This window comes from Prosopis cineraria, unplaced genomic scaffold (assembly GCF_029017545.1).
Source record: "Prosopis cineraria cultivar Desert tree isolate PC_DT_omini unplaced genomic scaffold, ASM2901754v1 PC6, whole genome shotgun sequence".
NCBI classification, from domain to species: domain Eukaryota; kingdom Viridiplantae; phylum Streptophyta; class Magnoliopsida; order Fabales; family Fabaceae; genus Prosopis; species Prosopis cineraria.
Window position 1 is genome coordinate 17,021,778 of NW_026555337.1, and position 122,480 is coordinate 17,144,257.

Sequence of the window (122,480 nt, forward strand, 5' to 3'; positions counted from 1 at the left end):
TGTATTCTCTTAAGTGGAACACTCCTCTAATAAGGCAGTTATATAATTATTATATTGCTAATAAACTTTTGTCAACTCCTATCAAAACAAGTCAAATAGCTAAATGTAGACTTGAATCATTAGAATTCAAACCAGAAGCTTGCACATATCAAATTTCTCATTTTTCTTAAGCTCAACCCTATTTATCATCTGAAGAGGTTTAAGGTTGTCAAGTTGGGCCATAAAAACTACATAACTTTATTTATTTCTTTTAATTTAAGTTTCTAATTATGATAATAAACATGTAAACTACAGATGATCACTTTGCCTTGGTTGAAAAAAAAACAAGAAGAAGAAGAAGAAGAGGAAAAAAAGTAAAACCGGCTAGCCCAAGCCTGCATTTTAGTTTTTACTAGCTTATTGCAACTGGGCCCAAAAACCCTTATACAATGACAATTAGGGATCCCTAAAGCTATTAGTTTCAATTAGAGATCCTAAATTATTAAAATCTTAATAATGAATCATGATTCTTACTTAAAATTAAAAAATTGCTAATAGTTTAAAATGCCCCTCAAAAGTGATTCTAAGTGACTATTGTATATTTATAAGTGTCCTTGAAAAGTTTTAAAAATGAATTTTAGTTTCTTGTTGAAAACAATCTATTTCCAACAATTGTTCCTTAGTTTTTCAATTAAAATTAACAATATTTACATCTCAAGATAGTAATTTCAATAGTATCATTTTTTTCATTTTTCAAGTGGTGTCTATTAACAAGTATAAAATTCAGAAGTGATTGGGTTATATTTAGAAGTGATGTTAATACATTTTCAAGTGACTATTGTATATTTACAAATGCCCTTAAAAAGTTTTAAAAGTAAATTTTAGTTTCATATTAGAAAACAATCTATTCTTAACTATTATTTTTTAGTTTTTCAACTGAAATTAACAATATTCTCATCTCATAATAGAAAATTCACATGTTTTTAATTCTAAGTAAGCATCTCTAATTATAAAGGATGTTCTTAAGTGTTATTTTTTCTTTAAAAAAATCTCCTTTAAAAAAAAAACCCACCTTGAGGTAGAGCCGGGAATTTGGGGGGGTCAAGCTTATTTGGGCTCGGCCCGAATAGGCCTGGCCCTAATAGCCCCGAACCCAAATAGGCCTGTGTCATTGAAAAGCCCAAATAGCTAAGCCCGGCCTGAATTCCTTCAAGCTTCAGGCGGCCCGAATATTCAAATTTAATTTTTAAAATTATTTTTAATTATTTTTTTACTTTGAAATTAATTATTTTATTTTATAAAAAATATAAAATATATTTTTTTAATACTTAAATGATATTTAGGACTCACGTATATGGTATTTTAGTATAAAATGATCTAAAATTTAAAGAATTAATTAATATTTATTATATTTTATATATTTTTTAAAAATATAATTTTTTTATTTCGGTATTCGGGCCAAGCTCGAACCCGATCGGCTTGGCCTGAATTTTTTCGGGCCTATTCAGGCTAACCCGAATAGGCCCAAATATAAAAAAAAAATCCTTTTTTTAAGCTCGATCCTAAAATTTTTTGGGCCAATTCGGGCTAGTCCGTCGGGCTTAACTTGAATTACCAGCTCTACCTTGAGGGGGATGGGGGTATCTCCACTCCCCCCTATGTTTCCTCTTCATTTTCTTAAAATAAAAAAAATTAAATTATTAAAAAAAGATAAAAATAATAAAAAAATGACATCATTCTATCATCATCCTACGCATGATTTAATTTTTTTATATTTATTAAAAAATATAAAAATATTACCAATATGTTTTATTATTAATTTGGGTAGTCCAAAGTTAATATGAGTGGTTCAAACTTAGTGCTAAAATTCTTTATAAATGGATCATTGAGATATATTTTGAACAGTGAATATTTAATATTAAAATTATAAAAAATTTAACATTAAATTTGGACTATTGATATTAAATCTAGATTGTCTAAACTAGTTAGTAGATTTAATAATTTTTATTAATTTTTGTAAACTAATTTTACAGATTATATCTAGAGAGTGGAAGTTTAATATTAAAATTGTAAAAAATTTTAATATTGAATTTGGATCATCAATAATAAATCTAGATTATCCAAATTGATAATTAGATTTTTTATTTTATAAATTTTTATAAATTGACTATCTACATATAATTTGTACAATGAAAGTTGAATATTAAAATTATAAAAGAAATTAATATTAAATTTGAGCTATCCAGATTAAATCAGGACTGTTCATATTACTACTCAGTTTTAATAAAAAGATTTATACTTTTTATTTTAAGAAATTTTAAATAAAAAAAGAAAAATATTTAATCTGAACCATGTGTAAGGGGGAGAAGCCGGGCTTGACAAATTAAGGGTGATTTTTTTATTATTTTCTGTATTTTTTAATAATTTAAATTGTATTATTTAAAAAAATGGAGGAAAAATGAAGAGGGGAAAAGTGGAGACACTCCCCCCCCCCCTCCCCCACCAACCCAAAAAAAACCCCAAAAGGGGGAAATTGACCTTGAAATTGACCTTAAATGAACAGCTTCTAATAGGCCCAATTTCTATTGATGGCTCTAGCAGGCGAGACATTGGAGCGTGTTTTACTTCGTTGGAAAACTGGAAAATGTCCACACCAATCTTTGAGTTTGAATAAGTCGATTATTTTTCTTTGTTTTAATCTGTACTATATTTCAACTGGTATAACAGAATAAAACTGAAAGTAGAGAAGGGGGAAAAAAAAAGAAAGAAGAAGTACAAACAATTCTTAAATAAAAAAATTAATTACTACAAAATTTATTAACAACTGAATTAAGAAAAATAACAACACATTGTGTTGTCAATAGCTTTAATCATATTATTAATGAATCTTGAAATAATTAATTTTTTTATATGGAATTTCAACAAAATTCTCAAAAAAACAAAAAATAGTGAGATTGTGTCTTTTGGCTTGCCAGAAACGAGAACAATTTTCAAAGAATCAAATAGTTCAAAACATAATATTAGAAAAAGTTTTAAAAAATTTAAAAAAACTAACAAATTCAAAAAAATAGACTCTATTAAAAACTGACTTCATTTGTGGACCCTTACATGTATATAATATAATTTAAGAATATTTTTCAAAAAAATATTGACAAGTATAAGTACAAATGCAGATACTTTTAAATTTATTCATTCCTAATTTAACTAAGATTCACCTATATTTAACAAATTATAAAAATATAATTTATAATATTATTAATTTATGGTTTTGTGTTATTATCTCAACAATTAAACATATTGTAGATTTATTCTTGTGTGTGTGTAATAGGCATTTAATATAGTTTTTATTTAATTATTATATTACTAGTTTGACCATCAATCTAATTAGTTAGGCTATAAAAATTAAAAACTGCTAACTTTTTTAATTTAACATCCAATCCGATTTTTAAAATATGGGTTTAATGTTAAATTGTTAAGTGACTTGGACGAAATGTCATAATTCACAGCAAAGATGACAATCGACCTATCATAGAGTTTATCTAAGTCAAGCTAAGTAAAATTGGTTCGTACCATTCATTCCCTTCTAGCATTGAATACTATGATCCTACAAAATAAGATGGGAGAATATTGATAAAGAATGCATGAAAGAATTTAATATCTTATTATAAGGACCCTAGACTGATCAGATACTTATTAAAACAATAATTTCACTTATTAATGTGTTAATGTTTACTTATCAAAAATTCTTATAAAATATTAAATTCTTTTAAGAATTCTTCATTAGTTTTCTCCCAAATAAAGTTTTCCCGTGCTTAAATTTCTTCATCCAAATTGATCAACTTACTACTCCCAATATATAAGCCGGTGATTTGGGCAAATCAAGTTTGTTCGAGTTGAGTTCAATTTGGGTTGAGTTTATTCAGATCGAGCTTTAAGTATTCTATCCTCTTAAAAAAATCTATATACTCTCTCTATTAAAAAATATAAGACATTTTTTGAGAAGTTGGATGTTCAAAAATGTAAGGCATTTTTCTTTTTAGTCTTTTGAGATATAATCATTGTCTTTTTTTTTTAAAGTCCCTTGGTGATAGTGACTTTATATTTATTATAGAGTGTTTAATAAAGATAAATATGAAAAAATAGGGTTAGTTTGAAAGTAAGTAATTACTTTATTAGGGGTGAGATTCGGTTAAAAATCCCTTACACTTTTGAATGGAGGGAGCAGAGGTTAATCTCTAAAATTTCATGTTATTTCATCACATTTTCCTTATATTCTAATCCATTTTAGCTCAATTGTATATATTTTTATTGACCAAATTAGGAAAATATATATTTTATTTTGGATTTGTATTATTAGCTTTGATTTGATATTTTTGATCTAATTTCATGTTATTTTGGTTTAAGATTTAATTAGATATATTTTTGGACTTTTTTTAATGCTTTTAGAAGGCTTTTGGATGAAGAAATCAAGTGCAAAAAGGATAAATTTCGTTAATTGTGAAAACAGTTCAAAACTGCCAAACTCGTTAGAAAGCCGCAACTTTCATTCGCGACTTTCGTCATTATCAAAAAAATGCTGCATTTTATTTATCTGAAATTGGTTGGGTAGGACATATATATGCTGAGAGCTCGACCCAGAATGCATTCTACTCACTTTTAGACAATTTAAAGCTTAGGTGTGCTAGGGTTTAGGCATTGGAAATACTTGAAGTAAGGGAATTGAGTTTTGAAGATATTTGGAGCTTCTTTTCTTTGATTTTTCTATTCCTCTTCCCTTTCCTTCTTGTAATCTCGTAATGGCTGTGAATATCTTATGTATATGTAGCTTTTTCATGTTTATAAATAGCTAAACTCTTTACTTTAGGATTATTTTAAACCTTTGAATGGATTAACATTAAGTTTCTCCTCTCTTTTTGTAATTAATGATATATATGTGTTTATTTTACTCTTTCTTTAATGCTTCTAAGTGATTGGCGACCATTTAGATGTTGGGTTCACTTAATTGATGCTTGAAAAGACTAGGTTGAGTGTAGAACTTGGGTAAAATAATACAAAAACTTGATATTTATAGGTTGAATGAATAGTTTTGTTAGTAAAATAGAGATATACTTGCTAGCCTTGTATGGCCACATAAGGTTTGGCATTTAAAATTGAGTTTTATTAATTGTAACAAGAGATTAGGCATTAATTAATTTAACTAAATACTTTTTCATGACTTGAGAGAGCTTATCCAAGTATTTTTAGAGCCCTAGGTTAGTACTTATTTTTATTAAAAACATTTAAGAGAGGAGGTGATTTTGGTGTTATGAAGTGCAAGAGAGATAAACAATCTTAGGTCCCAATTTATGTTTGAAGTTTGCGAATCAATTACTTTTCTTTATTTTCTAGTGTTAATTTAATTAGCAAAATCATTTTTACCTAACTTTTTATGGCTCAACTTGATTGAATTTACTTAGCTTTTTGTTTGATCATTGTTTTTGAACAAATTCTCGAGGTAATAATACTTTACTTTCATTATATTACTTGTTATGACCTATGCACTTGCGGTCAGGCTTATTTAGATCAAGCTCAATTCAGGCTAGGCTTATTTAGATTGGGCTTAAAGTATTATACCTTCTTAAAAAAGCCTATATAATTAAGCCTGGTCCTAATTTTTTTCAGGCGGGTTTGAGCTGGCCCGTCGAGCTTGGCTTGAATTAACAGCTCTATCAACTTACTTCCCTTATAGAACCTGTAACATGCTCAAAAGTTATCGAACATATATATATATACATATATATTTTTAGCTTACGAATGAAACCATGTTATGTTATATCGATAATGTTAGAGTATATAACATAATATACCATTGTCAAGAGTCTTAACATGGTGATTAAAAATAACAAGAAATATTTATGTGACAAATATAAATAAATCAAAATACAAATATAAAAAGCCTATTTGATCCAAAATATAGAATTGGCATAAAAGGGTGCTATTAAGATAGAATAGTGCTATGATTTTTTTCTTTTTTTTTTTGTTCATAAAAAAAGGAGGAGGAGGAGGAGGATGAAGAGAGGAGGATGGAATTAAGGATTAATGAGCAAATAGGACCTTGAACTTTTGCTCGAAAATTGCCCTAGATCCTAAACTCTTCAAATATAAAAAATAAATCCTAAACTTTTATATTCATAGCAAAATAAACCCTAACCACTAAATTTTTAACATCGTTATTGTCAATGCTAGCATTGTTCAAGGTTTATTTTTCTATAAATTTAACTCTGACTGTTATAGTATCTGCATAAACAGTAATGGTGTTAACAAAGTTAATAATCAGGGTTTATTTTATATATTTTAAGAGTTCAAAGTCTAAGGCGATTTTCGAGTAAGAGTTCAGGGTTCTATTCACTTATTAACCCTAGAATTAATGCAACCAAATTTTTTTTATTTTTTTAAATAAGGGCATTTTAGTAAATCAATATTAAAAAAATTTCCATTAAGTCCCATGAGGTTTTAGAATTGTTTTTACATTTCGTAAAACTTCTTGATAATTAGAATCTTTCTATGTAACTTTGTGATTTTCCTAATAATTAATGAGGGAAGATGTTTTGAATAAATTAAATGTTATATTTATTCCATTCAATGGTATGATTGGAAAGTTGATAAAATTTTTAAAAAATCAAGATTTCAATAATTTTTTTGAGAAATATAAATTAATTAATAATGACTTATGTTGTTGACAAAAAAATAGTGACTTATATTGTAATCTGGTGAAAATATATACCAGTATAGATGATAAATAGAATTTAATAAAAGACAAGGAATATTTAGACAATATGCATATTCAGATAGTATTGTTGAACCTTAGTTTTAATTATTATAAAATAGAGAAGATTTTGTTTAACAAGAAAATTTAATTATGTTTAATGGAAATTAAAGGCAATTGGTCTCATATGCTTTAAACTTTGTTTCTCTAAGTTATTCTATCCTTATACCCATACTATTTTAATTATATTGGAATAAGCGTGAATCTTCTAAATTTTTAAGTCTTGATTCTATGTTATTCTCTCTGAGCTAAGTATTTAACTTTTCTCATAATTATTCTTTACCTTAATTTATTATTTGAGAAACTTTTCAACTGGATATAATTTTTCATTCATCATCTTTGAACACTAAAGCTTCTTTGTTTGTGTTACTCCTCTATACCAAAATAATATGGTCATGCTAGTATTGTGATCTCTTATTCTCACATAATCCTTTGGACCGGCACCAGCATACTCTTCATCCCTTAGTCTTTATACTAGTATTTGTTATATCGGTATAATGGCTTTATTTCCTTAAAACTTCTCTTATATTGATATAGTCACCTTATTTCCTTTAAATTTCACTTTAAACTACTATTCCAATACAAACATCCTTATTTGGTACAGACATCTTATATGGATACAAACATGCTTACAATACCCTCACTAATCCACAATTAACATGAAACCTAAGGCAATTATCAAACTGGTCCAATTAGCTTACTAGATTTGTAATATTCACATAAAGATGGGATCCCAAGTTTTTAAGTTAAATGAATACACAATAGTGTTTTACAAACTAAAGTAATAGTAAATATAAATACAGAAACATGGGATACCTTCAATAATTTTCAAAACTGTGAAAGTCCTATTGTCCCCCAAACTGGGCAGTGTGCTGCGGCTTAGTGCCACAATGTGTTGTAGCATAGGCGTAATATGCTATAGCACATTGCATGTTTTGATAGTATTTTGTTGTCATTTGATAGCAGTTTGAGCAACTTCTAACTTGCTCCAAATCTCCGTCTATTGTTCCATTGAGATTATTTAAGTGTCAATAGAAAGCTCTTTTCAAACTCTTGCTATTGGCATGTGTTTTACCTCCAAAATATTTCATACAAAAGAGTAGGACCCCTAAACACATTTTCATACTTTTCTCAATCAAATGGTGTCCAAAATCCATATATAGGTGCAAAAGCTATATTTACCACCTAAATCATACTCAATAGACTTAAGACCACATGTGCAAAACACCACATACAAGATTAACTATAAGAACTCATTTCCAAGCCTCAAGCCCTCAATACAACAAAGGGAGAATTTCATTTAAAGACCTAAGAAGAAACATATTTTTTAGTGGGTCCCAAAAGATTCTAAAACTTTAGTTCAGTCCTCTAGGATTAAATTGAAAACAAGTTAAACATAAAAAAGATGAAAATACCCTTAGTTCAAATATTTTTAAAAAAACCACTAACCACCGCTGCTAGTGACCGAAGCCTCATTGGTGACGACAGCCATTGGACCTCTATCGCTGAAGCTCCGATTGCTGGCTGGACCATTGTCAGCAATGGTTAGAGAATTAATTTCTCTAAAGGTGGCCAAGGTGGGTGTAGAACTTAAGATCCTTTAGTTCACCAAAAGGTTTTAAACCACCATGCCATTTAACCAATTCAATCATATAATACATAAAATTATATATATAATAAACCTTATTTTCAAACCACTTAATCATTACGTTACTTATTAATCACATAATTTTACTTATTAATACATTAACAAGACTTGTTAATTACTTAACTTTTCTTATTAACTCCATGACTCCAACAATAGAACTAAATTGCTTATTAATTGCTTAACTAAACTCGTTAATACCTTAACAAGATTTATCAATTACTTAACTCTCCTTATTAAATTTGTGACTTACGCAACAGAGCTACATTAATTGTTAATCGTGTAACTATAATTGTTAATACCTTAATAGGATTTGTTAATTACTTGATTTTACTTCTCAAATCCATAACTCCTTCAACTGAACTGTATTACTTGTTAATCATGTAACTTTACTTATTAATTATGCAACAATACTTGTTAATTGTGTAGCTTGACTTGTTAATACCATAATAAGACTTGTTTAATTGTTGTTCTAAAAAAGCAACTAAATTACTTGTTAATTGCATAACTTTATTTGTTAATTCCTCAACAATACTTGTTAATTATCTATTGTCACTTGTTAAATGAATATATAATTTACATAAAAAAATTGAGTTTATTAGATAACAAAAGCGACGACAGTCAAGTCTCCTTTATCAATATTTATCAAACTAGATACGTAATTATATAAGCATATCCAGAGAGAGAGAGAGAGATATATATATATATATATATACCCTAAAAAATATAATATCAACAATTAAAATTAAAGAAATAACAACTATATTATGCTTTTAACAAGTATACCTCTTGTCATAATACTTAAGAGGTTTGAAAATAAGATTTATTATACAAATAATTTTGAGGGAGTCACAGAATTAATGTGTAAAGTTGCATAATTAACAAGTTAAGCTACGTAATTAACAAGTATTGTTGTGTAATTAACAAGTAAAGTTACATAATTAACAAGTAATGTAGTTCAATTGAAAGAATCATGAATTTGACAAGTAAATTCAAGTAATTAACAAATCCTATTAAGATATTAACAACTATAGTTACGTGATTAACAAGTAATGTAACTCTGTTGTGGGAGTCACAAACTTAACAAGAAGAATTAAATAATTGACAAGTTCTATTAAGGTATTAACAAGTATAGTTAAGTGATTAACAAGTAATTTAGTTCTGTTGTTGGAGTCATGGAGTTAACAAGTAAAGTTACGCAATTAATAAGTAATGTAATAATCAAATGGTTTGGAAATAAGATTTATTATATATATAATTTTATGTACTATATGATTGAATGGGTTGAATGGCTTGGTGGTCTAAAACTTTTTAATGAATCAAGGAATCTTGGGTTCTACACTAACCTTAGCCAGCCACTGCTAACGATGGTTTAGCCAATAACCAGAGCTCCGACGATGGAGGTCCAGTGGTTGTCATTACTGGTGAGGCTCCGATCATTGACAGTAGTGCTTCAGCGACGATGGCTAGTGTTTTTTTTTTAATATTTAAACTGAGGGTACTTTCATATTTTTCACATTCAACATATTTTTAATTTAATCCTTGAGGACTGTACTGAAATTTTAGAATCTTTTGGAACCTACCAGAAAATATGTTTCTTCCAAGGTCTTTAAATGAAATTCTCCTTATAAAAAACAACAACAGGGGAGGTCAATCATTTGCATTTAATCAAGATTCTTGCATGGTGAACAATAAGAATCCTCCCTATACTTGCACTATTATTTTAGCCATATTAAAGTTAATCAAATTTACACACAACATACTAGGACCCAAAATACAACAATAAATCATAAACCTCCACATAATGTAAGTATATACAAATGCATTCACAGTCGTTTAATCACACAAAACAAATAAATTTAGTAGGGAGGCTTTACAATAGGGATAGCAAAATTCCTAAGCCTTCGGAGTTCTTCCCTTTTCTACAACCAAGCTAGATCCTGTAAAATATTAAAAAAGAGGAGTGAGTACAACTACTCAATAATAAAAGTATATCTATCTTATGCAATTTTTTTTATTAATGGACAATAAAATATGTGCAACATTTATACACACAAATATTTGGCATATTGCAAGAAAATTCACATTTTATCGTGCTAACTCACATATTTACTTCATCTCATTTATACTTTATTCACAATTACACGTTGCCACATAATGACAATCACATGATAATAATATCAACAATTATCTCAACTTGTCACAAACTTAATAGCCATGTGACAATTTGAATATAAATGCATGATCTAACTATCATTATATCCTTCTTATACCTTCTGACTGAAACCGTAAGCTATTACTTAATTAGGGCTCCATTCGTGTGAATAGACTACCCAAGCTATTGTGGGGAGTGAACCGGCTAAAGATCAGTACACTCACTCTTGGACCACATTTTTCCTCATTCTTGAATTCTTAGGGTGTTGTAAACTTTAGGCTAATCTCCTCGACAAACTGGTAAAGTTAGCTAGATTTAAGTTCCTTGACAAATAATGGGACAGTCCCTCAATAAGCAGTAGGATAAGGCTTACCCCTCAATTCTAACGATTGGTAGCCATTGCCATGTGGATTTTTATCTACTCTTCTACTTAAACAAACTCATGTCAAAAAGATCATGCTATATGCTAACTCAATTCACACCTTCACTTACTCAATGTTAACACATTGGGTTTACATTAATACAGTATCCATGTGAGTATCACTAGTATTTTCACAAATATTTACTATATCAATTCTCATTTAATGTGCATATAGCATTCACATGCTAATAAAATCACATTATCATCTTATCAACTATACAAATCATATATTTCAACCCATTATTATGGTATGTACATGTTTTCAAAGTCATGAAGCAATTAAAGACAACATAGAATAATTAATACTTTCCATATATTGCACACATCTTTATTCATAAAGTTTAATCTTCTAAGCCTATCATTTTGTTTTTACAACATACTCAATGAACAAATAACTATAAAGAAAAGATTTTTTCAGTTACCTCAAACTTTTGAGAGATTAAAGGTTTACCTCTTAAGTTAATGCTTTCAAGCTCAAACCGGTGCATGGACAATTAATCTACAATTAATCATGTCTAAAATCATCATTATCACAATTTTACACAATTTACCCTATTTATTTCAACACTTGAAATGTCCCAAGATGCTTGTTGCTAGCATTTAAACTTATTCATTTGGTTTATCAACCTCCATTAACCCTAACTAATATTATTAAACTCTTGGCTCATCATTCATGGTATTAAACCAACTCCAACAACTTCATTTATTATGAAAATTTAGCGACAAATGCCTCCCTAACAACCAAAACGTGTAAACTCATAAATTTTAGATTTAATTACCTCAAATAATTCCCATTAACTCTATTTAAGTTATTTGGTTCAGACCCATTACCGATACAGACCAAAAATTATCTTCCATTAACAAACCCTAATTTAAAACTTTGTGAAAATGGGTTGGGAAGGGAGAAGAAACAATTAGAGAACTCACTCTTGGAAGGGTTTGATGGCTTATAAACACCTCCAAGGTTCTTAAAATTGAAGCCCTAGCAAAGCAAAGTCATGCTCTTCATTTTTCTCCTTTTACCTCTTTTAATTTTTCAACAAATACGCACTCTTCTTAATCAAAATTTCAGGCCATGAGCTATGGCTCAAGCATCAATTGAGCCAGGCATTATAATGTACTTTGGCTGTGACATGGTATAAGGCATAGAGAATCACATCTATGATATTTTGTGACCATGCACCATGACGGATGCTTTTTGCACTGCAGTAGATGGCACAGAGAGGATCTCCATCCCTTTCTTAGCCTATTACACCATGATGAATCATGGACATGCTAAGGCCTATGGCATAGACCTTTTTAGCATTTCCCCCTTTTGTTAGGCCTATAAGGCTCGAACTCGATCTTGAACTTATTCCTAAGGCTATACACATGCCTAAATGATCCCTCAATCCTCTCTAATCGTACTCTAACTCAATTCTACTCGATTATCTCCTTAATAAACTAAGGGATTGAAATTCAAGATGTTATAGGTACATTCACCATCTATTCTCATATAGTGTACCTCTAATCACTCTCTTTTATGAAAAGCTATTCCGATACAATTCATTTATGCCCATATTATAACTTAGCACTTTATTTTGATTATACTAGTATAGTGAAGTTTATACCAGTACAACTATAAAGAAAAGTACTTTATTTTACATTTTATGACTTGTGAGTTTTGAATCTCACTTGTTACTCATATCTTCATATTCTAAATGTAATGTTTTTAATTTTACCTATCTAAATATCTTCTAAATGCAACCTCGAGTCAGTTTAAACACTTATCAAATCAAACACTTATTAAATAATACTTGTATAGTATTTGGCTCTACTAATATTTTAACATAGAAACCTTTTGTTAGGGAAATAAATGCATATAACCATTACTTTTCTTACTTGCCATGAGCACACAACTCTGCTGAAAAGCACTGTGTTGTTGCCTTATTTTTGAAGAAACTTAAAAGAAAAGAAGGTGAAGAGTCTAACACGTAATTAAATGTATGTAACAAATCATTAATCCACTCCAACTATAAATACTTAAATAGGCACATTTATGAAGACAGTCATAGTGAAAGGGTTATTATGCGATCTTAAGCATTCAGTTTTTTACCAACCTTTTGTTGTTATCTTTATTGCTATTGAACTTAATTAATTGTATATCCACTGTTAGAGAAAAGTATTTGACATTAGTAGTAGTTCATTCTTGAATTTACTCTATTTTTTCATGTTTTCACTTCTTGAAATAGAGAACTACTTAAACTTGGAGAGCTTAAGGGGGTTATTTATTACCTTTGTAAAGGGGAAGTAAATCAGACATGTTGTTTGGGATTGTACTGTGGCAATTAAAAGTCTGGACTAACTTTGGTAGAGTGAGGGAAAAAAATCTCAAATGTGACTTGGAAACTAGATGTAGGCTCAAGCAATTGAAGCTGGATTAGAATAAATAAGAGTGTATTGCTTCTCTACTTACTCTTAATATATTGATGATATTATCCTTTAACTTATCTCTTTTATTATGTAAAATTTGTTAAAATTTTATTTAGTTCAATTCACCCCCTCTTAAAGATATTTACAAGTACCCTTGACTTGTATAGAGATTATAATTTTTTTTAATACAAGGCCACGGTGAAAACTGTGCAAGAGACTAAAAATTAGGTTATATCAGAAGCCATAAAGCTTCTACATGCAATAGGTGGTCTATTAAAGAACGTAGTATTAAAATTATCCTCCGAAGCCATATGGGCGAGACAGTCGGCACAACGGTTGGCTTCTCTGTAGATGTGGTCAAAGGAGATTTCCCAATTCCTCATAGTGAAGCTTCAAATGTTCTTTAAAATTTGTGCAAGAGGGTGGCTTGGCTGAAAATTAGATTCAATGAGGGAAAGAGTCTCTATAGAATCGGAGCAAACATTCACTTTGGTAATCTTTACATTCCAGCATATGTTAAGTCCTTCCAAGATTCCTATAAGCTCGGCTGTAGTGGTAGATTGATAACCAAGATTCTTAGTAAATTCCTTGATCCATTTCCCCTGGCTATCTCTAATAAGTCCTCCACAGGAAGCTACTCCATTGTGTTTGATAGAACTATCAACGTCAAGTTTAAACCATCTAATTTTTGGTGGATATCATTTAGCTTCATGTCTAGAGTCAGTTCTATTTAAAGAATCAACTTTGGCTTGGAGCTTCATATCATTGATAATTTGGTTAGTACTAGAGAAAGTGATGTCCTTTTTTGCAAGTATATCTTTAGAGTAAACTTTTTTGCATCTTGCTTTCTAGATATTCAAGCAATCATGAGCAAAGAGTTTCTGCCAAGGCAATCTTCATGTTGACAAGCTTCCTACTTCATTTTTTGCATTTTAAATTATCCAATCCTACACAGAGAGAGAAAAGAAAATATCACTTTTGGATGGATTAACTAATTTTTTCAAAACCTCCTTAGCATCTTTACAGTCACGTAGAATGTGAATAGAAGAGTCAGGAGTGTTACAACCAAGAGGGCATTTGTGATGTTAAACGTTGTTCCCATTTAAGATCGAGACATTTATTTGAAGTTGATCCCAAGCCGCCTTCCAAAGGAAATATTTGATTTTCTCATAGGTAAGCCATTTCTAGATTTTAGACCATATGTCAGGATAATCCTTTGCCTGTCAATTGTCAATAACATTCTATGCAGATTTGATGGAAAAATTACCATCACTAGAGGGCCTCTAAATAATAGTATCAATGTCACCATAAGGACTAAGTGGTTGCACAAGGGCAATTTGTTTAATAATACTCTAATAAAGGTATCTTTGTAGGATATCAAAATTCCATCCACCAAGAGGCTTAGTAAAATCAAAGACTCTAGCATGAAGAATAGAGTCTGCATTATAAAAGGCATGTTTAATAAGAGGGTCAAGTAAGGGAGACCATTTATCATACCAAAGGGATATTTTGTCTCCTTTACCCACTTTCCATCCAATAAGCGACATGAATTTATCCCACACTTTGTATATGTTGCTCCAAGTATAAGAGCAAGAGTTTGGTTTGACGACCATAGGAATAGTGGGTATATTGCATTTGTATTTGTCACATAGGACCCATACCCAAAGGCAGTTCAGTTTAGTTATGAGACCCCAGTAGAGCTTCATGATAAAAGCAATGTTTTGGTTTTTGAGCTTTTTGAGACCAAGGCCCCCAACCTTTTTGTCAGAAGTGATGCAATCCCTAGAGAGAAGGTGGGGTTTTTTTTTATCACCATCAGAAGAATCCCACAAAAAATTTCTAGAAATTTTCTCCAATTCCACCAGCACATTATTAAGTAAGAGCATAGTTTGCATGATGTAGCTGGGTAGAGCCGAGAGAACGAATTTAATAAGGACAGATTTACTCACAATGTTGAGATAGCGACTCCTCAGTTAGCCAAACGAGCATTAGTCTTATCAATTAAGGGTGCAAAGGTGAACTTTAAGATCTTCTCGTGAATAAGAGGGATTCCAAGATATTTTCCAAGGTTACCAGTGAGAGCAATTCCAAGTTCTTCACTAATCTATAATAATCTGTTGATGTTGACATTATTATAGCAATAAAGTTTAGATTTGCTAGTGTTAATTTTCTGACCAGAAGCATTACAGAATTTTGAAAGACATTATTGAATGATTTGAGCTTGGAAAATTGAATTCTCTGCAAAGAGCAACAAGTCATCAGCAAAAAATAGGTGAGAAATAGGAGGCCTATTAGGTGTTAGCCTAATCAGCTTCCATTCATTTGAATCTATGCTACTGAGGATACAGTGGCTTAATCTTTCAATGCAAAGAACAAAAAGATAGGGAGAAAGAGGATCTCCCTGATGGATGCCACGTGAAGGATAGAATTCATTAGATAGTTCGCCATTCCATAAAATTCTGAAGCGAGTAGTGGAGATAGCAGCCTGGATTAAATTCCTGAAATGACTATTTATACCAATTTCTTGCAAAGTATCATTAATGAAATTCCAGGATAATATGTCAAAGGCCTTTTCGAGGTCTACCTTGAGGGCCATGAAACCTTTTTTGCCAGTTTTTTTCCTCATAGAGTAGATAATTTCTTGAGCAATAATAATGTTGTCACTACTCTGACGTCCTTGGATGAAGCTACATTGATTGCCACAAATTAAGTGGTTTATGCAAGCATGAAGACGAGTGGATAAGATTTTGGTGATAATTTTATAACTAACATTACAAAGAGAAATAGGACGGAAGTCTTTCATGCTGGTAGGGTGATCAATCTTAGGAATCAGTGTAATAAAAGTTTCATTGATATCCTTTATATACTTCGATTCACTAAATATTTTCTCGACTAATTTAAAGATGCTATCCTTCAATTCATTCCAATAAGTGTGGATGAACCCAGCATTTATTCCATCGAGGCCCGGTGCCTTAAAAGCTTCGATATCAAAAGCAACATTTTTGATTTCTTCATCGGTCACTTCCCTGTGCAAAGAATGAAGTTGGATAGGAGATAAAAGGGGAAATCTTCTAGCAGTAGAGAGCTTAGGTTTGACATCAATGTCTTCCTTAAAGAGAACTTTGAAGAAAGAAACAGCCATATTCCTAAGGGTTTTTTGATCCTCGACCTAGTTGTTATTCTCGTCTCTATGAGATAGATTTTGGTTTCTTTCTTTCTAATGATCGTAGAGGTGTGGAAGAATTTCGTATTTTGATCTCCCCATTTAAGCTACTTATATCTAGACTTTTGGAACCAAATTAGCTCTTCCTAAACAAGAACTTTGTTATAATCATCCCAGAGAGATTTTTTCAATTTTCTTAGGAAATGATTATCTCTAAAGTTCCTATTTCTATCAATTCCTTCCAATCTCCTTAAAATTATTTTCTTTTTTGAAGATATACTGCCTATTTTCTCCTTGTTCCAAGCCGTAGCAGCATAGGCAAAATTAGCAGCTCCTTCCTTCCAGTTATTATTAACCCAAGAATCTTTAACCATAGGGGGAAAGGATTCCTCAAGCATCTAAGCAGCATGGCAATGAAAAAGATAACACTACTGTTCATGATAGGTCTCCTTAACCATTTGGGTTCTAATTGGACGATGATCCGAACCATATCTAAGGAGATGGAAAGAATTGGCTTGATGGAACTTTAGCCTCCATTCTGTATTGTAGAAGGCCCAGTCAATCCTTTCTTTCACATTGCCTTTTTCCTAAGTGAATCTATCACAGTGGAAGTTGAGTTCCAAAAGGTTGGCAAAATTTATGCATTATCTAAATTTTCTCATAGAGCTCCAGTTGAAACTCTCCCCTCTACTTTTGTCTTCACAAGAAAGATAAGAGTTGAAATCACCAATAATGAGCTAAGGATCAAAGTTATTTTGAGTAATAGCATTAATAGAGTTCCAAAGCACATCCCGATGGAGGGGGTTAGGATCTCCATAGACACACGAGAGTAAATAGGTAACATTATTAGCCAAGATTTTAATCTTACAGTGCAACAGTTGAACATTAGAGTAGATATAATCAATATGAACAAAATCATTATTCCATAATATCCAAATACCCCCAACATAACCTATTGCTTCAACTCGAATCCAGTTAGTAAAGCCTAAATTTTTGACAATTTTATCCACTTTCAAACCACTAGTTCTGGTTTCAAGAAGAATAAAAATTTAGGTTTTATATTTGTTAGTGATTTCCTTAAAACGTTTAGGAAAATTTTTGGCACAAGCACCTCTACAATTTCAACAGATTAAATCCATAAAATAAAAAGGAGAGGAAAAGATACACCTGGGCAAAGTTAGTCTTCTTGGATATCTAGAGAATCCTCAATTTGATCATCGCTAAAAACATCATCTTCAAGATCATTGTTGTGAATAGAATTATGGAAGTCTTCATCTAAGAGATCATCCTCAAGAGTCTCCCCTTCTTCGTTGATTTGCATGTTCTCATTCTAATTTTCAACAAGAGCTAAGGAGTTATCACATAATATTTTTAAGGAGGTCTCTTAGAATTGAGTCTCAGGTACACTGCTGAAATTTAAATTTAGGTCAGGAGGCTTCCCTTGCTCATGTTGGTGAAAAGGAATAAAAGAAGAAATTAGCTGGCTATGAATTAATTTGTCACAATTAAGTTGTTGCTAGATTGATGGATTAAGAGAGAAGGATGCTTCATCCGTGCCTTGCTCAATTTTTTTTCCCAAAGTTGATCTTTTTAATGTTTTCAAATATGGACTTGCCACTAGGGCCCAGATCTCTGTTGTTGCCTTTCACCACGTTATGTATGCGTTTAGAGGCTCGAGTAGCTGATACAGTTTTGGGCTAGCTTTGGTTTAAAGCCCTTTTCTCTATGCTCACTGTTGTTGGACCTTCCCATGCGTAAACCGGCCCAATTTTGGAGGCTTTGGAGGCATTATCATCAGACATACAGTTCAGAGCTTTAGATCCATCGGTTTCCTCTTCTTTCTCCATTGACCAAGCTCTTTTTGTTCCTGTTGTGTCCTTCCTTCTCCAAACTTGTATGACAAACTTCATAGGTGAGGGCTTAGGTGTAACAGTGGTTGAGTTTAGCCTCTGATTTACGCCGTCTAAATCATGTTCTAGGCCAGTGAGGACGTCAAATCTTGATCTAGAAGAGAAGCCGTGTCTGTGAGACTGACGAGTAGTCTAATTATTCGTTGGATTTCTCATAAAACACATGTTCTTAGGATGTTTGTACTTCATCCATTCACCGTATTTTTCCTCCGGTAGTTTGTGAGTATTTTTCGGTAAGTCCTGATTTGAGTTTTTCCATTGATCTTCCTCTGGGTTTGTCAGTTTTTGAGGATTGTTGTTTAAATCTTAGGCTATTTTCTCGGTCTTGTTCTTTGGGTTGTGAGGGCAAATATTTTTGTTATGTCCATAACAACCACATCCAAAGCATATCAGATTCAAGCTTTCATATTCCACATTATATAATTCATCCCTGATTAGAATTCGAGGAACCAATTTCTTTTGAAGATCCACCTCAACGCTAATTCTTATAAATTTCCCCCTCTCAGTCTTCCCCTGCTCGTCCTTAGAGTCAACTTCAGAAAGTGAGTTTGAATCAACCTTTAATGTTTTCCCTATGCAATTACCCAGCCTCCACAAAATTTCTTTATCATATCATTGAATTGGGATATTTGTTAATCTAACCCATAAGGCTATTTTGCCTAATAAATTGAAATTTGGATTGAAACTAGGAGCCCAGCGTTGAACAAGGATACAGTGATAAAAAATAGTCCAAGGACCACCAGTTAATATTTTCTCATAAACAGAGTGGTCCTTGGTTCGAATGATGTAGTAACTGTTAACAAGATCTATTAATTCAAAATCTTTAAGTTGCCACATTCTAGCTAACCTGGGCTTCAGTGATTTCGGGTTGAGATGCAGACCCAAGGTGTTGATAACTATAGCATTCATCTAAGGTAAACAAATTTTCTTCCATTCTGCGGTAGATATATCGAGGACTAGATAATGGTCCATGAGACTTTTTGTCCTTTGTGATGGTGACCAATTTTGATCTAATTCCATTGCAAGAGCCTCATTGTTGTAGTTTGTTTCTCTCTCATTGATGATACCATGGCATTCGGTATGTCCTATTAGTGAGTCTTTATAGGATATAGGAGCTTTGATAACTTGAGCAGACGCAGCATTACTGTGATTTGCATTAGTGTTGGGGCCTTCATTGTTTTGAAATTCCATTAGTTGCTCATGTTGGGTCGCGGACGCATCTGGTTTCTCTTGTTGCATATTTGAATTTTTATTGGACATTTCTTCATTAGGTTTTGATTTGTTTCTGAGTAATAAATCAATTTCTTCTTTGGAGGCAGGGGGATTCATGATTTGATCTTGGGCTGATATGGCTGTAAAGGTGAATTTAGGATCCAGTGATGGTTTTGCATTCATGGATGTGCGCACGAAACAAAGATGCTAGCAATTAATCAAAGAAGAAGAAAAAGAAGAAGGAGAAGGAGATTATAATATTTTGACCTTTTTTTTATTTTTATCATCATCATCATCATCATATTGAACTTTTTATTAAAAAAAGTCACTGGGAAGCCAATGATAAATATGTTCCGAGAACCGGAAGCCACCTTGAAGAATTTATGCACCACCAAATTTAAATTACAGTTCAATTCATTGATCTTATATTTCCAAATATATTAGTTCTTACATGTAAATTAAATAAGATGTTTTAGGAGTCCCTTTTTATTATTGAAAAATTCTCATGAGTTGGAGATCTCAACCATAAAACTTATCTAATTTATTTAAAAAATAAAATTTATTCACTTTAATAATGTAATCTGTACATAAACAACATACTTGTACCATTAAAAATTAAAAAATAACACGAAATACCTTAATCTTATGACAAAAAATATTAATCACAAAAAAGCAATCCAATTCGCAGGGAGGGACAAAATTGCAACATATAAAGAAATTGAACTTAGGAAGGCAAAATTGTCTCGAAGAAGTGGACGCCATCAAACTCCGGCGCAAACCTCGGCTTGCGACTTAGCTCTGCTACGCCGGCTTGGCCGGACGGTGTTGTTTTAGAGGAAGAAGACGGTAGTTTCTGTTTCTTTTCCGGCTGGGGCTTCGAATTATTACTCTCGTCTTTGACTGATAAACATGGTGTCTGGCCGAACGAGAATTCAGCACAGAGGGCTTCGAAGGGACTGAAGATTGACATGAACATCGTCGTCGATTGTTTCTCTCTCTAATGTATCGCAGGGATCAGACGGAAAATTTCGCTGTTGAAAGAATCAAAGTCGAATTTTCAGTGAGGGGTGAGTTATGGAAGACGAAGAGTGAGTGAGATATTTAAAGGACTAATTAAGTTTCTGGATGAAGGAAGCGTATGAACGACGCGGCATGACATATATATGGTCAAAACGTGAATGAAATTCCCAATGGACGTAGGAAAGTTTGAATGTGTTTGACTTTGATTTTGACAAGAACATGAGCATCCCGCGTTTGAATAGGTCAAAATGAGATTTTTAAAAAATAAATACCTCTTAATTAAAATATATCCCTTCATTTAAAAATATAAATATATGCTAATTTTAACCAAATTTCAACCATTAATAAAATATTTATTTATTTTTAAATTAATCCTATTTTTTCATACTTACCATTATTTAATAAAATATTTTACTCTAAAATAAATATAAAGTAATTTATTCAATAGAAACACTTTTTAAAAAAGATAATGATTATATTTTAAAAGATTAATTACATTTTAAAAGATTAAAAAGATCATATATTTTTTAATATCTAATCCTTAAAAAAAAGGGCTTATATTTTTTAGTGAGTATAATGTTAGGTTTAGAATTTTTTTTTCAAAAAAGAGTCAATTTTATCAATATCAAAAAAATTAAGTACAAACACCAACAGCCAAAGCCAAAGAAAACGCTCAAAAAAACCGATTAATATTATCTAACACGCCAAAACTCATAAAAAACAGCAAAACAAAATCAGTAAAATAGCAAAAAGAAACAGCAATAACAGCAAAAGAAAACACTATCAGTACAGCAAAAATGTTAACCAATACCAACCTTAGTAAAACCAGAAATGCAATACCTTGTATCCATAGAGTTTCCATTAATCAGATCAGACTTCAACACATCATATAGGAAAGATGGAGCTGAGCACAGCCACCCATAGGGTCCCATCCCCCTTCTACCAACAGCTGCCAACAAGTTAGCAGCACCATTCCCTTAACGAGCAACCAAGGAAAAAGACACACCTGGCCTCTCATCAGCTAATAGAAAAATCTCAGATACAATATCCTTGCATTGCCACTCCACACCAATCAAAGATCATTTTAGGATTCTCTTGAACAAGCTTTCACGATCAGTCTCTATGTAGAAATTATGGTTTGAAAATCTGTCAATGGCCATTAGAGCATTCTTCATAGCAACACACTCAGCCTCAAAAGCATATTTCACTTGAACCCTTAAGCCTTCTCCTCCCAATAACATCCCACTACTATTGCTGCAAATAATACCAATCCCTGCACAATTTAACTGATTAGAAAAGGCTCCATCAGAATTAATTTTAATCGCCTCAGCTGGAGGAGCTTCCCAAAACATCTTCCTAGGAATCATATTAGACTTCCTCTTGGCCATTTATGCTTTACAAAGGTCCTTTGCACCCCAAACCTCATGAACCAAAGTAGTGGCAACAACAATAATTCTATCAGCATCCATTTTTATAGAACTGAATAGCCAATCACACCTCCCCTTCCATATACCCCAGCAAATCCCAACAATAAGGGCCTTATCAATATCAGTAAAATATTTGTTACTCAAAAACACTTCTTCACACTTCTTAAAACTAGAAATCTGATTCTTACTAATAATGAGCGATAAAGAACAGCCAAACCAGCATTTATTAGCACAAGGGCAAAAAAAACAGTAGATGCTCCAATGATTCTACCCCATTACTACAAACAGAACACATATTGTCTCTAGCACATTTTCCTTTGAACAAAGCTTCTTTAGTAGCCACAGCATCATTAAGAGCCCTCCACATGAATTGTCTAACTTTAGGAGGAACATTTAAGTGCCAAATGCATTGCCAAAGTTGACTAGAAAGCTGATAGGAATTATTAGGCCTCTGATCATTTACAGCAGCCCCTTCCTCTTTAGCCACATGATATCTAGATTTGACTGTATGTATACCATCCTTGTTTTTCAACCAATACACCTTATCTTCTATGACAGTATTAGGAATAGAGATTCTCAGAATAGCTTCCTTCTCAGCTGCAGAAGTTCTACCTTTGAGTAAATTGAGACTCCATCTGCCTTTAGAAATCAAAGTCTCAACTTTTAATTTTTTTATCATCTTCACTCAACTGCATACTGCATATCTTATAGCCATTCAAATTTGGAATCCAATTATCACACCACACCCTCACCTCCTTTCCGCTACCAACGTTCTAGAACAACTCCTTACAAAGCAGATTTCTTCCTTCAAGAATACTAAACCAACACTAAGAAGCTTTGCCCCCCTTCTTAGCCTCCATGAAACTACACTTTGAAAAATAAATGCCCTTTAGGATTTTACACCATAATTCATCTGGATTCTGCAGAATTCTCCATGTAGTTTTTGCTAAAAGAGCTTTATTAAAAGCTTGAAAACTTCTAAACCCCATGCCTCTATCTTTTTTAGAAGTTGCCAATAAATTTCATCTTTTTCAATGAATCTTTTTACCACCATTCTCATTCTGCCCCCACCAAAAATCAGTAATAATACTATCAATCTCTTTGCAACATTGCATAGGAAAAAGAAAACTAGACGTAGGATAAATGGGAATTGAGCTAGCAACAGCTTTAATCAGCACCTCTTTACTAGAAAAAAGTGAGAAGCTTCTTTTTCCAACCTTGTAATCTTTTACTTATCTTACTCTTAACAAAAGCTAAAGTAGAAGCTTTTTATCTCCCCCAAATCAGTGGTAATCCAAGGTACTTACAAGGTTCAGAAGTAGCCTTCACGCCCAACACCTCTTCAATCTCCTCTAAACCATAGGATGTTATGTTAGCTAAGAAGAAAATGCAGGATTTCTCTAAGTTTATTTCCTGACCAGAAGCTACACTATACACCTCCAAAATCTTCTTAAGAACCATGCAATTTTCTTTTTGAGCTTTAATAAAGAATAAAGCATCATCAGCAAAAAAAAAAAAAAAAAGCAATGTGTAAGCATAGGTCCCCCTCTAGACAGCCTTATACCCATCAAATCCCTATGATTTACATGAAACTAAACCATTAAAGACAATACATCAACTACAATAATAAAAAGATAAGGAAAAAGAGGATCTCCTTGTCTTACACCCCTTATATGTTAGGTTTAGAATTTGATGGGTGAGAATTTAAACTTAAATTTGAACAAAATCATCTGTTTGAATGTTAAAAAAAAAAAACCTTGAATTTAAATCAAATCTAAATCTAAATTATATTTTATTATTTACAGTTTTAAATTTATTTTATACACTAATTATTTAAAATTTTAACTACTTTTCAACTCTTTCCTTTTTTTTCATGTTTTCACTATCCATATCTCTATTATTTTCGTCTTTAAAAGGTGAACTTATCTTTTTTTAATCTTTTATTTTTGCTTTTAATATTTATTCATCTCTCTTATTCCTTTAATATTTTTTACACTACCTAAATAAATGATTTTAAATGTAAAAATCTACATATAAAATGTAAATTTAAATCCATCAAGGTTACCTAAAATTTTTAGTATTAAAATTTATATTAACCTTGTTTAAAATCAAAAGATAAAGTATATGAATTTCTTTGCATTTTGCTAAATTATCCGTACCTTCTTTCATCTTTAATATTTTTAGTATTGATCTTTAGTTTTTTTAGTATGTAATATTTTTATATTTTCAAAATCCAACTTTAATATTTTCAGTATTAAAAATTAAAAATCATTGTTATAAATATGAAAGATAAGTATTGTAAATTTTTTTTTAAAATACTAATAATGTTATAAATGAACCTAATTAAGAATATCAGAGATGAGTATTGAAAAATTTAACTAAATTTTAATTCTAACAAAAAATCATGATCATTTTTAAAAATATTAAAATTTATGATTCTTAACTATAATTAATATTTTTTCAAAGATTCTTAAATTTTGATTTGGATGGAAGGATAAGTGAAAAGAAAATAAAAAAGAGAGAAAACTAGAAAAAAATTTCAAAAATAACAATTTTTTATTAGTTTTAAGAATTTTCTCTTATCTCTATTTTTTAACGTTATTTGCCCTTGAACAAAAATCCAATCCAAGGGTAAACGTTATTTACCATTGAACCAAAAACTCAAATAAATAGCCTACTATTGGTATTAATCACACCCAATTGTTATAGGGCCATTACTCTCTTCTCAAAAGGTTAACCCATTAGGACATGCAGTGCACTCACTTATATAGTCAGGACTCTTCCTAAGTCCCTCCGATGTGGGACCTGACAGTTTCCCCAGCCAACCTGTGACAGGGGCATCATAGGTGGCCCACCAAAGAGGTCCACCGATTGGACAAACTTGAGCCTGGCTCTGGTATCACTTTATCATAGGACTATTACTCTCTCCAAAAAGTTAACCTATTAGAGCATGCAGTGCAGCCACTTATATAAGTACGCCCAAGTCCCTCTGATGTGGTACCTAACACAATGCTAACATCAATGTTATTATTTTGTTCAAAAACCAAAATGATAATTAACGTCAGAATTAATTTAAATTTAATGTCATTTGAATGTCAAGATTTTTATTTGATAGATCACAAATAACATGGTAATCCAATTTACTTAAAAAAATTTCAATTACAAAACAACTTTGGAGGTATTTCATTATCTTAAAAATAAAATAATTTAACAAAAATAAGATTTTATTAATGATGTTTTTTTAATATTATCGTTCAAGTAAAGAGAAAATTAAAATGATTGTAATATAATGATTAAGAATGCGTTTGGTTTCAGTTTGGTAAAAGTTTATTTGTCAAAAATTCATTTAGTAAAAATCAATTTGATCAAAGTTAGTTATGATAACAATATTTATATTTGAATACATTTTTTTAAAAGTTAATTTGAAAAAGTGAAAGTTATTTGGATAATATATGATAGAAAGTACTTTTAAATGTATAATTAGATAAATTTTATTATATGTGGTTTTCACTATGTTAACGTTGATTTAATAAAAAATATATATATAATATAAAAGTTGATAAGGTGAGTGACATATATGATAAAAGAATGTGTAAATAATGTAAAATTTTATATGCTAAATAATATATAATTAAAAAACGTATATATAATTTTTAAACGTTAGAAAATACATAATAAGAAAGTTTTTAATAATATAAAATTGGATACTTTAACTAATAACAAATTGATATGTTGAAAAAATATTTGTAAATATTTTTATTTGCATTTTAAAAAAATATTAACAAAGGCAAACATGGGAAAAAAGATGCTTACAAATTTTAACTCCCACATTTAAAATGCTAAAAGCAACTCTCCCTAACTTTTTGAAAAATGATCATTGATACTAATATGAATGAACTTTTAAAATATACATTTAGAAATAAAACAATAGATAAACAACTTTTACTTTTTAAAAATCACAAAAGTTCTGTTGAAATGTGAAAACTAGAATAGCCAAAGTATAAACTTAAAGTTATATTAAATAAAAAGTAGTATTAAAAGTTCATATTTTTATTTTAAAACAATACATTTGTAAAATGTTATTATTAAGTTTTATTAATATTCGTAATTTATCCCAAACTGTCTTATAGCTTAAGGTGGAAGGATAATTACAATATAAAGTATCCTATCAATTTTTATATCGCTCATTGGCTCATACGTCTCACCATGGGAGGTCTAAACTAAAGATACAAGTAGCATATTCCACTCGCTAAATTTGTTCTCGTTCGATCATTGATCAAAATGTAGCCCGCAAAATTACCCTTTTGCCCTCCAATTTCAGAATTGTGAAGACCAGTCAACTTCCAATTGTACTTTACACTATACATCTTATCTTGCATTTCTAATTTCTATATTAACAAAGTTTAAGAGCCGGGAGCCCATCAACATACTCAAAAACCACCACAAAGACTCGAGTCCAAATTACCATTCAATAGAACATAAGTAATTCACAACATACTTTAATATGAATGATTGATATTTTGAACAGCATCCACCACCAATCCACTTTTGTAGTGTCTATTCTCATTTCCACAGCTACTCAACAATTGCAAAATATTGTGAACTTCATCAATCCACTTACTCTTGCTTGTTGAAATAATTTAAATCGATAAACTAATACATAAATAAACAATACAAGCTTCTCTGGCCAAGAGGGGGAAAAAACTATACAAGTTTCACCATATATTGTGTAGGTTCGAGATATAAGCTGTACCGTTTATAACTAATTAATTGAATAAATTACTATAAAGTTTACATTCTATGTTGATATTGTTTAAGAGGGCTATATCTGTACTAATATTAATATATATAATAAATCTATAAGAACATTATTTGTAACTCATGCATAGTATTCACCTCAAACTCTATACGAAGCACAGGGTCCACAATCTTATTTTTATGGGGGGTTTGGGAGTTCAAAAGATTGAACACATCATTAGGTATAAATAGCACACATTTATACAAAACTACAAGATGGGCAAAAAAAGGAAAAAATAAACAAAGAGGCTGCACACTCATGTACTTAACAGCCAACAAACCAACTTTTTTTTTTTTCCCCGGGGGGGGGGGGTTCAATTCCATCCATAACTCATTTCTGCTCAGTACCCAGGTGCTTCAAAACATAAACAATAACAACAAGAAGCTTTGTCGGCTACGTGGACTGGCCAATGCCAATGTGCCCTATCAACAAGGGTTTCAAAAGATAATTTAATATAAATTAATTATGATTAAACAACATCCATGAGCTATCAATCCATTTTATAGTGTCTATTACACTATTTACATTTTAATGGTCAAAGTGTTGCACAAACAAAAGCCATATGGCGCCAAACTGCCCAATTTTGTGAGCCTGAACGTTTGTATCAACCCAGTTAGACTATCTCACATTCCCGACAAATAATTATATGCCTGAAGGTGGATGTCGGCCAGGAACTTAAATATATGAGACTCAATGAGCAATCACTCAACTTCAAGGGTAGCAATTTCATACCTGACTTCTTCTAGATGCTCATTAATCGTGGTAACAGTATCCTGGACACCCTTAATTGCTTCCTTGAGAGCATTATCATACTCAGCGTCAGCTTCAGCCTCTTCCGTCCCAGCAGCTTCTGTTATCTCATGAACATGAACACATTCATGCTCTTGTGGCTTTGTAAATGTACAATTCTCATGACTGACCAGACGTTCAGATGGGCGACCAGCTTTCTTTAACAGCTGAATGGTAGCTGTCTATAAAGAAAAGTACTAGTCAGCACAGAGAGAGAGAGAGAGAGAGAGAAGGGAAAGAAAGAAATCATAGGACTGACATAAACGTTTGAGTTGAAAGTGATAAAGCAGTATAACTTAACAAAGAAAAAAGAGGTTTTTGAGACAACACAATCCAAGAACAGTACATATCTAGAAATTGCTTTCAGACAGAATATAAAGCAAAGAAATTCAATGAATGAGGGATATTTTATCAAATGCAAACTGGGATAGAAAAATGGGTAAAATGAGAAACGGTTGGTGCATGTTCATTCCTGCATAGAAATGTTTGCTTGATGGAACTGGAATATGAGAGCATTTTGAAGTGTAATTCCTTTTTATCATAAAACAAAAGATGTCTAGTCATGACCAATTTTCTTCTGGGGCAAATCATAGATGTAAAATCATGTTGCTAGTTGCCACATTGACATAAACTCAAGGTTTTGTCTTCTAGATTGAGCTAGGGAAAGGTCTTGAAGTGGGAGAAACAAGCAAAACCCAAGAGTGTTACCAAGCGCTTAACTCTTTTCAATGTTTGAAGCCTAAATTTGGGTGTATATCAGGTTTAACTAGAACATTTGAGCTAATGACCCTTATATTGAATCACTATATTTAGATTAAACAAATCACGAAGCTGGACACCGAGGGTCATGAAACTTCAATTACACGTTGGCTAACATGATCAGCAGATGAAGTAAACAACCAATTAAAGAGGAATTCAGTGTTGTTTTGCCTTTGTGAAAAACATGTTGACATAGCAGGAAGAACTGACAGTATGAGGTACGGTCATCAAAGCCAAGGCACTATCTAGTATCTACCATCTACAATTATATTTATATTTTCATTATCTAACATAATGAATATAGGGAGACACACTTTAATTTAATCATAAACATCACATAGAGAACATGCTGGCAAGGAAAAGTGCCGTAAAAATCGTAAAAGCTTAATTCCTTGCATCAATATTGAAATCCTAGCAATACAAGCAATTATGTGAGAATATTTAACGAACATAGAGATGTACCAGCTGTAGTTTTTGTTTTTCCTGATCTTGAACAGCTCTAAGCAATTGTGCTAGATCAACTCGACAATGGTCAGAGCTTCGGAATAGTGACTCCAACTCAATGACCTATACTAAAGCAGAAAAAAGACTTAAAGAAAAAGGCGCCAAGTGAGGCAGATCATTTAAAGAAACAAAAGTAAAATTGGAATCATTTGTCACTTTTTTGGAACAATCATTGAACTCTATTGTGATCTCGCTGCAAAGTTGTTGGTAAGCTAATTCTCCTCCGGAAGTCATGTACTCGGAAAAACCCCTGTAATATCAGATATTGGATAAAGTGTCAGTCAGAGTCTAATCTCATTTCGAGACGAATACCTGAGCACTATTTTTTTTTTTTAATGGTAAAATTGAAGCATAATGACATGAAGTTGATGCCATTTTTATCCAGTTGAATACAATACACACACACACACACATTCTTGTCCCATCCATAAAATCTGAAACAGGAAAATGCCACCCAATACTCAGATACAGATCCAAACTGATAAACTTTGGGAATTTAGCATATATATCACGGCTAACACTGAATATTTTTTGGACTTTGACTCTACATTTGCGAGGACTCAAACAACATTTTTCCGAACAGGGCAAATTAATTGTTCTTCTTGCGCATTCCTGGAGCAATCCGATTGCTCCTGGTGTCAAAACTTTCTCATATTTTTGTTTCCAATTTGTTATTATTATTTCTTCACAAATAAGCATAACAAATTAACGGCAGCCAAAGAAAGCATACTCACGAACTATGACAAACTCAGTAACATTCATTCTCCTATATATGTCTGATTAGGGAATAAACTATCGTAAAATGAGCTAGAAGAACAAGTATATCTCAAAAGTGAAAAAGTAAGATCAAATTCACTTATATTTTCCAGGAATCTAAACAAGGCCAGCCGATATTGAATATACCTTTTCAGCTTGGAATATGCTTCTGCTCTGCGCTGCTGAATTTCAAGAAACTGGTGAAGTAAAAGGACGATGCTCGTTGATTCGGATGCTGTTTCTTCCGCTTCCATCGCATCTTTGATTGCAATCTTCTCGAAATCTTCCATCACTGATTTGTCACTTTGGTCTCCTTCAAGCTTTGAGTCTGCCCTCCTTCCGTCGCCTTTCATTCTTCTGCCACAGCCCAATAATCCGACCACCACGACATGACTTGCTCATAACGAACTGTCGTTTAAATAGTTCCCTCATACGACACCGTTTCAAACATAGTGTATGGGAAAAGTCATCAATCAAAAAGGCCATTCAATTCGAGTCCAAAGCATCCACCCACCGCCTTTTTATACGACCGAATTCTCAGTGAAGTGGACGCCAAGAAACGAAGCTCTTCTCTCATATTAATTTCTCAAACCTTCATTTCTTTTCAGTCCCAGGAAACCAACCTTTCTCTGTCCCATACCAACACTGAGAGAAGGACGTCTATTACTTGTTCTGTTTTTGTGATAGAAGCGTTGGCACCCAGAATGAAGAAGGCGGAGATAGATACGAGAGCACCATTCCGCTCCGTCAAAGAGGCTGTTTCGTTGTTCGGTGAGAAAGTCTTGGCGCAAGAGCTCTATGCAACCCAGCTCAAAGAGGTTCTCTCTTTGTATCCTTCGCCTTTTATATCACACACACCCTAACCATGTTTTGATTTATTGCTTCCTTTGAATGTTTTTATATCACTGTTTTCGTTTCTCTCTTCTTCTGGGTGATCCATTAGTCATGTTTTTTTTGTTTGTTATTATTTCCATTTATTACTTCCCAGAATTGCTATCCACGAGAAATTAATTTGGAGCATTTGAAGAAAAAGCTCCAAATGTTATGCTTGCTTGCAGGGTGGTGCAATCTTCAGGTGGTTAAAGCTGTAAACAGTCACAGGATACGCTTGCTTGTATTACAATGTTGTTGCTTCTTTTTGTCATGTCGTGTGATGGAATAAAGACACAGAAAATGAACAAATAATAAACCATAGCCTATGAAGGCAATCCTCAATTCCATTTTACCTCTATTGTCTGGCTTTGATGAACAGATCAATCGGACTCTCTGATTCTGGTTATTGATTAAGGACTAAAGAGTAGGTCGACCACTTCTTCCTTTTGGAATATTTAATTGAAAAATCAATCATCTGCAATTATTTAAAAAGTTAGTCCGTGCACAGATGGCTGCTAGTTAATGATCCTCTTTATTGCAGCAAGCCCTGTGGGTCTGTCAAAATATTTGGTTTCTTGTTGTCTTAGTTATTCAAGACAAATCAAAGAGATAGGCTGCTTATGAAGTGCGCTTACACACACACACACACACACACATGCAGATACAGAAGAGAGGGAATGAAAATGGGATGGAAGAATCATCGAGGGTGGGAAGAGTAGCAGTAGAGCTGGAGGAGACGAGGCAGAATCTGGAGAGGGCGAGGGAGGAAAGCATGTTAATGGCGCATTGCTTGTCGTCTCTGCAAGAAGAGCTTGAGCAGACGAAGCAAGAGCTGCAACAGCTGAAGCAACGAGAGAATGAGGAGAAGCATGCAGTGGAATGCGAGATTAATGAAGATGTCAAGTTCGTTGAGAACTTGAGCAGGTCAGAAGAGTTTCAGAAGAAAAGGTACGTCACATCTGCGAATCCTCCCTCTGTGTTGTCTCATGTCATTCACCCACAGAGTGTTGAGAAGCTGGAGAGGCATCCTTCCCTCAGGAAGAAGAAGAAGAAGAACCCTTTGATTCCTCTCATTAGTATCTTCTCCAGGAAAAAGGCTAACCCTCGAGTCCTCTGAACGCATATATCACTTCCAGCTTCTATGGCCTCGTATCTTATACTCTTATATGCTTTAATTTCAGCTGCCATATTTTCTGTTCTTTGTGTCCTTTTTGTATCATACTAGCTGGTAGCCATTAACATATTCCACCAAAGTAAGACGAGAGTGTAAGAGGAGGCACATTTAAGAGTCTTGTATTCGTGAAGCACCATTATTACAGATGCAGGGTGCATTTGGTCATTTGAAAAGTACTTTTAAGCTTTTCATATGTCAAAATTTATTTGAAAAATTTTTAATTGGCCAATAACTTTTGAGACATGTATTGAAATGAGGTTTGGAAGTAAACTTTGAAACTCAATTTTGAATTGAATTTCAAATGTCATATGTGAGTTGAGCATTCAATGAGGGAAATAAATTTATACTTATTTTTTTAATTAATCATGCTATTCTTGATTTTTTTGCATTTTTCATACAAGTTCACTTCATAGCCCTCTAACTCTTTTTTGTTTCCACTCTCTCTTCTTGTCATCTGTGATCCCTCATTTACATAATTTTTTTAACATATTAAAATTTATATTTTTTTATTCTTATTATTTAACATATTAAATTTTATGTTATTTTAAATTTTTTCACATTTTTTAAACATTTTTAATATATTATATTTGTATAATAAAAATTATAAATTATTATAAATTAATTTTCTTTTTTATTATTTTATTTTTAAAAGCACATTTCAAAAGCACAAATTATCATTAATTTAAATAACTTTTAGTTTACAAATTAATTTTTAAAAATATATATCTAAATATAAATTTTATTATAATAATTAACTTTTACTAAATTAATTTTTGTTAAATAAACCTTCAACAGATAAGTTTTTGGCAAAATGGCAAATAATTATGCCTCTGTGTTCTGTATGTCAAATTCTAGAAACGGTTGATGACAAACGATGAACAAACTCACGGGTTGTAATGGTTATAGAGAAGAACATTGGCATTTGCAGGTCAAAGTGACCACGATTAAATAGAGCAGTGTTATCACACGGAGACCCATATATAAGGAAACAATCAGACGAAATCGAAAGGAACGAACCATGAGGCGGCCATGTTTGTGAAGTAAAAGTAAGTTTTGTATGTTAGAGTTGAAAGCCTTTTTGCTTCTGATGACAATAACGTTGATTGCAGTAATTTGTTTATGGTCCGGTACTCTTTATAAGTGATTATTACCAACTTCGTTAATATAAATATAAAAAAAATATAAAAATAAAAATATATAGAATTTTAAATATATCCCTATATAATAAATAAAAAATAATATCATATTATTTTTTCTCTTTTGTAAAGAGTAATTTTAAAAATATATTTTAAATATTATCTAAAAAGTCCCATCATGACTTATAAATGAAACTAAATAAATTTTTTAAAATGTGATTTATAAATGAGATTGAAAAAAATACTTTGTTCTTCTCTACAAAATATAAACAGTTTTTGAAAAGAATTGTATCCTGATAAAAAATTTATTTGCATAAAAATATGAATTATTTTTTTTATTCTTAGTGTCAATTACTATTATTACTGTTACTTTACTAATGTATACTGTAGCAAGATATACATTTATATAAATATATAGGTTAATAAACATATATATAGGGGGTAAAATGGGAAATATTTTTTTACAGATATTATATTGTTTATATTTTGAATTAAGATTAATTAAGAGAAAAAGTTTACATTTTAAATCTAAAAGAGTACTTCCCCTTTTTTAAAACAAAAATTGAAATACAAACCAGTACAATTTCAACTTTTTTTATGATAAATGAATAAATTATTTTTAAATTTTAAGTCAATAATACATAAATTCTCAATTTATTTATTGTGTAAATTATTTTCTCAACTTTTAAAAAGAGTGCACTCTAACCCTTTGTAAATTTTGGAGTCATGGTCTATAATTTTTGGAGTCCTTTATTGTAAATGTTTTATAATTTTTGAGATCATTTTTTATTATTTTCTTGTTAATAAATAATTAAAGTTAACTTTTATTAATAATAAAAATAAGATTATATAATTTTTAAAAATTGAGAGAATAATTTATATAATAAATAAGTTTAGAAGATACAGTATTTTTAAATTAAAGTCGGGTAATTTGCTCCTTTGCTTTTTTTTTTAAATGAACAGGGAAACTATGATTTTTTTTTTAAATAAAACATGGACAAAACCATGCAAGGGTTACAAGAGTCAAGATAAATTAGAATCCAAGATGATCCTACATTTCATAGGTTGCTCGTTGTAGATAAAGAGATCGTAGTTTTCATGAGAAGTTTCCCGTGCAAGTAAGTCAACGCATTTGTTTGCTTCTCTAAAAATATGATCAAAAGTGACAATTCAATTTCTCATCGTAATCTCCGTGATTTTCTTGATGATAATTGCTAAAGGATGATGATAAGAGAAGTTGTGTTGAACAAGAGAGAGGGCTTTCATGAAGTCAGTGTGTAAATTGATCTTAGTAAAATTAGCATTCCAACCAAGTTGAAGGCCTTTTAAAATGCCTAATAATTTGACTGCTTTATAAGGTTGATAACCAGGATATTTTGAAAATCTGATAATCCAATTTCCTTTTTCATCACGAATGACTCCACCACAAGCCGCTGCGCCAAAGGAGTTAACAAAACCATCTATATCGAGTCTGACCCACCCTGTTTCAGGAGGACACCATTTAGCCTCAGATCTAAGTCTATCTTTGTTCAAAATATTCACTCTTGATAAAAGCTGTATATCGTTTATAATTTGTTGGGTATAAGAAAAGCCAATTTATTTGTCTTGATTAACATTATCAAAGTAAATTTTCTTGTATCTCGCTTTTCATATGTCCCAACAGACAAGAGCAAACAGTTGTTGCCAATTTGTTCTTCTTGTACTAGTATTCCCTGCCTTGTTTCTTGCATTTCAAGCCATCCAATCCTGCACATTCAAAAAGAAAAAAGTATTTAGTTTGAAAGGTTTGTCTAACTTTAGCCAGATCTCCTACACTTCCTTACAATCATGTAAGATATGAATTGCAAAGGAGAGTTACAATTAAAAGTGCCGGGGACTATGGTTTCAACTTAACTAAGGTTTCAACTTAACTAACGTGTGTAGTATGCTGGGTGCTTCCATAGCATCATGAGAATGGCTCGGCTATTTGCCGGAATCAGATATTGACGAGGAATAGTCTTGCTTGCTGACTCAAATTGGATGGAGTTTTGAGGCCCGTATTGACCCCCGAAACCAAAAGGACGCTCACTCATGCTTCTACTGAACCTAAAATACTCACTCAATAGGCTACTTAAAAAAAAAGAAATTGCAGATATTTTTTAGGCCGGGTGAGCTCCATCTAGTTTAGAAACTAAAATTTATTAAGAAAAAAATTTCTGACACTTTTTACATTAGGTAATCTCTATATCAGGTATAGGTGAGGTCCATAACATGTTTTTGAAAATATTTCTGTTTTTCAAATTAAAAAAATATTTGATAATGTGTTTTTAAGAAGTATTTTGAAAAACAAAAATATTATTTTGGAGAATGAAAAAATGGGCATGTTTGATAACCTGTTTTGAAAATAGTTTTCTGTTCTCCAAACTAAGAGAACAAAAAATTGTATTTGATAATGTGTTTTCAAAAAGTGTTTTAGAGAAAAAAACAAATATTGTTATGGAAAATAAAAAAATAGAAATAACTTTCAGATATTTTGGGATTATTGTTCTAGAGAATAAGGGAGAATGAGAAAAATTACTATTTTTATTATTTTTATTTTCAGAACATATTTTATAAAATACTAGTTCTTAAAACAATAAAATGAAAAACAATTTCAAACAGCCCCTAAAACATCTTTTATGTGTTTTTAGATTATTGTTCTGGAGAATAAGGAAGAACGAAAAAAAACATCCATTTTCATTATTATTTTTTTATTTTCAAAATATGTTATACAAAATATTAATTCTCATAATAATAAAACAAAACAGTTTTAAACAGGGTATAAACTTTTTTTTTGAAAAAAAAAATCAAACAATGTCTATACCAAATGTATTTGGAACTGGTGTAAAAAGGGGTTAAATGTGGAACCAATGTAAAAGATATTCTATCAAGTTTTTTTATTTATGAAAATGTCACCACTCTTTTTTTTTTTTTTACACTTATTCTTTTTTAACTACTTAGTCTTGGTTCTATTGATGAAATATCAGGCTCAACCTAGTGTTGGTGCCTAGTTAGGTTGAAATTACAATGTAAGGACATTTGAAATTATAGTCGTTTTTCTAACAGAAAAAAAGTTACTCTTTTCGTTTAAAAATATAAGACATTTTTAATCGAATCTCATCTTTCAATAAAATAGTTATGTATTTTCAAACTGATCCTATTTTTTTATATTTACCCTTATTAAATATCCTATAATAAATATAAAGTCACTATTAATAGGGGCACTTTTAGAAAAAAAGTAATGATTACATCTCAAAAGATTAAAAATGTCTTACATTTTTGAACATTCAACTCCTTAAAAAATATCTTACATTTTTGAATGAAGGGAATATAAAATTTACCACCTGTGTATGCTCGCAAGATTATTATTAGGAGCAATTTTTTCAAAGTTGTCACACATGTTTGTTTTAATTTGCAGGATGGAAACACTTTTACAATATCCAAAGGCCTAAGTTATAATGTTAAAAAGAGATAGCACTAGTAGTGCTTTTGAAAATTTTTCCCCTATGGTAATCTTTATTCTTCATACAATATTATTGATTTTTTAAGTTGTAAGTATCATTAATTTATCTTGCATGTCCTTAAATGTCATTTTACTTATGTTTTTTTTTTTTGGGCATTTCACCCAACTCCATCCTTGATTGGTTATACAAAAAAAACCAAAAAAAGGTAAACATCCCTAAAGGTTTTTCCCGACCAGATTATCCCAGGAGAAAAAATTGTAAGAAGAAAAACTTAATACAATTATTCTTTTGAATTTTAAAAAGAAATACTACAACTATCAGTGCTTCACGAACACATTATTGGACATTTTTGTGGACAAAACAATCATGGCTAGTACACTGGTAAATTTCCACCCAGCGAGTATCAACTGGACAAGTGGGCTTTAAACCTTGGAAAAAATTTTAGTCTGAACCCTTGACTAAATGTAATAAAAAAGAGAGTTGTTAAAGTTTGAAATTTTACTATAGATTAAGGATAGTAAAATGAAATTAAAATTAAAATTAAAATTAAAATTACCTCATTGTTCCCTGTGGAAAATTAGCTATGTGCATAAATAATTTCAGTTGGAAAATTAACTACTTTAATATAAAAATGAACAACTTCAGTATTAAAAGCTATCAAAGATGAGAAAGATAAATTAGAGAAGAATTAAAAAATGTCATATGTATTACTAATATGAAGGGTACATTATATACACTAAGAAATCGATAAAATAATAATGACTAATAATTACATAATAATATAAAATACTATAATTACATAATAATATAAATATAAAATAATATGATTGATATATATGCACAATAATGTATAATATATTTAAAGAGTATTTTAGACAACATCCCCCTTAAACTCAAGATGGCTTAACAGAGAGCAACTTGAATTTGTTTACCAAGAAATGAAAGCGACCTGAATGAAATGATTTCGTAAACAATTCTATTAGTTGATTCTTGGTTAGAATTAGAACAAGTCAAATGGTCCTTCGAACAACATGCTGCTGAATAAAATGATAGTCAATCTTAGCATCTTTGGTTCGCTTATGAAACACAACATTGTGAGTAATCTTGATTGTAACTTGACATGGAAAGAGGTTAAGCAAAGTAAAAGAGATTGTGAAAACATAGTTAAGCACAAAGGCCACTCATCTCTGAAGCTTCCCTTTTTCCCTTAATCTTATCGTCTCCTAGAAAAGTATTAATAAATAGAAATGAGATTATACAATCTCATTAACTAAGCAATTTAATTAAAGCATGTCAAAGTATGGCATTACAGTAAGCAAAGCATAATTTGACATATGGCATTCTCATGCTAATATCATCACAGCATTAAGAAATAAATTGCATGATCAAATGCAACCACCTTATTTCTATCTTTATATTATTTGACTGAATTTATAAGCTACTACTTATATAGACCAACTCATGTAGCTAGGCTAGCTCCACTCTTCAATTGTGAGAGATCATTTGGCTAAAGTTTTTTACAATCACTCTAGGACCATAGATTCTCCCTTCACAAATTACAAGGGTCATAATTGCTCAACCCACATCATTTCCCACAGGTCCCATTGACACTGAGCATCATGCCCGACCTATGTTATAACCTTAGGTTAATGACAATACTAAGCACATATATTTAATAGTTATGCTAAATATTGTGCGTAAACTCGATAGAGGCTACATTACGTGAACTCTTACCCATTTATGATCATGCAAATTCAAAGTACATATGCATAGACATACTCATACTCATTTATAAAATAATGTAATAATTCATGAGCTTGCATGCTTTAATCATCACATATTCAATACATAGCCAATTAGAACTCCTTAACTCATGTTCATATATCTTATGCCTCTTACTCCTAATAATAAATCACCTTAACGCAAAAGAGAGCAAGTTTCATAACTCAAAATGCCAATCTAGCAAGATAAAACAATCATACTTATGCTTATATCACATATTACATGCCATCTACATCTATATAAAATCATAACCTATAAAAGCAATCATATACTGAAATTAAATTTTTGGTTACCTTCACTCTTAAGCTACCACTCCAAGAGTATAATTTGGATTTCCAAGGGAGCTTCCCACCAATGCAACCTCTAAAACAATTACTCTATAGAGTAAAATCAATAGACCTCATTAAAGACTATTCATCATTAATTAACCCTCAATCATGATTATGACCTAATACCCCCATTAAAACAAACCTTATTTCTTGCTTCCATTAATTTATTTAACCTCTCTTAAGCTTAATAAGCATAGTTATCTAGTCCTTTCAACTTGAACTTAATTACTTAGCAATAGGATTAATCTTAAACCCCTCATTAATAGCATTTAATGTTGTTAACCACCAAAATACAAGAAGAGAAACTTAAAACAATACCCTTAAACTTCATTAAAGTCATTGGAATGGGTAGAACTCAAGTATGAGTTCAAACAGTATTTCTCCAAGCCTAAAAACTAGAATAAAACATAGAAGGAGAGTAGGAGAAGAGAACATAAGACTTACATGCAAGATTACAAGCTCTAAAAGAGCTCAAATTACCTCCTAGGATGAATCTTATAGTAGAGCTGCCTTGCAAATCTTTACTTCAATTGGAACTCGAATTTAATTTTCAATTTATTCATTGTGACACATAGCATTGTTCATCGTGATAGATGGCACAGTTCGTAGACTCTCACTTAAGCCCATTAATTTGGACCCAAAGTGGCTTAGCCTTGTAAGCCCTCTTTTAAACCCTTTATAAGGTCCAATAGACTCATAAGGACCATCCAATTACTCTAATTAACTCCCAATAGCGCCAATTAACTAATTAAACTACTTCATTAATTAATTTGGTCCTTAGATTAAATTTTAGGATGTTACAACATCCGTAGACTCCATTAAAGTCATTAGAATTAGTAGAACTAGGCTAACATTTTAGATAGAATCTTCTATATCCAAGAACTCTCATGAGAAAACCCAAAAAGGCCTCTAATGTCCCTCTTCAACTTTCTCTCAAATTCCTCTCTTCTGTTTTAACTTTAGAACATGTCCCTAGAATTTAAAAGTTGACACATCTACCATAGCAAATTACCTAAAAAGAGAACCCTAACTTTAGCCTAATAATTTAGGCTCGAAGTGATCTAATAGCTCCTTAAACCCCATTTTAAGTCCTATATAGGATCTAATGAACCCAAACAGTCATCCGAACTTTCCTAATAAACTTCCAAAAATCTAAATTAGTTAATTGAATCCCTTAATTATTTTAATTAATCTATAGATTAAATTTTGGGAAATTACATTAGACACATAAGCCAACGTTCATTTGCTACAATGGAATAAGAAAATAGATAGAGCCATCCCCCATTTACACACTCCAAGCAAAAACTCCCAAGAAAACTATCAAAACCGCGCAAGAGAGGGAGGAGAGGAAGATTAGAGCTTATCCAAGTGATTAGAAGCCACAAACAATTGCAAATAGGCAACAATATAAAACCTTAGTATAGCCTCTTCAACACTTTCACACTTAATCGCTCTTTCTTTTTGTTTTCTATCCTCCAAACATGTTTTGGAAATTTAAAATACAATGCATCTGTTATAGCACATGCATCATCCATCACAGTGGATGATACAAAATGAGAACCCTAAATTTAACCTATTAATTTAGGTCCAATATAGCCCAATAGCTCTTAAAGTTCCTTTCTAAACCCCATATAGGGTCTAATAGATCCAATAGTCAACTAATCACTCTAATTAACCCAATATAGACCTCAATTAATTAATTTAACCTCTTAAATTAATTTAATTAATACTATTTTAAATTTTAGGATATCATACAAAAACACCCTATTCACTTAAAAAAAAGGGTGTACCTTAGTAGAGAAAACTAAGCTCTCTCCATTTCTCTTGAAAGCCTTTTGTTTTGTTCTCCTGTGTGAATCTCGTTAAATCTAATTTTGCACCGTTTGCCATGGCAAACAACATAGCAAGCCCATTATGTTGTTTTGCTCTTTTAGCCAAATGCACCCTCTAGCCCAAGTTGAGAGCTATCTAAGTCATAACTCTCTAGTAGACTATGAAGATGACATTCTGGATGATGATCTCTTGGATGAAGATTACCAAATTCACACTTAAAACAATAATCTAGAGGATTATGAATTCAGTGATGAGGATTTTGAAGACACAGATGCCTAATTTCATCTAGGTTTACCTAATCTTTTTAATTATTTTATGGATATTATTTGTTGGAATTGTAGGGGTATTTGTGCTAAAAGCTTTCCTAAACGCATTAAAAAAAAACTACTACTTATAATACTCAAATTCTTATTCTTTTAGAAACTAGAGCTAGTGGTTCTAGAGCTGATAATATTGTTAAAAAATTAGGCTTTTTTGATTGAATTTGTGTTGAAGCAATTGGTTATGCTAGAGGCATTTGGCTTTTATGAAACAACAATATTGTTAACGTTGACTATTCCAACTTCTCCATTGCAGAGTCAATTTTAAATCTACTAATAACTATTATATGCTTTCTTGTATTTATGGTGATCCTAATCCTTTTAATTGTGTTCTTCTCTAGGATTCTATTAATTTTATTGCTCAAAATAATTCTAAGCCTTGGCTTGTTGTTGGAGATTTTAATGCCTATCTTTCCTGTGAAGACAAATCTGGCAGTGACAACTTTAATTGGAAATCCATGAAACAATTTTGTTAGTGCATAAATTCTTCTAATCTTCTTGAATTAAATTTCCATGGAGATAGATTTATTTGGGAGAAAGGTAAATTAAAAGAACATTTGGACTGGGCTTTCTATAATACTAGTTGGAGACTCAAATTTCACCAAGCTGATTCCTTCTATCTTCTCAAATTTGGTTCTGACCATCGCCCGATTAGAATCTAACTTACTAGAAAGGAAAACTAGAATCACAAGACTATTCCTTTTAGATGACATGCTGCTTGGACCCTTGAAGACTCCTTTCACCCTCTAGTTAAAGATTCTTGGAGCACAGATGATTGGAACGAAGGGGTCTCAAAATTCGTCTCATTTGCTCCCTTTTGGAATGAGAGTAAAATTGGTAATATATCCTCCGAAAAGAAAAGAATCTTACATCGTCTGGAAGGTATTGACAAGAGCAGAATCCAAGGCGATAATTACTTCCTTAAGAACTTAGAAAAATCTTTGTGGAAAGATTACAATCAGGTTCTATTGCAAGAAGAGCTGATTTGGTTTCAAAAATCTAGATACAAGTGGTTAAAATAGAAGGATCAAAACACCAAATTCTTTCATGCTACATCTGTTATTAGAAGGAAGAGGAATTAGATTCTCTCGCTCCAAGCTGAGGATGACACTTGGGGTTCAAGACCAAGATAAATTGAAAAATATAGCTGTTACCTATTTTGATAATCTCTACATGAATAATCCTGATGTCAAACCCAAGCTTATTACTGATAAAAATTTTCCTACTCTCTCCTTCATTCAACTTCAATCTCCTCATGGAGAGGTGACTAATGAAGAAATTAAAAATGCTACTTTTGAGATTGGAATGTAACGTAAGCTACAAAATCATCACCAAAATCCTTTCTAACTGTCTTCATGCATGTATGAACCATCTTATCAATGAAAATCAATGCAGTTTTATTTAAGGGCGTCAAAGCAGTGATAACATTATTATTGCCCAAGAAGTCATTCACACCATGAGAAACAAGATGGGTAAAAAAGGATTCATAGCTCTTGAGATTGATCTTGAAAAGGCCTTTGACAACTTATCATGGAACTTTATTGATGACACTCTCGAATCCATTGGTATAAATAGACATTTTAGAAATTTGATCCATACTGCCATCTCTACTTCTCATATGCATGTCCTCTAGAATGGTGAACCTACTGAGGAGTTCAAACCTTCCTGTAGCATTAGACAGGGGGATCCTGTAACATCCTAAAAATGTTAAGACTCAAATTTATTTAAAAAAAATAAATAAAAATAAAATAAAATATCTATAATTAAATTAAAATTTAGAATAATTTAATAGAGGCCCAGAGTTTGAATTTTACTAAGCAAAAGTTTGGTTTTATTTGATTTTTAACTATGAGAAAAATTACCAAAGTTGACCCGAGCTTTTGTGCAATAATAAAAAATGTTGGGCCCTTTCTTGTAATTTTTCCTAAACTTTTTGACCAGCATTTTAAAGAGCAAACAGATGCAGAAAATGCAGAAAATGAACAAGGGAAGGAAACGCACAAATGGGAGAGTGAGAGAGAGAGAGAGGAAGAAGAAAGGAGAAAGAGAGGGAGTTAGGCTCGGATCTAGGAGTCTTTGCGACCGTTGCGAGCTCGGCTACACGATAGGTAAACTCCCTACTTCAATCCTCTTCTCTTTCTCTTGATTTTCTTCAATTTTTGGAAGAGAAAATTTTTGGATTTTGATCCCAAAGGCTTTATTCTTGTAAGCTTTTGTTTCTTTGGATCCTAGGGAGCATGTTTTGAGTTTCTATATAGTGATCTAATATTTTGAGTGGATAATTGGATGAAAATAGGTGTTTTGGGCACAAAATAAACCTTGAGAAATTGGGTTTTTGCTCCTCAATGGTTTAAGCCTATTGATTTAGTTATAATTTTGCTATTTGAGCCCAATAAGATTTAAATTAAGGTTTGGTTTTTATTATAAGGGCTAATGGTGAAAGTTGGTGGCACTAAGTAAAGGTTTTTAATTGATTAAAAAATTATATAAATTGAAAATTAGCCTAGTGATGGCTAATAAATGGTTTTAGTCATTAAGTGATACTATGTGAATGGTTGGTTTAATATATGGACCATTAGGGTGGATTATGACTCATTGACCTAAGTTGTGTGGTATAAATTATAGTCTTCATTAATGCTATTTGTCATGATAAGTGATGTGGATCACTTATATGTTGTAGAAAATTGTTGGTGGAACTTATTGAGAAGTAAGGAACAAGCCGAGCCCTATTTTGTACAAGGGGAACCCTTTTAGTACCAAAGGGTTGAGGTAACAGGGGAATTTATATTTCTTATTACTTTGTTTTAGCTATTTTTGAATAAATATTACTAGTTATCATGCATTACATGTTTTAAAAGATTAAATGTGCTTTATAAGGGGTTATGGGGTACTACTTTGATTATAGTGCAAATATGTTTTCTAATTGTTTAATAACAATGTTTTTATGTAAATGAGATTTATAAATATTATACTACTTTAGAGTGTTGAATGGTCAATACTCAGGAAAGGTAGACAAGAGTAAAAGGCATGATCTCGGTGGGAGTTCACCAATGAGAAGGTGTGGATTTTTGATATTCTATGGCACACTGTCAGTACTCAGTGTTGTCTTACGTATTGTGGGCTCAGTGCACTAAAGTGGTTAGTGTATTGAGTGTTCGACACCTCTCAGTGGGGGAGGGAATCCGACATATGAAGTGTGAGGTTGAGTGCCTAGGCCAAGGTAGCCCTCACATGGAGAGTAAGTCAGGCTGGCTCTGGGAGGGAGTTAGCTTTGACTGCTCAGGATTCACGTCGAAGGGGCATAGGCGGTTCGGTGGATTAGATCATGCCTTAGATTATGTTTTGTGCCTGTGGAGGTACAAGTAGGTATAAGGTTTACCTGTGAGTTAAAGAGTGCCAGGGGGTATTCTGTTGGTCATGAAAGGCCATACCGGCCTAGGTCATGCATTCATGCATTTTAAATGGCTAAATTATATACTATGTTGAATTTATTATTCGTTTATTTGATTATGGCTTACTTTATAATAATCAATGTAAATTTCACTGTTACTGAGACTGTGGTTGTCTCACCCCTTTCTTTTCAATATTCTAGGTCCAGGCGAAGGATCCAGTGGTGGACGGGGAAAGGAGCAAAGCTAGGGGTTTGCTTGTGATTTGTAAAGAACTGCAACCCCTTTCTTTTGAGCAAATATATTGTAATGTATTTAAGATTAGGGTGCCAGTAGGATATGATCATGTGTGTGTGTGTGAATATGTGTGGATTGTGTGCTTGTGTATGAATTTTTGTCTGTTTGCAGACTTATGGCTAGGAAACTTGGTTATGGTGTGTGGTTTTGATGGATTTACTTAGTAGACCAAGTTTATTACAAGCAGATCTTTATTTTGATATATATGTGATTTTATAAGCAAATGCAAAGTGGTTGCATTGCAAATGGTGTGCTGTGGGAAAACATACAGCTTGGATAGAGAGAGTGGGTGCGTGGGCCCCACAAGGAGCTCTGAGCCAAGTGAAGATGTTTAGCATATGTATTTATATAAATACATGGTATTTGGATTGATTTGCGACCACTCTTGTATGATTTGTGCATTTTGGGGGTTTAGGGTCCATTTTGGGAAATGGCACCCGGGTGGTCAAATTTTGATGTATGGGGGTTTTCCATCATTTGAATATTCTATCAGGTGTTTTTAATCTTATTTGGCGTGTCCAAAGTGTTTCCACAGGTTTGTGACCATTAGGATGGGATTTGGACAATTTTGAAAATGGTTTTTACCAAAAAGCTGCACTTTTACATCCGGGTGTCCAAATCTTAATCCGACCGTTGGATTTCTCTAAAATTTGGGTCACAAGTAAAACCTTTTATAAGCTTCATGTGGGCTTTGGAATCACATCGATCGGATATCAGACGGAGAAACGACACACTCCAGAATTTGGTCTGGAGGTGCTGTCATGACAGCATTAAATTGCTGTCATGACAGCTACAGTATTGATTTTATAACCTGCACAAAATTCAATCCGTCCATTGGATCTTTTCAAAATTTAGTATGCTAATAGTATTCTTTAAAAGTGACATGTGGGCTTTGGAATCACTCCGATCGGAGGTCAGATGATGAAATGGTGCACTCCGGAAGTTGGTCCGGAAGTGCTGTCATGACAGCTTTTTAGCTGTCATGACAGCAAAAATAATCAAATTTTTAACATGTCTAATTTTAAATCCGACCGTTGGATCTTTTTGAAATTTGGTATACTTATAGTACCCTTTGAATGTGACGTGTGAGCTTTAAAATCACTTTGATTGGAGGTCGGATGGCGGAACGACGCCTCCCAGAAGTTGACTCGGGAGGGTTGTCATGACAGCAATTTAAATGCTGTCATGACAGTATCTTTTTATTTCTCTTTCGTCTAACTTGCTTCCGTGCGCTATAGTTAGAACCTATAATTTTTTTTAAGGTTTTAAATGTTTACTTTGCAATCGTATATTTGCTTAGTGATTTAAATGGTTTGTTTTCTAAGTTGGTTTTAGGATTAACTCCTTAACCACACTTAGTTTATTTGAATTGTGTGATTTTTGGATAACACTCGGGGCAAGTGTTACAGATCCTCTTTCTCCTTATCTCTTTGTCCTTTGTATTGAACATCTAAGTCACTATATTAACAGTAGCATTGAAAAAAATGAATGGAGACCAATTAAATTAACAATCAATGGTCCACCTATTTCTCATCTTTTCTTTACTGATGATCTTTTGCTTTTTGCATAATGTTCCCTTATGCAAGCTGTCATCATCCAATAATGTCTTTTTGAATTCTAGAATGCCTCAGGACAGAAGATAAACACTGAAAAATCTAAACTCTTTTGCTTGAGAAATGTCCATATTCAGAGTTACTCAGATTAGTGGCGAACTAGGGATTCCCCTTACTGGCAATCTTGGAAAATACCTAGGCATCCCTATTATACATGAAAAGGTGTCCAAGATCACTTTTACACCTCTTCTTGATAAGACAAACTCTCGCCTAGCGAATTGGAGGAGTAGATATTTAAACATGGTAGGGAAATCTGTTCTTATCAAATCTATTCTCTCAGCTCTTCTCAGCTATATTATACAGACCATGCTCTTACTTGATAATGTTTTGTTTGAATTAGATAAAATCCCTAGAAATTTTCTTTGGGATTCATCTGATGGAAATAAAAATCTCATCTCTTGTCTTGGGATAGAATTACTATGGATAAGAAAGAAGGAAGACTTAGCATTAAGAAACTAAAGAACTAGAATGTTGCCTTCATCATAAAACTTTGTTAAGGCCTCATCAACAAGCCTAATTGTCTCTGGGTTTGTACTCTTCATGACAAATATAAATGTGATAAGCCCAAGATTTTGATGGTTGTCAAACCAAATAATTGCTCGTATACTTGGAGTAATATCTGTAAAGTTTAGGATAAATTCATACTCCATGTAGGCTGGAAAATTGGTAAAAAAAAATCAAATATCCTTTTGGTATGATAAATGGTCTCCGCTCCCTGAACCTCTTGTTAAGCATGCTTTTCCTAATGCTGACTCTATTCTTCATGCAAGGGTCTCTGATTTTTGCAATAGTACAGGAGGATGGAATTTCGATCTTTTAAGCCATTATCTTAATTCTGATGTGATCAAATGTATCTCTATTGTTCAACCTCCTAATCAGCAGGGTGAGGCAGATGTCCTTTTTTGGTGACCTTCTTCAGACGGCAATTTCTCAATTAAATCTGCTTATATGGTTATGGAGTCCCATAAAGATCGGCATCACTTTGATTTATGGAGTAAGATTTGGAAATGGCCTATGTATGAAAAAATAAAATACTTTCTATGGAAGGCCGCCTTAAATTGTCTCTAACTCAATCTCATCCATACAACTGGGAATTCTACATAGCAACGTGGATGTCTTTTTGGTTGTAACTCTTTTGACTCATCAATTCATATTCTTTGTGACTGTGAAGAAGCTAAAGAGGTTTGAAAAAAACTTGTTAATCATACTAAGCTTAATACCTTCTTTTCTCTTAATATACAGGTTTGGATTATTTGGAATGCAAGGGTTGAAGCAAGAGGCCTCAAGACTAGAAGAACCCCATGGTAGAGACTCTTTGCACAAGCTTGTTGGAATATTTGGAAGAATAGATGCAAAAAGTTATATTTAGAAGAAGATACATCGAATAATGACATTGTCTTCTTCAGTACCCAACAAATAAATAATGACATGAAGCTCCTTTCTAAAGCCCTCTGCTTGAACTGAAGAGATACTAGTAAGGTTAAATGGAACCCTCCAGAACACGGATGGGTGAGGTTCGACATTGACGGCTCAATCAACAAGAATGGAATTGTAGCTTGCAAAGGCATTATCAGAGATGACAAAGGGAATTGGGTTAAAGGATTTTCCAAGCATCTCGGTTATCAACCAAGCACTTCTGCCGAACTTATAGGAATCCTAGAAGGTCTCAATCTCTGTCGAAATATGAATTTAACTAAAATCAATGTTCACATTGATTATATGGAAGCACTGTCGCTTATCAACAAAGGATACCACGGAAGTCATCCATTATCAGGCATCATCAAGAAGATCAAAGATCTCATAATGAGAGACTGAATTGTTACCTTTGACTACATTTATATAGAAGCGAATAGATGTGCTGACCTATTAGCTTATAGATCGATGCATGATACTTTTAACATTATGATTTTAGATTTTCCTCCGATAGAATGTAATAACCTCATGGTTTTAGATATAACTAGATCATAGTCTTTTTGCACGGCTTTGCTGTGGCCTTATATTCAAAAAAAAAATCCAATTGGCCTATTTGTTATCCAATAATGTAATTAATTTAATTAATTCATCAAATCACTAATTTACCTTTCTTTATTTTACTAAATCAAGGATTTAAAATATAACACATTATAGTAAGAGAGTGGGACCCATGCTTAAAGTAACGATATTTAGTTCAAATTAAAATTAATAATGAGGGCAATATTATTCCAAATTTAATTGTTCAAAACTTAAAATATATCAAATACAAGTTCATGATTCAAATCTCACCTAAAATTATCGTTCAGGGTTCACATTGCTATTTAACTCTATTATTTATCATTTTTTTTGTTAATTAAAAGTTAATATGGAGAGTTATATGTTACTATGTCCAAAGTTAAAAGTTTTCAAGAATTAAAAATTCTCATCCATGACTACTAATAATACAAAGTCTATTACCACCAATTAAAGTTGGGAATAAGGGCCAGATTTGGAAGGCTGAGCTTGAAAGCCCTTTTTAAATAGGGGTTCAGGTTTTGAAAATAATTTTTTTTAAAGTAATTGGGCTTGAGGGTTTGGCCCTGATAAGCCCTGTAAAAAAAGGCTCGGGCTCGAGCTCGGGTAACCCTTTAAACCCTGTTATATTATTATTATTATTTTCTTTGGTGGAACATATATTTGAAACCAATGACCTGCTCACTTAATCCTACACACATTATATTATTATTAATTTTAATTTATTTTAAAATTAATTTAATATAATTTAATAAATACCAGTGTATAATATAAAATTCCTGATATTTTTTATTTTTTTATAATTATTATGTTTGTGTATTTATAAAAAAAATTATTTTTAACCAAGATTTAAATTTTATTACTAGACTTCTAAATGTGTGTTGTTTAATTTTTAAAAAATTATGAGAATTTTATTTTTTAATTTCAGAATATTTTAATTAATTTATAATGTTTAATTTTATTTATATTATTTTTTTTTTTGAAAAAAGGCTTGCGAGCCCAACCATAAGCCCTTCACATAAGAGCCGGGTTTAAAAAATAGGGTTTAAAATAGAGAATTGAATTTTAGACTCAGGCTCTTAAGATCCGAGCTTATAAGAGTCGGTTTGCCCGTACTCCCAACTCTATCACCAATGTTGTCTTTGCTAAAATCTTCCACAATGTTGATCCAATAATTATGTAACTATTTATTTATAACCAATTGTTTCTATGACACTTCAACATATCCATGAACTTATTTATCTTTATTTAACACCCATCTTATTTGATCAGTCAAAATTATTGGGAGCAACGCAAGGGATTAAAATCAATCTGGTTGCTAAGAATCTGATATCGTGATTCATCGCACACCGGTCCTCGGAACGCAATGGCCATTGGCCAATGTTTTTGGACTCCACCACCCAGTAGCTGTAATTTTTCCCTACCCTTGTACCATATATAATCATAGGATTTAAACTTGTACTTCCGCAAGATCGTTTTCTTCAGAATTTGTGGGGAAGCTTTGAAAAGACGCCAAATCTTGTCGCTGACCAGCGACTATCCCATGGCCAGACACTGCTTGCCGGCGGTTGAGCTCACCGGAAGCGGTCGACCTGTGCTTCTCCCTAATGAAATTGAATGTTATCTTCTCTCCTCTGTAGATCTTCTTTGCGAAGATGATCCCTCCAGTTCCTTTCCTCATCTCAAATCAGGCATCCTCATCCTCACCACCCACCGCTTACTGTGGCTACTTGATTCCGCCACCGCCACTGGAAGCTCCGCCTCCGCGATTCCTCTAGGCGCAATCTCCCACATTTTCACTCCCAAAAAATCTCTCAAATCCATGTTTGCTTCCCCAAGGATACGTTTCCAGCTCTCTTTATCGTCAGATGGTCGGGTTACTGACTCGGGTTCGATATCCAGATCGGTGGTGGTGACGATCGTCATGAGAGGTAAGGGGGACAGTGATGTTTTCTTGTCGAAATTTTGGGAGAGTTGGCGGGCGAGGGCTTGGGAGTTGCAGAGTGAGCCGAGTTCAAGTTCTGGGTCAGGTTCGAATGCTTCTTCTAGCGGGATGTTTTCAAGTGATGGGACCTTGAGGATGGTGGGTGTATCGGGAATATTGAGGAAGGAGCAGGAAAGTTGGGAGAGCACAGATAGAACCTTGCAGGAAGCTTTCCAGGATTTGAATGCTCTCATGGTAATACGTCCACGTATGCTCTTAATTTCTGACAATCTATTGCGAGAACTCAGAAAGGAATGGTGCATTATGTTAAACTTATATGGTTGCAGTTTATGAGGGCAATGGCCTTGTTGTATTGAAAATTGAAGAGAGGAATATATCGAATTTTATTGTGCACCAGAACTCAAGTTTGCTGTAGTATTTAAGGACCTTAGAATTTTGTCTGATGTTTGCTTCAGAGCACTCCCATTTTCTATTGTCTTTTTTTCTTAAAATCATTGTAGCTTTACTAAGATACAACTTTAGAACAGAAACTTAGATTTGTTACTACTGTATGCATGCTGACAACTCTACATGTTGATCACACTAGGAAAGGTGTCCGAAAATCCTTCCTCCTCTACCACCTCTTTAATTGGATCTTAAATCCTACTTTTGCTCTTCTATAATATGTGTAGTCTCATGGTATGGATTATAAATTGTTCCTTTATCCATTAACTCATTGAGCAAGCAGTCCTTTTTAGATAAAAATGGAAATGACAATCTGATCCATATCAGCAAGATGAGTTAAATTATTCATTCAATATATTTTCTAATGCTCCACATAAAAAGTAATTTTTCTGTTAATTGTATTGCTAAGCTTGCCAGCCGGGTTTACCTTAATATTGTTTAAAGAGATGTCACCTTTCTCCTACTTGATCGTGGCAGCATTGTGGTTAGGTCTACTATAAGTTCTGTAGTTAATTTATTGATTAACTCGTTGTGTTTTGGACTTTTGTGTTAAGTTGTTTTGGCTTGATGTTGGGATTACAGAGCAAGGCTAAAGAGATGGTGACACTAGCAGAGAAAATGAGGCTAAAACTTTTGTCTGGATCAAATTCTCAAACCAATGAAGCAAACGATGAGGAGATGGGTTCAAAGGAAGAGATGCAAGATTGGCTATTGAGTGTTGGTATTATATCACCTGTTACGAAAGAATCTGCTGGTGCTTTGTATCATCAGCAGTTATCTCGCCAGGTTATTGTCCTTCTCTTTTATTCTCTGCTAATTCAGTCAAGTCTTATTGCTTGTCAACTAAGATGTTCATTTTAAGAAGGATTTCTTGTTTTGTCCAAGCATTTTAAAGATTGTTTTTTGTTGAATGGATGAGAGCAATGGATTTGACCATGGAGCCTTATATTACTAGTTTGTTTAATAGAGGAATTCCAAGGATGATGATTGAAGGTTTGAGACCAAAAAAATTCAGCATAATTCCAAGCCCTTAATCGGAAGATGACATTTGACTTCTGTTTGTGTGAAAAGAATCCATTTTTCTTTCCAGCCAATCATACAAGTGTAAATGAATTTTAAAGTGCCCGTGTACTTTTGATATCTGTAGAAACGGTAAAATCACTTGTTCACTAGTTTTTGAACTCCATAATCTATTGCTTTGTAGTCTCCTCCCATCATTCAGGACCATTCAGATCTACAGTAGTCCTTCCTTTAAAATGATTTGCACTTTGATTCCTCATTTAAATCGCAATATAGTTCAAATTATGTGAGGAGAATGGAGGTTGGAAGACAGGCCGTCTACTATCTGCTTTTATGGATTATGAAGGACTTCGTTATTATGTTGATCGGAATCTCGTGCAAGGCTTAAGCTCATTGAAACTTTCTCCCTCTAATATTTGGGGTGGTTGGTATGGATTTTTAGGTTTTTAACATTGACATATGGTTATCATACTTTTTTTTTTTTTGGCTTTTCATTGTGCATGCTTATGAATTGGTATGTCTTTCATCATTACATAGAAGTAACAGAGAATTTTTATGGTCTCAATGTTTTCAATGCTACAGTATTACCTGTTCTTTTTGACTCAGATTTCTTTTTCACATTTTTAAATGTAGTTTTAAAATACTAATTTTTTCTTGCTAATGCATAGTTGGCAGATTTTGTTAAAATTCCACTTGACAGAGCTGGAGGAATGATCAACCTCATTGATATCTACTGCCTCTTCAATCGTGCTCGTGGCACAGGTGTTGATCAACACCCCTAGCTTTTATATTTCTGTGGATATGATAGCCTTTTGTTTCTTGGCAAAATTGTCTATACCTCCCTGTTTTGGTTGGCTGATCTGCTTTTCGTGCAGAATTGATCTCACCTGATGACTTGTTGCAAGCTTGCATGCTTTGGGAAAAGTTTGATGTGTATGTATAACATTGTGATTTTTACCCGTGTATTGGTGCATTTGTTTATTGGTTCTGTAGTGCAAACATTGTCAGTAGGTCAGATTAAATCATACTCCAAGGAGTTCTACTTTTTTCAAGATGATTGGTGTTCTCTTAAATGTATTTTGTACGTTAACTATCTCATTCATTGTTTCAGCCCAGTGCTACTACGTAAGTTTGATAGTGGAGTCATGGTAATACAGAATAAATCCCATAGCGATGAGGAGGTGATTTTTTCTATCTGTTATCTTTATTGTTTTTTCAAAGTCGATTTCTCTCTTTTGGGAGTAGTCAATATAAGGTATTATGTATTGACCGGAAAAAAAAAAAATGTAGGTTGTCATGTTGTGATTACCTTTGAAAAATCATCTTTCCATTCATCTTCTGGAAGTGACGTTATGAAACTCTATTTGCATACCGGATAAAACGGGGGGATTATTACTGTAAAGAATATGTACTGTGCAAGTTATGTCATACTGACTTAAAAAGTTAATAAATTTTCAATGCTATTTTTTTTCATTAAATAGTTTAAGTATTGATTTATAAGATATTGAGTTGTTTAAATGATTTTACTGCAGAGCCATAATCCTTTTTCTCTGTTCTTTCCCTTGCCTTGAGGTATTCGGAATTTTAAGTTCAATAATGACGATAATAACAAACATTAAAAGAAAAGACCAAGGTTAGGAAATTAGGATATCTGCTAGCATCTGCGGCACTGCCTGATTGATTGCAATTTATTATTTAATTCCAATGTGTCGTCTTACTTGGTTATTTAAAAGATGGGTTTATATCAATCTCTCTTTGTGATTTTACCTATCAGGGTAACTGTCGTGATTGAAACCCTAGTCCAGCTATTTATATTTACGAGTATTCTGATTTCAAATAACTGTGCTTCCCGTGGAAATCAAATTTATGTAGCTAAGGCTCCTGGGTGCAGGTTTTTGCTAAAATAAGGATGCTTGTTCTGAAGCCTGATGCTCTCCGAGCTGGGATAAGTGCTGGTGATGCTGCAAGGACACTAGGAGTTGCCCCGGCAATGGCAAAGGAGCATCTCCTTACTGCCGAGAGCAAGGGTATGCAGCCATTCAACTCTTCAATATTCTTGTTGACATAACTATGAACTGATAAAATGTCAAATCATTTTCAGGTTTACTCTGCAGGGATATTAGCCCTGATGGGTTTCGCTTTTATATTAATTTATTCCCTGATATCAATCAAGATGACATGCATTTGTAAGTAAACTTTCTATACTTTATGGACAAATTGAGCTTGACTAATTGATGAATGTCGCCCCATCCCCAACGAAAAGGTAAAAAAAAAAAAGGAAAAAAGAGAGGGGTGGGGGAGGCTTCAGTTAACTAATGTGCAATGTTAATCTGCATGTATTTACTAATGCTTGTTTATTATTCCTAGACTTTTCATTTTCATCAAGTACCTATATTGTAAATATATAACCATTTAACTCCTTTGCATCAAGTGCCTAAAAGATTCATTGTTTATTCCTGGCCTTTTCTTGAATGAATATATATATATATATATATATAAAATTCATTTGTGTCTGTATTCTTGTTTTTATGCAGTTGAATGTGCGTGTTTTTAGTTGAGTCTTATATTTGACCAATAAAAGAAAAGAAAATCAAGTCTTACGTTCATATACAAAAGAATTTTTGTGATAATGGACCATTCCTTTATTTGCATTTATGCAGAGTGAAAGAAAATGGAATTTATGCCTCATGGATAAAGGCAAGCCATGCTCGTGGGTAGTAAATGTTAGCTTCTTTTTTGCAAATAAGGTAATATATATTCAGGCCCTGATTTTTCTAGTCATATAATAAGACTCCCTACATATGATTCTAATATTTGGCTCCTACATATGATTCTAGTTTGATTTTGGCCCAATTTTCTCCTTCCTTAAGTACCAGGCAGTAAATATTTTTTAGAAGTATGCTTTCCAGTAGCAACTAATAATTGTTTTAAAAATCCGGGGCAGTCTTGAGGTCATTTTTTTGAGAAATAAAAGTTGATAAGACTTTGTCATTGCAATTGCAGAGTTTACATTCCAGGATTGAGCAGACAGACTTAATACATATCCAAATTGCTTCCCAATCTAGTTAATCAGCAGTGTTTGGGCTTCTAACTCTTCCTATAACACTGTAATGCACGCGAATCCAAATGCTGAAGGCTGGAAAGGTTGAGGTAAGAGTTTGGATATTGATTCCACACTGTTTCATAATGTACATTTGATCCATGTTCAGTTACAGATATTTAAGGGGTTATTGCGATTCAGAAACATCAATTTACTCATGCTCTTTTCTTTTTTTATCACCCTTTTTTTTTTCCTGGGGATTATATATATGCTTAGCCAATTAGCTGAAACAATGCTGTTATAGAAATTTTTAAAACCATACTTTTTATACTACATATAACTTATATCATTCTGGTTTAATGTTAACAAAAAAAAAAGGGTTTAATGAGGGATAAAAGCTTAAAATGAACAATAACAATAGTTGCAGTGATGTCAAACTTTGTCTTGCAACAATCTTTTCCATTTTATTATTATTATTTGCTATAATTCTTTGATATATGAGATACAAATCATTAAATAAAAAATAGCAACAACCATTTCAGAGAGAAAAGGAAAACAATCAGAACTGAAACTGCATATTTGGTGCGTAGCCAAGTGCATCAAGGTGAGCAGCCATGGCTCTATTCATTGCTGGTGGACCACACATTAGTATCTGCAAAATGTAACAATTAATAAGGATCATAATATGACCGTGAAGCAAAAGCTTGTGCAAAAATGAGAAGAGAAGATTAATATCTCTATTCTTGAATTGTTAATCTTCTTTAGTTTTAGTGTTTGAAACTTTGTAAATGCATTAGGGAATCTCTGAAGAAAACACACTTGTTGCAGTTAAATCTTATTTTTTTATTGACAAAAAGACTAATATTGAAACTGTTGGTTATATGAAAAGGAAATTCATTCCAATTGTACTCTTTCTGATCCAAAATATAAGCATTATCTTTCAGTTGATTTTGGTTCAAAATATAATTAACTTAGTAGTTGTAGAAATGTTTTTCCCCTCTTACACATTGCATTTATCAACCTAAATTGTGTGAATTTATGACATTCTTTTCACTCATCATTGATAATTGGGACTAAGGGTAAAAAAAAGGAAAACAATATATATGTTATATTAGAACAAGAATTTTATTGGTATACGGATTATTGTTGAAGCAGTTTATATTTTGGACTGGTGGCAGTATTAAACATACCTGGATATCAGATGCAGGTGCAGGACAATGGGTTTGAATCATTTCCTTTGATATGAACCCAACCCCACCATTCCATGGTTGAGGAGGCTGCCAAGTGTGGGAAGGAAAATAAAATAAATTGTTATTTTCTCTAATAGCATATAATAATATCAAATTAATAAATTATTGTGAAAAAGAATATTTAGTTTTCTTGTAGAAGTAAGGTGAATAATGATCGCAAAGTTAAACATAGTGATGGACTTTTTTGTTTATATTTGAATATTTCTTTGAAACTTGATTAGGGTAATCAAATGATTGAAAGTAAATTCGTTAAACTTACTCTTCCTTCTTGTTTGAGTGATAATAGTGGTAGTAAATATGTTATAGTCATGATTGTGGATTTCTTTTATAGTTTTGGAGGAAATTAAACCTTTGTTATTAATTAAAAGCTTGTAAACATCCTTCTGACTTGCATCTTTCATTCAGATGAAAGTATAATGTTTATTAAGTATAAAATGCAGCAGATGTTGATTCTGGATAATCATTTTCTTTCATTTTTCATAAATTTTATTCTTATAACTATCAATGTACTTTTTTTCTTTAAAGAAAAAAAAAAAAGTCTTGTATAGTCTTTAGAATTTGCATTCTACCCTTGGACTTCGCCCTCCACAACCTAAGTCAAGCCCAGTCGGGTGGACCCATTCAATGTTCCAAAACTCTTTTCATTAACAAAATTCAAACTCAAGAGGCATTGAATTCCTCGTTACTTACTTAGCTTATAAGGTATTATTATCATCATCATCATTATTATTTTTTACCGACCATTATAAGATACTGTTATTGCCAGTATAATTTTGACATAGCATATGCATACATGAAACTAAAATTAATGTTTCACCAAAAAATAAAAAAATAAAAACTGAAATTAATGTTTAAGTTTAAGAAAGAGGGCATACTCACTATTACAAGAAACATATGTAAATGTCTTAATTTTCTTTTCTTTTGATGTGTGTTAGGATGCAATAGGGAATTGAAGAAAAGCAACAAACCTGATTTAGAACATAGTAAACTTTGAAACGGTCAGGATACTTGCTTGCCAACTCATCAATTTCTTCCTGCACCAATCACACAGAAACCAAACTAAAAAAGGATTGAAGCCAGCACCGAATTTCATACCTTTATGTGTGCAAGTAATTTAAATTTGATTCTTTTAATAATTGATAGAGTGGAAGGTTTATCAAAATGTCATGAGATCAGCTATGTTATATGGAGGTGAATGTTTGCGCTTTAACGGAATCGTAAGAGTATAAAATTGAAGTAGTAGAGAGGAGAATGTTGAAATGAATGTGTTGGTATACATGTAAAGATACAATTCAAGATGAGTGTATACGTGAAAACATACGTGTAGCACCTATTGAATGAAAAATGATAAAAAAATTAATTTAAGATAGTTTGAACATGTATAATGAGGATTGAAGGAGACGCTAGTGAAGAAAGTAGAACGAATAATTTTGAGCTTTTTTAAAAGGGATAGAAGAAGGTTAAAGAAAATACCTATAAAAAATATTGATGAAAATATTTTAGTTAGCATTTGTAAAATCTTGGTAAAAGGTAGAGAGCATAATGGTGATGTACAATTTTTTTTTTTTGATTAATATGTACAATTCATGTATCTAACTTCACTTAGTGGGAGAATGTTTGTTGTTATAATTGATAGTATATATATTTTATTGTCTTAATGAGTATAGGCAAACATTTTTGGGTGTATTGTCATCATAAAAAAAGTGAGAGTGAGTTGTGAGATTAGTAGAGCCTTTGAGAATTAGCTTTGGGATTAAGAACGTGTATATTTAGCTTTGACTATTAAATTTCGAATTTTCTGATTAATATATAAAAAAATTTATATTTTTCAAAGGCAATGCTAACTATGCAAAGATATCTTTACTAGATAACCCAGACAAAAAAAAGAATGGGTAATAGCATTATTTTGACTTTAACTGTCGAGCAGCAACGTAATATTCTGCCCATATCAAATAAAAGTGATGTGTGAGAAATCAACATGTGATATGGCAAAACCAAAGTCATTTACAAGGTTTATATATATATATATAGTATATAAAATACTGATAATAATATAATAATAATAATAATTTTAAATGATGATTTAAATTTTTAAATTTTATCTAAGATGTGTGTCCCATATACTTCTCTAGACTTGTGAAAAAAATAGATAAATATTGTTCATTGTGTGTGTGTGTGTGTTTTTTTTTCTTTCTTTCTTTTTTCTTTTTATTTACATGGACAATTAGCTTTCAACACTAATTAACAATACTGTACCTTTAGTAGAATGTCATCCACTGTAACATTGGCATAAATAAGGTTCAGTTTCGTTTTGTCTTTTGGATTTTCTAGTATGGCTCGTGTGATCTGCAAGAAATATAAACACGTACAGATACATGCATGTCATGGTCCTAATTAATGGCTGAAATAAATATAATTAATTTAATAACCCTTCATGTTTAATTCTACTTTAATTTAATACACGTGGCTTCAAAAATTATTACTTTAATGTAATTTCTTATTTTCATTTCATGTTTCATTTTGTACAATTTTGAAACCTGATCTTAAATTAAGCGGAGCATAGGAGAAAACTGACTTCTTTAGCACGTTCTGCAAACATTCATAAAAACATTAAGTGGTAATTTTGTTCCTAAATTATAAGTAAGTTTGTTTGAGATTTTAAATTTATTTTTGATATAATATTCTTTTTTAACTTCCAAAAATGATGTAACGTCGCCGCCGCCTTTGCCTTTATTGTTAATAAGAGCTGACTTTGATTGTTAATTGATTAGCAAATTATATAATATAACCTCAAACATTATAGAAAAAGAATCAAGAAAATTTTCTTAATCATTTTCTGTAATTTCTTAGTTATTTTTTAATAATTTTTTAGGTCATTGTCTGTAATTTTTGAATCTTTTTATAATTTTCTTTCTTATTTTAGGACAACTAATGAAAGTTAATTTTTATTAATGGTAGAGATGATGTTGTACTATTTTTAAAAATTAAAAAAAAATATCACTTCAAAAATGAGTTTAAAATCTCAAACATTTTTAGATATATAGTTTAAAAGTGAAATTGGCCCTTAACTCTTTATAAAATTAGGAGGTTAAATTGAAATAAAATAAACGTGAAAGAATAGAATATATTTGAGATAAGGCAAAGAAGATAAAATAGAATTAAAAAAATAAAATTTCAAATAAATTTAAAAATGCATCCATAATAAAATTTATGCTATTTATAAATTACAAATGGTGTGATTTGCTTGAGATTTCTTGTAGATGTCCAAGAATAGGCATTTATTTAATTATACTATTTATAAGTTATAAAATAAAAAAAACTAAGAAAACATAACTTTGGGTTCCTTTTGAAATTTTGCTATAGGTTCCTGTATTTTTTTAATATTCTAAGTCCTTATATTTTTATTTTTGGTATTTTAAAATAAAATTTATAAAAGGATCTAGAGCACTGAAAAATAAAAGTGTAGAGACCTAAAATATTAAAAAAAATGTAAAAAATTATAATAAAACTTGAGTAAAATGTAGAGACCAAAAATAATATTTTTTCAAAAAAGCTATTAGTGTGTCCTTAATTATAATTATAATTTATTTAAAAAAATTGTACCTGAAACATTGGGGTGATGCCAGAACCTCCAGCGAGCATTCCATACGCGCGAGCTTGATTTGGTTTGTAACTGAAACGTCCCTATAAACGACCACATTGAATCATAGCCCATTATTGAATGGGTTTTCCTTTTCCTTGCTTTTTGAGCTTTTATATGATAAAACTTATCAGGAAATAACAAACTAAATTAAATTAATTTTATAGTTGATCAATCAAACAATTTCAAATTATTTGAGACAAGAAAATAATTTATAGATAAAATTTTTTATTTAATCTCTCAATTATTAAAATATTTTTGTTGTTATTCTCTCCATCATATTATTCATCTCTAAATTGACACCAAACTTAGGCCCTATTTGGTAACTCAACATTTCACATTTAAAATAAAATTAATACACAATTTGAACCTTGAACTATATATCTACGAGTGATTTAAACTTTAAATTATATTTGGTATATTATAAATCCTAAATAATTAAATTTGAAATAATTTTGTCCTCATTGTTAAATCAAAAGAGAGTAGGATAAAGGGAGAGTAAAATTTGAAAAAATTGTACATTACGTCTTTTGTTTTAAAAAGTAACGGTCATTTGATTTAATTTAATGGTTGAAGTGAAATTGCTATAAATTTAATTATTTAGTATTCAGAATGTATTAAATGAGTTTAGGATTTAAATTATCTTTAAACCTATAATTCAAGGTTCAAATTACATATTAACACTTCAAAAATCTTTATTTGCACTTTCAGGAAGCCCAAAATTATTTAAGTATTAATTTTTATCCAAAAGGACTTTTTGGAAAACAAATTTACGTGAAGGTGGAATTCAAGACTTTTCAAATTAAAAAGTTGGATGTTGGGTATTTAATGGGTAAATAAATGTGAAAGTAATTTTATATTTGACCTTCTACCTCTGATATTTTTCCTTTTTGAGGATGTATTGATATATAATGTTACAGAGAACTGCACATATTCAAGCCAATAATGTATTAGATTTGAATAAATAGAATAAGGGAAAGGAGAACATTAATATTGAATACACACACAATAGTACTAATAAGATGTCTCATAATATAATTTTAATAGTGGAGAGACTAAATGCCAAAATACTTAAAAATAAAATTGAAAACCTATACAAGTAATTAAAACATAATTTTACACTACTTTTAAAAGTGGATATATATATATAAAAGTACCTTAGGACCCTTGACGGCCAAGCAATCACCTTCTTTCATCTCTCTAAAATGGTGAGACATCCTTCCTTTTGGATACATCTGCAAAGTTATACTAAATTTAAATTTAAATATGCAAATCTGAGATGATATATATCATTTTAGTTTATACATAAATCATACAATATTTAATATGAGTTTTGTTAAATTTACATTTTCCTCATTTAAATAAAAATTATCTTACTTTAATGTGTGTGTATATAATATATTGGCCAATATATACTCTCTCAGTTTAAAAATATAAAATATTTTTAACCAAATTTTATCCTCTAATAAAGTAGTTACCTACTTTTCAACTAACCCAATCTTTTTTATATTTATCCCTATTAAATATCTTATAATAAATATAAAATTATTATCAATAGGGGCACTTTTAAAAAAAGGTAATGACTACACCTCGAAAGATTAAAAATACTTACATTTTTAAATATCCAATTCCTCAAAAAAATGCCTTATATTTTTGAACGGGGAGTATATATATATATTATTTTGATAGAGGAATAAAATAACAATTTTAAAATTATTTTCATGTGTAAGGTATCAAAAATTATATATTTAGAAATTATATAAAATAAATATAATTTAGACCCGTTTGTTTTTTAGCTTATTTCATGAAAAAATTATTTGTTAAGAAAATTATTTTGTGAGATTTTACAATATTTTCTTAAAATTTTAAAAATAATTAAAATAAAAAACATTTAATTATTTTAATAAGTTATTTTGAGAAGTTAAAATAATATGGTGCTATGGTTGATAATAATTTTTTAAAAATATGGGATAATATTATAAAATTTTAAAATAATTAAATAATAAATTATTTTTATAAAATAGAAATGAAGGATGATAACACAAAATTAAAAAATAAATAACTAATAATTACTCTCTGTTAAAAAATGAAAAGCATTTTTTTGATAAGTTGAATTTTAAAAAATATAAATTATTTTTAGTTTTTTAAGATATAATCATTGTTATTTTTTTAAAAGTGTTCTTATTAATAATAACTTTATATTTATTGTAAGGTATTTAATAGGAGTAAATATAAAAAGATAGAGTTAGTTTGAAAGTAGGTAACTACTTTAGTAGGGGATGAGATTAGGTTAAAAATGCCTTACATTTTTGAATAGAGGAGTACTTTTTTATTCTTATAACCAAATTTAAAAAATTTATACTTTTTATTAAATCTTTATAGAATAAATATCTTTTTATAAAATATCTAAATTATCTAAAAGCTACTTTTTTCTTAATCAGAAACCAATTGTCCCTTTGTCTTATTTCTATTAATTTTATGTAAAATTGTCCAAAATAAATTAATAAAATAAACTAGAACTGAATGTAAGATATTTTATTTTGTTTCAGGACATATTTTCATATGTTTTAAACTAAAGAAATATGATTTTAGTAAAATTTATAATAAGTTAGACAATTTAATCTTAATATATGTATAATACCTTTACCACCAATTCAAAGTAGCCAACATCTGAATCCAAAGTGATTGGGGTATATGGTCTGGTGACTTCCTCTCCTTGGCTATCTCTTCCCCTGCTTACACAATATAATGAAGCATCCAAGTTTTATATTTTGTTTGGATCAAAAATAGTTTTCATCTTTAATCTAAACATCAAAATTTTCTTGCTGGAAAAATACAAGAAAATGTACAGAACAGCAGTTTGAAACACAAATGTGTAATTTTTTTATCTGTTTGATTTTTTCAATATTTTTAATACAAAAAAATTGACAAATTGAAAATTTATATATATTAAATAATATAGGGATGGTAAAATTTATCATAAATAGATCCCAAAATATTTAAAAATTAGGATAGTATACCTAAGAGCAAATATAATACAATATAGTTGATTTTCTTCTACCATGTTTGGTAGGTGAGAAAAATCAACAAGGTAAAGGAATGGGTGAGAGGAGACCTAGACTTTCTAGGGTCTATTCCAGCTACCCCAAAAAGTGCAATTATGAGGAGAAATATGATTTTTTTCATGCTTGACCTTATGTTTTTTAGACTTATTCAAGATGGTGAAAATTATCAATTTTTTTTAAAATATAAAGCCACAGATAACCATGTAATGAGAAAAAGTTGCAGACTCATAAAACATCAACACCTTATTGGTGGATTGTCAAAAATCAAAACATCAATATTATTATTCGAAACTTGATAAGCAAGCCAGTTCGCACAATTATTTAATTTTCTAAACATGTGATTGAAAATTACCAGTTTTAGGCAACAAGAAAATATTTTCTCTTATTTAGAGGGTGTTAGTCAAGTTGAAGCCGAAGAAGCCCTTATAAGAAAAATAATTATAAAGAGTGAATCAAAATTCTCTAACTTAAAATACTTATTAAAATAAAAAAAATACTTTTAGGAGAGTTATTTCCAAGTGAGTTCGACAATGTTTGAATTTAATCCATTCATATAACAATATACATAAAAAAAATCTCTAGCTTAAAATCTTGTAGAAAAAAAGAATGACAATATAAACAAGGAAGAAGAGAGACTCATCCTATCTATCCTATATATATATTTCTTTCTCCAATGGATTTTGTCATCAAAATAAATAAATAAATAAACAAATAAAGGACCTGCATTTAATATGTTTTCCAATAGGAAGGCCAAGAACTGAAGTAGGTGTAGGAAGAGCAAATCTAAATCTTGCAGAATTGTGACTCAGATTTGTCTTCTTCACAAGCTTGAATTCTCTGAAGTTCTTACGATCCAAACAAGCTGAAATAAATCAATTATCAATTAATACACAAAAATCAATTAATCTACAAAATAATAACAATAATAATAAAGAAATAATTAATGGATCACCCTTGGGTTTAAGAAACAAGTTGTAGCAGTAGAAATATGCAGACGAAAGGGCAATAACAAGAAGAGCAACAGCAACACCATCAGCTAAGTGCTTGAAATCCAAATTCATCGATTCAAGTACTGATGTAACATTATTACTGAGATCAGGAACAGCTTCTTCCCCCATTTTTGATATTAATTAATCAACCAAATAATATATAATTAACCACGTGAAAACTAATAGGCACTATACTTGAAAGTTAAACTAATGAAATGAACAAGCATGCCTCCAAATAGAACAAGTATTTATATGTTCTCTTTGAATTCTTTTCGTCGTCATCTCATCATTCTTGTTCTGCAGCGAAGCGAAGAATCATTCCAAACTCTTCTAAGAGGTCCAAAGATTCTAAACTTTTACATTTTTTAAGATAAAAGTTAATATAACTGTGTGTGTGTGGGTGTGAAAAGTTGATTCACGGTTTTCATAATTTCGTGCTCATAATTTAAAAAGTTATAGTTGGATCTTTATATTAAAAAATAATTTTTGATTTAATCTTTGATATTATCATTTTACCAATGTGTGTTTTATGTCTCTAATCACCTAGATTTTTGTCACATTTTTTGTTATAAATCATATAAATTTAGAATATTGCAATAATTTGGCTCGGCCCATTATTCATGGGTAATTGTATCCAAAAAGAATATTACAATAATTTAGAATATTTCAATAATATTTAATTAATTTCACAACAGCTATTCTTTAATTCTTTTAAGCTTAAGGAGGATAGTTTACTAGGCTCAATTCAAGAATACAAAGCCCAGTGTCAATTTCTTTTTTAAACTTCGCCAAAGGCCGGATTTGTTGAACCGGGCCAAGCAACTTTTTTATCTTGGGTTGGCAAAAAGAACTTTAATTTCTCTTGGGCTTCACATTTCAAAATATAAAGCCCATTAAACAACTAAGTATTTTGGTCTAATTTGCTTGACTTTTGTTAGGCTTAACTTTAGCATAAAGTGGCCAACATCCAAATCTCTTTTCGGCTTTTTAATATTGAAAGGTTCAAAGTTTTTTTCTATAATTTTAAGTTAGGCTTTTCCTGTCACTTGTACTTACTTATTGTTTGATATCTTTCCTTTTCTTCTCTTCTAACAAGCCTTAAATGCTAGCTTAATATTGGGATACAAGTTTATAATATGACTAATTTTCATCCTAATTATTTATGTAGCATATTTTAAACCTTTTCTTCAAGTCATAATTGCCTTATTACATAACACTACATTGAGTTTAAATACATTACATGAGTGTATAAGAGTTTGTCTTTCTCTTTATTTTGCTCTCTTTACTTCCTTTCTATTAGCCTGGTTAGTAATTCAACTCTTGAAGAAAAGTCTTAAATAAACTTCATATAATAGTCCACTAGACTTAGGTTATCTATCTTCAAGATTAAAAGTAATCAAGAAAATATTTTTTAAATAATACATAAAAAGTACATTTTCATGATTTAGGAGAATGGTGATGATGAAAATTAGAATAAATTAATAATTTATTCATATTTTTGTTTATTATTACACGTAAGTAGATAGAGTTATAAATAGTTTAAGTATTAATTTATAAATTATTGAGTTGTTTAAATGATTTTACTGCAGAACCATAACCCCTTTTTCTCTGTTCCTTCCCTTGTCTTAAGGTATTAGGAATTTTAAGTTCAATAACGACGATAATAAAAAAAAGATATTGAGACTGCCCGGTCTACTTAGGTTGAAATCCAAATGGAGCAAGGATCCAAGGGGAATTCTCAAACTTGGGAATCTAAGTGACTTACAAGTCATTGATTGTGGTTCACGCGAGAGTCCACTTTCCACTGTATTACTTGAAGAACTCGTTCATCTGGAGGCATTAAGGATAGAAAACTGCAACTTGTTAGAGGAAGTCGTACGTGTGGACACTTGAATAATCCTCTACCAATGCTGAGAGAACCGGTACGTATTTGCCCACCCAACTTGAAGCACATACATAAGAATGATTCAATATTGGCGTTTCAGAACCTACAGATTGTAAGAGTAAAAAGATGTGGTCTTCTTCTACACTTGTACCTGCCCTCATCACCTGTCACATGCTGACAGGCGTTGAGATTTCTGACTGTGACAGTTTGGAAGAAATTTTCACTGATACAGCAAAAATGGCCCAGAAACGACCTTCCAGTCATTTGAAAACTATCGTTCTTGAAAATCTTTCGAAGCTTTCATGCTACTCCCTGGAGGAATTTGACTTTTCATCCCTCTAAACAGTGAGAATAGTCAACTGTCGTGCCATGGAAACATTTTCAAGGAATGTTTCCTCAACAGAAACCAACTTCTTCTTCCCGGATTTGGCAAATGAGTGTGTTTATTTTATACAGGAAAAATATAACTTTAAATTCCTATACTTTGTTCGTGTTTTATTATTAGTTTCTATATTTTTTTCAGTGTTTTTAGTTCCTATACTTTTATTTTTCATTATTTTAGATCCCTCTAAAATTTTTATACTTTGTTCATAAAAGTACTTAAAATAATAAAAACAAACGTATAGGGAAAAAAAGCACAAAAAAAAAAAAAGAATCAATAGCAAAATGTAAGCAAAATACAAGGACCTAAAATTATGTTTTCCTTTTTATATATTTCATGTCAACTAGTCTTCATTTTCTGTGCATGGCTGGCAACCATAAATTGCTTATGACGATAATTAATCTACTATACATATGAGTAGGATTGTTTCCAAAAGCTAGAGAAACTGTATCTTATAAAAGTGGGTGGTGTTGAATCTAAAGTGTTGTTTGACATAAATGAAGATTCTGCTTCTGAATCACTACTGCCTCATTTACAAGAAGTGGCGTTGAGTGATGTACCCATCAAGTAACTGTGGCAAAAAGAACCTCAGAGTCAAGTGTGGGGAAAGCTGACATCACTCCAAATCATCTGGTGCGGAGGCGAAAAAGATTTATTCTCCATTCCAGTGGCTAAACACCTGTCCGTTCTGAAGTCGGTAAAGGCATATGATTGTGAAAATATAGTTCAAGTTGTTGGAGGAGGAACAAGTTTTGAAGAATTTGCAGGAGCAGTACTGTTCAAGAGTTTGGAGAGGATTTGGGCGAATTCCAAAACTCAAACATCTTCCAAAACTCACCAGTTTCTGTGAAGAGCTTGATTTGGGCAAATTCCCAGAGTTAGAGATCGTTATGGCAGAGGACATTCCAAATATGAAAATATTTGATAAGGGGAAGCCTCGGACACCAAAATTGAAGCAAGTTTATGTGACGCACATTACAAAATCATGGAAAGGAGACCTCAACAAGACAATAAATTACATGCACACAAATTATGGTACGTTGTCTAAAACTCATCTTATTTTTATTTACATGTTTCGGTTGAATTGTAAAGTCATTTGTAGATGTGGATATTATGCTTTTAAATTTTAATTGTATGCTTTATCATTGTTGTAGATTTTTTATATATTAACATGAAGATGTTAACTAGCGTAATATAATACCACTGACATGGAAGATTCAGCCAACCATCAAATCAGGAAGAAACATGTGTAGGGAGAAAAAACAGAGAGGGGGATTGTCACGTGTAATCAATATTCGTGTGAGTGTGTGTGTGTATTATCTTAATATATTATACACTGACTTCAAAAAGGAATTAATTTTGTTCATCTATCTTTTAAATCATACGAATTTTTAGGTTCAATTATTAGATATGGACTTGAGACGTTACTTGCTTTACTTGGCACGACATTTATACATTTGAGTGGGTTTTGAGTGTGACTTTGTGGGTGCATGCCATCAACTTAACTAAGAATCTTTTGAGTAATTTGATGTTGCATAGTATGTATCCTTGTTCTTATTTTTATAATTATAATATAATACAATTTGATGCAGAAAATAATTATCGCACTGATATATATTCTAGTTCTAGCAACCACAAGTATACATTCTAGAATAAGATTCTCTGAAATATATAGTTAAAAGAATCCCTCTTTTTATATTTTATTAGACTGTGATCAATCCCATGTATTTGGATGGAGTTTCAAAATTATTTTAAAATTACACGAGTCACTAAAGTAAATCCTTGGACATACTACTGCTTATCCATTTTAGTTTTATATAATTACTGATATAAAGTTTATATGAGCATGGAATTGTATGCATGAAATTTTCAATAAAATTAAACAAAAATAAACATAAGATGTGATATTATACATTGGAAATATTGGAAGAATATAGAAAGTGACGAAAAGTGTTTAAACCCCATACTCTATGTATCATGTATTCCTTTCCAATCAGAATATAAGTTATTTTCTTAAAATTTTGCTTATCACTACAAGAAAATCAATATTTAGCAAGGACCTTATTCCTCGCTAAATTAGATCTATTCCTCATAAAAGCAATTTAGAGAGGAACTAATTTCCTCACTAATGTGTAGCTAAATGACGGGCCATTAATATTTAGCAGGAATAATGTTTTCCTCGCTAATTAGCGAGGACTAATTATCCTCGTTAAAATTAGCGAGGCATCTAATTCCTCACTAATGCCTCGCTAAGTTCATTTTTTAGCTAAGATTTTTTTGCAAGGGATGTGTTCCTCGCTAAATTAGTGAGGAATATGTCGTCACTATTTCCTCAATAATAGATTATAATTAGCAACAAAAAAAATTAAGACAGCAAACAATTAGAGATGAATTAATTCCTTACTAATTCCTCGCAAATCAAACTAGTCACAGAGGAATAATTTCTTCACAATTTTGTCACTAAATTGTACAATGGTTTTGTAAGAATCAAAATATTGATTATAAATAAATCTTGTTTAATCAAGCAATTAACTAAAAAATGAAATCTAAAGTGCACAATATAATATAAGTGGTTCAATCTATCTATAATCCATATATGGAAAAGTCATATCATAATCAAATGGTTCAATATGTTAACCACATATCAAAAGTCATACAGTATTATAAGAAGTAGAGTAATAAACTTAATAAGAGTTCTAAAGTATCTCATACATAAAAAATAAAGGAAAAACTTAGGAAATAACATGGTTATTTTCCACCACCATTTGGATTCGGTTGCTTGGAAGAATTTGCATTGCTAGCACACCACTCTGGAGTTGGGACTGTCTCACCTAAACTACGAATAGCCCCAAAAATATCTTGCTGTATGAAAAATCTCATCTCTGATATCTTTTGGCTGAATACATTGTCTATCTTCTCCTCTATTGCATGGTTAACAGCTTCAAATGCAGGTGTCTGAATAAAATCTCCTACATTTGGTGTAGGATGTGAAGGTATAGGATATGGAGGAGTAGGATGAACAATATTAATGTTACAAGTGGTCTTGCCATGATTTCCACATACCATAATAGCATGTGATCTAAATCCATAAACTTTACCAGTCTTCTTCATCCTACCAACTGCCTTCGACCACAATGTTTTCAACTCGTCTATAAGAGGTTGCAAATACAAGTCTATATTTTGATCAGGGCTCTTTGGATTAGGAATGACAACAGTTAGAAACATATAAGGGCTGCTCATGCACATTCCTTGCGGAAGGTTGTACGGTGTGACAATTACTAGCCAACAAGAATAATTATGTGACATTTGCCTATAGGGACTAAAGCTATCAGATGCAAGGACTTTATATTATCACATCTTGAGCAAGGACCCCATTGGTAGTAATCGGGCACAAAACCATGCCTATAGAGGTGAGTTATGATAAGATCTATGTCAAGAAACTTTATATTATCACATCTTGAGCAAGGACATCATATCATGCCATTAGATACAAAGTCTTTTTGAGTTATTGCAAACTCTATAAACTCATCTATGCCACTTATGAATTCTTCAATTAACCCCTTTCTACTCTGATCTTGTCTATTGTACATCCAACTTCTATCACCCATCATTCCTCTACATTACCAAAAAAAATAATAATAATAATAACAACAACAAGAAGTTTGCAAAGGAGTTTCTAAGTAACAAGCTAAGACATTCACAAATTTTAATTAATAACTCTATGACTTATATTAAATATAAAAAGAAATTCTTTTAGAAAGCGTCATCTTTATTAGGAATATTTTGCAAAGGATCTAAATAACAAGCTAAGACATTCATGTCAACATCACTAATGCCAATGTAATAAAATAAACGAAATACAAGTAAGCATATAAAATTTAAGCAAATACTGGAAGTGAAATGCTGGAATTACAGATCTCATGATCTCTACAAATAAATGAAAGTGAAGAAAAGTTATATAACTTAAGAGATTTGAAAATTAACAACATAACAAAAATAATGTAGTTTAATAGTTTTGCTATTGTTTTACTCCCTATTTTCTTCTTACTTTCTCTCCCATCAAAATCAAGCCTCAGTGCTTCACATTCACACTATTAATACCTCCATGAACTTATCAATTAATTAATATTTCAGCAGAATAGATCAACCCTCTCATTTCAAGAAAAATAAACAAAGATCCAAAAATTATTCTCAAAAACGATTCAAGAAAATGGAGGCAATACCCTCCTTGTAAGAGAAGATAGAAACTGATAGCATTTTTTTAAAAAGAAAAATAAACTTATTACCAAAATAAAAAATAAAAAAAGACAGACAAAGATGTTATCAGAAACACACAATATTAGGCTTGAATCACGGTGGTGTAGAATGGAGTCCGAGGCAGAGTTATGAGTAAATGAAACAGGGAGATAGTGACTGGTTTTGATTGAATAGAATAAAGCAAAAGGAGGGGTAGAGTGAGTATAAATGCAGGGACAATCACTCCAAAACAGGAAATGATTTTAAAAAAGCAAACAAAGGCACCAATAATTGAAGGAAACAACGTGAATATACCCTCCTCCTCCTTGGTTCACATGTCTTCAAGAGGTTTTAGTATATGGATCAGTGTCACATTTCATACCCCTTGTTAACTAATGTACCCGGAATATGTGACCAATCATCAATCACCAATAATGGTTACCAATGAATAAGACTAATAGCTAATAACAACAAATATAATTAATGGGAAAAACGTAGAACCAGCAATTTGGACTTGGGAGGGTGAGGGAAAAGGACAGAAGCAGACCAAGCCCAAACATATCCTCTGATCAAGGCCGAAAACAATTCCAGTTAGTCTCCGAGATGACGATTATAGAGCCATTGAGATGATCAACGCCGAAAACGTATCCTCTGAGATGACGATCATCAGGCCAAAAAGAAGAGAAAATAGATGAGCTTTGGATCCAGAAAAGAACAAATGTTCCATAGAACAGAACAAGCCTATCTCAGTTCTCCCTCATCTCTATCTCGGCCATGAGTATCGCACAATTCAATCTCACAAAATCATGTCCCCTCATTCTACTTACATGGAAACCAAACGCACAAATTGGGAAATCAGAACAATTCATTGACAATTGGGAAGAACAGAACAAGCCACATAGTAGTTTGAATCGTATAAAAACCTGGTGAAAGAGAAGTTCTCCCTGCGACAACTGGAACTCGAACACGGCTAACACTACTGCAACTTCAAGATTTGGGAGATGAAGTTAATGATGAGGTTAGATTAAAGACAAAATCAGCTATGACAGAGTGATTCTCTTGCGCATTCTCACCTGCACGTCCTTGCCCGAGCGACAGCGTCTCTTGCATCTATGGTTGGCGCAGCCGCACGATGAGTGAGTCGCTGGTGAGGAACGCACAAAGAAATGAGGGCAGATTACTTGCGTGGGAACAAAATGGAGGGAATAACAAAATGGAGTCTTGAAAAATAAATTAGAGGTATATAAAATTTAGAGAAATATATTTTTTAAGAAAATATTTTTAATATAAAAAATCTTATAAAGTAAAAATAGTTGTCTTATATAGAAGAGATTATAATTTTTTAAAAACAATTAATGTAGAAGGCATTATAAATTTTTAGAAAATGTTATATATATATATATATATATTAATATAGTATAAAATAAGTTTGATGAAATAGGTACATTTTTAAAAAGTAAATATAAAATTAGAACCCTTCTAATTATTATTATTTTTTAATTTTTTATTAACTATTTAGAGAGGAATAATCATTTCTCGCCAATTCCTCGCTAATTAGAGAAGACTATATTTTCTTATTAATTTCCTCATCATTTAAACTTTTAGATAGGGTTACAGTATTCTTTACTAATATTCCTCGCTAATTAAGCACATTAGAGAGAAACATATTATTCATCGCCTAAATTTCCTTGCCAAATAATTTCTCGAAGACGAAATTAAATTTCCTTGCAAAATTCCTCGTCAATACAACCATTTAGAAAGGAATACATAAGTTCTCGCTAAATTTCCTCGCAAATCTAATTTTTTCTAGTAGTGGCTTAAAATATAGGACATTGGGTAAATATTGATTATATATTTTTTCAATTATACACTAATTTTATGGAGTAATTAATGAGGATATTTTGAATAGGTTAAATGTTTATATTTATTATACTCAAATACACAATTAAAGAGATATAGAAATTTTTCAAAATTAAAATTTTAACTTTTTAAAAAACATGAATTATGACTTATATCATGCTTCATAAGGAACATGCCTCTTTGATTTCATTAAAAAAAAAAAGAAGGTTTGAAGATGCCCCCAATATATGTATACAGGGTGTCAAGAGAGTCAGACTCTAAATTAACTAGAGTCATTTTGTGATTGAGAATATAGTTAAGTAGCAAGAGATCATGACCATGATATCTATGAGAGATTTTTAAATTGGTATGCTTGAATGAAATACTTGTAAGGAAAGGTGTTTAAAATATGTAACAGTTGACTTCATCTAATAGCTCTATATAATTAATTGATATGCTTTTTTTATTGTTTACAAGTATTCTCCTATTAAAGATAATCATATTTGAGGCACGACCATGCATTAAATATAAAACATCTCTCTTAATAGAATTTAAATAATAGTTCTTGTCACGTTGTGTGATTGATATATTAATTTTTAATATCATATACATTTATTTAGGAAGGGAAAAGACTAGCTTCACGGCTATCAAAATAATAGGAATGATGAAAGATTATTCAAGTATTTGTGATACATATATATATATATATTGTCTTCTAACTTTAGCATTATTATTCTCAAATAATTATTTTTTTGTTAATTTTATTATTGTAAAAATTAAACTCAATATGATGACAACATTTAAAAATGTTTTGTTAAAGAAAAGATGTTCTTACTGAGAAATGTACAGTGAAGAATAAGGATTCTGTTATATGGAAGAGACTTGGTGATTTATGGGAGGTGTTGAAAAAGGAAGTTGGTTGGGAAGTGAGGAGTGGAAATAAGGTGTGTTTTTGGGAAGACAAATGGGTAAGGGGGGAAGGGCAGCTTGCTGGAAAATTTGTGCAATTGATTTTTGCTGATGTGAGGAAAAAATACGTTGCAAATTAAGTTGTTTCTAATGGGAAGTGGAGATTGGAGGAGTTGAGGGATTGGTTGCCGAGGGATGTGTTGGAAAGTATTGAAGGAATTTGTCCTCCTTTTGGGGGGGGGGGGGGAGGATAGAATGTGTTGGTTGAGAGGGTGAATGGTAAAGTATTGGTGGCTGCTATGTATGATTTATTGAAAGATTTGGATAGAATGGAGGAAGGAAAATTATGGAGAGTAATTTAGGGATGGAGGGGCCCTAGATTGATTTAGGTATTTTTATGGTTAGATGCAAATGAATGCTTGCTTACTACTATTAAGAGGAGTAGGTGTTTGAAAACTTCTCCCATATACCAAGATGTGTTGCATGTTTTGAGGGATTGTAGGTTTGCAAAGGAAGTCTGGGGGGAGTTGCCATAGGGGAAGATGTGTGATGGTTTTTTTGAAGCATCTTTGCATGATTGGATGTTGCTGAATCTATCTTCTAGAAAAGTTCAGTGGCTGGTTAGGAGATGTTATTTGCTGTCACTACTTGGTTTTTGTGGTATGGACAAATAGTTGCTTATTTGAGGAAGGTTATATAAGGCTTGAAAATCTTGTCTTGGTTATAAGGAAGTATGTTAGGGAGGTTAGGGAGGCGTTTACTGATGAGTGGAAGGAAAAGAGGAAAATCTATACTATAGTAAGTTGGATGACATCGGTTGAGGGGTGGATTAAATTGAATATTGATGGTGCTATGAGGGGGAATATGGAGGCTGGATGTGGAGGTATTTTTCGTGATCATGAAGGGAGATGGTTAATTAGGTTGATTTGCACGCATATTGGGTAGATGTAGTAGTAGTAGTGAGCATGCAGAGTGGTGGGTTTTGCTGACGGGCATGTTATTAATCCATCATTTTGAAGGGAAGAAAGTGATTATTGAAACTGATTCTATGTATGTAGCTAGCAAGGGGTTTGGAGGAATTTTTGCAAGCTGGAGAAAGCTGTGATTGTTTTATGCATATGGCTGGTCAATTTATGAAGTATTGTGAGTTTCGTGGCTCGTATACACACAGAGAGGGAAATTGATGTGTTGATTGGCTAGCAAAATGGAGCTTCCTTCAGACCAAGTCTGTCCAGCTGCTAGAGGGTCGCCTGAGGGTTTATCTAGTTGTTTGCATAGGGATGTAATGGGCATTTCATGCTCAAGAGAGATTGTTTTTTTTTTTATTTGCTTCTGTTAGGGCTATTGCCCTGTTCTTAATAAAAAAAAAATGTTTTCTTAACATTTAAAAAATAAAATCCAGCAATTTTTGTTAATAAAAACTAATAGCGGTAAGATCGAATGTTGGAGAATTTGAAAAATATTTTATAAAATAAAATTTTAAAATAAAACTTCATGTAAAGTTAAATAATGAAAAATATACTTTTACTATTTCATGAGTAAAGCTATATAGACCAAAAGGTTGACCCTTGTTTGTTCAGAGGACCTTATTCACAATAAAAAGCTGGGAATAACGATATTACAAAATTATTTTTAAAATGTGAACTTTATTTATTAATTATATCTCAGAAGCTAATTATTATTATATATGCATGTGTTTACACCCAAAGTATAAATTTAGAAATTCAGGCTCAACTTAACTTAATTGATTTTAAAATAATTAAAAAAAAATATTTATGAAACTTTAGCCATTAAATCAATACCATCCACACTTCACCCATGATGAAAAACCACGATGAAGGAAGTAGTTTCTAAATTCAAAGAAACTAGCAATTATAAAATTTGGATATCACTTGAATACCAAATTAGGATTATCTATAAATAGAGGAGCACTCTTTCAACAACCAATATCAATATCAACAAACTATCAGTTTCAGATTCTGCATTTGCTACTTTATTTTATTTTTCCTTTTATCATATAGTTTTAGTTTTTATTTTTCTGTTATATAGCCAGCATAGCCCGCCACATCTTTCTTTAATTAATATATCTTTGCTTCTCTACATCTACATTAATTTTTTTCACTTTGCATTCTAATATCTGAGTAAATTATGGTAAGGGAACTTGAGTTCCTTGTATTTAATTAGAAGTTAGATTCTTTCATCCTTTTAAAATCTCGTGTCTTTGGTATACCTCACGTCAGTTTCCTTTTATTTTTGCCTAACAGCATGAGTAATACGTTTTTTCTTTCTTTTTTTTTAAGAAAATTAAAATTAAAGTAGCATACATTTAGACTAAAGTGGAGAAGGTTTAAAATCCCACCCAAAAAATAAAAATAAAGACAATGCCTTCGGCAAGTACTTGGAAGTTTGCTGTATGCTGATACAAGGAAATTGTGAACTGCGAAGCGTAATCGGAGGAATAATTGCTACGACAATTAAACATTCCTTTCGCGATTTTTTCTTTGAAATTAAAATAATTCAGAAGCATTACTGCCTCCATTTTATTCTTCTCCTTGTCGTTGCTTAATGTAAGTTTCTTTTTTTATAATGTCAAATATAAGTCACTTTACAAAAAGTCAATAACATGAAATTATTATTTTTACAATTAGTCATATTGCAGAGAGAAACACACACACACACACACACACACACAAAAGATAATTACAATAATTTGATTTTGATTTAAGAGTATGGTTATCATTTTTGACAATTTTAAAGTTTCAAATTAATGTCATTAATCCATAATTAAAAGCGACTAATATTAAGATGTGACCAATAGAAGGAAATTAACAATAGAAGAAATTATATTAAGAGTGTGTCCACATTTAATGTCTACATTTACTGCTCAAGTGTCTTGAATAGGATTGCCTCTAATACCAAGATACTTATAAGAAAAAAAAGGTCATCTTTAATTAATTTGAATAAACCAAAAAAATTAGTTAAAATTAATTTATGTTCTTAAAATTACCCTTACCATTCCAAAAACACCAAATTAAACGCAACAAATTCTAACTCAATATTAGTCATCATTTATCTCAATCCCTAGCTCTTCAAAAAAAAACAAAAAGCTCTTGGAAGTGCTTCTTTGTGGAAGCGCTCCGGTATGATAGCATTTATACACAAAAAAATATTAATTAATTAATTTAATAGTATAATTTTTTTAAAAAAATATTAATTATTTATAATTATTTTTCATTAATTATTTATTATACTCACTCTGTCCCAAATTATAAGACATCTTTAAAGAAAATCTTACATACTAATAACTCTCATTAAATACACTAAACAATCTTATTTTTTTAAAAAATATAAATTTTAAAAAATACTCTTTACTTAATATATTGGAAAGAAAGAGTGACAAAAATTAAATCAAAAGAGAAAAGAATATTGAAATAAACAAATTTAATTAAATTTTAATCTTTTCAAAGTGTACGTCTTATATTTTTTAAGTGCCAAATCTCCCAAAATATTTTTTAATTTAGAATGGAGTTAATATATATGTTTCTTTATTATCACCTTCCAAAGCAGAAGTGCTTCGACAGGTTATTTAACTTTTTAAGTTCTTTATAATTAATTCTTTCAGAGCTCTTTCGAAAGAATTTTATAAAGCGTTTTGGTATGACATCCTCATTAATTGATATATTAATTACCTAATTTGTGGAAGCTCCTTGGCAGCGAGAGCGAGACTGTAACAATGATCAATGACGTCCTCATCTGTGTAAAGTAGTCTAGGTGGCTCCATCGGGCCTCGATGAACTACGTTTTTCACAAGGGTGTCATTTGAATTCTTATGATAATCTTACCAACTCCAAGGACTAAGCTGTATCATAGCATTCCCTTTGCCAACTATTTGCTCGGCCGCCTTCTTTATCCTATTCGTTAGATGTGGGAATCAGGGCAGGTCCAATCCTTATAGGCCTAGCTTTTATGAGTTCAGCCTTTAAGAGCTCAGGTGCTAAAGCTCTATTATATAAAATTTGACTTAATTTTAAGATTCGACCTTTATTAATAGAGCTCAGGCCGAGCTTTTAAACCCTTTTTTCCAAAAAAAAAATCCAGCATTTTTATTTAAATAGAATATTCTAAAATTCAACATAAAATAAATTAGAATTTCACATAAAATTCAACAAAGATTTAAAATTTAAAATTTAATATGAATATTAAAATCTTTATCAATAAAATCTAAATTCTTCTCATTATTAACTAAAAATAAAATATTAAATCCTTCAAATGTAAGTTTACTTGTTGAAGATCAAGTTAAAGATTTAATGTCAATTATTTTTACAATTTCTTCTCCATCACTTACAATAAATATTAATCAAATTGTGTCATTATTAGTCAAATATATGTATATATGTGTCTATATATAAGATAACCCAACTTATCAGAGTTTGAAGGTCTGCCCGAGCCCGAACCCTTTTTAACAAGGCTTATTAAAGTTAGGCCCTGAAGCCTAGTTACTTTTAAAAAATTTAATTTTTAAAAATTTAAACTATTATTTAAACAGGGCCTTTAGACTATGCCTTTTAGGCCCAATTCTTATTCTCAACTCTATTACTCGTTACCACCACGACAGAGCTTCTACTTTGCTTCCATATTGCTATTTCACGGCACAACTTGGGCAAACCAATCGTTAAAGTGCCACACATCAACAAACACTATCACGTAATTCCCCAGCTACTTTAGTTGGCTCTTGAGTTTTTTCACGAGCGTGCCCTTCTTCATCCACATTACCTGTCAAGCTATCAGGATCATCATGCAAATAATTTAGCAAATATTTTACGATCCTCATGTCTACCTCTGCTTCATGGGTTAAGTCCGATAAGCAAACCCATTTGATATTATTGCCCTTGAATTTCTTACCAAATTCTGAATGCTCTAAGAACTGTTTAACAAGTGTTATCTTCCTTGAACCACCCAACCTATAAATTCTAACGGCCTTGTATTCACCACCACTCAACGCCGAGAGCCAATCAACTATCTTTTATTCATGTTTGTCAAATTTCGCAATATCTGATGGATGACCAGACTCGTAGGATGTAAATCAGTCTAACAAGGTACTAGCAGGGGGAAACAAACCATCGGCTGCTTCTTTCTCCAATTTCTCTTTCCATGTTGTGAACTTTTTTGTTGACACTGGAATCTTCATTCCTGATTTGAGCCATATCAGAGAAGGAAATTGAAATTCTCTTGATAGACTTCTTTTAATTTGTTCCTTGAGGATTCGCCAGTTGTGGAGGGCGTCATGAAGATCACAAAGCAATAGGATGGATTCGTGCCTGGTTAGCCATGCATCATTCTCCTTCAACTTCTCTCCGATCTTTTGAAATCTATTGAACATATCCAATGATGAGTAGGACTTCTCTTTAGCACTTAAATAATGAATCTAAGTATTTTTTTGATTTTTAATTTGTTAAAAGTCTATTTGCTAAAAGTTCATTTAATAAAAGTAAATTCAATAAAGTCAATTATTGTAACAAAATTTATATTTGGATATATTTTTTTAGATGTTAGTTTGGCAAACTATAAGTTGTTTGGATTAATGATGATTTATACTTTTAAAATGTGCTTTTAAATATCTAATGACAAAATAGGATATTGATTTATGATAATTTATAATTTGTATTATAGAAATATAATATAATAGAAATGTTTTAAAATGTGAAAAAAATTGAAAATAACATAAAAATTAATATGTTAAATAACAAGGATAAAAAATATAAAGTTTGAGATGTTGAAAAAAATCATATAGTAAATAGTTTGAGATACATTAATATTAAAAATTAACATGATTTAAAAAATATATGATACATTTTTTATTCAAAAAAATTTAAAAACCTTTATTGGTTGATAAAAATTGTAAATAACATAAAATTTGATATATTAAATAATAAAACTATAAATTATAAAATTTGATTTATTTGACAAAAATTTTATAAAGAGTTGAATATAAATCAATGCTACACATTAACATAATTAATTATTCAATGTATAATATTAAAAACTTGATCTCTAATTATTATTATTATTATTATTATTATTATTATTTAAATGATTATTATATTTTTAATGAATTAACAATATTTGTTAAATAAAAGAATAATAGATTATACTTGAAATATCATGGTTAAATTGCACCCCACTTTCCAAATCCACATTTTAAAAGCTCTATCATCTTATATTTATAAATTCACTTTCAATAACATTATTAAAGTACTTTTAGAACGTATTTTCATCTCTTTATTTCTTTTTCAAATAATATTTCATGTACCAAAAGTGAGAAAATACTTCTCAAATGTTAAAAGTGAGTTACCCAAACACACTTAAAGTATTGTTTCCTCAAAATTCTGGCAATGTCAGATGCCATGACAGAAAATCAGTTGTAGAATATTGGGCAGTTTTTCCAACGCTTCTTGGAGGAAGATGAAGCTCGCAATGTTGTCTGAGAAAGGCCAAAGGAAAGCATTTCATTTATTTTGAAAATAAAAAGCAACTTCTTATTATTCTGCCAAAAATTAAGAAGGTATCTTATCTTTTGCTTTCTTCTTATGAGACACAAAGAATCAATCTCAACAAGGGACAAGTTCAACCTAACACATGGAACCCACAAAATTAAGCATCTCTTTCTATCTAGTAGTGATCATGAAGTGAAACACAAAGATGTCGTAATTAATAGCCTATCCTTCTTTTGATTCCTTATAATGCAAAAAAAGAATAAAGCTACCGTGAATGGTTAGTCCTCCTTCTAATTCCTTTTTATATATGAGACATAACCAAACATTGAATCCACTCCATTGGATCGAGAATATATTGTTGATATTCCTCCCTCCATTGTTGAACTGTAGCCTGCATTTGTACTTTGAAATTCTTGACCTCAAGTATTGCACTATTGGTGATGCTCTCACCCAGCCACCTGGATGCATATCAGAAATGTTCATTACTTCGTTTAGTCAAAAAAGTGAGAATAATTTGTAAAATCAGTGAAAACTAAAGTTTGATCGAGGCTTTGAACAAAATATTCAAGTTGCTAATTTGACGGTATTTAGATTATTGTTTGGAAATTTAATTTTTCTAAGTGTAGATCAATTCATAGGGAATGTAGTGATATATATATATATTTTATAACGTCAAGTCTTGCAACATACATATATACAGTTTTATTGACCTTTTCTTCCAGTTTTGAATTACATTTTCATTCAGACTCATGATTAACAGTTGGAATCTCAATCGCACAAAATTGTACATAATAAATGTGCATGCGTATGTGTGAATAAAGCGAATGGTGCCAAACAAAAAATTAAACTAAGATATATGATACAGATATTTATTAATTAGAGAGGTTTTTCTCTATATTATAAGAAATTTTATTAATGATGAGTCCACTTGTTCATAATTTGCAAATGTATGGCATGCTATAGATTTATATTTTGCCTTGATGATTTTAATTTAAATATTTTTTAAAAATATAAATAAATTATGCCATTTTTAATTTGTTTGATGTTATGCCAACATCTTTTCTATTTTTCTTTTTATACAACATGAGGGTTTGAACTATTACCTTGTACTCAAACCTTACCAGCCCATCCGGTATCCTCCTTTTCTAAAGTTAGCATTAGCTTATTTACTTCTCTAAACTTATACTAACTTACATTGGTGGAAAAGGAAAATAAAAAAAATACGCACCTTCTTTTAGAATTTATTAAAGTTGCACAAAAGAAATTATGTGTCAAAATATTTTTATATTCATTATGAAAATTAATAAGAATTTTTTATATGCTATTATTAAATACTCCCTCCTGTCTTTTTTATTACTCACATTCTAGAATGTTTTTTTTTGGTCCTTTATATAAGTTACTTTGTCTCACTCCAAAAAAAAAAAGAAATTACTTTGTCTTGGTTTTTGTAATCTTTAATATACAATTTCAAAACCATCAAATTTTAAAAAGAAGTACACTGTTTCAATTTTCAAGAAAATTCTTTTCACATTTCAAATAATTCTTTTTTTAAATTTAGGGACAAGATTGAAAAGTGATTTAATTTTAAGATAATTTTATTCTAACCAATTCATTTTAGTTTTGGCAAGTTAATTATTTCACGTTTATTTTTTTTTAAATTCATAAGAAATTTGCGTGAGTCTGTGGTTTATTAATCCACAAATAGAATAGGCATAAATACTTTTTAAATATTAAAATTTATATAATTTTAACAAAATTGAGACCGTTAGGATTAATTTCAATGCCAAATATTTTTATATTAATTTTAAATAGATAAATAAGCAAATTATGTCCTGAACTTTTGGTTTAGTAATATTATAGACTCTGAACTTATTTATTATGTAAATTATTTCTTAACTTTTGAAAACTGTGCAATCTAGTCTTAGATGTTGACAAGAGTTAACTTTAAATATTAGTTAACCAGAAAGTGATCTAAAAAATTATAAAAAAAGATTAAAAAATTATAATAAAAGACCTAAAAGTTATTGACAATGACCCAACAAAGTACATAAAAGGTCCTGTAATTTTTAAGGTTTTTTTTGTCATTTTCTGATCAATTAATTATCAAAATTAACTTTTATTAATGATAAGAGTCAAATTGTATCATTTTTAAAAATTGAAGAAATAATTTACACAATAACAAGTTCAAGGTATGATGTTCTTAGACCTGAAATTCAGAGGTAATTTGCTAGTTTACTCATTTTAAAAAGCTTGTGATTTTTTTAAATCACCAATTGGGTGGCCGATTCACCAAATTTTATTCAATCAAAAAATATCAAGCAAGATTAATTTCAATTAATACAACCACAAAAACAAAAGGCAAGCAGCAACATTAACAAGGCCAAAAGAAACCACCAAAAAGACAGTACAATCAAATAATAAAATGAATGTCCCACTTGTCCTGGCGAGGAAAACCTTATTGTACGCGAACGGCAATCGCGATGACATGCATACATGATCTTCATCATCACTCGACCACTCAAAATTACGAGATTCTTCGCCTGGTGCTTCAAAAGTCCCATCTACCTTTTTTCGATGAAACTTGACGTATTGGAGTAAAGGGAAAAAATTAGAAAATTTTCGTTGGTCAATATTGTTTTTTTAGTACAAAGACGCGGAAAAACTGTATAAAAATAAAATAAAATCAGGTCATATTAGATTCTATAAGAGATTTACATCCTAAAAGTGAATGATTGTAAATACTAAGATCAAGATTATCCTGAGAGGCAAGGTAAGCGAACATGTCTGCATATCTGTTTGCTTCCCTAAATGTATGCTCAAAGGTAATGATTCAATCTTTCATAACTAGAGTTCTAACTTTGTTGATAATTCCAGAGAGAGGATGGTTATCAGGGAAAATTATGTTGGATAAGTGAGAGTGCTTCCACAGAATCAGAGCAAATGTTAATTTTGTCAAAATGGACATTCCAACAAAGCTGTAGTCCTTCTAAAATACCTAATAGTTCAGCTGTTGTGCTTTGATGATAACTGAGGTATTTGAAGATTTTGTTGGTCAATATTATTCAGCTTGGTATGCTTGATGATTAAAATCTCCACATTATGCCATGTGCCTGATATGTCATAGAGATTTTGTCACGCCCTAAAAATTAGATGTGATTGACATAGGATATATATATATATATATATAAACATACATTCTTTAATCCTTAAGTAAGAAAATTTTAATTTAACATCTTAATTCATTTGAAATAGGGTTGGAAATCACAGTAACATTTTTTTCATACAAACAAAAGACCCTAAACTCAATGCAGGGATTTTTGTAGAACTTTCTTTGTAAATAGGACACCTCGAATCTCTACAATAACTAGTTACAAATAAATTAATAATACAGAACTTTGCTCCTCGACAACAGGAAATCTATATAAATTTACAAACTAAAATTACATTTATAGTTAATGTGGAGCACCTAAATTATTGTCTCAACATAAAACACATAATTGAAAATATGCGTCAAAAGAAGAGACATTCTTAAAATAAATATTCACCCAATATAGTAGCAAGCCTTTCAATGATCGACAGGAGGTTCATTGTTAGCTAATGAATTTGGGATCAAAAATATTTTTTTAATGAATAGAATCCTCAATAAATAAATTTTAAAGAAAGATAAATAAATAAATTCAAGAATAATGTAAAATAATTGAAACAAGAAATAAGAATAATTCTATAAAATGGATCATTTTCTTTGCATTAGAGTTGGCACTTGGCGGCTCCGAATCGTCAAAGTTTCCTTCTCAAGTTGAAAAATCCCTTCTTTTAACTGACTTGTGATGAACTCCGACGTCAAGGACCAACGTAAGCAACCTCCGGATCGGCTGGCAGACACTCTGCAACCAGGAAATGGGAAGAAGAAAAAGCAAAATTCCTTTGCATCGTCAAACCAATATCCTTCTACGGATTCCACAATGGATGACCTTATGGCTAGCGAGGAGGAGGATGTATAAGAAGAACAACAATCAAACCAAGAGAAAAATAAAGAAGATGAAGTAGGCCAAAAACAGAGTAAACCGAAGGTGTCCTACCGAGACTCACTACTAAGATTCAATGGGGTGGCCAATGGGACTCCAATTATGGAAGAAGATAATTTTTTCGATGACATGGATCATATACAATGGAAAATGCCAGAACCAAATGAGGAGGTTAAAGAATTGATGAAAATTTACCCTGTGATCCTTATTACAAATGATGAGTTCCAAGAATGGTGCCGATGATGGAAATACGCTCTCATTGTCACAGTTTTAGGAAGGAGCATGAATCTAATAGATATGAAGAAGTGGCTAAAGAAGTGGTGTTTGAGGGTCCTTGGACAATACAACAAAGCTGTGTGATTGTCCAACACTGGGATCCATTTTTTGATGCTTATAATAATGCTTTGGGAAGAATTGTAATTTGGATGAGGATTCCTAATGTCAACATGCATTGCTATAATAAAAATTTTGTTTAGAGGCTAGGAGATTGTGTAGGTAGGACCTTAAAAGTAGATCTTAATACTCTGCATGAAACAGGAACAGGGACGGCCAAGCATGATAAGATTGAGAGAGGCAAGTTTGCTCGCGTTGTGTAGAGATTGATTTACAGAAGAAATTGGTTTCCAAGGTGATTTTTGGCAACACAATATACAAAATCCAGTATGAAGGGATCAAACTTATCTACCTGTTAACCTCTAGAAGTTCATGTTATTTCATCACATTTTCCTTAGATTCTAGTCCATTTTGGTTTAATTGTATATGTTTTTATTGCCCAATTTAGGAAAATGTGCATTATGTTTTGGGCTTGTGTTCTTGGCTTTAATTTGATATTTTTGGCCTAATTTCATGTTATTTTGATTAGAAGCATTTCTGGAGCTTTGTGGATGTTTTTGGAAGGCTTTTGGATGAAGAAATCAAGAGCAAAATGAATGATTTTTGTTAGCTGTAAAAACAGTGCAAAACTGCCAAAGTTGTCTCAAAGTCGTCACTTTCGTTCGCGACTTTCGTCGCTGTCCGAAAAACGCTGCATTTCATTTATCAAAAATTAGTTGGCTAGGACACATATAAGCTGAGAGCTCGACCCAGAACGTATTCTTCAGACTTTTAGACACTTTTGGAGCTTGGTTGTGCTAGGGTTTGGACATTGGAAGAGTTGGGATCAAGAGATTGAAGCTTTGAAGACATTTGGAGCTCATTTTCTTCGGTTTTTCTATTCCTCTTCCCTTTCCTCTCTTGTAATATGAAATGGTTCCACTTATTTTGTATATTTGTAGCTTGTGGATGATTATGAGTAGCTAAACCCTTTGTTCTAGGATTAATTGGAACCCTTGTATGGATTAACACCATATTTCTCCTCTCTTTTTGTGATTAATGATATATATGTGTTTATTTTACTCTTTCATTAATGCTTCTACTTGATTGGCCACCATTTAGATGTTGGGTTCACTTAATTGATGCTTGAGAGGGCTAGGCTGAGTGTAGAACTTGGGTAAAATTGTGTAAGAACTTGATATTTGCATGTTGAATGGATGGTTTTGGATGGTTTTGCTAGTAAGATAGAGATATACTTGCTAGCCTTGCATAGCCACATTAGGGTTGGTGTTTAAAATTGAGTTTTATTAATTGTAACAAGAGATTGGGCAATTAATTTAACTAAATACTTGTTCATGACTTGAGAGAGCTTGTCCAAGTATTTTTAGAACCCTAGGTTAGCACTTATTTCCATTAAAAGCATTTATGAGATGAGGTAATTTTGGTGTTATGAAATGCAAGGGGAACAATTAATCCTAGGTCCTAAATTGTGTTGGAAGTTTGTGAATCACTCACTTTTCTTTATTTTCTAGAGTTAATTTCATTTGCAAAATCATTTTCACCTAATTTTGTGTAGCTCAACTTGATCAAATTTACTTAGTCTTTTGCTTGATCATTGTTTTTGAACAAATCCTCGAGGGAACGATACTTTACTTTCATTATATTACTTGCTACGACCCGTGCACTTGTGGTGAGCAACAAGTTTTTGGCGCCGTTGCCGGGGACTTGCTTTTGAAAATATTTTGATCAACCTTAGACTAGTAATATTAGATTTCACTTGAGCTTTGTAGATATTAGTTCTAGTTTTTTATTTAGTCCTTGTTCAGTGCTTTTGTTTTAGTTTGATACTTCTTGGGTTGTTTCTTCCTCAGGTACTTATTTGGCATATGCAAGTCATAGGCCCAGAAGGATTGGAAGTAATACTTGAAGGATTGACAATCTTTGAAGAAACCGAGTCTCCTAATTCTGAAAGAACTCCTGAAACTCAATCGAGAAATATGGCAGAAGACCAGTATGACACCGCCTCAGTCAATGACTTTGCTAACCGAAATCTGAGGGGTACTCAATCTTGTATTCGAATGTCGGAGTTTCAAGCACATACTTTTGAGATCAAGCCCGCCATGATCACAATGCTTCAAATGAATGGTGTGTTTCATGGTCTATTTAATGAAGATGCTAACAAGCACTTGATGTCTTTTGTGGAAGTATGTGATTCTTTCAGACAAAATGGGGTGCCTAAAGATGTCTTGTGCTTATGGTTATTTCCAATTTCTCTACAAGACAAGGCTAAAGAATGGTTCAACAATCTTCCCGAAGGTTCTATTGGTTCATGGGAGGATCTTGACAACAAGTTTAGAGCCCGATTCTTCTCTGATGATAAAATGATAGAAGCAAGAGATGAATTTCTTAGCTTTAAGCAATATCCAGAGGAACATCTCTATGCAGCTTGGGAGAGATACAAGATATTGATGAAGAAATGCTCTAATCATGGAGTGGACAAATGGGTAGTGATTCAGATATTCTGTAATCGTCTGAATCCATCTTCGAAGGCCATGGTTGATTCTATCACAAATGGAGGATATCGAAATGTGCCTGTCAATGAAGTTTTTCACCTCTTAGACCAATTGTCTGCGAACAATACTCAAAACACGAATAGAAGGAATACATCAATGGTGACTAGTGCTAAAGATGATTCCTTTTCCCAGATTGTATCCATCTTGAATGCAATGAACAAGTGTTTTGATGTGTTAGAATCTCAAATGTAAAGGAGAAATTCTCATAATGTGCATGCTGTCCAAGCCATTCCAACTGTGTGCAATTAATGTAATGATATGCACATGCCCGATTAATGTCCTTTTATATGACTACTAAGTCTGTCAACTATATGGGCAAGTTTCAAAACCCTCACAACAACCCTTACTCTCAAACATACAACTCAGGATGGAGGAATCATCCTAATTTTTCATGGAGTCAAGGGAATTCTTCAAATCAACCTTCATCCTCTAATGTCAAGCCACTTCACCCTCCGGGTTTTCAAGTACCACCAAAGCTAATGCCGGTTAAGGAAGAGGAGTCTAGAATGGAAAAGATGCTAGCACAAATCTTGAGTAATCAAGAGTCTGCAAGAGTTGAAACTAAGGCAACTCTTACTCTTCATGATACCGCAATCAAGAACCTCGAAGTGCAAATGGGGCAATTGGCTTCACAAATGAATGCTATGTCAAGAAGTAATCTCCCTAGTGACACCATTCCAAATCCTAAAAAGGATGGTAAGGAGGAGTGTAAAGCAATCACTTTGAGAAGTGGGATGCAATTACCTGAAGTTTTCATGCCAAGTGCAAGTGGTGTGAGCAGTGGTGCTACTAAAGTGATTGTTGATAATGAAGTGATTAATAAAGAAATTGTGGTTGAAGAGTGTGACAACTCAAAGAATAATCAAGAAGAGAAAAACAATGAAGATCAAGCCAAAAAGGTTGGTGATAAGAAAAAGCAACTAGAGGCCAAGCCAAAATATGTGCCTCCACCACCTTTTCCTCAAAGGCTTAGGAAGCAATAAGAAGATGGCCAATTCAAAAAGTTTCTTGATATGTTCAAGCAATTGCATATCAACATTCCTTTTGTGGAAGCTTTGGAGCAAATGCCCAAATATGTTAAGTTCATGAAAGATGTGCTCTCTAAAAAGAGAAGGTTCAATGAGTTGAGACGGTTGCTCTAACCAAAAGTTGTACGGATATCATTAAGCAACTACCTCAAAAGTTGAAGGATCCCGGTAGCTTCTCAATTCCGTGTCATATTGGGAATAAATTTTTGGGTAAGGCATTATGTGATCTTGGTGCTAGTATCAATCTTATGCCTCTCTCTATTTTTAATAAATTGGAATTGGGTGAAGCTAGACCAACAACCGTGACTTTGCAATTAGCGGATAGAAGCTTGGCTTATCCATGTGGTGTTATTGAAGATGTTCTTGTAAAAGTGGATAAATTCATTTTTTCGGTTGATTTCATTATCCTTGACTGTGAGGTGGATCGTGATATTCCTATTATCTTAGGAAGACCATTTTTGGCAACCGCTAGAACCTTGATTGATGTTGAAAAAGGTGAGCTTACTATGAGGGTGGATGATGAGCAAGTCACTTTTAACATGCACAAGTTGATGAAATCTCTCAATGAACTTGAGCAATGCTTGTTTGTTGATATGCTTGATCAAGTTGCACAAGAAGAATTTAATGAGGCAATTCGTAATGATTTTTTGAAAGCCTTGTTGCTAGGAGCTCAATTAAAGACTCAAGATAGAGAAGAGTGTATGGCTATCATGAATGCATCACCGGTTTATCCTAAAAACCGTGTCCAATTTGAATCTCTAGATTTATCTTCTCTTAGTAGACCATCTTTGAAATCCTCTGTTGAAGAGCCACCATCTCTTGAGTTGAAGACATTACCCTCTCATCTTCGGTATGTCTATTTGGAAGCCAACAATACTTTGCCAGTGATTATTGCTGCGGACTTGAATGAACAACAAGAAGAGCGACTTGTGGAAGTCTTAAAAGCTCACAAGAGAGCTATTGGGTGGACTATTGCCGACATAAAGGGTATTAGCCCTTCAATTTGCATGCATAAGATTTTTCTTGAAGATAATCATAAAACTTCTGTGGAACATCAAAGAAGGTTAAATCCTATTATGAAGGAAGTTGTGAAAAAGGAGATCTTAAAATGGCTTGAGGCGGGCATTATCTATCCTATTTCTGACAGCTCTTGGGTGAGCCCAGTTCAATGCGTTCCAAAAAAGGGAGGCATGACTGTAGTGGCTAACACCCACAATAAGCTAATTCCTACTCGCACTATCACTGGGTGGAGAGTATGCATGGATTATCGGAAGCTAAATGCGGCTACTAGGAAAGATCACTTTCCTCTTCCCTTTATCGACCAAATGCTTGACAAATTAGCTAGAAGGGAATTCTTTTACTTCCTTGATGAGTATTCAGGCTATAACTAAATTGCTATAGCTCCAGAGGATCAAGAAAAAACGACATTTACTTGTCCTTATGGAACTTTTGCTTTCAAGCGCATGTCTTTTAGGTTATGCAATGCACCGGCCACTTTTTAGAGGTGTATGATGGCAATTTTCTCTGATATGATTGAGCAAACTATGGAAGTCTTCATGGATGACTTCACGGTTTTTGGGGATTCATATGAGGAATGTTTGATCAACTTGGCTAATGTGTTGAAAAGATGTGAAGAGACCAACTTGGTCTTGAATTGGGAAAAATGCCACTTCATGGTTAAGGAGGGCATAGTTCTTGGCCATAGAGTCTCTAAAAATGGCTTGGAGGTAGATAAAGTCAAAATTTCGGTGATTGAGCAACTTCCTCCACCGACTAATGTTAAGGGTGTGAAGAGTTTTCTTGGTCATGCGGGATTTTATCGCCGCTTCATTAAAGACTTCTCCAAAATAGTCAAGCCTCTTTGCACTCTTCTTGAGAAAGATGCTGAATTTAAATTTGATGATTTATGCTTGAAAGCATTTGAAGAGTTGAAGAAAAGACTTGTGTCTGCGCCTATCATGATGGCTCCTGATTGGAGTTTTCCTTTCATTGTGATGTGTGATGCTAGTGACTTTGCTGTAGGTGCTATGCTTATCCAAAAGAAAGAAAAAGTGCTTCACCCAATTTACTATGCTAGTAGAACACTTGATGATGCTCAAGAAAACTACACCACGACTGAGAAAGAGCTTCTTGCAGTGGTGTTTGCTTTTACCAAGTTTAGATCGTATCTTGTGGGTACTAAGGTGATAGTTTACACTGACCGTTCAGCTTTAGAGTACCTATTCAGCAAGAAGGAGTCTAAAGCAAGATTAATTCAATGGGTACTACCTCTACAAGAATTTGACTTGGAGATTATTGATAGGAAGGGTACTGAGAATCAAGTGGCGGACCATCTTTCTAGGTTGAGTACTGATGCTCAACTTAAATGTAATGTTGTTATTGATGAAGCTTTTCCTGATGAGCAACTCTTTAAGGTTGACAATATTCAAACACCGTGGTATGCAGACATTGTCAACTATCTTATTTGTGGCATCTTGCCTTTTGATTTGAAGTTTCATCAAAAGAAGAAGTTTCTCCATGATGCTAAGTTGTATTTTTGGGAAGAACCCTATCTGTTTTGCCAATGTGCTGATCAAATGATCAGAAAGTGTGTTCCTGAGTGTGAACAACACGAAATTCTCAAATGTTGCCATTCTTCTGACTATGGAGGCCACTTCGGGGGTGACAAGACAGCATCTAAAATCTTACAAAGTGGTTTCTATTGGCCCTCTTTATTCAAGGATGCATATGACTTTGTTTTAAAGTGTGATAGGTGCCAAAGGATGGGTAATATCTCTAGAAGGAACGAAATGCCACTCAACAACATGCTTGAAGTTGAATTGTTTGACGTGTGGGGCATAGACTTCATGGGACCATTTCCCATGTCTTTCAACAATCAATATATCCTTGTGGCTGTAGACTATGTCTTAAAATGGGTCGAAGTGGCAGAATTTCCCACTAATGATGCTAAAGTGGTGCTTAAGTTCTTAAAGAAGCATATTTTACTTGCTTTGGAGCACCAAGAGCCATTGTGAGTGATGGTGGTACTCATTTTTGCAACAACCAATTTCAATCTCTCTTGAAGAAATATAGTGTCAAGCACAAGGTTGCACTTGCTTACCATCCTCAAACTAACAGGCAAGCTGAGATCTTTAATCGGGAAATCAAGAAGATACTTGAGAAGACGATAGGAGTGGCAAGAAAAGATTGGTCCACCAAACTTGACGACGCACTGTGGGCTTATCGAACGGCTTACAAAACTCCTATCGGTATGTCTCCATACCGGTTAGTTTTTGGGAAAGCATGTCATCTACTTGTAGAGCTAGAACATGGTGCTTATTGGGCTATCCAAAAGCTCAACTTTGATTTTAAAGCTGTGGGTGAAAAGAGACTTCTCCAAGTAAATGAACTTGATGAATTTCAGTTAAATGCCTATGAGAATGCTAGGCAATACAAGGAGAAGACAAAGAGATGGCATGATAAGAAAATTTTATGCAAAGCATTTGAGCCAGGCCAAAAAGTACTCTTGTATAACTCTAGATTGAGATTATTTCCTGGCAAACTCAAGTCTAGATGGTCGGGACCGTTCAATGTGATCTAAGTATTCCCTCATGATGCTATTGAGCTAGAGAGCAATGAAGGAGAAAGATTTAAAGTTAATGGACAACGAGTGAAGCATTACTAGGGTGGTGAGGTAGACCGTGAAGCAATTACCTTGCCCTTATCTGATGCCTCTTAAAGGAGAGAAGAGTCAAGCCGGATGACTATAAAACAAGCGCTACTTGGGAGGCAACCCAAGCTCTAAACCTTATCTTTTGATTTTTCTTTTGTAGATTAGTTGTTTTGATGAAGTTATGTGTGATCTTGTCTCTTTTATAGGTTAACAAGAAGATATGAGGAAGTATAAGCCTTTGGAGAACCAAGAAATGTGCCCAAAGAACAAAAGAGCACAAAAGGAAGGAAAAATTTAGGGAAATCAAGCTATTTAAGTTGTTTTTATGCTTATAAACTTGTCTTGGTAATTATTTTGAGCTTATTGAAGTAAATGCAATTTTTTGTGGTTTGATTCCCATGAAAAATGGTTCTTTTTGGGGGTTGATTGCATTTAAATTGAAGGAAATTGTGTATGGTTGATGAATGATGGTTAGAGATTGATTTTGGAGTGATTTGAGTGTTTGGAAGAGGTTTTAAGGGGTGAACAAATCATATTTTTGAAAATAGATTGCTGCAAAATTTTTGCTGTCAAAAGTTCTGATAAGCATCCAGAGAAGATGAAAGTCGCGACTTCAAATTTAAGCCTAATCTGAAAGTCATGACTTTGGAAAAAATTTCAAAAAAAGTTAAAAATTTAAAAAAATGGGAAAGAATTTTTTCCTCTTGTTTTTTTTTTCTCTTGCCTAAACTTTACCCTCAATGAATGCTAACCTCACTCAATCACTTTAATACAAACCTTTTCCCCCTAAATCTTTCAAGTTCTTTCCCTTGTCACTATCCATAATTTTAGCCACCTGAGCTTTGTCCACTTTCGTTCTTCTTTAGTATGAATCACATTTGTCATTTATCCTCCTCTCTACCTCAAAGTTCCCAAGAGATCACATAGATTAGCTTGTCTTAATTCTAGTTCTATAGTTGTTTTGTTACCTGTGGATATTGTTGAAATACTCTTTTGTTACAGGTTGTGCTTTTTGTGTCTCTCATGCAACTTTTCTATTATTGTTTGGTTGTATAGTTGCATGAGAAAGGGCCCTTACTTTCCTCTTTTGACAGTGAGGACACTGTTCAATTTAAGTTTGGGGGTGAGGGTATTATTTTGGTTGATTTGACATGAACTTCAATTTTGAAACTTAGCTATTTATTGTTCCTCTCTTTTAAAATTTGAGCTAGATTGAGAAATTATTTGTTGAACAGAATGTGTGATCCAATGATAGAACGTTGCTTAAACTGTATGTTTTATAGGAAGTTGTGATAAATATTTTGGCATGCTTGATTTGCAGGGTTAAGGCTTGCTTTCTAATAATTTTGTGAAATTTTCTTTTGCACTTTTGAACCAAACAATGATTTGAATGCCTCTATTAGGAAATTTTGTGGCAAGTTTATGTGCATTTTCTTTCTCAATTGAGAAACTCTAGAACCTATCTTGGAATCTCTTTAAGCATTTTAATCACTTTGCATGAGATTAAAATATGATTTGGGCATTCTTTCAAATGCGTTTGAGCCTTTCAAGCCCACCTATTGCATCATTTCCACTTGAACCCCTTTTTGAGCCTGGAATTGAAAATCTTATGTATTTTCTTTTTGAAACCTACATTAAACCCTAGCCTCTACAACTTGAAAAACCATGAATTACCTTACTCTTGAGGTAAATGATAAAAAAAAAATTTATGTGCTAGTAGAGAAGATTGGTTTAGTTATTCAAGGAGGTGTTGTTATTGTAAATCTGGGTGTGAGGAATGGAAATGAAGTTTTTAATTTTACTAATTGTACTCCTGAAAAAAAAAAAGTATAAAAAAATAGAAATATACATGAAAAAAAATGCAATGAAAAAAAAAGAGTTTCAATATTAATAAATTTGGAGTACAAGGAATGGTATTTGAGATAAGTTTGGGGGAAAGTATTTGGCTAGCAAGGATGGAATGGTTGGCTTCTCATTGTCATTTATCTCAAGTTCTTTGAATTCCATTTATCCTTTCATTTCAATAAGCCCAAAACCTTCGGCCACGCTACAAGCTTACAAAGTCTCATTGATTTTGAATTATGTGAAGTGATCTTTTAGTGGAGAGAGAAGAAGAGTTTAGGCATATGAAGTCTTGATATTGAGCTTGTTCCATGCATATTGAGTTGTTACATTTTGACTTGATAGTTGTCGGAAAATCATTTTCTAGTCTCACACACACACATTTCTAAATTGTTGGAAAGCATGATCTTAATTTGAGAATTGGGCATTCCTTTATATTTCACTGCTATCCTCTTTAATATATATTTGGAGCAACTAGTGAGGATATTTTCATGCATGCGTAGTAGATGAATAATTAGTCAATATAGTTGTTTTATTACTTGTTTTACTCGAGGACGAGTAAAAATCTAAGTTTGGGGGTGTGTTAACCTCTAGAAGTTCATGTTATTTCATCACATTTTTCTTATATTCTAGTTCATTTTGGTTTAATTGTATATGTTTTTATTGCCCAATTTAGGAAAATGTGCATTATGTTTTGGGCTTGTGTTCTTGGCTTTAATTTGATATTTTTGGCCTAATTTCATGTTATTTTGATTAGAAGCATTTCTGGAGCTTTGTGGATGTTTTTGGAAGGCTTTTGGATGAAGAAATCAAGAGCAAAATGAATGATTTTTGTTAGCTGTAAAAACAGTGCAAAACTGCTAAAGTCGTCTCAAAGTCGTGACTTTCGTTCGCGACTTTCGTCGCTGTCAGAAAAATGCTGCGTTTCATTTATCAAAAATTAGTTGGCTAGGACACATATAAGCTGAGAGCTCGACCCAGAACGTATTCTTCAGACTTTTAGACACTTTTGGAGCTTGGTTGTGCTAGGGTTTGGGCATTGGAAGAGTTGGGATCAAAAGATTGAAGCTTTGAAGACATTTGGAGCTCATTTTCTTCGATTTTTCTATTCCTCTTCCCTTTCCTCTCTTATAATCTGAAATGGGTCCACTTATTTTGTATATTTGTAGCTTGTGGATGATTATGAGTAGCTAAACCCTTTGTTCTAGGATTAATTGGAACTCTTGTATGGATTAACACCATATTTCTCCTCTCTTTTTGTGATTAATGATATATATGTGTTTATTTTATCTTTCATTAATACTTCTACTTGATTGGCCACCATTTAGATGTTGGGTTCACTTAATTGATGCTTGAGAGGGCTAGGCTGAGTGTAGAACTTGGGTAAAATTGTGTAAGAACTTGATATTTGCATGTTGAATGGATGGTTTTGGATGGTTTTGTTAGTAAGATAGAGATATACTTGCTAGCCTTGCATAGCCACATTAGGGTTGGTGTTTAAAATTGAGTTTTATTAATTGTAACAAGAGATTGAGAAATTAATTTAACTAAACACTTGTTCATGACTTGAGAGAGCTTGTCCAAGTATTTTTAGAACCCTAGGTTAGCACTTATTTCCATTAAAAGCATTTATAAGAGGAGGTAATTTTGGTGTTATGAAATGCAAGGGGAACAATTAATCCTAGGTCCTAAATTGTGTTAGAAGTTTATGAATCACTCACTTTTCTTTATTTTCTAGAGTTAATTTCATTTGTAAAATCATTTTCACCTAATTTTGTGTAGCTCAACTTGATCAAATTTACTTAGTCTTTTGCTTGATCATTGTTTTTGAACAAATCCTCGAGGGAACGATACTTTACTTTCATTATATTACTTACTACGACCCGTGCACTTGCGGTGAGCAACACTACCTCAAATGTGGACGATATGGACACCGGGGAGAAGAATACCCGTGGAAATATGAGCATATGACTGAGCACAAAATTCTGATGGGAGAGAATCCATCACAACCAAGCAAGATGCTGGTTAAACAGGGGATGCATCAAGAGGAGGAAGACGACTTCAAAACTTTCATGATGGTTCCCAAGACGTTCAGACCATACCAGAGTAGACCACGGGATAGCAGATGAGACCTGCAAAACTAAAACAGAGGACGACTGAAGGATGTCAGGAAAAAGACCAAAGAGGCTACTCAGTCTAGGTTTTTCATTCTTACGGATATGGAAGAAGATATTCAGAATCAAGACTATGGTACTATTAGCACTGAAATGGCAACTGATAGTCAGAAGGATGGGGACAGGGTTGTACATCGAGACACTTAAAGAAGCTTGGAGGGAAAAAGGCAAAATATGTCAGCTATGATGAGTCCTATCATCAAGTCAAAAGGATCGAATATGCGGTCTAACTCACACCAAGAAAGAGGAAAAGACACCTGGAAACCTAAACTGGCCGAAAAATCAGATAATAAAACAATTCAAATTGGGCTTTCCACACTCGATAAAGCTGGGCCTCGGCCTAAAACAACTGGTGCAATGCCAAAGAAAGACCAAAGAACCCATTCAGTTACGGTTGGTAGTCTGGTAAATATGGGCTGAAATACTAAGAAGTCTAAGCAAGAAAAAAAAGAGATGATTGGACAACTTAATAAAGAAAGTCTGGGCGTTACTGTGAAAGAATAAGGGAAAAGAACGAACTTGGAGACCTTGGAGATTGAAAACATGCATTATGTGCCCCTAGAGCCTCCTGATCGTGTGGTAATAGGAGAAGGTGTACACCAAGAGAGGAGAGATTATGAGGATGGTATTGATAATAGTAAGCAGTAGATTAAGGAGGAAGCTAAGTCAAAAGGCCATACCTACGCCAGATGATTGTGTGATTCCCTGACATGTCTTCATCCTTTATGAGTATTTCCTCTTGGAATTGTAAGGGCGCTGGAGGTAAGGCGTTTCTGCACTTAATTAAGGATATTATGAGAAAGTATAGAATAAACATTTAATGTTTGCTGGAAACTAGAATAAGTAGAAGCAGAGATGATCATGTTACCCGTAGACTAGGATTTTCTAATTGGATTCAAGTTAAGGCTACAGAATTTGCTGGAGGTATATGGGTTTTCTGGAATAGGAATGATTTCTCTATTGATCTTGTTTGGTCTAGTACCTAAATTCTTCATTGCCGTATTGTTGATTTAAATTCTCATGTTACTATGATGGTCTCCTTTGTTTATGGTGAACCTCATGAGGGACGTAGAAAGAGTCTTTGGGATCAATTGGAGACCATAGCCCTTAATATAATGGAACTGTGGATGATCTTAGGAGATTTTAATGCCTATACATTTCCTACGGATAAATTGGGGGGAAGAAATCCTAATTATTCTAGCATGCACTCTTTCAACAACTACCTATCTGTGTCTGGACTTCTAGATATTCTAGTAATTGGAAATTACTTTACTTGGGAAAAAGAGGGAGTTTTAGAGAAATTGGATTGGGCTTTTAGTAATTCGGCCTGGGCTCTTAAGTTTTAATAGTACAGAACTATAAACCTCTTAAAGTTTAAATTTGATCACAGGATCATCCTTGTTACTGATCAACAAGATCTGAGGAGACAAAGTAGAGATACAACATTCATATATAATGCTGCTTGGGCTTTGGAAAGTAGTTTTAAAAATCTTGTAAAAACTACCTGGAAAGACAAGGATTGGCTAAATGGAGCTAAGATTTTCCCTGCTACTACATGTAAATGGAATGATGATAATTTGGGAAGCATTTTGAAGAAAAAGAGGGAAATCATCAGGAGACTTGAAGGGATTGATAAGGCACGAAGTAGAAGTGATAGGAATGGTCTGAGGAAACTTAAGAGGTGACTGTGGATGAACTACAACAAACTCTTGGCCCAAGAAGAGCTTATTTGGTTTCAAAAGTCTCGAGGAAAATTGGGAGACTGATTAAGAGAATTTGAAGAAAATGGCTGCTAACTTTTTTAAAGAGCTTTATACTAAATTAAATTCCACCATTGAAGCTAGCTTTGTGCCTTGCTCCTTTCCTTAGCTTTCAGAGGCTGATCTCAATTTTATCCAAAGAGACCTTACTGATGATGATATTAAGGAAGCTATTTTTGTTATGGGTGCTTTCAAGGCTCTAAGTCCAGATGGTCTTACAGCTCATTTTTACTAGTCTCATTGGAATATGATTAGTGGGAAAGTTTGTAGTTTCATTAAAGAGCTGTTTGCTAACCCGAATAGAAGTTGTGAAATAAATCAAACCAGTATTTGCTTGATTCCCAAGGTTGACCACCCTTCTTGTCTACAAGAATTTCGTCCTATCTCTCTTTGCAATGTTTCACTAAAAATTATCACCAAAATCATTGCAAATAGGCTGAAGAATTCTTTAGATTTCCTAGTAAACCGAAATCAGTATAGCTTTATAGCAGGGTGACAAAGTAGTGATAATATTGTAATAGCCCAAGAGGCCATCCACACAATGCACTCTAAAAGAAAGAGAAAAGGATATATGGCCATAAAAGTAGATCTGGAAAAGGCTTATGACAGGCTTGATTGGAACTTTATTGATCATACTTTAAGAGGCATTGGACTTTGTGAGCACTTCACTAAGGTTATCATGACCTGTATTGAGACGGCTACTATGAGAGTGATTTGGAATAATGAACATACAAATGAGTTCTCTCCAACAAGGGGAATAAGACAAGGAGACCCTCTGAGCCCCTATATGTTTGTGTTATGCATGGAGAGACTTGGAATGATGATGCCCCTATATGTTTGTGTTATGCATGGAGAGACTTGGAATGATGATACAACAACTTTGTGAAGCTAAGAAATAGAAACCTCTTAAATTATCTGTGAGAGGTCCTCATGTGTCTCATCTTTTCTTTGCTAATGACCTCATCCTCTTCATAGAAACCTCTTTGAAACAAGCCAAACTTATTCAGAGTATGATGAATACTTTCTGTAGGGCTTCTGGACACAGAATGAATATACAGAAGACTAAACTCTTTTGTTCTAGTAATGTGTGTTTTCAACGTGCCTCTCAAGTGAGCGAATATTTAGGAGTAGGCTTGACTGTGGATCTCAATAAATACTTAGGAGTGCTTCTTTTGCATAAAAGGATGCATAAAGGCCTTTTTCTTCCACTGATTCAAAAAGTGCAATCCAGACTTTCCTCTTAGAAGAGCAATTTCCTTTCTATGGCAGGAAGAACGATTCTTATCAAGTCTGTGATCTCCTCTCTACCTTTCTATATGATGCAAACCATGCTTCTCCTTAAAAGTACTCTGAAAGACATTGAAAAATACAATAGGAAGTTTTTATGGAATAATAGAGATGATCAAATAAAACTTCATTTGATTTTTTAGGATATTATTAAGTTGGATAAACAACAGGGGGGCTTAGGTATTAAGGATCTGGAACTACAAAACAAAGCTTTCATTATGAAACTTTGTTGGGGACTTATTAGCAGAACTAATAGTTTTTGGGTCCAATACCTGAGAGCCAAGTCTGATTGTGGGCAGGGAGATCTTCCTTTGGTTACCGCTAAGAGAACAATGTCTAAGGTTTGGAATAGTATAGCCAAAGTCTGGGAGGAGTTTCAGAAGGGAGTGAGTAAAAAGATTAATAATGGGACTTCTACTAGTTTTTGGTAGGATCGATGGGCTCTACTAGAACAACCTTTGATTGAATATGTGACAAATTATAACTACCCTCTTGATCCCCAGGCAAAGGTCTGTGATTTTACCTGGCCCTCAAATGGCTGGAACAAAGAGCTATTATCTTGTTACTTTTCCCTAAATGTTGTTAATCGCATTCTCTATGTTCAAATCAACACTAACTACCAGAGAGATTCCTTTTGGTGGAAAGTAGGAAGTGATGGTAAATTCTTGGTTAATTTTGCTTACAAGTTTCTTGCTTATAGTGTGCCAATAGACCGAAGCCTACTTTAGAAGAGTTTGTGGAAATGGCCTCTCTCGGAGAAGAATAAATTTTTCTTTTAGCAAGTCCTTCATGAGAGACTCCCTAGTAATCAGTTGAGAGTGAGGAGGGGTTTTACTAGTGATGCACACTGCCCCTTTGAATGTGACCTTGATGAGGATATTCTTTACATCTTGAGAGATTGCCTAAGAGTGAAAAACACATGAAAGGAAATTATTAATCCTATTTATTGTAACCACTTTTTCTCTTGTAGCTTGCAAGAATGGATAAGATGGAGCACTACACACTACCTTAGCAAGGGTATGTTTAAACAATGGCCATGGATCAAAGTGTATGGAAACATATGTTGGTTATTATGGGTACACAGATGTAAATATGTGTTTGAAGGAACTAATCACCTTCCAAAGGACAACTCAACATGTGCATTAGGAGGCTACTAGAAGAATTTGGATTCTATCATAGTTCAACAAAACTATAGAGTTACTCAGAACTAAACTGGACTGCTCTTACACATGATAAAGTTCGGGTGGATGTGGACACGTCAGTTTCTCAATCTTATAGTGCGACTTGTGGAGGTCTAGCTAGAAACCACAGAGGTGAATGGTTAGGTGGTTTTACTTGTAGTTTGGGTTATCTACAGATCATAATTATTGAAATTAAAGCCATCAAATGTGGCTTGAAATTATGCGTAGACATGAACTTTGATAAGGTAGAAATCTTTACATATTCCATAGATGCTATGAATTACATTTACAGAGGCGTTAATCAAACCCATCCTTTTTTTGAAGACATTCTTGAGGTTCAGGCGACTTTGTGTTCTCATGAAGGATATAAACTTTTATATACTTCTCGTGAATAGATGACCTGTGCAAACTTTTTGGCGAAGATAGCTCATGATTTTAATAAGGACTTTGTTTTTCTTGAGGATATTCCTACTGGTTGTGAGGCGCTCATTTTGTCTGACTATAATGGTGGTCTGTCCCACTGATTCCTAGCAAACTTGAGTTTTCTTTTGTTTTTTACTAGCTCCTACTAGTCCAGTTTGATGAGAAAAAAAAGAATAATTCTATAAAAAAAAACTTGCTTTTGAAATCATAATCATAACCATAAAAATGAGAGTAAACTAAAATTATGTGATTTTAATTATACGTAAGAAAATAATTGATTATACATAAATAGAAGTGGTACACTTGTTAACTGAAACCATTGAAATTTCAAGTGCACAAGTTGATTAAAATTTTATAATTTTGAGGACTTAACAAAACAAGTAATAAATGTAGACACACAATCCACGAGAGTAATACTAACCAAATACGGCTTGAAGCCACAAAACAAGCACAGACACACAGTCTACAAGGATAATGTTAACCAAATGCGGCTTAAAGCCATGAAATAAATTCGGACACACAGTTTATGAATAGCAAACGTGAGAACAGAATCATGAAAATTAAGCTAGTTAGTCATTAACTATGATACGCCAAGGACTAATGGGATTGCCATTAGCAACTAGTGTTCTATATAAAATCTTCTTAGAAATCATATTTCAAACATGCGAGAGAAAAAAAAATCATTACTAAAATAAAATTTTCATTCGCAATGCCAAACTCGTATAAATTGTTTCAAATCTCAAAGCTTGCTAGAATAATATTTTATAGCTAATGTACAAACTTGTTTTAGTTGAGTAACCAAGAATTTCTAGAGCAAAATAAACAAAGATGCTTTCATCAATTTTGAAAGTATATTTCTTAAAGAAAATACATGCATATACTATAATTTAATTAACCTTCATCATTATTCTATAATTTCCAAAACCAAAATAATTTAATTAACAAAATATTTAATAACCATCATAGTTGTTAAAATGATTTATATGAAAATATAATATTTTTAAAAACATACTGCTTTTATTTGAAAAAATAACGGGGTGCTATTCACTTACCCGTAGTGTCCCCAAATGCAAATTCACTCTTTAAAGTCAAGTCTTCTTTCTTCTAAACACCCTATTCAACATAAAAGATAATTCAATGATCTTTATTCAAGTTTAATAAGATCTTTTAGGATATCAACAACACCATGATCACTTAATTTTTTGATTAAATATAAGTTATGCCTCAATTCCTCCAATGTCTACTATACTCAATATATATCCCTCTATTTAACACTTTGTTTCTATACTCAATATATATCCCTCTACTTGTTTCTATTCATGTGCGCGTGCGCGCGCAAACAAAATCAAGTCTCAAAATAATATTCAATAGGTATTTCAAAGATGAATACATAAATAGTTAATTAGTACTTAAATTATTAATGAAAATATTTTTTTTCAAAATCTCTATTCCTCATCCCAACTTTCTCTCTAATATTTTATTAACCATCTCATATCTATCTAAATTCAAATAAGTACCAAGCCTCTTCTTTCTTAACGTCCTTTCCAAAATTTTTCAATATCAATATCTAGATTAACCCATTTTTCTAAATTTCATTCTTTCAACTAAATTTAAAAATAAACTCAAATAAAATTCAAATTCACATTACACCTCACTCTAAAAATCTAAAAATTCCAACTTGCCTAAACCCCTCTCTCAATGTTCGAACATACAGCATCAAAGCAAGGAGAAAACCACAATCTCTGAAATTTAAACACACCAACAGGACCAACAAAGAGAAGGGAGTTCGAACTCCTCACCTTCAATCAGCAGCAAAAAAAGCAAGGAGAGAAAAAGATCACACAACATTAAACAGGGGAGGAGAGGATTCTGACATAGCTGCAATGAAGAAGGAAAATGAGAGGCTGATGGCAACATCTAGCAGCGGCACCACGAGCTTCTCCGGCAACCAATCTCCTCACACAACCTCCGACACATACACCGAGAGGGGATATCGAACAGAGACACGAAGGATGATGACTGAAGTCTTAAACAATTGTACCCCAAAGAAGCCGACAAGAAAGAACGGCGGCAAATGGATTTCTCACCACCCTCGCGAAGAAGTAGGTGGAGGAAGACCAAAGTTCTCTCATTTTCTCGGTGGTTTCTGGAGCTCTCTGTAAAATAAAGGTGCAGAACAAGGAAGGAAGGAGGAAGGTTGCACAAACACCTCAGCAACGGCGGACGGGACCCTGATGCTCTAGTGCCGACGACGCGGCGAGGAAGAGGAAGGAGAAGACAAGAACGAAGCTTCTGGTCTCACAGTCCTCTCTCTCTCTCTCCCTCCCTCCCCCGATGCTTCCGTGATCACTGACTAGGGAAGGGAATAAAAATAACTTATGTTGCCAGGGACATAATGGTAATTTTATAAAGGTTTAAAAAAAAAACAAAAGAAGAACAATCCCACTCCCGCAAAAGGAGGATTTGAACCGGAAATCTCAAGGTTAATATCAAAGATTCTTACCACTGAACCATTAGTTTACCTCAACAAATTGTGTCCAAAAAAATTTATATATAGAGATATATATAACATATTTAACATGCCTTATCATCACTTTTCCGTTAATTAATTTATTATTTATTATTATTTTTATTATTTTTTGTTGGATTATTACAGATTTCCTCCATTTATGCAGAGCTTTTCCAATCCCCCTAATTCTCTAGGTTGTAACCATTCTAACACCATTTTAAGAGGAAAGACTTCAAGATTTTACTTCTCTAGTGATGGTGGAAAGAGACTGCTTTAAAATCTGTTTTCAACGTGCCCTACGTTTTTTTAAAATCCTCCAACCTGTCAAATTCATTTCCTTGAACAACAACTTCACTCCCTGTATGTATACTCAACCTCTAAAGGCTCTTCAACCTTCGAAGATGCTCTAGACTCCTCCCCAAGCTACATATTACAAATCCCTTGAGCACTTGGAGCGAAGTGAGCTTGGCCAATCCCTGTAGCAAACTTTCCAGCAAGTAGCATTTTGATACGTCCAAGTGTGTGAGCTTTGTCAATGACGTGATTTCATCTGGAAAAGTTTCCAGAATATGACAAGCTTTAAGGTCCATATATAATTTCAAGGTTGGTTAGTTCAACAATGGAGGCTAGAAGTTATGTGATTCTTGAGATCCCAAAAAGGCTGAGATACTTAAGATACCTTTGAAATCCTAAACCTTTCAGCAACGAATCACCTTTGACCTCGATATGATTCTCGAGAGAAGGCTGCCAACGACTAGTTGCAGAACCCTCGATGTCTTCAACTTAAAAAGCCAATCATCTTCCTAACTGAGATAACTCTTGCTTACATTAAAGATGGTCCTCAATATGTCAAAACTCGAGGATCCAATTTTTTGATGAGTGATCAAACAAGCACGACGAGAGTTGTTAGGATCAAAACATGGTATCTTGACATCATCTTGGGCTAAAGCTTCTCCATGCTGGCAGCTACTGAGATCAACATGCAACGAATCCAAGGGTGAACTTAACATTTATTCAATGCTGGGCATGTGCTTGTACGACAGGATATGATTAACTTATGTTCTAGAAGCTCATCAAAAATGTCTTCGCCGGCTTGCTCATCTTAAACTAGCCTTCCCCCGATCCACCAATAAATGAGGGGCCTTTTCTTCAGGACAACTTTTTCAAAGAAAATTGCAAGAAGCAATAAGCAAGTTTTCTTGTCGTCAGATTAGTGGTCGAGAAAGCCATAACTCACCCGGAGACTTTTCACAACTGGATAGTCATAATGTTTCACAATCTCTTGTCCCAGTGGAGATAATTCTAAGGAAGTGGTCCTCATCCTCTGATCCTAACTCGCCTATGCTTGGATCGGTCTGTTTTGTGTTGTTTTGCTGCTCGGGAGATAACAGGTTGAGTGACTCATTTATCTGAGTGAGCTTGTGACAGAGAGATTGGATTAGGGGATGGATGGCTTCAATAATCCGAGGTAGGTCAAGGTCAAGAATTTTATGATGATCATGATCCAAGTCTGAGAAAAGCTCAAGAATTTCACAATCTCTTGCCATTGCTTGACTCTCGTGTGTTGGCACATCAACTGGTCAATGCATCCATTAATCTGCAAGCGGATCTTTTATTCTAGTAAAATGATTTTTATTATTATTGATCATCTTTTTGAGGCTCTTGAGCAATAGAGGCACAACTTTCATTGGATTTGATTGGATCGACTTCTGTAACGTGCAATGCTGTAAGTATGATTACCGGGTTTAGGATTGCAGTGAAAGACACATACATACTTAAGTTTATTTGGCTTTGAAGGGGCAGTGAGGCATAGGGAATCATACCTTTTCTTTATTTCTAAAAAAAAAAAGAAAAGAAAAATTCTTTCCTATAATGTTGACGTCTTCACTTTTTTACATGAAGATGATGCATATTATATATGGAAGAGCGACCGAGAACCAATAAATAGAATATGTGAATATGAAAATCTAATTTAATTGAAGGTGAATTTATAGCTTTGTGTGCTTATCATATGTCAAAGAGATCTCTAGACTTTGTGATGGGGTTGCCCTCCTCTACTCTTTTGTGCATCTCCACTTCATATATGCATATTGATATTAAAGGAAGTATCTAGACAAGAATAAGGAGAAAAGACAAGTAAATAAGAATAATTATTGAGTGTGGATTTTATATATACTATCATATTATATTATCTTGTGAAATCTCTCTTCTTTGAATAATGCATAAGTGGGTAAGAAATCCCATACATGGATGTGGCATAATTAAGAAGGAATCAAAAGGAGGAGACAAGACTTTACCCAAAAAACAAAAGGAGGAGACAAGACCATTGTCTTTCTTTCCTTTTCTTATTCTTTTCTTTCCAAGAATTTGCTTTTAGATGCCTAAAATAAAGAGAATTTTCATCTCCCATGACTAACAAGGAGGACACAAAATAAAGATTAGATTGTTTATTTGCAGTATTGTTCTTATTTATTATTTATTATTTTTTTGCCTAGAATCAATAGAGTCTCTCCCACATTCTCGTTGGGCTTATCATAAGAGAATGAAACAAAAGGAGGATTGGTTATTTACGATATTTTTTTAAAGAAAATATTATTTAAAAAAAAGGACTTTTCTTGTGCCTTATAATAAGAAGGAATCAAAAGGAGGAACCAAAAATATAGGCACCATTGCTCTTTTATTTTCTATTTTCCAATAATCTCTAAAGGCAAAAGATAGATTCTCCCCCTCTTGTTCTTTTGGCATCTCCACTCATTCTTTTCTTTTCATAATCTATTAAAAGTATGAAGCATGCTATTAAAACCTAGATCAGATTGATTGGTCATACCAACGAATCGATAAACTAGTCCTTTAATTGGTTTTAGTCTAAAATTGTGGACAAGTCAACTTGTTGGAGTGTCTGCATGCATGTATATATGTATATTTCTCCCCTTGCTAAGAAACAACATTATTATTTTGAGTTAATCATAGTTGGGTTGATCCTAGTTCAACCTCAATTTGGACTGTTGACCATAGCACTACTACTTTGACCAATTTAATAACCAATTTAGGTTCTGACTATTTTTTTGATAGTAAACCATTCTAATTCCAAAGCTAGTAGCTTTGACTAATCTAGATAGAGATGGGTTGAAACATTTTTGAGTAAAAAGCCCTATCATCAAATGTGTTGTTGCATTCTAAGGACTCAAACAACATTTGGTTAAGTTCATACAATTCCCCTGCAAATTATTAAACCAAGCGCTTGTTGGTGAATAGTGAGTATTTACATCTATGCTATTGTTTTCTTTTTCTTTTTTAAAAATCTTGTGCATGTTACTGAGAAGCAAAAAGAGAACCAGCTATTCGCAAACTGTTATTCTCTTTTCAAAATCTCTTGTTCAAAGTTTGTAAAACTAGATTCTCCTATCCTATTGTGTCTCTTGTGAAGGAACAAAAAATGATTGCTTCTTCATCATGACACATTTGTTCATTTTGTTTTCAAAATGTTTTCGTAGAAGTCTTGGAAAAACAAAACTGTCATGCGTCTCCTGATAAGAAAGATGCAACACTGGTAGTTTTACGGCATCACTTTGCAGTATTGAGCTCCAACAGCATGCCTTGAATAATAGTAAAATTGGATTTGCATTATTAATATTCCAACAAGAATATAATTTGCATTGTCTCCTTCTGAATTGCACAATATTGCATATATATTATATCACTTTGCAGTATTGAGCTCCAACAGCATGCCTTGAATAATAGTAAAATTGGATTTGCATTATTAATATTCCAACAAGAATATAATTTGCATTGTCTCCTTCTGAATTGCACAACGTTGCATATATATTATATTAATGTTAAGAGATATTATAGTATTGACCTTTAATTAGGATACTATCCACTAGCACCTATATCATCAATGAATTAATTTTGCTATCCTATGCACCAGTGATATGGCTTTACATCATGTTTGGTTCAAAAGAAGGGAAGCAGAGATTTTAAGGATAACTTGAAATTTTAATATTATTATAAAGTTAATAATGTCTAAAATATTTTAATTAGAGAAACCCCTACTTTTATAAAAGAGGGATCCTACTATTAAAAATTGTTTAGTCAAACCAGAGGAATTGGGGGAGGGAGCTCCATTCTTCAAACCATTTTTCGCAAACAAGAGGAGGCTCCTTTCCAAGAGCCAAAGTAAATAATATTTACACAATAAAGAAAATACCTAATTTAAGACATCAAGAATTAAAGGACAAAAGAATTTTATTGGGCTTATATAGATATATATATATATATATAAAGAGAGTATTTTATTGGATCTAAGAAATGAAAATAAAAATATTAAAAACCACTAATGCTTAATTTGGCTTAAATAACCGAGTAACATATGCAGGCGAATAAGTTTTTAACATAGAGTAGATGCATTATTTAGAGAAAGATGGAGGGAAAAGTAGAAGTGGTAAGCCCTATTTTTTATTAGCAAAGTTTTATCTTACTTAGTATGGTTTTGACATGTCAACTCCATTTCTCACACCAAACAATTTTACATTTGTGCAACCATGTATCAATTGTAATGCAATAGGTAAAAAAATCAAGAGTCCAAAGGAGAAGTATAGAAAAATGATTTTTTTTAATTGATTATCAATTATAATGCAATTGTAAGAGGACTAATCAAAGTAAGAGGAATATGTGTGTGCCAAACAGCGTTTTACCTAAAAGTTGCTCTGTGCGTTTTTTGAAGGTTTCAACACATGCTAATAAGAGAACTAAAGTACAAAAGCAATCTTTTTTATTGGACTGAAGCTATAAAATGTGGGTTGAAGCACACTCACACATAAAGTGAATTGATGAAGTGCATCCATCTTCAGCTACCACCACCCACAAGTAGTTTTGCCCTTGCATGGCCTTCTTTGATCTGGAACTGAGTCCCTAGACCTAAATGAACCATTAAAATCCAAACAAAAGAAACAAGTTCTCCACCTTTACTTAATAACTGCAAATGTCCTGTAGGTCTGCAATGACTCGCAGCAAATGATAGCAATTCCACCCATACAGGACAGATAATTTCCCACTTCTTATCCTCTAACTTGTCCAACTCCTTGGCCAACCTACATGCTTCAAACAATACAGATTTGCTCCTATCCCCCTTCACATCAATGGGTTTATATTCTGTTTGCACTTTACGAAGACATCTGCAAGCTTTTTCCTCTCCATTAATCTCCTGCTCTGGCATCTCCTGCTCTCGCATCATCCTTTTGCTCAAGAACTTCTTGGCCTCTTCACACGTATCTCGAAACCTTATTTGTCCAATTCCCGCCACTGCAGACATCATTGCAGGTTGTATAATTAAAAGGTATAGCATATAATCTGAGAGAAGTTTGCTGATGATTTCTTTATCTCTTGTTTTGGTCTCTTTTTTATCTCCTTTGCATTTGTCGCCATCTCCAAAGAAGCAAATGGTGGTAGCAATGTGCCACAATAGGAGGCTCTCATCAAAAGCAACCTCACTGGGATCTAGAAAATACTTTAAGTTTTGTCGTCTTTCTGGATCCAAGTCCATTTTATAGAGAGCCAACTCACCTCTGGCTGAACATATGCTTTTAAGGGTATCTAGATCTTGAACATCTTCTGATTTCTTTTTCAACTCTTGGAAGATATATTTCCACAGCTCTTCAAGGAATGGACCTTTTTCCTCGTGCTTCCACCGAAGAAGGAGATCTCCACCACCAAAATTTTCGATTACTTTACAGAAAGCAGATCGTACCAATGAAACCATTTTAAAAATGGTGACCTGACCAAAGCTTCGATTATGATCACTCAAAACTGATAGCTCGTCCAAGCAATATTTCACCAAATTGTACTTTGAGATTGATTCAGACCATCGACGAAATGGGAAGGGGGTGGAAAGTGCATGATAGTCATTATAAGTCGGATTATTCTTAATCTTTTTCCAATTTGTTTCTGGATTCCTCCTCTTGAGGAAGTGCACCAAAATATTACCATTGAAATGTCGAAAAAAAGAAACTTTGAACCTTTGGAGCCAAGAAGCTTTGTAGGAATCATGTCGGGATTGATCAGAAAAAGTAGCTGTGTAATCAGTGAAAATGAACATGAAGAAGCCTATGGTGTCCAAGACCAGGGCGCCAAATAGCAATGCATAAGTGACCCTAACGTTAAACTTGTCGCAGAGTTTCTTCTCTGTTGAAATGAAGAGTGCAAGGGCAACCACGATGGAAATGAGGGAAACGAATTTACACAAGTACCCGAGCCAATGGCGAATGATGAAAGCCTTGGTGTAGAATGCTTCATACATGAAATTGAGTTCAATCGCTATTATGTGAAGAGCAATATTAGGGTTTTTGTTTTTGAAATATTGGCGAATCTCGTGGCGATCGCCGAAGCTGTAGATCATGTCCACGATGAGACCTTTGAACTTTTTAAAGAAGTAGTAAGCTTTCTGTGCTGCCTCAAGATCACTTATATCACCATCATCCCGCACCTGTTGGTTCTCATCGCCGACAATGTTGTCGTATCCCGCCTCAGGTTCTGGCATTATGATGATCTGAGTAGGAAGTCCAGCTTCCTTTCGAGAAGTGTATTCCTCCATGAGCTTTGCATAATTGGGACCAGCCTCAGCTTTTGGAAGTAAGGATTGCCTAAAATTATTGATAGATGCCTTATACAAAGCACGAGTTCTCTCAGCATACTTGGTTAATCCAGCCACAAACATCAACACTGTCGGCAACCAGAATAGGTTATGAGAAGTTCTCAGGAGGAAGACATAAATCGTTGTGATTACTTGAAAAATGAGGCCCAAAAGATGCCTAAGCCATAGCTCATTGTCCTCCAAGGCAAAAGCAGTGATGGTGTCAGGACCACCGAGGTGTAGCAAAAGGAAAGGAGCCCAGAATGCCATGAGGAAGTCATTTCCCGTGATGTTGGAGTTCTTTTTATCTTGCTCGTTAGAAATGAGTCCAACACAGAAGCTGGCAGCCCAATCGGCGAGAAGGTAAGCGAACCAGACAAGGCAAAGCGATAAGCTTTTTGTGCGTTTTCTTAAAGAAGCGGAAGCGATCAGAAAGATCTGAAGGCACAGACTGAAGAGGATGACTCCTTGGACATTCCACTTGTTCCATACCTTCTCCACCACACTGGGAATGATGTCCACCATTTTTACAACTTTCTGTCGGACGTCTCTCTCACATGCACATACTTTCCCACTTGCATATTATATATACTTGCAGCTTCGCTTCGCGCTAAAGCCACAAGCATGATCACTAGTTCACAACTTTATCCAAATATTGTGCTTTAGTGTATGTTCTTCCTTAATCTATCATATCTAGCTATAGTTCATTTATTTTATTTTTTATTTTTGGAGAAAATTTCATCCCTTGACCGAACATAATTTCAGTCAACCTCTCAAAACTTTGAAATTTCACTGCACAATTAGGAAACTAAAATTACATTGAAGAGTTGATTCAAATAACCTTATTATCCTTAGTGAAGATAGGCACATAAACAACTTGTATTGAAAAAATGAACCAGAATTTGAACCATGTTTGTCACGTTGTAAGTCATTAGTATTTCCCCAGCCTATCTTATTCATGATCTTTTCGATTATTAAATGGACATTATATTAATCAAGCTCACATCAATGAATATTCTCAAGACATGTATTAGCATTTTTCTTATAAGAGATTGAATAGACATGGACGATTTATGGCCTAACGCATAAACTCAGCCGAAATAACATGCATTTTTGACATTCAGTTTTTTTTTAAAGTATGCTATTTAATATGTTGGAATAAAAAAATGACAGTTGATGAAATAAAATAGAACTTAGACAGGAAAAAGTGAAAACGAAAAAGGATAAAGGTAGATCCTCCCACTCCCTGGTGTCTCCAAGAACAGGAAGGTCCTCTATCCACTATCATCGTCAGCACACGCCAAGAATATTAAAAATGTGCAAGACTTGATTATTTTATACGGTTGGCATGGCATAAAGTATGGCTTAGCTTACACTTTAAACTTTAACTATTTTCATAATTTAATGGTTGAAAATCATGTTCGATCATAACATTTAAAATAGTCTTTATATTTCACAAATAAATAGAACAATGTTACAAACTGACATTTTCTTTTTCGATCGATAGTATTAATTGGATGAAGGGCTTCACTTGAAAACTAAGATTTCTGATTCCCAGTATTATTGTTCATTTTTTGGGAATCTTAGAGTAGCTTAACGCTTCATTAGAACTAAAGATGGATGGGATAATGTTGACCTGTTTTGGTGACTCGCTATATAGTAAAGGCTTTCAGATTCATTCAATAAAGATTTCTTCATGCATATGCTGTAATACATTATTAAGAAAAACTTGTATACTTAGCTTTATATATTAAAAGTACTTGCTTTTAATTAAATTAAGACATATTTTTATAGATTATTTATTTTATAACAAATTTTTATTATTAATATTATTAACACATTAAAATGTACAAATATCAATTTGATTAGATACAAATATATATTAAGTATATAAAATTAACGGCTCATTTATTTTAACTTATTTCATTAAAAAAATTACTTATTTTTTGAAAAAAAATTATTTTGTAAGTTTTTAGGATGTTTGTTTAAACTTTAAAAATAATTAAAATTTGAAAAAAAAAGCAGATATATAATTATTTTAAGAATCTACTTTGAGTAGCTTCTAAAAATAATCTAATGTGATAAATGAAAGAGAGTGTTTTAAAGAGGTGAGATATGCGAATATATTATAAAATTTTAAAATAATATAATCATGAATCATTTTTATAAAACAAAAATGAAGATATCATAAATTTAAAAATAACAAACTAATAATCACTTTTTTATTATTGTAACCAAACATAAAATAATGTTGGCTTTTTATAAAATCTCAATAAAATAAATCTCTTTTTAAAAATATTTAAACTATCTAAAAATTACTTATTTTTTAATCGTAAACTAATGGGCTCTAAGTACATAAGTCTTATCCTACATGATTATTGGATGATTACACTTTTGATTGTTTATTTAAATTAGCTAGTAAATGAATCTTTACAATTGTTAGCTCGTCTTATGAAAGTTGATTAGAAAATTTTCAATAGGACCCCTAATTAAGAGTGTAGAATATAAGCAATTAAGAGAAGTGGAATACACATATCTTGACTCAAAATCTTAAAATTTAAGTTTATAATCCTCTAACTTTATAATATCTATTTCAATTCTATTTTATATGAAGCTTCTCACATCTACTCAACAAGTTCACTAATACTTGAATATCTTAATAATCAACATATAACTTGACTTTGTTTTCTTTTTCCAGGCCTTGTATTTAAGATGAACTTAAATGTAAATTTTCATTACACACAGACCAAGCAATGAATAAGGATGTAACAAATACAAGTTTAAAGGGAGAGTTTATCTTAAAAAAACTAGTATGTTAGGTGTACGAGTTTCTCACACTTATAAGCCCCATACCACTTGTCAGGCTTCTCGATGTGGGACTCGTGACAATGTCACTCCATCAAGAGCTGACATCTATGACAGCTTGACTTCACAGCATTTCACTCGATCTTTTGTTTGTTAGAACCCTTAGTGAGCAGAATTTTATGTAACACAAGCCTCTCAATGAAACTACTAATGTAACGAGTAGATGCCTTAAGGGATTAGGTTGGAGAGCTCCTCACATTTATAAACGCTACATTACTTGTGAGCTCCCCAATGTGAGATTTGTGATAAAGGACTAAATGATGTTTTCAAAAACTACATGCGCAACATACCTGTATTCTTTTAATTCTTCATTGTTTATTTAAGTTTTAGCATTGAACAAATTTTCTCAAAAGAAAATCTAAAACCAAAACAACTTTTTTCTCCTCAGCATTTGAGGAACGAACGTTGAAATAGAATAGCGGATTCATGCATGGAGGATGAAAAGACTTTTGGAGTTAGATAAACAGAAATTAATTAGTTTATCCCAATTTTATCTTAAAAATTTTGACTCTTGATGGTAAACTTCAAAATTATTTAGGTATGCATGTCAAATCTTATAACATAAAGTTTCTGAATTAGCCAATATATATACAAAAGCAACTTTAATTTAAATAATTGATCTTTAAAAGAACATAAATACCTATCTTTCTTTTAGTCGTTAACCCTCAAAATACCTTGCTTCATAATCAATAAAGAAAGTAGTCAATAATAAGTATATGAAAATGCCCATAGCCGCATGAAGAAATTTAAAAGCGTCGGGAGGCTTGGTGGGAGAGTCTCACAAAAGAAGAAGAAGAAGAAGAAGAAGAAGAAAAAAGATTATTCTATTACACTATTATATTTATGTCTCTTAAGCATGAAGCATAAAGTAGATCGACATCGTCACATGTTCTTCTCTTCAGAATATTTTGTCTTTAGTTGGAAGCTTGTTAAAAGTCTTTAAATAAAAGAGAAAAACTTGTACTCTTACACACACGCGCGCTTTTATTTACAAATAGATCTTTTATATAAAGAAAATCCCTAACATTTTAATGTTTTTTCGTTTTTTGGAAAAAAAAAAATCTTTTGTTAGGAATGATGGTGTAACTCTGAAAAAAAAAAAAATTAAAAGACATTATATCAATCTTCTTTTCTTTTCTTTTCTTTTTACCACCGTCAGCAAGCCAAGCCTAATAGTAAACACCACTATAGTCAAGATATAGGTTGGGTTATATGAATTAACCTCGATAATTGATTATATGAGTTGGGTTAGATTGAAAAAAAATTAACTCAAATAAAAATAAATTTTTTCTAGCCCCAACTATCTAACACATAAACCACATGGGCTAACCCTGATGAGCTAGAGTTGGCCCGTTTAACCAATATTTTTTAAAAAAATTTAAAAATAAAAAAAAGATAATTTTGTTGGTATAAACTGTATTGAGCATGACTTACTTAGCTAAATCAATTTATATATTTTATACAAACATTATAAATTAATATTTTGATATATTTAAAATAAATCATAAAAAAATATCAAATTAATTAGAACTTATTATTTAGGTGTAATTTTTTTAAAAATTGATGAAAAAATAAATGGATTGAAAGGTTAGCCAACCCTCAAGAGTTAAGTTGAGTTTGAATTTTTTTAACCTATATAAAAAGTACATTGAACTCAACAAAGCTTATATTTTCCTTAACCTATATGAACAAATTAATTCATATAGTTCAAGTTTACCCATATTCACAGCCTTTATACGTGACTAGGGCCATTAGCAAGTGTAGTAACTTTTGAAGTGAATAAGGCATATTTATTATAAACATAAAAAGAACATGGTAAACACACAAGAAAATGTACACTTTATCATGACTCATGACAACGTCATACACAAACTTCTATACCTAAAAACTGATAACTACTCTCTCCGTTTTTATTTATAAAAAAAAACTATCACTTTTTATTTTTTTTAATAAATAAAATTATTTATTTTAATAAAAATTTATTATGTATTTCTTAAATTATCCTTCATAATTTATATTAATGAGAAATAATTAATGCATACTTATTTTAGTCTATTTTTTTATTTTCAAACATAATTATTTTAGTTAATTAACTTTCTTAAATTATATGATGCAGTTTTTTCTCTTATATATAGAAATGAAAGATGTATTATATATATATATATATATATATATATATAGCAGTTGCATAAGTACATATAGCTATCTAGGCAGTGCTTCTGGTCTTATACTTGGACTTGATGTGAATGCCTTCTTCTCGAGCTCATTCTTCACCAGACTAATTCCATGGTACTGAGTGTAACATCCTGAGCTTTATGTAATAAATAAATTGTAAAATTTGAATTTTATTAAGAATGTAAAATTAGATATTTATATTGTTTTGATGTTTAAATTAAAAAATAAAATTGTATTTAAAGTTATTTAGGGTTAATCAAATGTTTAAGAATTTAATTATGAATTAAATTAGGCCTAAAATTATATAAGAGATGTTTATTAACGATATATATATATAATTAAAAAAGAAAAAGAAAGAAGATTTTTTTTTATTAAATATAAACCCTCCCCAACATTCATTTCATTCACAGAGAAGTGGAAGACAGCGCGCGATCAGGTGGATCTACGATAAGGAGAGTTTTAAAACTAGGCAACATAATAAAATATTTCGGATGCCATCTCAATATTTTTTTTAGATTATTTAAGTATTCTAAAAAAATTTTATTTATTTTTACTTTTTACTTGCTAATGTTTTGGAAGTGGCAACCGAGGTTTGAAAAATATGATGAATTTATGATGAATAAATATTATTTTTGATGTTGTCTGTAGTACAATAAATATTTTAAAGTATAAATAAATATTTTTAAAGTTATAAAATGATGATTTTAGGTTCAAGGATAGTTTTTAAATTTTTAATTTACTTTTGGACAAATTTTTGGAATGTAGATTGATGAGATTTTAATATTACAAGTGTTTTGAGACTTGAGAATAATTCATTCGGGTATGAGAATTTTAGAAAGAATATTTAAAAAAATTAAAGTGGGTACTAACCATAAACTAGTATTAATAATGAGATTAGAGTTAAGTCTATTGTTAGAGTTATTTTATTGGTTTCAATAATTAAAACTAATATTCATAAATGACATATTATGTGTAGATTATATTGTTAGTGAAGTTTGTGATAGAAGAGAAGTTGCAAGGGTTTTATCGATAAAATCACAAGGTAATTATGCTTTAATTTATTATTAATATTGTCTACTGTTATTTGTGTAGTTATTATTGAAAAACTTTGTGAATTTTTGTTGATAAATTACTTTGTTGTGTTTATGAAAAAAAAATTGTGAACAATTGTAAATATATATTTTGAAATACTTTTGCCAAATGAGATGTTATGTTATATTATGTCATTGAAAAAGAAAAAATTGTAAAAATTGTGTAAGGTGTTAGGAGAATTGTTGTTGTTGTATTTTTATGTCACATGATATATCTCTATTGGAGGTTCAATAGGTGACTTGCAATTTAAAAGACTCGGGCTATAGAATGGTTGATTGTCATGCATTATAATATTTTTTGTATTTTTATTTAAATTATATAATTGTTGTTCCCCACTTAGCAAGTAAACATAAATGCTTGTATATATTATTATAAATTAAAATTAGTTATTAAGACTTTTAAATTTTATGTGGCTAATAATTTTTTTTAAAAAAAAATCAAAAGTGACATGTGAAGAGCCCTTGAGGACAGGCTTAGTGGCGTGTGATTTCACTTACTCTTTTGAATACATTGATTTACGATTTTGATGATGTTATACTATTGGAAGAAAGAAAAGACGAATAGCGATCGCCACGGCTCCTTCGTAAAAGTCGTGTTTCCGTCCTCCTGTTCCTCGCCTTTTTATAACGCAAAAGCCGTGCGTCCCTTTCCAACTAAAACTTAACAATTTAATAAAATAATAAAACTATCCTTAAAAACTCTAATTAAAAATTACATTAAAATACTCAAGATAAAATAATAAACAAAATTTCTGTAATTTCATTCTTGATTTAATCTTCAGGTAATCCATATTCTTCTTGTCAAAAATAATCTCCATCAATATCTTTTAAATTTGATCTAGAAAATCTGCATAAATAGAATAAAATTAAATAACAACTGCACAAAAAATATTAAAGATATCATTTATACTTTAAAGTCAAAGATTTAGATAATTAAAATTTAAAATTAAAGATTGACTAATAAAATTAAATAATATCTAATTAAACTCAGTTAGCCTCAAATAAGAATTTAAAAATATATAAAATTATCATTTATCAATCACAATAATAATTTTAAAATTATTTTCATGAGTAAGGTATTAAAAATTATATATTTAGAAATCATATAAAATAAATATAATTTAGGCCCGTTTGTTTCAGCTTATTTCAAGAAAAAATTGCTATTTTTTTAAATAAATTTTTAATATTTTACTCTATTTCCTTAAAATTTTAAAAATAATTTAAATAAAAATTTAATTATTTTAAGAAGCTATTTTGAGAATTTAAAATAATATGATGCTATGGAGGATAGATAATTTTTTTAAAAATAAGGGATACACAAAGATATTATAAAATTTTAAAATAATTAAATAATAAATTATTTTTATAAAACAGAAATAAAGGAAGATAACATAAAATTAAAAAATAAATAACTAATAATCACTTTTTTATTGTTATAACCAAATAGTATAAAATAATTTCTACTTTTTATAAAATCTTTATAAAATAACCATCTTTTTATAAAATCTCTAAATTATCTAAAAACCACTTATTTCTTAATCTTAACCAATGGACCCCTTAGTCTTATTTCTATTAATTTTATGTAAAATTATCCATTAACCAAAAAAACCAAAATTTAATATAAGATACTCACTCATTCAAAAATATAAAGCATTTTTTTAGAGATTGAATGGTAAAAATTTAAGACATTTTTAATATTTTAATATGTAATCATTGCATTATTTCAAAGTGCCAATACTGAATAATTATTTTATATTTATTTTAAAGTGAAACACCCTATCACATATGGGTAAATATGAAAAAATAGTATTAGTTTGAAAATAAATAACTGTTTTATTAAGAAATAAAATTCGATTACAAATGTCTTATATTTTTTAATAAAAGGAATATTTTATTTTGTTTCAGGAGATATTTTCATATATTTTAAACTAAAGAAATATGATTTTAGTAAAATTTATAGTAAGTTAGACAATTTAGTCTTAATATATGCGTAATATCTTTACCGTCAATTCGAAGTATACAACATCTGAATCCAAAGTGATTAGAGTACGTGGTATAGTGACTTCCTCTCCTTGGATATCTCTTCCCCTGCTTACACAATATTAATATAATGAAGCATCCAAGTTTTATATTTTGTTTGGATCAAAAATAGGTTTCATCTTTAATTTAAATATCAAAATTTTCTTGCTGGAAAAATTAAAGAAAATGTAGAGAACTGCAGTTTAAAACACTAATGGCTTATTTTTTTTATCCGTTTGAAATTTTATTTTTTAATAATTTTAATACAAAAAAATTGATGAATTGAAAATTTATATATATTAAATAATATAAGGATGGTAAATTTTATCATAAATAGATCGCAAAATATTTAGAAATTAGGATAGTATAGCTAAGAGCAAATATAATACAATATAATAGATTTTCTTCTACGATATTTTGCAGGTGGGAAAAATCGGCAAAAAAGGAATGGGTAAGAGTAGAATTGAATTTTCTCAAGCCTATTCCATCTAGCTCGAAAAGTCTAATTTTGAAGAGAAGTATGATTTTCTCATACCTGACCCATATATGTTTTTCAAACTTATTCAAAATGGTTAAAATTACCAGCTTTAGGTGACAAGAATTTTTTTTTCCCCTCCTTATTTGGTGAGTGTTAGTCAAGTTGAAGCCAAAGAAACCCTTATAAGGAAAAATAATTATAAAGAGTAAATCAAAATTATCTAGCTTAAAATAATTATAAAAATATAAAAAAAAATGCTTTTAGAAGAGCTACCTCTAATTAAGCTCGACAATGTTTGAATTTGACCCATTCAGATAATCACATTAAAAAAAAAATTCTCTAGCTTGAAATGTTGTAGAAAAAAGAATGACACTATATGCTTGGGGAGAAGTGAGATTCATCCTATCTATCCTATATATATTCCTTTCTCTGATGGATGTTTTTGTTTCAAATTAAGCATTTTGTTATCAAAATAAATAAACAAACAAATAAAGGACCTACCTGCATTTAATATGTTTTCCAACAGGAAGGCCGAGAATTGAAGTAGGTGAAGGAAGAGCAAATATAAATCTTGCAGAATTGTGACTCAGATTTGTCTTCTTCACAAGCTTGAATTCTCTGAAGTTCTCACGATCCAAACAACCCGAAATAAATCAATTATCAATTAATACACATAATAATAACAATAGTAATAGTAATAATAAATAAATAATATGGATCACCCTTAGGTTTAAGAAACAAGATGTAGCAGTAGAAATATGCGGAAGAAAGGTGAGCAACAAGAAGAGCAACAGCAACAACATAAGGTAAGCGCTTGAAATCCAAATTCAACGATTCATGTACTGAGATAACATTATTATTGAGATCAGGAACAGCTTCTTCCCCCATTTTTTATATTAATTAATAAACCAAATAATGTAATAATTAACCATGTGAAAACTAATAGCCGCTATACTTGAAAGTCAAACTAATGAGAAGGGGGGATAGGCTGACACCCAAGAAGGGAGATGAATTAGATGACACTTAAAAACTTTTAAAAACTTAAAAGAATGAAATGCATTAGTATGAAGGAAGAAGATGAAACACACAAGATTTATACTAGTTCAGCTCCAAACTTGATCTACGTCCAATCCTTAAGAACACACTTGAGATTTTCAACTAAATTCACAAGTTTCAATAAGTGCTTGCCACCACAATACAATTCGTATGACTTAACTTGTCTTGAATTAATTAGCAAACCTTGCTATAACCTAGCAAGTTGTTGCAAATATTTGAAAAAATACCTTTTTAAGATTTTTAATGTAGAAGATAAATTTTCATAGAAAACTCTTCTAAAGAGTAGATAAAATTACAATTGAAAGCTTACAAACTTATGAAAGCTTTTTCACAATTCTTTTCAAGAATAATGAATGAATACAAAATGTTAAAGCACAATTTGAAAGCTTTTTGGATGTTAAGATAAAGACAAGTTTGTTCAATAATCAATAGTTCTTATTTAGGCTTAAAATGAATCACATATATAGTTTTAGTAGTTGATAAACTATTAGGGCAGTGTTTCTATCCATTAGTGCTATTTCTTGTGAGTAACCTATTGATTCATGTGTGAAATTGCACTCAACTTGTTTCAGATATGTATATATGACAAATCACGTGTGAACCTCATGAACTCTCACGTGTGGTTCTACATGTGAGAATATGTACTCAATTTTGTGTGCTAAAACTTGAGAGTGAATCTTCAACTTTCACACGTGGTTTAACATATGTGAGATCATCATCAGTTCTATGTGAAAAATCTTGCATAAAACTACTATGCTCTCACATGTGAAACAGCTTATAAAAAGTGAAGCTCAAATTTGACTGACAAAACTCACATGGAACCTCTTTGCTCTCATGTGTGAAATGGCAAGCAAAATGCCAAAACTAATTCTTATGAACAAAACTCACATGAAAGTAGAAGGCTATCACATGTGAAATAACCATATCTAAATTTAGTCTATTCAATAAGACAAATCATGCGTGAATCTTATCCTTACTCACGCGTGAAACAGCAATCAGCAAGACACAAATAGTCTGGGCACATTTCATGTGTGGAAATGCAATGCACTCAAGCAAGAATATGCATGATCAAGAAATATGAGTATATGAATCACGAATCATACATTTGAACAAAGTGGACTCAACTTGAGATGATTTAAGAGTCAATATAGCAATATGTAATTGTGTGACAAGTAACAAATCCTATGTGACTACCATCAGTCCTCACGTGTGAAATAGCCTTTGACACAATATAATAAAGAATAGTTGCTAAAACTTGCATGGATAACAATGCCTCTCACGCATGATTTTGCATACAGAAACAAGGCTTAAAACATCACATACCAAAAATAACAAATCACACGCGAATCACTTCCTAATTCTTGCGTGTTTCATCAGTCATTGTGCCCAACCTACAGATTCTCGTGAGTGACCAAGTAGAATCACGCGCAATTCTGCAGCTCACATAGAATTCATCAATAATGATTTTTAACATGCCAAAAAGATATCACTTACAAGCTTTAATATACTTAGATGAGTCTTAATGCATATATATGAGACACTTGATGCATTCATTTTAATGATTATAAAAAGTGATTAAACTCTCAAAGTTTTCACATTGAATCTAAAAGAATTTAAATGACTCATCCTAAATTTCTTCATCTTCTCTTGATTTTTTTTGCTTTTGAAGTTTTGTCTTTATCCATGATTCTTTATATCTGCATACATAATAAATACCTTTTCTCTTGATTTTATAATCATCAAAACATATGATCTAACATTTATATGTTCTCTTTGAATTCTTTTCGTCGTCTTCTCAACCTTTTTTTTTTTGCAGTGAAGCAAAAAATCATTCCAAACTCTTCTACGAGGTCCAAAGATTCTAAACTTCTACATTTTTTAAGATAAAAGTTAAAATAGCAGTGTGGGTGGGTGTGAAAAGTTGATTCTCGGTTTTCATAATTTCGTGATCATAATTTAAAATGTTATGGTTGGATCTTTATAGTACAATACAATTTTTAATTTATTCTTTGATATTATCTTTTTACTAATGTGTGTTTTTTGTCTCTAATTACCTATACTTATGTCATATTTTTTGTTATAAATCATCTACATTTAGAATATTACAATAATTTAGCTCAACCCCATGAATAATGGGTAATTATATCCAAAAATAATATTAAAATAATTTAGAATATTGCAGCAATATTTAATTAATTTTGCCAATGAAATTCAACAGCTATTCTTTAATTCTTTTGAGCTTAAGGGGAATAGTGTACTAGGCCCAATTCAAGAAAACAAAGCCCAGTGTCAATTTCCTTTTTAACGTTTCCAAAGGCCGGATTTGTTGAACCAGGCCAAGAACCTTAATTTATCTAGGGCTTCAAATTTCAAAATATAAAGCCCATTAAAGTTGTTTGACTTTGTTGGGCTTAACTCGGCAAAAAGAGCCCAACTTACAAATCTCTTTTGGGCTTTTTAATATTGAAAGGTTCAAAGTTCTGTTCTATAATTTCAACTTGGGCTTTCTCTATGACTTATACTTGCTTATTGTTTGATTTCTTTCCTTAACTTTTCTTCTAATAAGCTGGAAAGCTAGCTTAATATTGGGATTCTAATTTATACTATGACTAATTTTTATCCTAATTATTTATATAGCATATTTTAAACCTTTCTTCAAGTCATACTTGCCTTATCACATAACACTACATTCGGTTTAAATATACTATATGAGTGCATAAGAACTTATCTTTCTCTTTGTTTTGCTCCTTTTACTTCCTTTATTTTTTTCTTTCTATTAGTATTAGGCTAGTTAGTAATTCAACTCTTGAAGAAAAGTCTTAAGTGAACCTTCTATAATACTCTTTTTGGATCATAATATAAATCATAGTTAACTAATTTATAATTTACGAATAATATTAGTTAAAATCTTAAATTTATAAAAACATACACATCTTTCTCTTATTAAATACTCTATGTAAAAGTCTAGATAATAGTAATTCAAATTCCAATGTATAAGTTTTTCAAAAAAAGTAATAAATAAAATAGGAATATAGTTAAAAAAATAAATATAAAAGCTATCCAATATTTTATATTTTGAACCAAGTAAAATTTTTAAAAGATATATTATATTATAGTATGGAGGAATAGTCCACTAAACTTATGTTACCTATCCTCTAAAATCATCCCAAGTCATAATTTCCTAAAGAACTACTAATGCCTTGTAACTCAACAACTCTACTAAGTCTACAATGATCATGATATCATCTATAATCCTTTTTTAATCTTGTTGGGATATTTTGCATTTCATGGAATATTATCCATTTCTGGGAGACTTTTGGACTTGAGGGCAAAAAATTGTAAACTAAAAGCACCTTTGCATGATATGGCGGTTATATTGTTCCTAAAACTGATCTTAGATTCCCTGATGCTTTTCTTGGCTTCTCATAAACTTTCATGTTCTGTTCTGAATCTCTTCTTGGCATTGTCTGGCGCTAGAACACTCTCAAGAATCTCTTCTTTACCTAACAAAATACTCGCTATGTCCTTACATATAAAAAGTTTTTTAAAATTTTTTTATTTTTAAATATAAGAGGTTATTGATATATTTTTTAATAAATAGATCATTATATCTTTATTAAATTAAAAAAATAAAAAGATAAGTATTTTTATTAATTTACTTTGAAAAAAGAAATTTATTTTTTATTTACAATAATTAAGGTCAAAATTAAAATGTTATTATATTTTTAATTAAATAATTAATTTTTATTAATTTATATAATTCAGTTAAAAATATTTTATATATAAAGATGGAGGAAGTATTCTAATGTCGTGCCAGAATTTTTAAAGACTACACATTGACCCACAGCTCCAGACCTAGACACTTTTCATATTTTCCCAATTCAGTCTAGATTGATATTCACTTCAGAAACATTTTAGAATTAATTTTCGTGAATAGTAATTTTAGGGGCTTCATTAATGCGTCTGCATTCGGCCAGCAACCTAATCTTCTATGTCGGTGTAAATAAATATTTTCCATTTACTTAAATTAATTTTTAAATATTTTAATATTATATTTATTAATATAAAAAATATAAAAAATTTAATATTAAATATAAATTATTTAACGTACATTTAAATGATTAATTTATTAAATTTATAAATTTTAATATTAAATTAAGTTATTTAAATAATATCTAAGAGAGTATTTAGTTAATCAAATTGTAAAATTATAAATTTTTTAATATTAAATTAAATTACTAGATTAAATGTAAGGACCATATTAATAATGAACAAATTTATTAAAATTTTTAAAA

General features: G+C 31.8%; 5 protein-coding genes and 1 long non-coding RNA gene across 14 annotated transcripts; 2 read left to right on the forward strand and 4 right to left on the reverse strand.

Annotated features, from left to right (window-relative positions):
- Positions 1–27,382: 27,382 nt before the first annotated feature.
- Positions 27,383–30,152, reverse strand: LOC129312694 (uncharacterized). The gene is made up of 4 exons (XM_054955369.1): positions 29,903–30,152; positions 29,156–29,249; positions 28,958–29,062; positions 27,383–27,918 (listed from the first exon to the last, which is right to left on the reverse strand). The coding sequence occupies exons 1-4, from the start codon at positions 30,106–30,108 to the stop codon at positions 27,649–27,651; spliced, it is 675 nt and encodes a 224-aa protein (XP_054811344.1). The 5' UTR covers positions 30,109–30,152; the 3' UTR covers positions 27,383–27,648.
- Positions 30,153–30,250: 98 nt separating this feature from the next.
- LOC129312695 (WEB family protein At1g75720-like) lies at positions 30,251–32,242 on the forward strand. 2 transcript variants are annotated; one of them, XM_054955370.1, is made up of 3 exons: positions 30,251–30,573; positions 30,744–30,830; positions 31,290–32,242. In XM_054955370.1, the coding sequence occupies exons 1-3, from the start codon at positions 30,460–30,462 to the stop codon at positions 31,743–31,745; spliced, it is 657 nt and encodes a 218-aa protein (XP_054811345.1). In that variant the 5' UTR covers positions 30,251–30,459; the 3' UTR covers positions 31,746–32,242. The 2 variants fall into 2 exon arrangements, with proteins under 2 accessions (XP_054811345.1, XP_054811346.1); XM_054955371.1 differs by lacking the exon at positions 30,744–30,830 and having other exon boundaries at positions 30,258–30,573; positions 31,290–32,240.
- A 17,017-nt stretch (positions 32,243–49,259) lies between these two features.
- On the forward strand, positions 49,260–56,883 carry LOC129312682 (vacuolar protein sorting-associated protein 36). 5 transcript variants are annotated; one of them, XR_008593673.1, is made up of 10 exons: positions 49,260–50,148; positions 50,941–51,144; positions 52,047–52,140; positions 52,254–52,311; positions 52,490–52,559; positions 53,270–53,405; positions 53,480–53,564; positions 54,039–54,125; positions 54,382–54,528; positions 56,604–56,883. XR_008593673.1 is itself a non-coding variant. In XM_054955351.1 (9 exons), the coding sequence occupies exons 1-8, from the start codon at positions 49,513–49,515 to the stop codon at positions 54,094–54,096; spliced, it is 1,341 nt and encodes a 446-aa protein (XP_054811326.1). In that variant the 5' UTR covers positions 49,260–49,512; the 3' UTR covers positions 54,097–54,125; positions 54,382–54,628. The 5 variants fall into 5 exon arrangements, 1 of the variants encoding a protein (XP_054811326.1); XR_008593671.1 differs by lacking the exon at positions 56,604–56,883 and adding an exon at positions 55,597–56,005; XR_008593670.1 differs by lacking the exon at positions 56,604–56,883 and adding an exon at positions 55,620–56,004.
- Positions 54,824–71,061, reverse strand: LOC129312683 (NADH--cytochrome b5 reductase 1-like). Of its 3 annotated transcripts, XM_054955354.1 has the most exons (11): positions 70,939–71,061; positions 70,789–70,850; positions 65,128–65,585; positions 63,094–63,235; positions 61,950–62,040; positions 60,466–60,543; positions 59,272–59,352; positions 57,925–58,014; positions 56,637–56,702; positions 55,609–55,695; positions 54,824–55,070 (listed from the first exon to the last, which is right to left on the reverse strand). In XM_054955354.1, the coding sequence occupies exons 3-11, from the start codon at positions 65,132–65,134 to the stop codon at positions 54,978–54,980; spliced, it is 735 nt and encodes a 244-aa protein (XP_054811329.1). In that variant the 5' UTR covers positions 65,135–65,585; positions 70,789–70,850; positions 70,939–71,061; the 3' UTR covers positions 54,824–54,977. The 3 variants fall into 3 exon arrangements, with proteins under 3 accessions (XP_054811329.1, XP_054811328.1, XP_054811327.1); XM_054955353.1 differs by lacking the exons at positions 70,789–70,850; positions 70,939–71,061 and having other exon boundaries at positions 65,128–65,304; positions 65,399–65,665; XM_054955352.1 differs by lacking the exons at positions 65,128–65,585; positions 70,789–70,850; positions 70,939–71,061 and adding an exon at positions 63,326–63,791.
- Positions 71,062–82,575: 11,514 nt separating this feature from the next.
- LOC129312605 (uncharacterized) lies at positions 82,576–101,690 on the reverse strand. 2 transcript variants are annotated; one of them, XR_008593633.1, is made up of 5 exons: positions 101,164–101,690; positions 100,417–100,477; positions 95,394–95,486; positions 94,450–94,679; positions 82,576–82,991 (listed from the first exon to the last, which is right to left on the reverse strand). It is a non-coding gene; the product is annotated as an uncharacterized LOC129312605 (long non-coding RNA). The 2 variants fall into 2 exon arrangements; XR_008593632.1 differs by lacking the exon at positions 100,417–100,477.
- A 4,866-nt stretch (positions 101,691–106,556) lies between these two features.
- Positions 106,557–109,026, reverse strand: LOC129313948 (uncharacterized). Its single transcript, XM_054957335.1, has one exon. It carries the CDS (start codon positions 109,024–109,026, stop codon positions 106,720–106,722), a length of 2,307 nt encoding a protein of 768 aa, XP_054813310.1. The 3' UTR covers positions 106,557–106,719.
- Between the last annotated feature and the right edge of the window lie 13,454 nt (positions 109,027–122,480).

Excerpts from the sequence above, each read along its gene's own strand:
- LOC129312694 (XM_054955369.1), bottom strand. The coding sequence starts at position 30,108 with ATGAAAGGCGACGGAAGGAGGGCAGACTCAAAGCTTGAAGGAGACCAA. Across the intron at positions 29,063-29,155 it reads TCAATGATTGTTCCAAAAAA|GTCATTGAGTTGGAGTCACT; the intron begins GTGACAAATGAT and ends GCTTTAGTATAG. Across the intron at positions 27,919-28,957 it reads AAAAACAAAAACTACAGCTG|ACAGCTACCATTCAGCTGTT; the intron begins GTACATCTCTAT and ends TTTTCTTTATAG.
- LOC129312695 (XM_054955370.1), top strand. The coding sequence starts at position 30,460 with ATGAAGAAGGCGGAGATAGATACGAGAGCACCATTCCGCTCCGTCAAA. Across the intron at positions 30,574-30,743 it reads ATGCAACCCAGCTCAAAGAG|AATTGCTATCCACGAGAAAT; the intron begins GTTCTCTCTTTG and ends ATTACTTCCCAG. Across the intron at positions 30,831-31,289 it reads CAGGGTGGTGCAATCTTCAG|ATACAGAAGAGAGGGAATGA; the intron begins GTGGTTAAAGCT and ends ACACACATGCAG.
- LOC129312682 (XM_054955351.1), top strand. The coding sequence starts at position 49,513 with ATGGCCAGACACTGCTTGCCGGCGGTTGAGCTCACCGGAAGCGGTCGA. Across the intron at positions 52,560-53,269 it reads AATCCCATAGCGATGAGGAG|GTTTTTGCTAAAATAAGGAT; the intron begins GTGATTTTTTCT and ends TCCTGGGTGCAG. Across the intron at positions 53,406-53,479 it reads CCTTACTGCCGAGAGCAAGG|GTTTACTCTGCAGGGATATT; the intron begins GTATGCAGCCAT and ends AATCATTTTCAG.
- LOC129312683 (XM_054955352.1), bottom strand. The coding sequence starts at position 63,491 with ATGGGGGAAGAAGCTGTTCCTGATCTCAGTAATAATGTTACATCAGTA. Across the intron at positions 63,236-63,325 it reads CTTGTTTCTTAAACCCAAGG|CTTGTTTGGATCGTAAGAAC; the intron begins GTGATCCATTAA and ends GATTTATTTCAG. Across the intron at positions 60,544-61,949 it reads ACTTTGAATTGGTGGTAAAG|ATGTATCCAAAAGGAAGGAT; the intron begins GTATTATACATA and ends ATAACTTTGCAG.
- LOC129313948 (XM_054957335.1), bottom strand. The coding sequence starts at position 109,026 with ATGGTGGACATCATTCCCAGTGTGGTGGAGAAGGTATGGAACAAGTGG.